Source organism: Lithobates pipiens, unplaced genomic scaffold, assembly GCF_037356315.1.
Source record: "Lithobates pipiens isolate NorthernLeopardFrog02 unplaced genomic scaffold, aLitPip1_a1.2 Scaffold_16, whole genome shotgun sequence".
NCBI lineage: Eukaryota > Metazoa > Chordata > Amphibia > Anura > Ranidae > Lithobates > Lithobates pipiens.
The window spans coordinates 14,481,669-14,625,847 of record NW_027507748.1 but is presented as its reverse complement, the minus strand read 5'-3'; the positions used below and the strand labels follow the sequence as shown (position 1 = coordinate 14,625,847).

Genomic DNA, 144,179 nt, shown 5'->3' with positions numbered 1-144,179 from the left:
GCAGCTATAACAGCTTCACCTCTTCTGGGAAGGCCGTCCACAAGGTTTAGGAGGGTGTCTATGGGAATGTTTGACCATTCTTCCAGAAGAGCATTTGTGAGGTCAGGCGCTGATGTTAAAGTGGTTCTGCACCTAAAAAAAAAAAATATTAAAAGCCAGCAGCTACTAATATTGCAGCTGCTGACTTTTAATAAAATCACACTTACCTGTCCCAGGGTCCAGCGATGTCGGCGGCAGATGACGAGCGATCGCTCGTCTCGCTGCTGCCCCCGCCGCCATCCTCTGTCAGGGAATCGGGAAGTGAAGCGATGTGGCTTCACTGCCCGGTTCCCTACTGCGCATGCGCGAGTCGCGCTGCGCGTCTCTTCTGGTCCCCGCTGTGTCCTGGGAACTGTGTGTTTCCCAGAACACAACGGGGGGGGGGGGGCGGGGCGTCTGCGGGGGTCTGCGGCGGTCTGTCCCGGAAGTGGGTGCAGATACCTGGATTATCCAGGTAACTGCACCCCCCTCCCCCCTGAAAGGTGCAGATTGTGGCACCGGAGGGGGGGAGGGATCAGATTAGCGGAACTTCCCCTTTAGGGTGAAAAACCGATTTAAGGCCTGGCTCGCAGTCTCCATTCTAATACCTCCCAAAGGTGTTCTATCGGGTTGAGGTCAGGACTCTGTGCAGGACAGTCAAGTTCCTCCACCTAGAGTTGCCATCTCATCCCTTTAAACCCGAACACATATGAATTACACAGGTTCTGAGGCTAATTTCATGCAGATGAGGCACCAAGTGAGTTTAATTATCACCTTAATCAGCCACGGAAACTGTGCAATTAATATGTGTTCAGTTTTAAAGGGATGAGGTGGCAACCCTACCTCCACCCCAAACTCGCTCATCCATGTCTTTATGGGCCTTGCTTTGCGCTCTGGTGCGCAGTCATGTTGGAACAGGAAGGGGCCGTCCCCAAACTGACCCGACAAAGTTGGGAGCATGAAATTGTCCAAAATGTCTTGGTACCTACGCTGACGCCTTAAGAGTTCCCTTCACTGGAACTAAAGGGGCCAAGCCCAACCCCTGAAAAACAACTCCACACCATCATACCCCCTCTACCAAATGATTTGGACCAGTGCACAAAGCAAGGTCCATAAAGACATGAATGAGCGAGTTTGGGGTGGAGGAACTTGACTGGCATGCACAGAGTCCTGACCTCAATCCAACAGAACACCTTTGAGATGAATTATGCCCTGTACACACGGTCGGATATTCTGACCACAAAATCCGTCTGATTTTTTCCAACGGATTTTGGCCGAAACTTGTGTTGCATACACACAGTCGGACAAACTTGTCGGAAAATCCGATCGTTCTGAACGCGGTGACGTTAGTTGCATACGACGGGACTACGTAGAGGCCAGCGGCCAATAGCTTTCGTCTCGTAATTTATTCTGAGCATGCGGGGCACTTTGTCCGTCAGATATTCTCTACAAACGATCGGAAAATGTCCGATCGGATTTTGTTGTCGGAAAATTTTAGATCCAGCTCTCAAACTTTTTCCGTCTGAATTTCCGACGGAAAAAGTACGATAGAGACGTTGTGCGTTATCAGGGGCGTACATACAGGGGTCGCAGCTGCAACCCGGCCCCATGCTCCAGGGTGCCCGTGCGGCCCCCTGTACACCTGTATAGGAGGTACGGCTGCAGGAGGAAAATGAAGGGGATCAGTTCCTCTAAATGCCACCCCACCCAATCCACCTCCTGCTGTGATCGGACCCCCCTGCCCCCCCCATCCCCTGCAGCTCTACCGGGTTCCCCCTCCCTTATCCCGCTGGCTGCTGCGAGGGATATGTCAGGATGGAGAGTGGGAAAGGGACTGCTGAATGTGTAATTTGCAGCTTCCTTATCTCAATGAACAGTGTCAGTGATCCGTACTCTATCCTTTCATAACTGAGGCATAGTAAACACTAATTGTGTTTACTATGCTTCAGTTTGTGACCGAACAAGAAGCCTCTCTGTACAGAGCTCTTCCTGTCCATTAATTCTGTGCAGCTGAGGCTGCAAAAAAGGAGATTGAGGGCTGTGCCCTTTAAGAGGCGGCTTGCGGGTGCGCGCCCGCCGGGAGCTCTGTGACTGCGATCGCAGGTCCCGCGGACTCGATGTCCGCGGGAATACCCGCGATCGTCTCACGGTGAGATGCTGATGTAAACAAGCATCTCCCCATTGTGCCTAGTGACAGTGTCACTGCGATCGGGAGCGGTGATCAGTGTCGTGTCACACACAGACCCTCCTCCCCCACAGTTAGAATCACTCCCTAGGACACACTTGACCCCTACAGCACCACCTAGTGGTTAACCCCATTCACTGCCGGACACATTTACACAGTAATCAATGCATTTTTTAATTGCACTGATCGCTGTATAAATGTGAATGGTTCCAAAATCGTGCCAAAAGTGTCCGATGTGTCCTGCCATAATGTTGCAGTCACGATAAAAATTGCCGCCATTACTAATAATAAAAAAAAATTATCAATAAAAATGCCATAAAATTATCCCCTATTTTGTAGACGCTATAAATTTTGCGCAAACCAATCAATATACGCTTATTGCGATTTTTTTTTTTTTTTACCAAAAAATATGTTGAATACGTATCGGCCTAAACTGAGGAAAAAAACGTTTTTTTTCATATATTTTTGGGGGGATATTTATTATAGCAAAAGGTAAACAAATAATGCCTTATTTTCAAAATTGTCGCTATTTTTTTGGTTCATAGTGCAAAAAATAAAAAACGCAGCGGTGATCAAATACCACAAAAAGAAAGCTCTATTTGTGGGAAAAAAAGGACGTCAATTTTGTTTGGGAGCCACGTCGCACGACCGCGCAATTGTCAGACGCAGTGCTGAATCGCAAAAAGTGCTCCAGTCTTTGGCTTAAGTGGTTAATATCCTTTCTCTGTCTCAAAGATGAAACTCGCCAAAAAAAAATAAAAAATTCCCGATTGCTTACCTAGAATAGTACAGTGTTGGTAGCACTGTATTGCTCTAGTCACAGTGTTGAAAAAAAAAAAGAAAAAAAAACAGAAACTGTAATAAAAAATAATAAAAAAAAAAACGGAAAATTCCTATCAAAATACTTACCGTAATTTTCCTTTCCTGATGGACTCCATGGCAGCAACGTGTGGGTTAAGTCCCGCCTCCACTACCCTATAGGACACTACTCCCATAAATCTTTGCTCCCTGCCCATGGCCGTGTTCGGTAACTAGCCTACTCCAGCCATTTTGGGAGGGAACTCCTGCTGCCATGGAGTCCATCAGGAAAGGAAAATTACGGTAAGTATTTTGATAGGAATTTTCCGTTTTCCTGACAGACTCCATGGCAGCAACGTGTGGGAAATAACTCGCCAAACACACTCGGGTGGGCAAAAATGCTGAACAAAAATGTATGTAACACTGTCAACCGACAGCACCTTTAAACCAAAATCAATGGAAGATAAACTGGTAGGTTCGACACAATAGTGAGCCATAAATGTATGAATGGATGACCAAGAGGCAGCCTTGCAGATAAACTCAGGAGCCACATGACGTGAAGCTGCCCAAGAAGTAGAGAGACTTCTCGTGGAATGTGCCGTAACCGCCTCAGGAGGAGCCAAGCCCTTCTCTTTAAAAGCCCACTGGATCGCCTGAACCACCCACATGGAGATGGATCTGACCAAAGCCCAAAGGCCTTTGTTTTTACAGTGAAAAAGAACAAAAAGATAATCCGATTGCCGGAAAGAAGCTGTTGCCTCCAAGTATCGTTTCAGAATAATTCCCATGTCGAGAGGATGAAGATCCTGACTCCCAGCCGAATTTTAAAGGTAGGAAGAGTAATATCCTGAATTTCGTGGAAGACTGAGGTAACCTTTGGATTCGACCCCAGTATTGGCACTAGGACCACTCTGTCAGGAAAAAATGTGAGGAAAGGATCCTTTGATCCTAAAGACTGAAACTCAGAGACTCTCTTTGCTGAAGATATGGCTACCAAAAAAGATGTCATTAGGGACAATTCTTTGATTGAAAGTGTTCTGTCCAGTTGTGAGAAGAAGACGAGAACCAGCGGTAAATCCACTTGGGGAATCTAGGTTTCCTCTGTGGTCTAAGTCTAATTGCTCCTTTAAAGAATTGCTGAACCAAGGGATGTTTAGCCCAGGATACTCCAGAGACTTGTACACGAAGAGCGCTGACAGATAGGGGAATGTCTAGTCTGGACTGTAAGAGACCCAAAACATCCTGAACCGTCAGATTACCATTAGAGCAAGACTTGGAAGACAAGTGACTTGTGAATCTAGACCAAATCCTCTCATACACCTGGTTGGTACTTTTCCTCCTTGCACTCATGAGAGTAGGAAAGGCCTCCTTGGGACAACCCAGAGCCTCTAATCTTCCCCTCTCAAAAACCAGACCCTCAGACATAGATGGGCTGGACAGGGATGGAGCTTCGAGCCCTGGGATAGAAGATTGGGTCTGAGAGGTAAGGGAATCGGATCTCTGACGCTGAGGAGCATTAGAAGCGGAAACCATGGCCTGTTGGGCCAAAAAGGTATTACAGCTATCACCTCTACTGCTTCTGATTTGAGTCTCCGCAGGAACTGTAGAATAATAGGAATCGGAGGAAAGGCGTAAGCTTTGTTGAACCGCCATCGATCCGTCAGTGCATCCACTCCGTAAGCCTGAGGATCCCGAAACCTGGAATAATACCTTGCCAGTTTCTTGTTGCAAGGAGAGGCAAATAGGTCAACCTCTGGGGAGAAACACAACGTTAGAATCCGCCTGAAAACTTCCTCGTGAAGAGACCATTCGTTGTTGTCCAGATTGACTCAAGACAGGAAGTCCGCTTGGACGTTCTGCGTTCCTGGAACATAAGTTGCTGTAATGCTGACCAGGTTCTTCTGAGCCCAAGACATGATTGGCTCTACCCCCTGAAGAAGGGACAGACTCCGAGTACCTCCTTGTCACCTTATATATGCCACTGCTGTTGTGTTGTCTAGTCTGAGAAGAACCGAAGTTCCTGAGATCAGATGATGAAAGGCTAGGAGCGCCCGGAAGGCTGTCTTTAATTCTAGAATATTCGACACCATCCCCCTGGAAGGGAAGTCCCAGGTGCCTTGTGCTACTTCCGTCAAACAGTGGGCGCCCCAGCCCCTGTTGCTGGCATCCAAAGTTATTGATATCCATGAGATGGGGAGAATGGAATGACAACTGAATAGATTCTCCTTCTGAAGCCACCAGGGCAGAGAGATTCTCATTGAAGATGTGATCCGGATAAGTTGAGTCTTGTCGCCTAACCATTGGTGAAGAAACCCTTTTTGGAATGGTCTCATCTTCCATTGGGCCCACTTCACCATTGGAATGGTGGCCACCATAGTGCCAATAATTCTCAGGCACTGAAGAGCCGGGAGATGGGAGGCTGAGAGGGTCGGACGAATTCTGTCCCGAATTACCGCTACTTTCTCTTCGGGTAATGAGATGGTGCCCTTCACTGTGTTGAAGAATGCGCCTAGGAATACAAGAGACTGAGAAGGAATTAACTGACTCTTTTCTAGATTCAGGATCCAACCGAATTCTTGAAGAGTGGAAATAACCTGATCCTTGTGCAATAACAGACGGTCTCTGTCCTGGACTAGCAGCAGAAGATCGTCCAAATAGTGGTGAAGACGAATCCCCTTGGATCTCAATAGAGCCACTACGGCCAACAACACCTTTGAAAGACTCGGGGGGATGTTGAAAGCCCGAACGGAAGACATACGAACTGAAGATGTGGTTTTCCTACTGAAAATCGCAGAAACTGCTGAAAATCTTCTGCCACAGGGACATGAAAGTAAGCGTCCTTTAGGTTTATTGAAAACATCCAGACGCCTGACTGTTGTATTGTTGACAAGGTTTCCATCTTGAACCTTTTCCTTTTTGATAAAATGATTCAGATGTGTAAGGTCTATGACTGGCCTCCAAGAACCGTTTTTCTTTTGGACCATAAAAAGAGGAGAATAAATTCCTCTCCCTCGTTGATCATCTGGCACGGGAACGGCAGCGCCTTGAGCCAGTAAAGATTTCACGTAGGCCAACAGGATCTGCCTTTTTTCTTCTGAGGTCGGAAGGGAGGTGGGAACATACTTTAGTCTTGGGGACCTGCTGAAGGTCCAAGAATGACCTGAAGAGACCGTTCTGACGGTTCAGAAGTCCTGGACTGAGGCTGCCCAGACATGCCGAAAAAGTAGAAGATGAGCCCCCACCTGGCCTATCTGAGCGGGCCCAATCTCAAAAAGATTTGGTTGGTTCCCTCTCTCCTGTCGCACTGCTCTTGGCGGATTTCTTGAAAGGAGGACTGCCTTGACTTCCATGACCTGGAATATTTTCGACCCGGTCTATAGCTACGGGCCTCCCTGGCCTGCTCTTGATATTGCTTTTTAGGAAAAAATCTCCTCTGGCTTTCTAAACGTCTATCCTGAGGGAGAAACCCCGACTTCCCACCAGAGGCCCGGGTTATGGCATTATCCAACTTATTCCCAAAAAGGGAAGAACCCTCGAAAGGGATATGGCACCACACCTGTTTAGATGCTGGATCAGCCAGCCAGGGACGGAGCCCAAGAGCCCGTTTGGCGGTTACAGCTGAAAGCATAACCCGAGACACTAAGCGGATGATGTCAATCGAAGCCTCCCCCAGAAAAGCCGATACAAGCCGTAACTCCTGGATAGGAGAGCTTTTGCGACTTCATCCGAAATGTTTCTGAGGGTATCATCTACCCTGTCCGTCCAGACTTCCATGGCCTTGGACATTGCCGCTAAAGCCAATGCTGGCTTGCATGCCAAACCAGCAGTGAGGTAGACTCTCTTTAAATCGGAATCAATCCGCCTATCTAAGGCATCCTTAAATGAAACTGTATCTTCCAATGGAAGGGTTACATGTTTTACTAGTCTCATCACCGCTGCATCCACGAGAGGAGCTGAAACCAGATACTTGACCTCATCCTCCTTAAAGGGATATAACCTTAGGACTTTTGAGAGCATACTATTCTTTTTCTCAACTTTAGTCCATTCATCCGTGATGACCTCACCAAGTTCAGACAGGAATGGAAAGTTAAGACGCTCCCTTTTAAGTTGCTTAACCACTTGGGATCCGCGCTATTGCCGAATGACGGCATTAGCGCGGACCTAGATTGCCGGGACTACGTCTATTGACGTCGTCCCGGTTACGAGCGGCCTGCGCGCCCCCTGAGGGGCGCGCGCGGCGCGCTCTGTGATCGGCGAGTCCGTGAGACTCGCCTGATCACCGATCCGTGTAAGGGGTCGATCCCGACCCCTTATCACGTGATCAGCTGTCAGCCAATGACAGCTGATCATGTGATAAAACGGAGCCGGTAATCGGCTAGCGAGGAGAAAAAAAAAAAGCCGATCGCCGGCGGCCGTGTTCGGGACATCAGTCCCGATCACGGCCAGCAATTCAAGCGGACACCTGCCCCCTGCCAGTGCCCACCTGCCACCTGCAGTGCCATCCTGAAATAAAGTAAGTGCCCCCCTGTCAGTGCCACCCAGCAGTGCCCATAGTGCCCACAGTGCCACCCAGCAGTGCCCACAGTGCCACCCACAGTGCCACCCAGCAGTGCCACCCACAATCTGCCTCAAAGGTGCTGCACCCCAGTGCCGCCCATCAGTGCCCAGCAGTGCCGCCCATAAGTGCCCAGCAGTGCCGCCCATCAGTGCCCAGCAGTGCCACCTATCAGAGCCACCTATCAGTGCCACCTATCAGTGCCCATCAGTCCCATCTATCTGTGGTACCTATCAGTGCCCATCCGTGCCACCCATCTGTGCCACTTATCCGTGCCACCCATCCGTGCCATCTTATCTGTGCCCATCTTTGCCCATCAGTGCCGCCTTATCTGTGCCCATCGGTGCCGCCTTATCTGTGCCTATTAGTGCCGCCTTAACTATGCCTATCAGTGCCCACCAGTGCAGCCTATCAGTGCCCACCAATGCAGCCCATCAGTGCCCACCAATGCAGCCCATCAGTGCCCACCAATGCAGCCTATCAGTGCCGCCTAATCAGCGCACTTCAATGAAGGAGAAAAATGACCCGTTTGCAAAATTTTATAACAAACTATTAAAACATGATTTTTTATTTTTATTTTTTGCATCTTTTTTTGTTTGTTTAGCAAAAAATAAAACTCCCAGCTGTAACTAAATACCACCAAAAGAAAGCTCTATTTGTGGGAAAAAAATGATAAAAATTTCATTTGGGTACAGTGTTGTATGACCGCGTAATTGTCACTCAAAGTGCATCAGCGCTGAAAGCTGAAAATTGGTCTGGGACTGAGGGGGGTTTAAGTGCCCAGTAAGCAAGTGGTTAAAATACTTCCTTTGTTTGGAAGGATTAGCCAAGTTCACAGCCTCTCTGATAGCCTCTCTGATAGCCTTCACCAAGGGGGAGAGTAAGGCAAAGTCAAACCCCACACAGGTACTATCTTCCTCAGAAGCTCTTGAGCATGCGACTCCCTGACTGGAGACTGAGGTGACTCTGACTGAGGCACAGGAGCCTGACTGGCACCGATCCCCTTGAGGGATTCTTCACCACATTTTCCACAAGGGATCTTAGATGCTGGTCCGTACCCCCTCTCTCACTGCTTTGGAAAAGCAGAGGTCACACAGGGATTTCCCAGTAGGAACTTGCGATCTGCATCCCCAGCAAGTATTAATAACTGAACGGCTGGATGAGCCTTGGAGGAGCGAGAACGATCCTCGCTACGGCGCCCGGATCTTGAGGGTGAGCCGTGATGTTTAGACTTAGAATATGAATGCCGGTGGTAAGACTTAGAAGAATCGCTTCCTCTATGCGTTGAGCTGCGTTGCTGTTCTGAACTAGATGGGCTAAGACAGAGATAGAAGAGACACACAGATAAGGAAAGATAACAGACTGACTAATACCGGACCCCCCCCCCTACTCCCCCCCCAGACAGTACCTATTATGAGAGGGCTGGCCAAATACAGGCGGAGGTGAGTCCATATCTCTAGGGGTTTCCATAAATGCTGCAAAGACATATAAGTAAGGCTGAGAGCACCATACACACACACGCCCACCCCCCTCTTCCCAGAAGGCCACCTACGTCCACAGAAGAAATCCTGGACAAGGGGAAGTCATATAATAGCCTACAAGCAATCCCAAAGCTTGCAGGCTATTTCCTATATTTGAATAGGGCGCCTTAGTAACACCATCATCGTATCCTGTGCGCCGCTACTGCGCATGCGCGAATAGCGTCATTTTGCCGCTATCGCGCACGCGCGAACCAAGCCTCGTTCCTGTGCCGCACTCGCGCATGCGCAGAACGAACGTATCTAACGAAAAACCAGGAAGTGAGCGGCAGCTGGAACGCAGGCGAATCCAGCCGCCATGCCTATACCCTTATACATGAAAACACAAAAAACGAACGGAAATGAAGGAAAAGCAAGGAACAAACACAAACTGCTGCCATGAAAAAGAGGAACAATCTTACCGCTCCCACACGATCGTCTCCAGGCCGAAGGTAAGAACAAAACATACCGGACTTCTCAGGGCAAAATAGGTCACCTGCTATTTAGCTGGGCTATCCGACCGAATGCGCAGCCTGCCTGCCAGTGGCTAGGTTCCTGGCTTCCTCCAGCGCTTATATCCAATGCCCACTCCATACCCCGCTAGTAGCTAGGGCTTAACGGAGTCATGCGACAATTCCATCCAGTCGCAATTCGGCCAAACCAACAATGGAACCGTGTGGGAGCAATCTTCAGGTAGAAAGACCATAACGTCTGGTCCTACGGAGGAGGACAAAAAAAAGAACACGGCCATGGGCAGGGAGCAAAGATTTATGGGAGTGGTGTCCTATAGGGTAGTGGAGGCGGGACTTAACCCACACGTTGCTGCCATGGAGTCTGTCAGGAAAGGTATTTTTTTTTTTTACAATGTATAAATACAAGAAAAAGAAAAAAATCCTAATCACTTCCCCAGGGTAGTACAGTGTTACTGTGGTAACACCATATTGCTCTGGTCATAGTGTGTTAAAAAAAAATCACACAAAAAAAGGAGAAAAATTGAATTAAAACAATAATAAAAACATTTTAAAAAATTGTTTTTTTTTTTGCATACTGCTATCAGTCAGTGTCCCTGATCATCAATTATATTATTACGCTGTACTGTACTGATGACAGTATGTGAAAAAAAAAAAAAATGTAAAAGTGTGAAAAAAACAATTCTTAATTTTCCCAGAAATTGTGACAAAAAAATTACAACTTCAAAAAACACACAATGCCTCTTACTAAATACCTCGGACTGTCTACTTTCCAAAAAGGGGTAATTTGGGGGGTATTTGTACCGTCCTGGGCGTTTTTGAGTCTCAAGAATCGAGATCGGCCGTCCGTGCAGCGGGATTGATCGATTTTCAGTTATATATCCCATAGTTTGTGGAGTCTGTAACTTTCCTACAGAATAAATAATATACGCTGATTTGGGTTATTCTCACTAAAGAAATGTAGCAGAATATATTTTGGCCTAAATTTATGAAGAAAGATTATTTATTTGCAAAATGTTATAACAAAAACTAAGAAAAAATTGTTTTTTTTTTCAAAACAAAAAAAAAACAAAAAAAAAAACGGGTGAGTAAATACCACCAAAATAATGTTCTATTTGTGTGAATTTTTTTTTAAATAAAAAATGCCATATGGGTACAGTCTTACATGACCGTGCAATTGTCATTCAAAGTGCGACAGCGCGGAAAGCTCAAAATTGGTAAAAAATTTGGGGAAAAAGTGTTGGTATTGAAAGGTTTAAAAAAAATGTTTTTTTTTTTTAAACATTTGTGCGAAAAATGCAAAACCGCCTCTGGCAGCGAAGGGGTTAAGTAGTAAAATCCAGTAATTATTTGCAGTTTGATATCAACAGCTGTGTGTATAGAACGGATCCATGTTTTTTTTTTTTTTTTGTGTGTCATCAGCCCCAACCCTCCTCGTCTGATATGACGAAGACGGGCTGAGTGACAAAGATTAGAATATTCAAATGTTTTATCATTTCCCCCAAGAATGTAAATCTCGGCGGCTCCGGCGCTTCAGCTTGCGGTTTCCCTCCCCTGGGATCGCTCTGTCGCTATTTTGCATGTCCTTATCCACAATTCATTACATGCAAATAGGGCTCGCCATCCGGCGGGAGGGCGATGGAGTCTCTGTAATCAGGAGAGGTTCTGGTTCTGGCACCTGAGCGTCAGACTGCGGCATCTGTCCCCGCTGCCTCCATCGCCCGTCCCTGCAGCGGCATCACCGTCCTTATCAGTGACTCAAGTGGAGACATTTGGAACAAAGTAGGGAAGGCTAGGGTAGTATATAGACAGGCTAGGGTAGTATATGGACAGGCTAGGACAGTATAGGGGCTGGCTAGGGTAGTATGTGGTCAGGCTAGGGTAGGATATGGAGAGGCTAGGACAGTATAGGGGCTGGCTAGAGTAGTAAATGGACAGGCTAGGCTAGTATATAGACATGCTAGGATAGTATAGGGGCTGGCTAGGGTAGTATACAGACAGGCTGGGTAGTATATGGTCAGGCTAGGGTAGTATATAGACAGGCTAGGACAGTATAGGGGCTGGCTAGGGTAGTATATAGACAGGCTGGGGTAGTATATGGTCAGGCTAGGGTAGGATATGGAGAGGCTAAAGGTAGTATATGGACAGGCTAGGGTAGTATATGGACAGACTATGTCACGTACCTTCTAGTAGCGAGCCCGGATTGCAGAAAGAGGCCTCCCTTACAACTCCCACTACCGGTTTCCTGGCAATGTAACAGGGAACACAGGAGTAAGGAGGGGTACAGGTGCCTGGCAGGATCAACAGATGAGTAGGATGGGTAGGTGAAGTTCAGTGGAGCAGGTAATCACAGCGAATGGATCAGCAGGTAATTTATAGCAGATACACGGTTCAATGGAACAGGTAACTTGATGAAAAGCAGTGCAGGGAAGTAGGCAACTTGCAGCAGATGAACAGTTCAATATGAGCAGGCACTTGCAGCAGGTGAACAGTTCAATAAGACAAGTGACTTGAAGCAGATGAACAGCACAATATAAGCAGGTACTTGCAACAGGTGAACAGTTCAATACAAGCAGGTTACTTGCAGCAGATGACACAGTTCAATATAAGCACGTTCACCTTTAGCAGACGGATGGTCAAAGCAAGCCGGGTCGGATATCAGACTGGAAGCGAAGTACAAGGGAACAGGCAGGAGAATCGTCACAACAAGCCGGGGTCGGGTGCAGGCAGATAGCAGATGGGCAAATGAGAAAAATTGATCAGCAAATGTACAAGAGTTTTTAAGAGTGCATCCCCATGTAAATTTTTAATCATTTTTTTTTTTTTAAGTAGAGCTTTCTTTCGGTGGTATTTAACCACTTGAGACCCACGCTATAGTCAAATGACGGCTACAGCGCGGATCTCCTTTTCCGGGACTACGTCTATTGACGTCGTCCCGTGCACGAGCTGCCTGCGCGCCCCCTGAGGGGCGCGCACGGCACGCTCTGTGATCGGCGAGTCTACGAGACTCGCCTGATCACCGATCCGTGCAAGGGGTCGATCCCGACCCCTTATCACGTGATCAGCTGTCAGCCAATGACAGCTGATCATGTGATATAACGGAGCCGGTAATCGGCTATTATTCCTCCTCGCGCTGACAGCGCGAGGAGAAAAAAAAAAAGCCGATCACCGGCGGCCGTGATCGGGACATCAGTCCCGATCACGGCCAGCCCTGCGCTAGTGCCCACCGGCCCCCTGCCAGTGCCCACCTGCCCCCTGCAAGTGCCACATTAAAAAAAGTAAGTGCCCATAGTGCCACCCAGCAGTGCCCACAGTGCCACCCAGCAGTGCCCACAGTGCCACCCAGCAGTGCCACCCAGAAGTGCCCACAGTGCCACCCAGCAGTGCCCACAATCTGCCTTAACAAAGGTGCTGCACCCCAGTGCCACATATCCGTGCCCATCAGTGTCATCTACCAGTGCCCAGCAGTGCCGCCCATCAGTGCCCAGCAGTGCCACCTATCAGTGCCACCTATCAGTGCCCATCAGTCCCATCTATCAGTTGTACCTATCAGTGCCCATCTGTGCCACCCATCCGTGCCACCCATCCGTGCCACCTATCTGTGCCACCCATCCGTGCCACCCATCCGTGCCATCTTATGTGCCCATCAGTGCCGCCTTATCTGTACCCATCGGTGCTGCCTTATCTGTGCCTATTTGTGCCGCCTTAACTATGCCTATCAGTGCCCACCAGTGCAGCCTATCAGTGCCCACCAATGCAGCCTATCAGTGCCCACCAATGCAGCCCATGAGTGACCACCAGTGCAGCCTATCAGTGCCGCCTCATCAGCGCACTTCAATGAAGGAGAAAAATTACCCGTTTGCAAAATTTTATAACAAACTATTAAACATGATTTTTTTTTTTTTGCATCTTTTTTTGTTTGTTTAGCAAAAAATAAAACTCCCAGCTGTAATTAAATACCACCAAAAGAAAGCTCTATTTGTGGGAAAAAAATGATAAAAATGTCATTTGGGTACAGTGTTGTATGCCCGCGCAATTGTCATTCAAAGTGCATCAGCGCTGAAAGCTGAAAATTGGTCTGGGACTGAGGGGGGTTTAAGTGCCCAGTAAGCAAGTGGTTAATCACCGCAGATTTTTTTTCCCATTTAAGAAAAAATAAAAGTGTTATAACATTTTGCAAATAAATAATCTTTCTTTATAAATATATTCTGCTACATTTCTTTTGGTAAAAATAACCCAAATCAGTGTATATTATTTAATCAATAGGGAAATTATAATAGAGTCTACAAACTATGGTATATACATATACATACATATAAATATACATATATAAAAACGATCGATCCTGATGTACTGATGGCTGATCTCATTTCTTGAGGCCCTAAAATGCCAGGACAGTACAAACACTCCCCCAAATTACCTCTTTTTGGAAAGTAGACAGTCCAAGGTACTTAGGAATAAGAGGCATGGCGAGTTTTTTTGTCACAATTTTTGGGGAAATTAAGAAATAAAAAAAAAATTTTTTTTTTTTCACAATTTGTAAAAGATTTTTTTTTATATATTGTTACCAGTGCAGTACAATGTCATCATAAAACTGGTGTGGCAGTGATCAGGAAAACTGAGTAGTTACAGTGTGTAAAAAAACAAAACAAAAAAAAACAAATATATATATATATATATATATATATATATATATATATATATATATATATATATATATATATATATATTTATATATATATTTTTATTTATTTATATATATAGATAGATAGATATATATATATATATATATATATATATATATATATCAAACATTTTAAATATTTTTTCTTTACATTTTTTTCTTTACTATTTCTTTTTGTTTTTTTTACACACAGTGATCACAGCAATAGCGTTTTGCCATAGTAACACTGTACTACCTCTAGGGAGATGATCAGGATTTTTTATTTCTTTTTGCCGATTACTTATAACTTAATTTTACAGTTATAAGCAACCATTTTTTCTGAATGAAATCAATTCATTCAGTGTTTACTACTGTGATTGGCCACAGCTAATCACATGGTACAGATGGGCTTTGATTGGTCCTGTCTGTACCATGTGATCACTGTGACTAATCACAGAGGTCCTCACAATAGTACACAATGAATGGCATGAATCAAAGCCTTTCATTGAGTACAATTATCATGTGATCTGCTGTGATTGGCCACGGCGATCACATGGTCCCGGCAGCGGGGCCAGTAAAGTGATCTGTGACAGATCGCGCTGGAGCACAGACCTGGAAGGACGTCATTGAAGGGATATTTAGCTTAACCGCTTTCATTCTTTAAGAAATTTGGTTTCCATTTTGTGTCTCTCTAACATCCACTTCACGAATAGATATGCTCTAGTTTTGCTAATCTAGTTTCCTTTCTCATGTTACTGTTATCTTCTTTGGTTGTTTTGTTTCTTGGAAAGCACATGATTTTGAGAAATCACTAGTTTCACTTTGTCATAGGCTGCACTTGTATATGATTGGATAATCTGTATGACATGTTCAAAGGGCAGTACTTTCTGAAAGCCCCCTTTAAATATTCACACCAAAGAATAAAGATTAGATTTGCTCGGAGAGACTTTTTGTTGTTTTGTGTCATTGTCTCAATGGGCTAATCTCACAGGCCTGTGGGGATTGGAAATCACACTTTAACAGACATCGAGGGTTAAAAAACCACCTCTAGACTATCTACATTCCCTTCAGTCATATGACGTCCTCCCGGGATAACAGGCCCCCTCAGGGGTAAAGCTTCGCAAACACTTCAGAATAACTCAATTGGAAAAGTACCACATTATGACCACTAGAGGGAGTTGATGATCATAAGAAATAAACATATTAGACACATTATAGAGAATTTTTTCAATACGGTTGTGTGAAAAGCTGAGACGTTCGCATAGCAATTCGTTTTTTATTTTTTTTATACACAGACTTTTTTAACTTTAAAAAAAGAAATAAAAATAAAGTGCCTGTTTAACAGCTCTCATATTTTTACAATATGCATCGATATATACACTGGGGGACATTTGTATGACTTGTGCGTGGGCTGGAAATTGGGCAATTTTTGTGCATTACCCAATGTGATTTTGGTACTTGAAATAATAGGACTGAATAATAAAACGGAGTAAGGCCGCGTACACACGAGAGGATTGTCCGTCCAATTTAGTCCGCTGAAACGTGTTTCAGCGGACAATCCGCTCGTGTGTGGGCTTCAGTGGACTTTTTCAGAGGACAGTCTGGCGGACTAAGTCTTTCGGAATTTCCGTAATATTGTCCGTCCAAACTTGGTTTCAGCGGACAGTCCGCTCGTGAGTAGGCAAGTTCGACGGACTAAGTATGGCGCATGCTCAGAAAGGATTTACACGGCCGAAGGTTGCATTGCAGTGTATTGGACGTCGAATTTCTAGTCCCGTCGTACGTGCTGTACACGTCATCGCGCAAGCTTTCAGCGGACTGTCTGTTCGTCGTGTGTGGTCAAGTCCGTTCATTCAAAAGTAGGACGGACTGTCTGTCGGATTGTCTGACGGACTTAGTTGGACGGACAATCCTCTCGTGTGTACGCGGCCTTAGGCTTTTCAGGATTTTTTTTTTCCTGTAGTTTTCGTCGATATCACCCGGGTTGTGTGCCATTATGTAAGGGGTGGGGGCATCTCAGAAGTTATAGCCCAACTTCAGCCAAAAGTTAGATTATAGCTGAACTCCGGGATAAGTAAATACCATCTAAAAATCCATTCATCATGTGAATTCTTGAATCTCTGTGATCTTTGTGTATTTCTTCCAGATCTGTGCAGTAATCCAGTGTGAGACCTCCTGTAATAAAGAGCGATCACTGCTGCCCTCTCTTCTCGTGCAGTGGGGCCGGTCTGGTGTCCTGTAGTTTTCTGCAGTCAGTATGTAGTGGGTGGGGCCTGCTGGGCCCCTCCCACAGCTCTTCTCTTTACACAGCACAGTGATAATGTCACGGCTACTTTCACAAGGTAATATCCAGAAGTTGGCTAGCCAGAATAACTGAAATCCAACAAACGGAGGACCTTACCATGGTGCTGAAAGAGCAAGATGAGAAATGTTGGAAGGTCTGGACCCCTTATTTAATTTATAAAGAACAGTCTCCCCCCCCCCCAGCCTCTCAGCAGTAGCTTTTCCACTAACTTGCCCCACAGAGCTCTTTCAATATGCCATGAGGGGTGATCAGGTCCCTCCTTCTCCCATTTGTCCTCTATACCTGTCCCCCCCCTTTGCCCCCTATACCCATCCTCATCTCCTTTTTGTCCCCTATACCTGTCTTTCCCACTCTTTTGTCCCCTATACCTGCCCTTCTACCACTTTTGTCCCCTATATCCATTCCCCCCCCACTTTTGTCCCCTATGACCCCCCGACCCCCCTTTTGTCCCCTATACCCGTCCTTCCCCGCCTTTTGTCCCCTATACCCATCCTTTCCCCCCTTTTGTCCCCTATACCCATCACTTCCCCCTTTTGTCCCCTATACCCGTCCTTCCCCCCTTTTTGTCCCCTATACCTGTCCTTCCCACTCTTTTGTCCCTATACCCACCCTTCTCCCACTTTTGTACCCTATATCCATCCTCCCCCCACTTCTGCCCCCTATACCCATCCTCCCCCCACTTTTTGTCCCCTATACCCATCCTTTCCACCCTTTTGTCCCTATACCCACCCTTCTCCCACTTTTGTACCCTATATCCATCCTACCCCCACTTTTGCTCCCTATACCCATCCTCCCCCCACTTTTTGTCCCCTATACCCATCCTTTCCACCCTTTTGTCCCTATACCCACCCTTCTCCCACTTTTGTACCCTATATCCATCCTCCCCCCACTTCTGCTCCCTATACCCATCCTCCCCCCACTTTTTGTCCCCTATACCCATCCTTTCCACCCTTTTGTCCCTATACCCACCCTTCTCCCACTTTTGTCCCCTATATCCATCCCTCCCCCCCTTCTGTCCCCTATAACCGCCCTTCCTCCCCCCTTTTGTCCCCTATACCCGTCATACCCCCCTTTTGTAAAGGCACATGATTTGTCACTGAAGGGTCACCCTGCCACAGTATATGTGCATGGAGCGGTCCGTAAACGGTTAAAGGAAAGTTTGGTGCCCAGAGTTCAGCTTTAAAGCAGAGCTCCACCCACAAGGGGAAGCTCCACTTGTTTTCCTCCTACCCCCTCCTCTGCCACATTTGGCACCTTATGGGGGGAGTGGGTACCTGCTCCTACTTCCGGCTGACTTCACCGCGGCAACCTCAGCCAGAAGTTTGCCCCCCCTCCGCCTCCTTCCCCCACCGCCGGGCCATTCACAAAGAGCAGCGCACTTCGCGCATGCGCAGTGGGGAACCAGCTGTGAAGTAGAGTATTTGTAGGAGGAATTGGGGGTGAGCTGAAATATGAAGGCGCAGGAATTGGGGGCGATCTGAGGTGTGAATGGGGAAGAAATTTGGGTGATCCGAGGTGTGAAGGTGCAGGAATTGGGGGTGATCTGAGGTGTGAATGAGCAGGAATTGGGGGTGAGCTGAAATATGAAGGCGCAGGAATTGGGGTGATCTGAGGTGTGAATGAGCAGGAATTGGTGGTGAGCTGAAATATGAAGGCGTAGGAATTGGGGGTGATCTGAAATATGAAGGCGTAGGAATTGGGGGTGATCTGAAATATGAAGGCGTAGGAATTGGGGGTGATCTGAGGTGTGAAGTGGAACATCTCTGCCCAGACAAGCCTGCTTAATTCAGCTGTCTGCTCCTTGTGCGTTTTTTCTCCCAAAAACAGCACCCGCAATCCATACTGCGACCAGTACCTTTCCTGGTTGAAGGGGAGAACTTTTTCCCTGGTGACGCTGCTCACGGGCTAGAGCTTCCTTCCAGAGTTTGCAGCGAATAGACTCAAACCATCCCAGCAGAACCTTCTCTGATACTGGTCCTCTGTGCTATAGCTGCATCTCTCGCAACCTCCTTCTGAATTCCTCTTCCATGTTGGCTATTATCTGTACCTCTCCTCCTCTCCTGCTACCCTGTTTCCCCTAAAATAAGACCTAGTGTGATTGTCAGTGATAGCTGCAATAAAAGCCCTACCCCCCAAATAAGCCCTAGTTAAAGTCCTTGTAGGTCTTCTTTTCAGGGTAGGGCTTATTTTTGAGGAAACAGAGTAGGGCTTATTTGGGTGGTAGGGCTTATATTGCAGCCAACACCGACAATCACGCTAGGTCTTATTTTAGGGGAAACAGGGTATCTGGACCTTGGATCCAGGTGGAGGTTTGGATGTTCCAGACTGCAGGAAGCATCCCACTGCTTGCCACCAATGTGACGAAATGTCCCTACACTCCGCTTGAGTGCTTTCATCATATACCACTTCCTCCCAGTCTGAATATAGATATCAGACGCTCCCAAGCACAAAACAAGACAAGACTTGTTTCACTGCTAACATGGACTGATTTTTTAGAACCAAAATGAGAAGTATTTATAATACAGTAGAAGAGGAGGTCCACCCTCCTGCTCACATTATTCTAACAATACAACTGTAGCCAGAAACAGAATTAACATGAGCTAATTATCTAAATCAACACTGGACTCTCTCATACAATTGCAGGGTTAATTAGCACAAACAACAAGAGGTGAAATACTCTTTAGAATCTGTGTCAAGCCAGACTAGACTCATTTACATTATGCAAGACAACAGACAGGTGGCTGGAGTTGATGATATTAGCATCTAACAGTATGTGTCCCAACAGTGTGATTCAGTCACTATTGCTAATATGGCATATACATATCCAGAGTCTGTGTGTCTTGGGTGGGGGGACATGGAACTGAATCCACGTAAAACCACCGCAGGGGTCCCCAGGCATACAGCTCACAAAGAGCACCGTTCCCCCAAATGCCAGGGCCCATAATTGCAGGGCAAGAGGCTGGCATTCAGTCCCCTCCAAGAGCCTCTGTCCCAGCTAGGTCTGTCACACGGTGATCCGAGGTGTGAAGGTGCAGGAATTGAGGGTGATCTGAGGGGTGAAGGTGCAGGAATTGGGGTGATTTGAGGGGTGAAGGTGCAGGAATTGGGGGTGATCTGACGAATGAAGGTGCAGGAATTGGGGTGATCTGAGGTGTGAAGGTGCAGGAATATGGGTGATCTGAGGTGTGATTGTGCAGGAATTGGGGGTGATCTGAGGGGTGAAGGGGCAGGAATAGGGGGTGAGCTGATATATGAAGGTGCAGGAATTGGGGGTGATCTGAAATATGAAAGGTGCAGGAATTGGGGTGATCTGAAGTGTGAAGGTGCAGGAATTGGGGTGATGGTGCAGCAATTGTGGTGATCTGAGGTGTGAAGGTGCAGGAATTGGGGTGAACCGGGGGGTGAAGGTGCAGGAATTGGGGGTGATCTGAGGTGTGAAGGTGCTGCAGGAATTGGGGATGTTCTAAGGTGTGAAGGTGCAGGAATAAGGGTGATCTGAGGTGTGAAGGTGCAGGAATTGGGGATGATCTGAGGTGCGAAGGTGCAGGAATTGGGGATGTTCTGAGGTGTGAAGGTGCAGGAATAAGGGTGATCTGAGGTGTGAAGGTGCAGGAATTGGGGATGATCTGAGGTGCGAAGGTGCAGGAATTGGGGGTGATCTGAGGTGTGAAGGTGCAGGAATTGGGGGTGATCTGAGGTGTGAAGGTGCAGGAATTGGGGTGATCTGAGGGGTGAAGGTGCAGGAATTGGGGTGATATGAGGGGCAAAGGTGCAGGAATTGGGGCTGATCTGAGGTGTGAAGGTGCAGGAATTGGGGGTGATCTGAGGTGTGAAGGTGCAGGAATTGGGCTGATCTGAGGTGTGAAGGGGCAGGAATTGGGGGTGATCTGAGGGGTGAAGGTGCAGGAATTGGGGGTGATCCTGAGGTGTGAAGGTGCAGGAATTGGGGGTGATCTGAGGTGTGAAGGTGCAGGAATTGGGCTGATCTGAGGTGTGAAGGGGCAGGAATTGGGGGTGATCTGAGGGGTGAAGGTGCAGGAATTGGGCTGATCTGAGGTGTGAAGGGGCAGGAATTGGGGGTGATCTGAGGGGTGAAGGTGCAGGAATTGGGGGTGATCTGAGGGGTGAAGGTGCAGGAATTGGGCTGATCTGAGGTTTGAAGGGGCAGGAATTGGGGGTGATCTGAGGGGTGAAGGTGCAGGAATTGGGGGTGATCTGAGGGGTGAAGGTGCAGGAATTGGGGGTGATCTGAGGGGTGAAGGTGCAGGAATTGAGGTGATCTGAGGGGTGAAGGTGCAGGAATTGGGGGTGATCTGATGGGTGAAGGTGCAGGAATTGGGGGTGATCTGAGGGGTGAAGGTGCAGGAATTGGGGTGATCTGAGGGGTGAAGGTGCAGGAATTGGGGGTGAAGGTGCAGGAATTGGGGGTGATCTGATGGGTGAAGGTGCAGGAATTGGGGGTGATCTGAGGTGTGAAGGTGCAACACCACGACCATAAAAGAGGATTATTCTAGTCTGACAAAACAGCAACAAAATCACTTTATGTTTTGTTTGGCTTCACAGAGGAAATGAGGTCAGGCTGCGAATTAGGCTAACTCAAAGAACCACAAGTCCCAGCATATATCGCTGAAGCCATTCTGTATCACGTGCAGCAGGCTGTCCTCTGGTGTCACAAGTCCCAGAATCCTTTGCTTCCCCGCGTCAGTCTTTATATAATGATCGCCTCCCTGGGATGTTATTGTGTACAGAAGACATCATTATACCGGGTACTGCTGAGCGCTGTATATCACACACATCCCAACCTGCACCGGGATAGCCCTGCGGCACGTACAGATCCATCCTCTCCTCATTAATCATTTACAGGAATTGATTAGGAGGTTCCGGGGAAGAGATCCACACTGCGTCCCAGAGACAGACCATTATTATTTATATCTCCTCCAAGACATATAAACCTCGATGAGGATCAGGAAGCTGCTGCCTTTATTAGAAGATACACAACACAAATAAGACACTACATGAAATACCGTGCAGGTTATCCGCCGCCTGTGATTGTACGTGGCTGAGAGGAGGTAGCTGCGGATCATGTTGTCCTTAGTGACCCAGAGGACTCCGGACCGAATGCCTCAGCTAACCTACGCTGCATGGCCTCCCTGATCCTGCAAAAGGATCCTCGTATTCTTCGGATCAAGGAGAGGGACCATTACTGGCTGGCCACTCTCCTTGATCCACGGTACAAGGGTAAGGTTGCCGACCTTATCTTGCCATCGCAGAGGGAGCAGAGGATGAGACATCTCCGGGAGGCCTTGCAGAAAGGTCTGTGCAACGCGTTCCCAGAGACTGGGAGGTCACAAACTCCTGGTCCTGGACAACGTGTTGCTGAGGCATCGGTCAGAAGGAGCGGTGGAGAAGGTGGCCGTCTGACCGATGCGTTCAGACAATTTCTTTGTCCGCAGCCCCAAGGTATGATCGGTTCCAGCAACCATCGCCAGCGTCTGATTTACATGGTGCAGAAATACCTAGGGGCAAGGTCAGACTTGGACACCTTTCCCACCGAAAATCCTCTGGCTTACTGGGTCTTGAGGATGGATCACTGGCCAGAGCTTGCACAGTATGCAATTGAGCTACTGGCCTGTCCTGCATCCAGCGTTCTTTCGGAACGCACCTTCAGTGCTGCTGGTGGCTTTGTTACCGATCACAGGGTGCGCCTGTCCACCGACTCGGTTGATCGACTGACCTCCATAAAGATGAATCAGTCTTGGATCACCCACAGCTACCAAGCACCTGAAGCTGATGTAACCGAATAATTTTTTTTGAAATATCACATCCCTTCAAGACTGCCTATGCTGATGCTGAGTGACTGTCCTGTTATGTTGATTGTCTATCCTCTTCCTCCTCCGCTGATATGTTGGAAGAACATTTTTGGTTCTGGGTGATGCCAGCAGCCCAATTTTTCTGCCCGTTTAACAGGGGTGTTTAATTACAATTTTTGATGCAATGCTTTGCAGCAGGGCTCATTCCTGCACTACAACTAGAGTATATGGCAGAGATTGCAGTGTCGTGGCACCAGTGCCTAAGGCCCAATTTTTCAGCGCCTGTGTAAAAGGGGCATGTAATTACAATTCTTGATATCATATTTCACAGCAGGGCCCCTTCCTGTGCCCACCGAGAGTAACTGTGAGGACTTATAGTGTTGTGGCACCAGCACTACAACCACCAAAGGCCCAATTTTTCTACCACTGTTCAACAATGGCATGTAATTACAATTCTTGATATAATCGTTCAGAGCAGGGCGCTCCAGCGCCCACCAAGAGTCACTTCGAGGGTTTACAATGTTGTGGCAACACCAACACCTTGTTCCACCATTTCTGCAGAGCATATAGGGCAGGCCCCTACTTTCAAACATCCAACTTACAAACGTCTCCTACTTGCAAACGGAAGGAGACACAAGGGAAGTGATATGAAAAAAGATGGACGGCAAAACAAATTATACAGGGGTGATAACCCTTCCCTATGTTTTCCAAAAAGCTTAAAAATAGATTTTTTGACTGGAGCTACACTTTAAAAATGTACCAGTTCAAAATTACAGATTCTACTTAAAGGGGTTGTAAAGGTAAATGTTTTTTCACCTTAATGCATACTATGCATTAAGGTGAAAAAACATCTGACACTGCCTGCACCCCCAGGCCCCCTGTTATACTTACCTGACCCTTCGAAAATCCAGCGCCCCCCCCCCGATGTCCTCTTCACCGCTCAGCCTGGCCGCTGATTGGCTGGAGTGAATCGATGGAAAGCAGTGCAGCCATTGGCTCGCGCTGCTGTCAATCACATCCACTGACGCGGAGCGCCGGGGCCGTGTGATACAGCGAGCGGCTATAGCCACCGGCTGTATCACGGCACGGGAGCGCGCCCGCAGGTGCTTCTCACCCTGCGAGGGAGCTTGCATGAACGTGAGAAGTACCTGCGGGAGGAAGCAGAGACAGCCGCCGAGAGACCCCAGAAGAGCAGGTTCGGGGCCACTCTGTGCAAAACGAGCTGCACAGTGGAGGTAAGTATAACATGTTTGTTATTTAAAAAAAAAAAAAAAATGTTTACTTTACAATCCCTTTAATACAACAAACTTACACAGTCCCTGTCTTGTTTGCACCGCCTGTATACTGCTGTTCTGAGTATATAGGGCCTGGGGGCACCACGCCTTTCCTTTTTTAAATATGGGTATGGGGTTCCCCTTAATATCCGTACAAGACCCAAAGGGGCTGGTAATGGGCGGGGGGGGGGGGGGGGCTACCCATGCCATTTTTCTCAATGATTTTCATACATATTGCCGGAACCAGATATTACATTAAAACCGCAAGCAATTTTAAATGACTTTTTTTCCTGTTAAATGTCATTTTGTGCAGGGACTGTTCTAAACACGGGAAACACGTGGCACTTCACAGGCATACTATAGACACCCCCCAGGCACGATATGTAAAGGAATATTTCACTTTTTTTTATTTTTTTCACTTTAATCATCATTAAAATCAGTGCTCCCGAAAAAAACTGCAATTTTTAAAAACATTTTAGGCATTGACCCATGTCCCCTGGGGCAGGAGCCAGGTCCCCAAACCCTTTTTAGGACAACATCTTGCATATTTGCCATTAAAATTAGCACTTTTTATTTCAAACGTTCGAGTCCCATAGACTTCAATGGGGTTCTAAAGTTCGCACGAATTTGCGGTCCGTTCGAAAGTTCTGGTGTAGGGCTGCAACTAACGATTATTTTCATAATCGATTAGTTGGCCGATTATTGTTTCGATTAATCGATTAATCGCTTAATAACCTTAAAAAAAAAAAAAGTGGGTCAAATTAACGTTCATTTTCAACCACAGTGAAGGAAAAATTTAGAAATAGAAAACTTCTTAGTCAGACAGTGTATGTGGTTTTCGTTCAGATATTATATACATTTTAAAAACAAGTGAAAATTTCAAACAAAATTCTTTCATTCAGCGAATGTACAAAGATTTTTTTGTCTGAAAATTCTCATCTGAAAATTGATCCGTCTGACCAGCATAAGGCTCGGTACTCATCTATGCAGTTTGCTTTTGATCTGTTTCTGCAGTGCCTTTTGCTGTACGTTTTCATTTTTGTGCACGTGATTTTACTGCAATTTGCATTTTTGCTTTTTTTGGGCAGATTAAAAAAACACAAATTGCTGCAAAAACGCATTACATGCTTTTCTGTAGCTTCTCCATTGAACCAATAAAGCACCATTTTGCGTTAAAAGTCCCTGACCCTTTCAGATGTGAACGTGTCCCATAGGAAACCATGTAAATGAACTGTAGTGCATTTCTGCAAAAAGCACCAATAAACACATAGATGTGAACCAGATCAAACATGTTTAATAACATAATGGGGTTAAAAAAAAAAAAAAAACAACTAAAATTAGCCCTTTTAAGTAGAAAAAGCAGATAATCACTACTGTAAGGGGTTCTTACAGTGAAAGTAATATTTACAGTAGCGATTATTTGCCCTTTTTGTACTATAAAGGGCTCATCTTAGTTTTTTTAACCCCATTATGTTACTGACCGATTCATCGATTATGAAAATAGTAATCGATTAATTTCATAATCGATTAGTTGTTTCAGCCCTATTCTGGTGCGAACTGAACCGGGGGGGTGTTCGGCTCATCCCTACTCTTCCAGATATAAGATATAGTATACAGGAGTGACATCACCGCTCTCCAGCTATAAGATCTATTCTATGGAAGTGACATCACCGCTCTCCGGATTAAAAGATATATTATACAGGAGTGACATCACCCCTCTCCAGATATAAGATATATTATAAGGGAGTGACATCACCCCTCTCCAGATATAAGATATATTATAAGGGAGTGACATCACCGCTCTCCAGATATAAGATATATTATAAGGGAGTGACATCACCGCTCTCCAGATATAAGATATAGTATACGGGAGTGACATCACCGCTCTCCAGATATGATATATATTTATACAGGAGTGACATCACCGCTCTCCAGCTATAAGATCTATTCTACGGGAGTGACATCACCACTCTCCAGATATGATATATATTTATACAGGAGTGACATCACCGCTCTCCAGCTATAAGATCTATTCTACGGAAGTGACATCACCGCTCTCCGGATAAAAGATATATTATACAGGAGTGACATCACCGCTCTCCAGATATAAGATATATTCTATGGAAGTGAGATCACCGCTCTCCGGATAAAAGATATATTATACAGGAGTGACATCACCGCTCTCCAGATATAAGATATAGTATAACGGAGTGACATCACCGCTCTCCAGATATAAGATATAGTATACGGGAGTGACAACACCGCTCTCCAGATATAAGATATATTATAAGGGAGTGACATCACCGCTCTCCAGATATAAGATATATTCTATGGAAGTGAGATCACCGCTCTCCGGATAAAAGATATATTATACAGGAGTGACATCACCGCTCTCCAGATATAAGATATATTATGAGGGAGTGACATCACCGCTCTCCAGATATAAGATATAGTATACGGGAGTGACATCACCGCTCTCCAGATAGAAGATCTATTCTACGGGAGTGACATCACCGCTCTCCAGATAGAAGATCTATTCTACGGGAGTGACATCACCGCTCTCCAGATATGATATATATTTATACAGGAGTGACATCACCGCTCTCCAGCTATAAGATCTATTCTACGGAAGTGACATCACCGCTCTCCGGATAAAAGATTTATTATACAGGAGTGACATCACCACTCTCCAGATATGATATATATTTATACAGGAGTGACATCACGGCTCTCCAGCTATAAGATCTATTCTACGGAAGTGACATCACCGCTCTCCAGATATAAGATATATTATACGGGAGTGACATCACCGCTCTCCAGATATAAGATATATTATACGGGAGTGACATCACCGCTCTCCAGATACAAGATATATTATAAAGGAATTACATCACCGCTCTCCAGAGAGAATATATTTTTATACAAGAGGGACATCACTGCTCTCCAGCTAGAATATAACCTATACGTGGAGAGGGGTGAGGTCACGCCTGTATAATATACAATTAGGTCCATATATATTTGGACACAGGAACAATTTTCTTTTATCGGGTATTTATCAAAACATATTCAAGCTATAGTTATATAATGGATATGGGCTGGAAGTGCGCACTCTCAGGTTTTATTTGAGTGTATGTACATCCAAATCGGAGGAAGGGTTTAGGAATTACATCTCTTAAGATTAGCCACCCCCCCCCCTTATTTAAGGGGCCTATAGTAATTGGGCAATTAAATGAAAAGCGGTTTCATGGCCCGGTGTGCACTACTCCTTTATTTATTCATCAATTAAGCAGGTAAAAAGTCTGGAGTGGATTCTAAAGCCTCGCACACAAGATTGGATTTTCGGCAGGGAATTGTGCGATGACAGACTGTTGGCCTAAAATTCAACCATTAGTACGCTCCATCAGACAAATGTTGGATGACAGGCTAGTAAATTTTCGGCGGACAACAGTCTGTTGTCAGATTTTCATCTTGTCTGTACACAAGTCCGTCACACAAAAGTCCAAAGTACAAACACGCATGCTCGGAACCAATGCTCACCAAAACATGACATTATCAGAAGGTGCCCAAAGGGTGGCGCTCAAGAGCTGAAATTCCATGTAGTACGTCACTACGTTCGTGTTTGCTGGCCGACAATTGTGTACCGTTTGTATGCAAGACAAGTTCCTGGCACACGAGTCTGTTGGCCAAAGCCTCGTACACACAATCCGATTGTTGACAGACAAGGCGCCAGACTTTTACGTATCCAGTGGCGGCTGGTGGGTTCTCCTTGGGGGGGGGGGGCAGCAAACATGCACCAACCAATTCCCCAAGACCCCACCCCCGCGCAGCACACCACCCACCGGACCACCCACAGCGGCACCCGCTGCACAACCGGCTGTGAGGCGGGGCTCACCTCCTCTCCTGCAGTGGTGGGGCTGTCCTCCTCCCCCTGCAGTGCGAAAGCTCCTCCAGCTTCCTCCCCTGTGCCTTTAATCTGCCGCAAAGCGCTAGGCATCCAATAGGATCGCCTGGCGCTTTGGCCAATCGAGAAACAGGTCTCGCAGACCTGCCCCCCGATTGGCAGGGAGGAACTGTAGTGTGACCATAGCTAAAATTCAATCGCTATTGTCCCATAACAGGGTGGGAAATCGGGACATAGTGCTCTGCTCTCCGAGCCCACGCCATTTTGAAGCCTATTAGAGCCTCTAATCATGTGCTTCAAAAATAACACCAACCCCCCCCTCCCCTCCCAGCCATAGTAATTCATGTATCTGGCGTCCTGAAAGGGGCCAGGCACATAGATAGGGAGGGCAGCGGAGGTGTTGGGGGGCAGAGCCCGTGCGCCCACAATGCACAGGCTGCCACTGCTTGTATCTGCAGAGAGGTGATGTCACTCCTATAATATAAAAGTTGTAAAGAAATAGAAATAATAATAAAAAAATTATATATATATATATATATATTTATTAGTGCCTTGCGAAAGTATTTGGCCCCCTTGAACTTTTCAACCTTTTGCCACATTTCAGGCTTCAAACATAAAGATATAAAATTTTAATTTTTTGTGAAGATTAACCAACAAGTGGGACACAATTGTGAAGTGGAACGAAATCTATTGGATAATTTAAAGTTTTTTTAGCAAATAAAAAACTGAAAAGTGGTGCGTGCAAAATTATTCGGCCCCTTTACTTTCAGTGCAGCAAACTCACTCCAGAAGTTCAGCGAGGATCTCTGAATGATCCAATGTTGTCCTAAATGACTGATGGTGATAAATAGAATCCACCTGTGTGTAATCAAGTCTCTGTATAAATGCACCTGCTCTGTGATAGTCTCAGGGTTCTGTTGAAAGCGCAGAGAGCATCATGAAGACCAAGGAACACACCAGGCAGGTCCGTAATACTGTTGTGGAGAAGTTTAAAGCCGGATTTGGATACAAAAAGATTTCCCAAGCTTTAAACATCCCAAGGAGCACTGTGCAAGCGATCATTTTGAAATGGAAGGAGTATCAGACCACTGCAAACCTACCAAGACCTGGCCGTCCCTCTAAACTTTCAGCTCAGACAAGGAGAAGACTGATCAGAGATCAAGAGGCCCATGATCACTCTGGATGAACTGCAGAGAACTACAGCTGAGGTGGGAGAGTCTGTCCATAGGACAACAATCAGTCGTACACTGCACAAATCTGCCCTTTATGGAAGAGTGGCAAGAAGAAAGCCATTTCTCAAAGATATCCATAAAAAGTCTCGTCTAAAGTTTGCCACAAGCCACCTGGGAGACACTCCAAACATGTGGAAGAAGGTGCTCTGGTCAGATGAAACCAAAATCAAACTTTTTGCCCACAATGCAAAACGATATGTTTGGCGTAAAAGCAACACAGCTCATCACCCTCAACACACCATCCCCACTGTCACACATGGTGGTGGCAGCATCATGGTTTGGGCCTGCTTTTCTTCAGCAGGGACAGGGAAGATGGTTAAAATTGAGGGGAAGATGGATGCAGCCAAATACAGGACCATTCTGGATGAAAACCTGTTGGAGTCTGCAAAAGACCTGAAACTGGGACGGAGATTTATCTTCCAACAAAACAATGATCCCAAACATACAGCAAAATCTACAAAGGAATGGTTCACAAATAAACGTATCCAGGTGTTAGAATGGCCAAGTCAAAGTCCAGACCTGAATCCAATCGAGAATCTGTGGAAAGAGCAGAAAACTGCTGTTCACAAACGCTCTCCATCCAACCTCACTGAGCTCGAGCTGTTTTGCAAGGAGGAATGGGCAAGAATTTCAGTCTCTCGATGTGCAAAACTGATAGAGACACCCCAAGCGACTTGCAGCTGTAATCGCAGCAAAAGGTGGCTCTACAAAGTATTAACGCAAGGGGGCCGAATCATTTTGCACGCCCCACTTTTCATTTTTTTATTAGTTAAAAAAGTTTCAAAAATCCAATAGATTTCGTTCCACTTCACAATTGTGTCCCACTTGTTGGTGACAATTTTATATCTTTAGGTTTGAAGCCTGAAATGTGGCAAAAGGTTGAAAAGTTCAAGGGGGCCGAATACTTTCGCAAGGCACTGTGTATAGGTGTATGTATGTATGTATATATATATATATATATATATATATATATATATATATATATATATATATATATATATATATATATATATATATATATATATATATATATATATATATATATATATATATATATACACACACACACACAAACACACTTCTGTCTGAAGGGCAGTGAGGTCACTCCTGTAGATATAACTTGTATCTGGAGACTAGATAGAATATGATGTCATTGCTTGTATGTAAGGAGAAGGAATTTCATTGGACAATTAGTAATACACAAGAAACACACATATCAGTCAAATATCACACAACAGGTGTCACAAGACTCGTACAAAAAAGCAAACAACTTTATTTAAAAGGAAACAAATAGTGAACAATTTGCTCATGTAAAAGGTTCAGGCACACAATAAAAACACAGGAGAAATGAGACTTTCCTCTAAATGAAAATGTCAATTCATTATATATAATACTCTGCGAGCTCCGGGTCCAGGCTGTGTATGGCATGTCCACCCAACACGGATATCCCCAACTGGATTCTGGAGTCTAGCGATGTTCCAATATCTGCCCTCAACCAATGGGGTCACCACACCTTCAGCTAAAGCAGGCACAGTGCTACAACTACAAGTCCCTCAGGGGCGGGCACGACTCCCTCTCAGTGGGTGTGGCAGGTGGGTGGATCTAGGAACACCCCCCCAAAAGTACTTCACTGAACCAACTCTGATCACGAGGGGGCGCTATTGGTCTAAAATGTATGAATCAGAGGCAGCATAAGCAACCAGAAGTCGAGGAGCCTCTGCTCTGTACTCCTAATACCAGGGACGGGGGGGCAATGCCAGTGCAACGGCTACAGAGCTGGTCTTGCGCTCTACTGCTGGAGAAGCCAGGTTTAAATTCTAAATCGGCAGTACTAGAAATCGGAGTTATGAGAAGCAAAATTTCGGCCAAGTAGCGGTTTTGGCCAGAGATTTGGTGTTGTAATACAGTCAACTAGCGGGACTTTAAGCAGAACTCCAAAAGTAGAACACTGAAACCTGTCCTTAAACTCACCATCTATAACACTTAACCCAGGGGCGGACTGACCATTCGGGTACTCGGGCACTGCCCGAGGGCCCCATGCCACTAAGGGGCCCCATCAGGGTTGCCAGCCTCAAAATCAGGGAGAGTATGTAAAAATCTGTGTTTTTTAAAAAAATCCCAAGATTATAGCTGCCCCGCCTCTCAAGTACCTTTTTGGTGTGTGTACACTGTATGTGTGTGTGAATGTATACTGTGTGGCCCCATAATCTATTGCCTGGGCCCCCCCTCCCCAATCTTCTCCTATTGCCCGGGGGCCCAATAATCTCCTATTGCCCAGGGGCCCCATAATCTTCTCCTATTGCCCGGGGGCCCAATAATCTCCTATTGCCCAGGGGCCCCATAATCTTCTCCTATTGCCCCGGGGCCCAATGAGTTGTCAGTCCGCCCCTGACTTAATCTAATGCTTACAGCCAAAGCATTTTTTGTTAACTTTGTAGAGAGTGAGGAGTAGAAAATGCGTTTTAACTGCTGTGGCCCCTATTGGGGGAGGGCACTTCCTGTCTGCTCTACATGTGTGAAGAGACTACCCCCCCCACCCCCCTTCCCAATAAAAAAAAAAAAAAAAAAAAGAAAAGTTCTGCGGTTGGGCACCAACCCTGAAACTCAGCCTGGCCTATAACCCCCTAAAATCCAACACTAATACCTACTAAAATCCAACCACTATCATTAACCCAACCCCCAACTCTTAAAGGGTAAATTCAACTTTTTTTTAGGGGAAAAAGGGGTAGTTGGTGAGGATGTAGGCCCGGCATGGTCACTTGACCTGTGGCCCTCCAGCTGCTGCGAAACTACAAGTCCCATCATGCCTCTGCCTTTGGAAGTCACGCCTTTAACGGTCAGCAACTTGCAATGCCTCATGGGACTTGTAGTTCTGAAACAGCTGGAGGGCCACAGGTCGAGCCCCCATGATTGTAGGCTGTTAGTTCACCTCTTTTATTATATAAAGGTGAACACTTTAAAACGCCTTAAATCGAACCCCCCCCCCCAAGATCTCACCTTAACCATTGAAGCTCACCCAACCTTTACCCCATAAAACCTTGCCCTAACGCCAAACCTAAACTCGGGAAACGAACCAACCCCCTAAAATCCAACCGTACACCCCTAAAACCAACTGCTCTCCTAAAATCAAACATGAACCTCAAACAATTACCGCCCCCCCCCCTTCAATCTAACCCAAAAACCAAACCTCTGGGCTCGTTCACACCAGCGGGCGCGAGTCCCATCCATATACAGCGCACACCCTCTATTGTGTTAAGGGCAGTGCAATGCATTGTTACAATGTATCAGTGTTTTGTTTTTTTCCTTTTTCTGAAACGTTAATAGGATTCATTGAACTTTAGGCAAGCGCTGGGTTTCGATATGCTGCACTGAGCTACATAAAAATGTTATGCAAGCATACCATTGCGCGTAGAATTTCACCCTTTTATGACCACCTAACATGTGAGGGCACCAAAAAGGATGGGCTTTAATGCCCACGGGGCCACACATATGTCGTTCTGAGAGCTCATTCCCAGCACAGAAACGGAGCTGTGAAAGACCGGTCACTGCTACTTATATGTATCCGATGGGACTGGCTCCCGACCATGTGATCACCGTGACAGCCAAACAGTGGTTATGTGATCTGCCAATCTCTCCCAACCCCCTACTTATAGGTATCCAGTAGGGCTGGTTCCTGACTATGTGATCACCGTGACAGCCAAACAGTGGTTATGTGATCTGCCAATCTCTCCCAACCCCCTACTTATAGGTATCCAGTAGGGCTGGTTCCTGACCATGTGATCACTGTAACATACAATCACAGTGGTTATGTGATTGGCTGATCTCTCCCAGGCCCCCCCCACGACTTGTTTTCTATGTGTCCTAGCACAGAGACTGAGCTGTGAAAGACAGGTCCCTGCTACTTATAGGTATCCCGTATGACTGGTTCCTGACCATGTGATCACAGTGACAGCCAATCACAGTGGTTATGTAAATGGTCGATCTCTCCCTACTTCGAGAGCCAGTTCCACTGGATACTTAGAAGTAGGGGGTTGGGAGAGATCGGCCAATTACATAACCATTGTAATTGGCTGACCATGTGATCACAGTGACGGGAGTCAGTCCCACCGGATAGCTAGATCATATGATCCCTGTGACTGCCAATCTCTCCCAACCCCCTACTTCAAGCTCCAGTTCCACAGGATACTTCAAAAGTAGGGGGTTGGGAAAGATCGGCCAATTACATAACCACTGTATTTGGCTGTCACTGTGATCACATGGTCAGGAGCCAGTCACACCGGATAGCTAGATAATATGATCACTGCGACTGCCAATCACAGTGGTTATGTGATTGGCCGAATTTCTCCCAACCCCCTACTTCAAGAGCCAGTTCCACTGGATACTTAGAAGTAGGGGGTTGGGAGAGATCAGCTGAGTACATAACCATTGTAATTGGCTGTCACTGTGATCACATGGTCAGGAGCCAGTCCCACCTGATACCCAGATCATATGATCACTGTGACTGTCCAATCTCTCCCAACGCCCCCTACTTCAAGATCCAGTTCCACTGGACACGTCGAAGTAGGGGGGTGGGAGAGATCGGCCAATTGCATAACCACTGTAATTGGCGGTCACCGTGATCACATGGTCAGGAGCCAGTCCCACCTGATACCTAGATCATGTGATCACTGACTGCCAATCACAGCGGTTATGCGATTGGCCGATCTCTCCCAACCCCCTACTTATAGGTATCCGGTGGGTCCAGCTCCAGGTTCATGTGATCACTAAGAGCCAATCACAGTGGTTATGTGATCGGCTGATCTCTCCCAACCCCTACACCCCTCACTTGTTTTCTACGTGTCCTTGCGCTGAGCCTGCATTGATCAATGCGCCTGGTGTGAACGAGACCCTAACACTAATCCAACCTGTAACCCTAAAATCTAACACCTAACCTCCTAAAAAGGCAAACCCCGAGACTTAAACTCTCAAATCTAACACTACGGAGTTCTGCTTTAATCCAAAGTAATCTACATGTATTGGGTGTGAAAAACGCAGCTTGGGAAAGGACCGGAGCAGATAGTTGTGATCGGTGGTTGCAACTACTGCTATACGGTACAAGCAGTACCTCGTAGACTAACACAATAAGCGCTCTCCACTCATACTCAACGGCAGCCACCTTGTCCTTATATTGCATGAAGCTGCTCAGGTTTGCATTACTGTTGACCATGAAAGATTAAAAAAAAAAAAAATATATATTAAAAAAAAGTTAAAAAATACCACCAGCAGCTGTTCTTCAGGAGCCATACACAGCTGTATCCAGTCCACTGGCAGCCATTTTGGTCTGCATTCACCTGCAAGGACCGCCTCCTGTACTTTTCAAGCTGGGGGGTGCATGACTGCTAATGTACAGTACAAAAATCTTAAAAAAGGAAAAAAAAAAAAAAAATAAAAAAAATAAAAAAAAAACACTTTTTACTCACCAAATGCTAAAAACAAATAAAAAAGGCGAATTAAAACCATACGCCGATGAAGGCTGGTGGAAGAGATTCGGCAATCGATCCCGGGAGGCGTGACAACACCCCCGCGGTCCGACAGGGCGACTCACTCATACATGTCCTCGAACATTTTCTGTCCCATCTCGATGTACGCTTCTTTCTCCTGCGGGGTCATCTGCGCCACCAGTTCGGGCCGCTGACTCACCTCGCTGTAAAGGTAGCTCCGCCCCCCGACGGTGACCCTGGGAACCGCCTGCACCTCTTCGAACTCGTCCTCGTCGTCGTCATCCTGCTCGAAGTGGAGGGAAGCCGCCGGGTGACGGGGAGCCGGGCTGTCTTGGTCGGACTCGCTGGTGTCGCTGTCGGAGTCGCTGCCGGCGCCCACGCTGGATGCCGGAGCAGCGGACGCCAAGACGGCGGCCGCCGCCTTCTTTTCGTGTTTCAGCAGCGCCTGCATGACCTCTTCGTTGTCGTCGGCCCCTGGGCGGCCCTCCCCGTGGTCGTGGAAACCTTCTGGGTCCAGGCCTGTGGGGAAGGGTGGGGGGGGGGGGGGGGGGGTTAAATGCATTTAGGAAAATCTCTCATCGTAAAAAAAAAAATTAATAAAACATACAAAGCTCTAGACAAAAAAAAATGAAATGAAAACAAAAATAAAAATAAAAAATAAAAAAATAATACATAAAAAGAAAACAAAACACTTCTTTTCTACTTTGATCAGTGTTAGTTTCAAATTTCAAATAATAAAAATAAAAATAATAATAATAATAATAATAATAATAAAGTTACTATAGATAAAAGTATAAATGTAGTTTTAACAATTGTCCCATATAGAACGACACAAAAATAATGATTCTGGTACAAATACTTGCAATAAATGCTTTTTTTTTTAAATTTTGGCCTCTTTTTAATGCAATGCTATGATAAACTAAGGGATTAAATGAGTGTGTGTGTGTGTATATATATATATATATAGATAGATAGATCTAGATATATATTTTCATATATTCATTCCGGCGTAGTATCCCATTTTGCTCCCCATCGTTGAATGCTCCGGGAAGCAACATTGCGGCCAGAAATTTCGCACTGCGCATGCGCGATGCGTTCCAAACACTTGCGCCATGCGTTGCAGAGCATTTGCGACAATGCAGTTCAGTGAAACCGTCAGATAATGTGACGAAAGTGACGTTAAACTTTACACGGAGCGGAGAGAAAGCGGGTAACGGTGGCTCGGGGAGGGAATTACCTCCCCCTCACTTCCGTGACATTATCTGACGGTTTCACTGGTCTGCATTGTCGCAAATCCTTTGGAACGCATGGCGCAAGTGTTTGGCAGGCGTCGCGCATGCGCAGTGCGAACATTTCTGGGCCGCAGCGTCACTTCCGGAGCAAAATATGACACTACACCGGCACCTCAGCCGATGTTTCCATTGGCTCTCGGGTGCTGCCGCTGCCATTGCCTGTAAGGGAAACTGGTCAGCGAAGCCTTGTGGCTTCACAGCCGGCTCTCTACTGCGTATGTGTGAGGCGCACTGCGATTTTTTAATGGCCCAGGAAGGAGGAGGGAAGAAGGAGCCTTGTACCTGTCAAAACCAGATGCCCCGAATCCCCCCCCCCCCCCAAAAAAAGTGCCAAGTATGACACCAGGGGGGGTTTGGCAGAGGCAGATATCTACATGTAATGGTTTAAAGCGGAGCTCCACCCAAAAGGGGAAGCTCCGCTTTAAACCATGACATGCAGATGTTCACTCATCCCTTTATTCTGCAGATAAATAAGAGTAAATAAAAAAAGTAGGAATATTACTTTGCATCTCTTTTTCTCCCATCTGATCAAGGTTTACAAACAATGTTACTTTGTATTTCTCTATTTCCTGTGTGATCAATGTTTATAAACCTTGTTACTTTGTATCACTCAATCTTCCGTCTGAGAGATACAAAGCAACATTGTTTATAAACATTGATCAATCGCCCATCTGATCAACGTCTATAAACAATGTTACTTTATCTCTCTATCTCCCATCTGATCAATGTTTATAAAACAATGTTACTTTGTATCTATCGCCCATCTGATCAACGTCTATAAACAATGTTACTTTGTATCTCTCTATCTCCCGCCTGATCAATGTTACTTTGCATCTCTAAACAATATTTATAAAAGCGTTGTCAGACGGTTTTGTTTTTTCCCCCCTTTATGACAGCAGCAGCTTCTACAGCTTCTGTATTTACCCAGCAACTCCCTGCTGTCATTTTGACAGTATGCATGAGGAGGGAACTGCAGTAGGGCAGTAGGAATGGGCATAGTATACAGTATGACCCCTTTCACACCAGGGCGTTTTGCAGGTGCTATAGCGTTAGAAATAGCACCTGCAATCCGCCCTAAAACTGCTACACCATTGTCTGTAGTGTGAAAGCCCCGAGGAGCGGTGCGCTGGCAGGACGTCAGGAAAAGTCCTGCCAGCAGCTTTGGAGCGGTGAAGGAGCGGTGTGTTTACCGCTCCTCCACCGCTGCTCCCCATTGCAATCAATGGGGCAGCGCTGTATTACCGCCGGCAAAACGCCGCTATTGATTAACCCTTTCTCGGCTGCTATCGGGTGGGTAAAAGCGCCCTGCTAGCGGCCGAAATGCGCTGCAAATCCGGCGGTAAAACGCAGCTAAAAATAGTGGCGTTGCGGGTCTATATGTCCTGTGTGCTTCCATGTGTAGCATGTCCAGTGTCCACAACTGGTTAAGCCAGGATCTGGACAGCCCACACAGAACTGAACTTCCAGTCCTCTTTATAATACTGCAAACCACACCTAGAGAGAAAACCTCAGAGCTTCAGGAACAAAATCACTTGGCACGATGAGACCAAAACTGAACTGTATAGGTCGAAAACCATAATCACTATGTTGGCACAGAAATCCAATAAGGTCTATGTAGATAAGAAACCTATCCATACTGTGAAGCATGGAGGCGGATCTTTCTGGGATGGGGGGGGGGGGGGGTTGAGATACCGCGGAACCTACAATTTATTCTAAACTGATGGCAAGTTGAACGCAGCAAATTGTAACGGAGGAAAGTTTGTATTCATCCTCCGGAACGTTCTGCCCGGGGAACTCATGGATCCTCCAATGCAATTTAAGAGAAGTAATTTTCGGTACAGGAGAGGAGCGTGTACAACTGAGCAAGACAGAAGGGAAGCCGAAGTTCAACCTTTAAAAAGACAGGACTGCTATGACAAGCAGACTGGAGATCTATTAAACAAACCCGCTCCCGTTTTCTTACCATCTTTGATGTTGGCGGTTTCGGCGTAGGCTCCGCCCTGTACGGTGCTCTCCCTCAGCCATATGGGCCTCTCTTTGGGCGGTTTGTTTTCGCCGGCCAACCTCTGCGGGTTCTCCTGCTCCTCCATGCTGATGACCACATCCTGCGTATACATGCCGTCGTACGAGGGGCCCTTGGACCAGGTCTCCCTCTGGGGGCCGGCGGCTGCGGCTGCTGCGGCCGCTGCGCGCTCTTTGCTGGAAAAAAAAAAATGCAGAAAGGTTAACAAGCTCGTCATTTTGCATTTATTTTACGTTTTACATCAACTGGAACAACAGGATATTATCGCACGCTAGAAGCTGCTTCAATCCCCAACACAAAGCTTCCTCTGATTGGCTGAGGCGGAGAGGGCAAATGGATGACATCGCGAACTCCGCCTCCGACAGAGGAAGCTTTGTATTCATTCATAGAGTACAAAGATTCCCTGAATGGCTGATCAGCAGTCAGCCCGACTTTCTTGTTTTCCGGGAGTGAGATGGGAAATCCCCATCCCAACTGGCGTAACAACGCGCTGTATACTATATATAGCTGACGCTACACTCAATTTATACAGCGCAACCAGCGAGCGCACCAAAAAGTCAGACTGGGCCAGCTTGGCCCGATCAAATAATTTCAAGGAACATTAAACATAGAGATCAGCTTTAGAGCGGAACGATACTCACCTTCAATCCAGGTGATGCTGCGCCCCAGAGCTTCCCGCCAACCGGATTCCAGGTATCGATCGCTGGCCACTTTTATTGGCCAGGCACAGATGACAACAACCCTCACCATCCTTGTGCCGAGTTCCCAGGTCTGTACACCAGCTATGCCCAATATGAGGGGTTCTCACCATCCCTGTGCTGAGTTCCCGGGTCTGTACACCTAATGTGCCCATTATGAGGGGTTCCCACCATCCCTGTCCTGAGTTGCCGGGTCTGTACACCAGCTATGCCCATTATGAGGGGTTCCCACCATCCCTGTGCTGAGTTGCCGGGTCTGTACACCCGCTGTGCCCATTATGAGGGGTTCCCACCATCCCTGTCCTGAGTTGCCGGGTCTGTACACCAGCTATGCCCATTATGAGGGGTTCCCACCATCCCTGTGCTGAGTTGCCGGGTCTGTACACCCGCTGTGCCCATTATGAGGGGTTCCCACCATCCCTGTCCTGAGTTGCCGGGTCTGTACACCCGCTGTGCCCATTATGAGGGGTTCCCACCATCCCTGTCCTGAGTTGCCAGGTCTGTACACCAGCTATGCCCATTATGAGGGGTTCCCACCATCCCTGTGCTGAGTTGCCGGGTCTGTACACCCGCTGTGCCCATTATGAGGGGTTCCCACCATCCCTGTGCTGAGTTGCCGGGTCTGTACACCCGCTGTGCCCATTATGAGGGGTTCCCACCATCCCTGTGCTGAGTTCCTGGGTCTGTACACCCGCTGTGCCCATTATGAGGGGTTACCACCATCCCTGTCCTGAGTTGCCGGGTCTGTACACCCGCTGTGCCCATTATGAGGGGTTCCCACCATCCCTGTCCTGAGTTGCCGGGTCTGTACACCAGCTATGCCCATTATGAGGGGTTCCCACCATCCCTGTGCTGAGTTGCCGGGTCTGTACACCCGCTGTGCCCATTATGAGGGGTTCCCACCATCCCTGTCCTGAGTTGCCGGGTCTGTACACCCGCTGTGCCCATTATGAGGGGTTCCCACCATCCCTGTCCTAAGTTGCCAGGTCTGTACACCAGCTATGCCCATTATGAGGGGTTCCCACCATCCCTGTGCTGAGTTGCCGGGTCTGTACACCCGCTGTGCCCATTATGAGGGGTTCCCACCATCCCTGTGCTGAGTTGCCGGGTCTGTACACCCGCTGTGCCCATTATGAGGGGTTCCCACCATCCCTGTGCTGAGTTCCTGGGTCTGTACACCCGCTGTGCCCATTATGAGGGGTTACCACCATCCCTGTCCTGAGTTGCCGGGTCTGTACACCCGCTGTGCCCATTATGAGCGGTTCCTGCCATCCTTGTGCTGAGTTCCCGGGTCTGTACACCTGCTGTGCCCATTGAGGAGTTCTCACCATCCCTGTGCTGCGTTCCTGGGTCTGTAAACCCACTGTGCCCATTATGAGTGGTTGCCACCATCCCTGTGCCAAGTTCCCGGGACTGTACACCTGCTGTGCCCATATGAGCGGTTCCCACCATCCTTGTGCTGAGTTCCCAGGTCTATACACTTGCTGTGCTCATTATGAGAAGTTACCACCATCCCTGTGTTGAAATCCCGGGTCTGCACACCTGCTGTGCCCATATGAGCGGTTCCCGCCATCCTTGTGCCGAGTTCCCGGCTCTGTACACCTGCTGTGCCCATTATGAGGGGTTCCCACCATCCCTGTGCCGAGTTCCCGGGTCTGTACACCCACTGTGCCCAACATGAGGGGTTCCCACTATCTCTGTGCCACGTTCCCAGGTCTATATTCCCGCTGTGCCCATTACAAGGGGTTCCCACCATCCCTGCACTGGGTATTACTGGGTGGGGCACTTTAAGAAGCAAATCTCTCGGAGATAAGCAGTTATCAGATTTCCATGGAAATAACACACTTCAAGCTTAAACAAAGCCGCCTCCTAACATTTCTCTCCCACAACAGTAAACGCTGCCACCCCCGGTATGCCGCAGTCTCCGAGGACTCTCCAAATTGCAGCCCCTCCCCCCTCCTGTCGCTGTTTTCATAGAACCCCTCTATTAGGGAAGAATAGCTCCGAAGCAACTTCTACAAATCGCTGACAGGAGCTCTAAGTGCAAAGTTTTAAGAGCTGACAGTTTTTGGAAAGACAGATCCGAGGGTGGCGGGAAGGGAAGGGGGGGGGGGGGGGGGGGCGGCGCGATTCACTGAGACAAGCGAAAAAGAATGTACTTTCTGTACTGATGAGAGAACATATTGTGCACAACTGAACGCTCGGGGCCCGATCTGCCTGCGCACAGACACCAGTAGGTGTAAGCTTAAAGCTGAACAAAAAATAAACCAGAATACAATGAATAGACGATGAAAAAGCAAAATAAAAAAAACAGCTTTTTGCTGCAATACTCACCTTCAACCCAGAGATTTCCCCCGCAGTCCTTTTTTTCTGCCACTGGGATGTCCCCAATCTAATGGTCAGCGCTACTCAAACCCACTTCCTCTGAGCACAGGTCACCTTGGAGCCCCACCCTGTGACTGGACAATGAAAGGACACCAACCATGGGGCGCCATTCCTCCCGCCGACACCAACCATGGGGCGCCATTCCTCCCGCCGACACCAACCATGGGGCGCCATTCCTCCCGCCGACACCAACCATGGGGCGCCATTCCTCCCGCCGACACCAACCATGGGGCGCCATTCCTCCCGCCGACACCAACCATGGGGCGCCATTCCTCCCGCCGACACCAACCATGGGGCGCCATTCCTCCCGCCGACACCAACCATGGGGCGCCATTCCTCCCGCCGACACCAACAATGGGGCGCCATTCCTCCCACCGACACCAACAATGGGGCGCCATTCCTCCCACCGACACCAACAATGGGGCACAATTCCTCCCCTTAATACCAAAGAGCACACTGTTTACTTCCAGTGACACCACTACATTTTCTGCTCCCGTTGCCATAGTCCAGCCCCCCTAAAGTAAACTGGCCCTTTGTTTAGAAAGTTTGGAGACCCTTGGCATAGATAATTAGGTGCACAACCTGCACCAGTTTCTTTTTCCCCCTGAAATGTGCCGTAGGTGATGCAGGGAGACCCAAAATAAGTCTCCTATGTTAATGTGGCGCACATCGCTTTAACGTAGTTAATTTCCCGGTTTGACAACCAGGGCGGCGCTTTTTACTGCTTCTTGTGAAATTGGCCAATAGTCAACAGACATACTATGGTCAGGATTCAATGCAAACAGCCATTTTCCGCCACCATAATGCACCAAGAGAGATTATGGCACAATGGGGAGGTGGCGGACATATCGTTTCCATCAAGAAGCACCTACCTCTGCCTGAGAGCTGGGATCTCCGTAGGTTCTGGCTCCAGGATTTCATAGGCCAGGTTGATATCCTCGGTCTGTCGCAGAAGGTCGTATAAAGGCTTTATCTGTTCATTGAACCGGGCGACTAGAGTCCGAGCGTCCTTCTTTGGCATGGCGGACTCATCTTCTTCCACCTCCGTGTGACAGAAGGTGCAAAGAAACTTCCCTGAGAGAAAGAGAGAGACAAATTAGTGCAAAAACGAGAGAACGAGAGAACGAGAGAGAACGAGAGAGAGAACGAGAGAACGAGAGAGAGAGAGAGAGAGAGAGAGAGAGAGAGAGAGAGAGAGAGAGAGAGAGAGAGAGAGAGAGAGAGAGAGAGAGAGAGACCGCTCTACAAGGTGGACCCGCAAACGTTTATCCTGCTACAAGTGCATGTGGCTGGGGGTTAGAATATCCTGTACACCTGCTGTGCCCATTCTGAGGGGTTCCCATCATCCCTGTGCTGTCCCGGGTCTGTACACCCGCTGTGCCCATTATGAGGGGTTCCCACCATCCCTATGCTGAGTTCCTGGGTCAGTACACCTGCTGTGCCCATTATGAGGAGTTCCCACCATCCCTGTGCTGAGTTCCGGGTCTGTACACCCGCTGTGCCCATTATGAGGGGTTCCCACCATCCCTGTGCTGAGTTTCTGGGAATGTACACCCGCTGTGCCCATTATGAGGGGTTCCCACTATCCCTGTGCTGAGTTCCCGGGTCTGTACACCCGCTGTGCCCATTATGAGGGGTTCCCACTATCCTTGTGCTGAGTTCCCGGGTCTGTACACCTGCTGTGCCCATTATGAGGAGTTCCCACCATCCCTGTGCTGAGTTCCGGGTCTGTACACCCGCTGTGCCCATTATGAGGGGTTCCCACCATCCCTGTGCTGAGTTTCTGGGAATGTACACCCGCTGTGCCCATTATGAGGGGTTCCCACTATCCCTGTGCTGAGTTCCCGGGTCTGTACACCCGCTGTGCCCATTATGAGGGGTTCCCACTATCCTTGTGCTGAGTTCCCGGGTCTGTACACCTGCTGTGCCCATTATGAGGGGTTCCCACTATCCCTGTGCTGAGTTCCCGGGTCTGTACACCCGCTGTGCCCATTATGAGGAATTCCCACTATCCCTGTGCAGAGTTTCCGGGTCTGTACACCTGCTGTGCCCATTATGAGGGGTTCCCACCATCCCTGTGCTGAGTTCCCGGGTCTGTACACCCGCTGTGCCTGGAAAATTAACACTGCACATTATGAGTTTTCCCTACTGGATTTTTAGGTATTTTATAAACAATGTTACTTTGTATCTCTCCATCTACCGTCTAAACAATGTTTATAAACAATGTTACTTTGTATCTCTCTACCGCCTGTCTTTACATTATGAAGAATAGAAGACAAGATAAAACACACAAGGAGGTGGGCGGGAACACCCAACCCTCACAATTGGACAGAACAGAGTTGGGAATTATGGGAAGGAAATCTCACTGGTGGAGCATTTCTAACCTATAAGTCCAACAAGGACCGACTTGGCCTATCAGGCTCCACCTGTAGCTAAAGTATCACTTTGTGGTGGCCAGTCCACGTATTGCCACACAAAAATATATTTGGAGGCGTAAGCTGAGCCATTACGGGCTGTTGCGGGTAACTCTAGGTCCCGCCTGCCATCTTTGGATTGGATGGAGCACAATGAAGAGCTCACGTTCCTGCTGTCTACTCCTGTCAGCATGTCGCTTCTCCGCACATATATGGAAACCGTTTTACCTTCTGAATGGCTTGCAAATCTCTGCCGCCAACCATGTTATACAGGCACTCCAGCCATGCAGCACAGCCAGGTCATGACCTCCACAGCAGCACAGGCTTCTGATTCTGGCAGATGTTAAGCCAAGCACATGCAACACTGCGGCGCGCCTGATTGGTTCAGATTTCCCAACCTGAATGCTGCTGTGCAGGAAGCCAAAAACAAAAAAACAGACAGACATTCAGGTACTTCTATTAGTTCTATGTAAAATATTTGAAATAGGTAAAAAAAATAAAAATAATCTACGTAGACTTCAGCTTTAATGATTCGCCAGGCTTCCTGCAGCACTTACTAGATGTGAACACATAGAGAAGCTCTATAGGAGGGTGAAGGAAGCAGACCGCCAAGGGTTCAAGGTCTGCTATTCACACAGCGTCTAGCGACAAATCCGCCGCGTTCCGTACGCCCACTGGATTCCCTCCTCTTCATTGTCACTCCTCTGCCGACGCAGCCCGATAATGATGAGAATGGGAGGTGCGCCGGGCGAGGAGCCCACCGGGAGGAAGAGAAACCGAGGTCAGCGTCGCTTCGAGACAAGGCCGTTCGCAATGCGTCAGTCAACACGGCGATGCAGAGTTAACTTTCTCAGAAGTTTTGGTGGCCGTTCAACTCTTTGCCGCTGCAAGTCTCTCTCTCTCTCTCTCCGTAAGAGAGAAGCAGAACCGAACTGAGTGGAATACACTCAACTCCTCCGAGATCCTCTGTTGTACGGAGCGAGGCGGGAAGAGCCGATTATCTCCTCTTTAGAGATTTCAGGCTAAATCCCTGTAACAGAAAACACTGCGATTTCCCACGCTGCGCAACTGGTTGCGGATGGCGGCTGCGAACCGTTCCCTGCGCACTGCCAGAAATTTAATATAGAGATTACTGTTTGGGAGCGATTTATGAAACCTAAAAAATGAGAATTAAGGAGGAGCATTATAGCACACAAAATGCTGAGAAAGATGCTCAGCGGATGCTTTTTTTTTTTTTTTTTTTTTTTTTTTAAGGGACGCCTATACGCCCAGAAAGAGTACATGCTTGGAAAAAGTGGTAACAGCTTTGTACGCAAACCAAAGGAACCGAAGCGTCTAAACACCTGATGATACTCTTTTGGTTCAAGAGGATGTCAGATTACCAGCTGACGTGTTTCGGAGGATGCACCCCCTTCTTCTAACCAAAACTCAGTCTGAGCTTTGGTTGGAAGAAGGGGGTGCCTCCCCCGAAACACGTCAGCTGGAAAACGGACATCCTCTTAAACCAGAAGAGTATCATCGGGTATTTTAGATGCTTTGGTTCCTTTGGTTCGCGTACAAAGCTGTTACCACTTTTTCCAAGCATGTACTCTTTCTGGCCATATAGGCATCCCTTAAAAAAATAAATAAATAAAGTATCCGCTGAACGTCTTTCTACACTTTTCGGGCAATTATTGGTATACATTTTGTGTGCTATAATGCTGCTTCTTAATTCTCCTTTTTTTTAGGTTTCATAAATCGCTCCCAAACAGTAATCTCTATATATTGGTTCACGAACAAAGCTGTTACCACTTTTTGCGAGTACGGTATGTACTCTAACTCACAAAAAGTGGTAACAGCTTTGTGCGTGAACCAAGGAACCAAAGCATCTAAAATACCTGATGATACTCTTATGGTTTAAGAGAATATCAGATTACCAGCTGACGTGTTTCGGGGGATGCACCCCCTTCTTCCAACCAAAGCTCAGACTGAGTTTTGGTTGGAAGAAGGGGGTGCATCCCCAGAAACACATCAGCTGGTAATTTTTTACATCCACTTGAACAAGAAAACTTCCATCAGGTGCAAGATGCTTCGGTTCCTTGGTTCACGTATAAAGCTGTTACCACTTTTGTGTACTCTTCTTGTCCTGTAATAAAAGGGCTGTTGATAATGCACCAGCAGTGGAACACCTATAAACTTCAACAGGTCCTCTTTGCTGACAGGTAGGGGAGTTTATTTTTTTCAAAGTAGGTCTAACTTTAAACACTTGAGCTCAGTGTTTCCTCAGTGCTCCGTGACCAAGCTATTTTTGGCAATACAGCACTGCATTACTTTAACTGACAATTGCGCGGTTGTGCGACGCTCTACACAAAATACGATTTATGCCCTTTTTACCCCACAAATAGAGCTTTCTTTTGGTAGTATTTGATCACCTCTGCGGTTATTTTTTGCGCTGTAACCAAAAAAAGACTGTCAATTTTGAAAAAAAACAATAAATATATTTATAATAATATATATATACACACACACACACACACACACACATATATATATACACACACACACACATACACTTTTTTTATTTTATTTTTTTACATTTTAACAAAAAGTAAAAAATCTATTTCTTCATTAGTTTAGGCCAATATGTATTCTGCTACATATTTTTTTTTTTTTTTTACCCAAAAAGTATCCCGATAAGTGTATATTGATTGGTTTGCACAAAACCATTGCTACAAACTATGGGATATATTTATGGAATATTTTTTTATTTATTTTTTACGCATAATGGCATCAATCAGCGACTTATACCTGGACTTTGATATTGCGGCGGGCAAATCTGACACCTAACTGACACTTTTTGGGGGACCAGTGACACTAATACAGTGATCAGTGCTGAAAAAAATATGCACTGTCACTGTTCTAATGGCACTGGCAGGGAAGGGGTTAACATCAGGGGCTATAAAAAGGTTAAACTTGTGCCTAGCCAGTGTTTGTGCACTGTGGGGGAGGCGTTTTTACTTTGCAGGAACACAGAATCAATGCCTTCCCTATTGACAAAACGGCAACCCCCCTTGTTTACATGGGCAGAGAGCCAGAACGGCGGTCTGCCTAATGATCGGCGGAGTCAAACGGTATCGGAAAATCCACTTTAACCACCTCACTACCGGCCTCTGTGTGCACCTTCTTGTCTTCGCCATTTTTTTTTTTTTTTTTTTTTTAGTGCTGTGATAGTTTAATAATGCAGCACTGCAACCAAAATGAGAACAAAGACGACATTCAAGTAACGGCACACCAAGCCAAGCCGTGCAGCAAGCAGGTAATAGCAGCCTCAGCTCACGTAGTCTTGTCCACTCCTCCAACGTGTTTCGTCCCGCACATAGTGCTTAATCGTGGACATTCACAGACAAGAAATAATCCATATTGGAACAGCCCAGGTGTAAGACAAATGAAAGTGGCTTTAGCCTGGCTCAGATCAGGTCATACCCTGCCCACATGGTCATGGAGGTCCAACGCCCATGACCACGTGACCCTATGGCAGTGATGGTGAACCCTGGCACCCCAGATGTTTTAGAACTACATTTCCCATGATGCTCATGCACTCTGCAGTGTCGTTGAGCATCATGGGAAATGTAGTTCCAAAACATCTGGGGTGCCAAGGTTCGCCATCACTGCCCTATGGTGTTTTTTGCCACCGTTTTTTGGAAATGAAGAAACATGCCGGTATTGAGGTGGTTAAGGTGCACTAAGCCTTTAAAGTTTGACAAGTGCAAAGTTCCATGGATGGCTAAATGCTATGAATAAAACCCAAACACCTTACATACCCCCCACCCCACGGGCAAAGCAACTGCACAATCATTGGTGGTGAGTAGCATTTTAAAGCTCATCCACCACCATCACGGTGGTCAGTGGAACTTTACGCCCCCCCCCCCAACCTCCAAATAATAAAATAATAGCTGTAATAAGTTGCATTTTTAAAATTGTGTGTAGCACTGACTCCCAAAGGAGCGGCTGATTAAATCGGGCTTACCGTTACCTTCTTTCACCTCGTGTGTGTCTAGGGGTTTCCCCGAAGTAGATGGCCCAATAACTGTAGAGACTGACACCAGATCCACTTAGAGGGATTTTTATTTGCAAAAATAGTTAAGGAACACAGTCTCTCAACATAGGGTTAGAGGGTTTAGGTAGGAAAGTCCAGTTACTCTTAGTGCCAATTCAAATAGGAATAGCCATTCACAGCTGGATCCTCACCCTTATCGGATAGTCCTTCTCTCACCAGGCCTAGCAGCCAACAGGATGTTTCAATCAGACCAAGTCTCCTCTGCCACAGACTTGCTGTAGAACACTTGAATAAAACTGAAAGTTAGTAGAACATTTGGAGAACCCTCGTATGGTACCAGAACCTTGCAGCCGGTCCGGCGATACCACAGGAGATCAGATTCACTTGGGGGGGTCTTTTAACTTGTCCAGGCTCTTATTGAGAAGCCAACCTTTGCGTGGCTTACTCCTGAAGAGTCCTCCCCTGGATACCTTCACAGTTGCTGGGCCTCTCCACAAACCGAGGCGGCACCGGACCACCTCTGAATCCTTCTTTCAGTTTCTTTGCCTTGGGCCAGCCAGCCCCAAGACCTGTAGTCGGGTGGATCCGCACTCCAGGCCATGAGAGTCTTGGGGGCTGGTCAGGAGGACCAGGTCCATCAGCCAGAAAAAACTTCTGGACTGGAACCCCCGAAGCATGTGACGTCAGCCCCCTGAAGTACCCTCTCCCAGAATGCACAGCAAGAGTGACACTCCCACTGGGCTGGTTCTGAGAGAGAGAGAGTAAACCCTTAATGCATCCCAGCTAGACTACGTTCTGGACCCTGCCAGGGATGACAGCGCCACCCATGGTCAGGCATAAAACCATGCAGTCCAGCCAGACTGGTACTGGAGGTCAAAATTTAGAGTAATTAAACCCAAAACCAAACTGCGGTTCCAGGAAAAGTTAAATGGCAACACACATAGCGCGTGCTCTTCAGGAGCCGGCGCTACATCTGTATTAAAAAAACAAAACGGACCTTCACACAAAAAGGATAAGTTCCCCCTTAACCACTTGCAGACCGGACCATTTTGCTGGTCAAAGACCAGGCCACTTTTTGCGAATTGGCACTGCGTCGCTTTAACTGACAATTGCACGGTCGTGCGACGTGGCTCCCAAAGAAAATTGACGTCCTTTTTTTCCCACAAATAGAGCTTTCTTTTGGTGGTATTTGATCACCCCTGCGGTTTTTATTTTTTGCGCTATAAACAAAAATAGAGCAACAATTTTGAAAAAAACGCATTATTTTTTACTTTTTGTTATAATAAATATCCCATAAAAATATATAAAAAAACATTTTTTTCCCTCAGTTTAGGCCGATACGTATTCTTCTACATATTTTTGTTAAAAAAAAAAAAAAAAAAAAATCGCAATAAGCGATTATTGATTGGTTTGCACAAAAGTTATTGCGTTTACAAAATAGGGATAGTTTTATAGCATTTTTATTAATTTGTTATTTATTTTTTTACTAGTAATGGCGGCGATCAGCGATTTTTATTGTGACTGCGACATTGTGGGGGACCCATCGGACATTTTTGACACATTTTTGGGACCATTGTCATTTATACAGTAATCACTGCTATATAAATGCAGCGATTCCTGTGTAAATGACACTGGCAGTGAAAGGGTTAACCAGTGGGTGGCAGTGTAGGGGTTAAGTGTTCCTAGGGGTGTGTTACTAACTGTGGGGGGGTTGGGCTTTCATTTAGTGAACACTGATCTCTGCTCCAATCACATGGAGCAGAGATCAGCGTCACTAGTTGCTAGGCAGAATGGAGAAATGTTGTTTACACAGCATTTCCTCCATTCGGCCGCTCCGTGAGACGATCGCGGGGATGCCCGCAGCGATCGAGTCCGCGGTTCCCGCGACCGGACTCACGGGGGACCCGACCAGGGCGGCATTGAATATTGGACGTACCTGTACGCCAATATGCCTGCCCGTGCCATTCTGTCGACGTACATCGTCGTGCGCTGGTCGGGAAGTGGTTAAAAAATAAAATTAAAAAATGCATTTAATTATATTTCTCAGAAGGCTACAGAGCATTGCACCTCCTATTTTAATCATCTTATTTAATATAAAACAACATTTATTGAAATAAGATCACAGTTTTTTTTATTATTTTTTTTATTTCAATAAATGTTTTATATAAGATAAATAAAATAGGAGGTGCAATGCTCTGTAGCTTTCAGAGAAATATAATTAAATACTTTTTTATATTTCTCTGAAGGCTGCAGAGCATTGCACCTCCTATTTTATCTTATTTAATATAAAATAACATTTATTGAAAACGTAAATTAAAAAAAAAATTATCTTATTTCAATAAATGTTGTTTAATATTAAAGAAGATAAATAAAATAGGAGGTGCAATGCTCTGTAGACTTCTGAGAAATATAATTAAATGCATTTTTTTTTAGATTAAAGAATTATTACAGCTCTTTTTAGATTGTTTAAATTTATTATAAAAATATGGATTAGCTATTATTCGTTTTATTTCATATTAAATAACATTTAATACAAATAAAGAATTAATAAAGCTCCTATTTAATTAATCCTATTTCATATAAAACAACAATAGAAATTAAGAACCATTGCAGGTATTACTGCATTTTTTTTAAATCAATTTTATATTAAGAATATAAACATTACTCATTTAATTTAAAAAGGAGAAGTACGGGGAAAGTTCGTTTGGCTGTACTTCTCCTGTGGATCACATCAGTGCAGTTCATTCTGCACTCCCCTGACCTGTTTTCAGAAGACCGCTGGCTGAAGCCCGCTGTCGGCTAACATCACAGATCCAGTCCAGGCTCAGGAAGGATCTCGACCATATGGTCGGGGTCCGCCCACATGCCTGGACCAACACCTGGCTCAGTTTTTCAGCAAGCCGCTCTCGCCACAGCCCAGTGCTCCAGTGAGCACTGCAGGGGATAGAGCAGTGAGTGGTGACCAGACACCAGCCCTCCACTCAGCACTGAGAACTGAACGATCGGCGGCGTTAGATCACTCGGTTCTCAGTGTTAGAGGAGCTGGGGGGGGGGGGGGCAAAAGCGTAATCAGACCGATGATGTATCCACTTACAGCAAAGGGAAAAAAGTATTTGACCCCCTGCAGATTTGGTACATATGCCCACGGTCAAAGAAACGATCAGTCTATAAATTTTATTTGAAGGGATGGTGTTCTTGGGGTCATAGGCAGAATTCCTCCTCCTCCTCCAAACACGGCGAGTTGAGTTGATGCCAAAGAGCTCGATTTTAGTCTCCTCTGACCACAACTCTTTCCCCCAGTTCTCCTCTGAATCCTTCAGATGTTCATTAGCAAACTTCATACGGACCTATACATGCGATTTCTTGAGTAGGGGGACCTTACGGGGGCTGCAGGATTTCAGTCCTTCGCGGTGTAGTGTGTTACCAATTGTTCTCTTGGTGACTATGGTCCCAACTGAGATCATTGACAAGATTCTCCCGTGTAGTTCTGGGCGGATTCCTCACCGTTATCATTGAACCTCCACGAGGTGAGATCTTCCATGGAGCCCCAGACTGAGGGAGACCGATCGTTATTTTGGGTTTCTTCCATTTGGGAATAATCGCACCAACTGTTGTCACCCTCTCACCAAGCTGCTTGGCGATGGTCTTGTAGCCCATTCCAGCCTTGTGTAGATCTACAATCTTGTCCCCGACATCCTTGGACAGCTCTTTGGACTTGGCCATGGTGGAGAGATTGGAATCTGATTGGTTGGTTGCTTCTGCGGACAGGTGTCTTTTATACAGGAAACAAGCTGAGATTAGGAGCACTCCCTTTAAGAGAGTGCTCCTAATATCAGCTCGTTACCTGTATAGAGAACACCTGGGAGCCAGAAATCTTGTTGATCGATAGGGGATCAAATAATTATTTCACTCATTAAAATGCAAATCAATTTATAGCTTTTTTTGAAATGCGTTCTTCTGGATATTTTTGTTGTTCTTCTGTCTCTCACTGTTAAAATAAACCGACCAATAAAATTATAGACTGATCGTTTCTTTGTCAGTGGGCAAACCTACAAAATCAGCAGGGGATCAAATACTTTCTCCCCCCCCCCCCCCCCCCCCGACTGTAGGCAAGCATGATTCTGAAATAAAGTAAATCCATACTTCTCTTTTAATATAACTTTTTTATTCATTTTTTTTTTTTTTTTTATGAAAACAATTACAGCTATTATTGCATTATTTATTTTATATTACGAATTATTACAGCTCTTTTTTTATCTCTCTTTAATTTCATTTGAGATAAAATTTCATAAAAATAAGAAAGGTTACAGCTATTACTGCATTATTAATTTTTATTAATTTTTTATTAGGGAATTATTACAACTCTTATTACATTAATCATTTAATTTTATTAAAACAAATCTTAATAAAAATAAGAATTATCAAAGCATTTATTCATTTAATTTTTTCATATAGAATAAAAAGGATTATTTAAGCTCGAATTACATTATTTTATTTCATATAAAATGAATAAAAAATAAACGGTTAACGCCATAATTGCATTTTTAAAATTAATTTTATATTAAGAATTATTACCACTATTACATAATATTTTATTATAATTTATTTTTTATTAAGATTTCTTACAGCTAGTTTGCTTTAGAATTACAAAAAATAAAAATAAAAAAATAAAAAAAAAAGGTTATTAAAAAAATAAAAATAAACAATAGTTATTAAAAAAAATAAAAAATAAATAAAACAATGGTTATTAAAAAAAAAAATGGTTATTTTTTTTTTTTTTTTTTTAAATAACCATTGTTTATTTTTTATTTTTTTTTTAATAAACAATGGTTATTTAAAAAAAAAAAAAATGTAATGATCATTTTATTTAATAACTATTACAGGTAAGGATCCCATACAGTTACTACACTTTTTTTTGCTGGAGTTGGCCTTTAACTTCTTGCAGTTTAGGGGAGAAGTGTTTTTATGCAGCGTACCCGCAGCTCAGATGTAACCTGATTATAGTAGATTAGTGAAAGGCACACAGTTTCCATTTACCATTTATAACTGCAATCTCTCAATCAAATAAAAAGCATATTAAACCGCCCTGGGGCGAGGTATATGGGCGAACAATAGGGGCTGTCTGGAGGGATGATCGGAGGGTGCTTTTTTTTTTTTTTTTTTTTTTTTTTTTTATTGCAGGGATTAGCCTTCTGTGGCGTCAGCGGTGGAGGAGAGCACCGAGAGCTGCAGAATAATGGAAGTGCTGTCTGCCGAATCCGCCGTCCTCCACCAAAGACCTCAAGGTCACTCTGACAAGACAGCCAGGATCGCGGTTCACAAAACATGAGAACCGACCGTGACAATTCACCCGGGGGTTTCCTGCGCCGACGGGGGCCCCTGAGTAACAAAACTTAAAAAAATAAAAAGCCTTTTTTTATTTTTATTTTTTTTAACTTTGATCAGCAAAAATACTGTATATATTTTATTTTTGGTCACGTATAATAAAACCAAAAAACAAAACAAATAATGCCACAAAGCGCTGCAAAGCTAATTTACCAATCAAATAAAAGCTTTTTTTTTTTTATGTTGCCCTTAAAGAACACTAAAAATAATAAAAAAAATATATATAATAATAAAAATAATAATAATAGTAAGAAAACTAGTAAAATCAGCAAATAGTGAGACGAGAAGGAAAAATAATTTATTTAGGGCTGATTTGGGTAAACTAAGGATTAATTAAAAAACAAAACAAAAAAAAATTATTTTATTTTCAGGTTACTTTTAGAACTCGTTCAAACATCCTTTGAGAAGTGATCCACGAGTGGATTTGGCAGGCAGTGAAGAGGCGCTGAATGTGAATCAGGACACGTTATCTTGATTTGCAGTGATAGGATCAGGACATACTAACTACGGAGAGGTGAGGTCATGCTACGGTGATGTCCCGAGGTCACCCTATATGGAGACGTGCGGTCACCCTATATGGAGACGTGCGGTCACCCTATATGGAGACGTGCGGTCACACTATGGAGACGTGATGTCCTGAGCTCACACTATGGAGACGCGATGTCCTGAGCTCACACTATGGAGGCGCGAGCTCACACTATGGAGGCGCGAGCTCACACTATGGAGGCGCGAGCTCACACTATGGAGGCGCGAGCTCACACTATGGAGGCGCGAGCTCACACTATGGAGGCGCGAGCTCACACTATGGAGGCGCGAGCTCACACTATGGAGACGCGAGCTCACACTATGGAGACGCGAGCTCACACTATGGAGACGCGAGCTCACACTATGGAGACGCGAGCTCACACTATGGAGGCGCGATGTCACACTATGGAGACGCGAGCTCACACTATGGAGGCGCGAGCTCACACTATGGAGGCGCGAGCTCACACTATGGAGGCGCGAGCTCACACTATGGAGACGCGAGCTCACACTATGGAGACGCGAGCTCACACTATGGAGACGCGAGCTCACACTATGGAGACGCGAGCTCACACTATGGAGACGCGATGTCCTGAGCTCACACTATGGAGATGTGACCACACACTATGGAGATGTGATGTCCTGAGCTCACACTATGGAGACGTGAGCTCACACTATACACAGTGTTACCCCATTTTCCCAAAACTCACAAGTGAGCGACAAATCCTTGGACTAAAACAGTCACACACAAAGCAGGCCATCATAAATCACATCCCCACATTCCAGTCGCAGCATCGCTGACAAGACACAGACCCGTGTCGCTAAACCCATTACCAAGAGATCTCTTAAGCAAGCCTGAAAATAAGCTGTTGAAAAGATTTTAAAAAGACAAAATCTCTAGTAGAGCCATGATGCCAGTCATGCATGTTTTGACAGAGGAATACACATTTCAGTCTTATTTTTTTCCCCCATCTGCCAGAACTAAAGCTTTCAAATAATTCATCAATCCTTATATGAAAGTGCTACGTTCATGCCAAGCATCTATTTGAATGTATAAGAAAATACCGATCACTTAGATACCAAACAACCCCATATTACAAAGAGCAGTTAACGGGACAGCTGAGCTCTTCCGGTACTACCAATACTCCTTACTACCCCGGACGTACCGATCACCGGCCTTCTCGCATTCTTCTCTTTCACAAGTCTGACCGTCACCGCAACCAGCCCCGTCCAGAAGTGTGTGCGTCTGTATATGTTTCGTCACCGCCCAAAATCCAATCCGCCAATGAAGGCTTTCAGTAGGCGTGTCCTAGGACTCTGCCTAGCCAATCTGCTGTGACAAACCTTTGGGGGGGGAGGAGAGTGGGAGGGTTTGGGGCGCAGTGCTCTGCTCCCCCGAGGACAACCTTTTACAAAAGATAATTAGGGCCTCATAGAAAGCTATTAGTCGGGTGCCCCTCATGGACACACACACACACATACAAACACACTTACTTAATACTAATATACCATAAAAAAAATTATATATAATAATATATACCATAAAAAATAAAATATAATAGTATATATAATAAAAAATAAAATATAATAGTATATATAATAAAAAATAAATATATAAATAAATAAATATATAAAATAATAATAATAATATAATATAATATATCACTTTGCATAGCATAAGGGCACACGAGTTAGCTGGGACGAGGCAGCACCAAAGACATATGGCAGCCTCAGGTCAGGCAGAAAATGAGCAGCGTCTGCAAGCAGCATGGGCGGACAACGGAGCTCCCGGGCAGGCTGACCCTCTCCGTCCTCCTGAAGGCGCTCTCTCTCTCTCGCTCTCTGACCATCTGGCAGGGAAGGGATATTAGTGCATATTAGTCCAACAAGCTTCGGCTGCTCGTGAGAGTTTAATTAACTGCATCCACCTAATGAGGGTGAGCGGAGGGAGGACAGATCCTTGGAGGAAGCCTGGATTTTATTTTTAATTTTTTTCAGTACCCGTCTCTGCATATTACTGGAAGGTGGCCAGGCCAAGGTGGAGAGCGCCCCCTGCTGGGAAATCTCTGCAGCACCACAAAGCGTTGCTGTTTGTTTGGCATGGGTTATGTAACCTTGCATGGATATCTGCGCTTCAATGGAACACGCCCGGCCTCAAGGGGAAACCCTTATTATTGTAGATATAAAAAAATATTTTATTATTATTTTTTTTTAATTAAAAGTGGTTTTAAAGAAAGAACGTGCATTGAATGCAGTAAGATAAAAAGCCTTCTGTGTAGAGCAGCCCCCCCCCCCCCCCCAATACTTACCTGAGCCTCAGCTCTATGCAGCGGTGTTAGACGAGACTCGGCTATCCGGGACTCTCCACCCTCATTGGCTGAAACAGCAGCGAAACGCCATTGGCTCCCGCTGCTGTCAAACTCAGTGAGAGAGGGGGCGAGGGCAGGGCCGGGCCGCAGCTCCTTGTCTGAATGGACACAGGGAGCAACAGCTCAGCTGCCCCCATAGAAAGCTGCTTACTGTGGGGGGCATTAAACAGGGAGGGAGCAAAAAACTGCAGCAATTATACCATTACGTTTGTAAGTATGCCCTTGTATGTGCAATAAATCCCTTTTCATAGCATACTTCACTATTGGTCCCTTTTCTTTTCTCTATGGGTACGGGTTTCTCTCATGATTGAGAATTAAAGTGGTGTTGCCACCAAAAAAAAAAAAAAAATTGCTTAAAATCCATAAAAAAAAAAAAAAAATAAAAAAAAAATGAAATTGGGAAAAAATAAAAAAATGTTACTCACCTCTAAATGCCTGTTGCTAGGGGGTCCCTTGTCGTCTGCCTCCTTCAGTGCCCGGGCACTGACATCACTTCCCCTCGGCGCCGCACAGTCACCTGGGACCTGTCACGGGTCCCAGATGACTGTACGGCATATCACGGCGCGAGGCGCCACTCGCGCATGTGCACTGGGTGCCCGGCTGTGGGGCCCACAGTAAGAATGCTGGCACCGCGAGCGGAGCGGGGAACGAAGGGGGGCTTCGTTCCCCGTGCAAGGCTGGACCCTGGGACAGGTAAGTATCCGATTATTAAAAGTCAGCAGCTGCAGTATTTGTAGCTGCTGACTTTAAATTTTTTTTTTTTTTTTTACGGGGCACACCCCACTTTAATGTGTAGGGATTGTTCGTTTCCTAATTTTCATCAGCCAATCCTGCCATCCAGTAATTCCCGGTAGATACTGTCACAAGGCTATTTTGACTCCCAGACTGCAAAGCTGGGTGTCATTATGATCCGGTGAGTGGGGACACATGGCTGTATTTCTTTTTATTATGTTTAAGTGCGTAGCACTTTGTGTATAGCAGCTTCATTCACGTTTGATTTTGTTTTTCCTCAGCGCGCGTTATATATTTATTTTAGACATATATTTTTCACAAACTTCATTCTCCGGCTCATCAATCACACGGGCGAGCCAGTAGAAACAGCGGGTGAGGGGGGGGGGGGGGGTGACTTATTCAATGACACAGGTGCTGGGGGCGGGGCCGAGTCCTGCATCTGTGTCTATGGACGCAAATGCTGGACTCCAGAGCGCATCCGCAAGGTAACCCCCCCCCCCCCCAGGAAATCGCTTCTCCTAGGGGGGGTTATCCGATGCAGGGAGGAGCCGCTGAGGGACACCAGAAGAGAAGGTTCGGGGCCACTTTGTGCAAAATGAGCTGCACAGTGGAGGCAAGTATAACATGTTTGTTATTTAAAATAAATAAAAAAAAGGGGGTTTACAATCACATTAATGCAGGGCTTGGTTCACATACATGCATGTCGGATGCGTTTTGAACCAGACTGTCTTTCAATGTAGCCAGGCCGATTGTGGTGCAAAGTCTTATCTCTGCCCCCCCCCCCCCTACAATGTTACAGTCTGATCTCTGGACTCCCCCTACAAAGTTACAATGTTACAGTCTGATCTCTGGGCTCCCCTCTACAAAGTTACAATGTTACAGTCTGATCTCTGGACTCCCCTCTACAAAGCTACAATGTTACAGTCTGATCTCTGGACTCCCCCCCTACAAAGTTACAATGTTACAGTCTGATCTCTGCCCCCCCCCCCCCCTACAAAGTTACAATGTTACAGTCTGTAACTTTGTAGAGGGAGCCCAGAGATCAGACTGTAACATTGTAACTTTGTAGGGGGGGGGGGGGGGCAGAGATCAGACTGTAACATTGTAACTTTGTAGAGGGAGCCCAGAGATCAATGTTACAGTCTGATCTCTGGACTCCCCTCTACAAAGTTACAATGTTACAATCTGATCTCTGGGCTCCCCTCTACAAACTTACAATGTTACAGTCTGATCTCTGGACACCCCTCTACAAAGTTACAATGTTACAGTCTGATCTCTGGGCTCCCCCTACAAAGTTACAGTCTGATCTCTGGGCTCCCCTCTACAAAGTTACAATGTTACAGTCTGATCTCTGGGCTCCCCTCTACAAAGTTACAGTCTGATCTCTGGGCTCCCCCCTACAAAGTTACAGTCTGATCTTTGGGCTCCCCCCTACAAAGTTACAGTCTGATCTTTGGGCTCCCCCTACAAAGTTACAGTCTGATCTTTGGGCTCCCCCCTACAAAGTTACAGTCTGATCTTTGGGCTCCCCCCTACAAAGTTACAGTCTGATCTTTGGGCTCCCCCCTACAAAGTTACAGTCTGATCTTTGGGCTCCCCCTACAAAGTTACAATGTTACAGTCTGATCTCTGGACTCCCCCTACAAAGTTACAATGTTACAGTCTGATCTCTGGACTCCCTCTACAAAGTTACAATGTTACAGTCTGATCTCTGGGCTCCCCTCTACAAAGTTACAATGTTACAGTCTGATCTCTGGACTCCCCCCTACAAAGTTACAGTCTGATCTCTGGACCCCCCCCCCCCCCCTACAAAGTTACAATGTTACAGTCTGATCTCTGGGCTCCCTCTACAAAGTTACAATGTTACAGTCTGATCTCTGGACTCCCCCCTACAAAGTTACAATGTTACAGTCTGATCTCTGGGCTCCCCCTACAAAGTTACAATGTTACAGTCTGATCTCTGGACTCCCCTCTACAAAGTTACAATGTTACAGTCTGATCTCTGGACTCCCCTCTACAAAGCTACAATGTTACAGTCTGATCTCTGGACTCCCCTCTACAAAGTTACAATGTTACAGTCTGATCTCTGGACTCCCCTCTACAATGTTACAATGTTACAGTCTGATCTCTGGACTCCCCTCTACAATGTTACAATGTTACAGTCTGATCTCTGGACTCCCCTCTACAAAGTTACAATGTTACAGTCTGATCTTTTGGCTCCCCCCTACAAAGTTACAATGTTACAGTCTGATCTCTGGACCCCCCCCCCCACCTACAAAGTTACACTGTTACAGTCTGATCTCTGGACTCCCCTTACAAAGTTACAGTGTTACAGTCTGATCTCTGGTGCAGAAGAGACAGAGGAAATGCCTTCTACTGCCTGCAGCAGACTGATGACATCACCCCAGCCTTAAACTGAACAGGTCACCGTCACACATCAGCTGAAAAAAGGCTCAACCCAAATATTGTTCACGATCTTTGAAGAAATCAAAGGGGCCACCAACCTAAAACATTGAAAGATATTGGACAGTTAAATTGCCCGTCTGTTTCATCTCTTGGGGGGGGGGGGAATGAGGGGTGTCTACTGGTGAGACCTCTGGACTTCTCATGTCTGCACACCCAACTATACCGAGGGGCTCCCACCTCATCCCTTTAAAACCAAAACACATAAGAATTACAGAGGTTTTGTGGATGATTAAAGTGGTAATTAAACTCACTTGGTGACTTATCTGGAGTAAAACAGCCTCACAACCCGTGTAATTCATATCTGTTCAGGTTTAAAGGGATGAGGTGGCAACCCAAGCCCCCCCCCCCCCCCGCCCTCCCTGCTGGAATAGTTTATCCATGGATTACACGCTGTACCTGACGTGGCCTCAAACAGCTGATTGGCCTCCAGGTCGGTGAAGGTGCTGCAGCAGTTGGGGCACTTGAAGGACGCCCGGTTGGTGGAGTCCCGCTCGTCGGTCTCGATCCTCCGCCTCATGTGGTCCAGCTTGTACTTCACCACGTTGACCAGCAGTCTGTAGTTGATGAAGTAATAGTTGTGCCGCGTCGTCTTGCCGTCGAAAGCGGTCTCCACCCGCATCCGGCATTTGATGAACTTGTCCATCTTCAGGGTGTTGATGACGGCGCGGAGCTGTTTGCGGTCGAACTTCAGGAGCTCCAGCATGTCCTCCTCTTTCACGCAGGGGTTCCGGATGAGGATGTCCAGGGCCAGCGCGTGCTCCAGGCCGTAGAAGCCGCGCACCACATACTTAGCCAGGCGCTTCAGCACGGCGGGGACTTCCGTCAAAACCCCAGCGTCCGCCATGTCTTCTGAAATACAAGCAGAGAACAAAGGAACTGAATGAGAAAAACTGGAAAAAAACACGCATCGCCATAAATGTGTGCCCAGCATGGAGCGGGGGAGGCAGGCCCGCCATTAGAAACCATTGGGCCCACCAGACAGGACCGGGCCTTTTACAGCCTACCAGACAGGACCCCCCCGCCCAATGCTGTGAAGCATCCAATGAAGCGTGTACCTCCTTCTCCCCCATTACGATTGGGTCATGGAGCAAGGCGGAGGTATGCTTGGAGGTTGTATGGAAGGAGGCAGCACTGGGGCTGCCCACAAGGCAAGTCAAGGCTTCCTACAGACCTGATGGGGCCAGCGATGGGAGTAATACCTGCAACCGCCTACTGGTGGCCCTGGGGGAAAGAGATGGAATCTCGGTCCAGTTTTTACTGCCATCTTGGTCCCAAATTGGCAGATTTGCTTTTACTTCCTGTCAGGAGAGGAAGTGATGGCAAATCTCTCCTTAAAATTTTTTTCTTTTTTTGTTTATATCTTCCTGTCATGGTGACAACTGCTGCCTCGCATTCATTACCAGGTGTCACAAGGGCAGGAAATAAAACCAAATACCTCTGATGAGGCCTATGAGGGGGGGTTTAGGACTGCCTGTCGAGAGAGACATGTAGCGCTCCAGAAAGCAGCCCACTATTGAAATCTGCTGCACAGGTGCAGCCGGCACATCAAGGCTCATCTTCAGAATTTAAAGTGGTTCTAAAGGCTCAAGGTTTTTCACCTTCAGGCAACCCTAGAGCCCCCCCCCCTCCCCAATACTCACCTGAACCCCCTCTCGATCCAGCAATGTGCACATGAGTCTCAGCTCTCCGGGGACTCTTCCTCTTCATTGACTGAGCCATTGGCTCCCATTACTGTCAATCACAGACAGTGAGCCAATGAGAAGAGAGAGGGGACTGGGCCAAGCCACGGCTCTGTGTCTGCATGGAAACGCAGAGCAGTGGCTCAGGAGCGAGCCTGCTTGGGTGCCTCTTACTGCAAGCTGCTTGCTGTGGGGTCATTCGGAAGGAAGGAGGAGCCAGGAGCGCCAGTGGGGGGTGGGGGGGGGGACCAGAGAAGAGGAGGATCGAGGCTGCTTTGCACAAATCCATTACACAGAGCAAGTAAGTATAACATGTTTGTTATTTTTTTTAAAAATTGCCTTTAATATCACTTTAAGGGCCCATTCACATTAGACACGTGCTAAAAACACTCTGGGGGAGATTTACTATAACTGGTGCACACAGAATCTGGTGCAGCTACGCACAGTAACCAATTAACTTCTAACTTTAGCTTGTTCAGTTAAGCTTTGCCAATAAAACCTGGAAGCGGATTGGTTACTATGCACAGCTACACCAGTTTTTGTAAATCTCCACGTGTCTGAAAGCCACCGAGATGCGTTGTTGTTTCATCGTGTGATTTATCATTTTCCTTAGCTTTTTTTGAAGCGACAAATATACATTTTATTTGGGTCTCTGCGTGGCACCCTCTAGTCTGGTGACCACAGAGAAGAACCATCGATGGGTCTTTCTCTGTGGTCAGTGGCTGGATCTTGCCCAAAGAGCCAAGGGTGCGGCCAATCAGGAGGGAGCTCCCCTGACTGGCTTAAGTGACGGAGAGATCTGTGGCTCGATGTTCGACCAACAATTTGCTATGCCAAAGTCGAGTCCTGTGCCTCCAGTGTCTTTCCCGTACCCCAAGTTGCTGTCTCCTCTGTGCACCCCGTGTTCCTCCAATTCTCAGGTCCCCTCTGTGCCTCCAGTGCAAAGCCACGTCTCCAAGTAAACCCCAGTGCCACCAGCACCCACTGTGCATCCCGTGCCTTCAATGTTCAGTCTATGCCTCCAATTCCCCCCCGCGTCTCCGTCACCCACTATAAGCTTCTAGGTCTCCAAGTGCACCCCGTTCCTCCAGCGCTCCTGTACACCTCCATGTTTCCAAGTGAACCCAGTGCCTTCAGCACTCACGATTCTATGTCCACCCTGTTCCACCAGCGCCCACTGTGCTTCCAGTGCCCAAAATTGTCCAGGCCCACTTTATGCCTCCAGTACCCACCATTCCTCCAGCACCCCCTGTGCTCCCCAATTTCTCCAAGTGCAACCTAATCCCCCAGTATTCCCTGTACCTCCATGCACCTCTGTGTCTCCAAGTGCACCCTGTTCCTTCCAAGGTCTCCATGTGCCCTTTTTGCACCTTTGTGTCTCCACGTGCACCCCGTTCCCCCAGCACCCCCTGTGCTCCTCAATGTCTCCAAGTGCACCCCGTTCCTCCAGCATCCCCTCTGCCTTCCTGTCTCTAAGTGCACTTTGTGCCTCCATACCCCTTTGTGTCTCCAAGTTCACCCTGTTCCTCCAGTGTCCCCTGTGCTCCCCGATGTCTCCAAGTGCACCCTGTTAACCCAGCATCCCCTGTGCCTTCAAGTGCACCCGATTCCTCCAGTGCCCCCCCCCCGTGCTTCCTGAGGTTTCCGCGTGCAATTTGCGCCTCCATGTACCTACGTGTCTCCAAGTGCACCCCGTTTCTCCAGCACACCCTGTGCTTCTCAATGTCTCCAAGTGCACCATGGTCCTCCAGCATCCCTTGCACCTCCATGCGCACCCCCTGTACTTCCCCAGGTGTACTTTGCACCTCCATGCCCCTCTGTGTCTCCTGTTCCCCCAGCATCCCCTGTGCCTTCATGCACCCTGTTCCTCCAGCGCCCCCTTTGTTCTTTACACTTCCGTGTCTCCAAGTGCACCCCATTTTTTCAGTGCCCTCTGTGCTTCCACGGGCCTCCATGTGCACTTTGTGCCTCAATGCACCCCCTGTGCGCCCCAATGTCTCCAAGTGCACCCTGTTAACCCAGCATCCCCTGTGTCTCCAAGTGTACCTCCTTCCTCCATCGCCCCCTGTGCTTCCCGAGGTCTCCATGTGTACCCTGTTCCTCTAGCATCCCCCGCACCTCCAAGTGCACCCTGTTCTTCCCCAGGTGCCCCTCCGTGTCCCAAGTGCACACCGTTACTCCAGTATCCCGTGATCCTCAATGTCTCCAAGTGCACCCTGTTAACCCAGCATCCCCTGTGCCTTCAAGTGCACCCCATTCCTCCAGCCCCCCACCGTGCTTCCTGAGGTTTCCGCATGCAATTTGCGCCTCCATGTACCTAAGTGTCTCCAAGTGCACCCCGTTTCTCCAGCACCCCCTGTGCTCCTCAATGTCTCCAAGTGCACCCCATTCCTCCAGAAACCCCTGTACTTCCCCAGGTGCACTTCGCACCTCCATGCCCCTCCGTGTCTTCCAAGTGCACCCTGTTAATCCAGCATCCCGTGATCCCCAATGCCTCCAAGTGCACCCTGTTCCCCCAGCATCCCCTGTGCCTTCATGCACCCTGTTCCTCCAGCGCCCCCTGTGTTCTTTGCACCTCCGTGTCTCCAAGTGCACCCCATACTTTCAGTGCCCTCTGTGCTTCCTCCATGTGCACATTGCGCCTCAATGCACCTCCTAGTGCACCCCTTTCCTCCAGTGCCCCCTGTGCTCCCCAACGTGCACCCTGTTAACCCAGCATCCCCTGTGCCTCCAAGTGCACCTCATTCCTCCATCGCACCCTGTGCTTCCCTAGGTCTCCATGTGCACCCTGTTCCTCCAGCATCCCCTGCACCTCCAAGTGCACCCCATTCCTCCAGCACCCTCTGTGCTTCCCCAGGTGCACTTTGCGCCTCCATGCCCCTCTGTGTCTCCAAGTGCACCCTGTTGCACCAGCATCCCGTGATCCTCAATGTCTCCAAGTGCACCCCATTCCTCCAGCACCCTCTGTGCTTCCCCAGGTGCACCCCTGTTCCCCAAGCATCCTCTGTGCCTCCATGCACCCTCACCGTCTCCAAGTGCACCCCCTTCCCCCAGCATCCCCCACGCCTCCCCGGGTCTCCAAGTGCACCCCGTGTAGATCGTTAGGTTGATGCAATGTCCCAATATATAAAAATAACGTCCCACTCCTTTGATTGGCCCATTGCTTCTTCACAAAAGTCTGCACTGCAAGTCAACTTACAGCCATGCCCCGCGGTAAGAGGCGGAGCGTCATCCTTGTAGAAGCCCCTCGAGCCGATCGCTATGGGATTGTCCCCACCAATAGTTTTATGTTTTTGTGGAAGACCCCAGGAAGATGATTGGATAGAGAGGCGCGCGGGGGGGTATGTTCTGTATGTTGGGAAGCAGGGTCGGTCTCCCCGCGCTTGGCCAGAAGACGGGTTGACTTTAGGTCGATGGTCACCACTGGAGGGATCCCGGAGCAGCAGTTTCTCTGGGGGGAAGGCGGCCTTCTCCTCATCATTGGGGTCACCATATCACAGCTCACCCCATAAGGGGGGGACACATATGAATTACACAGGTTCTGTGGCTAATTTAATGCAGATAAGGCGCTAGGTGAGTTTAATTACCACCTTAATCAGCCCCAGAACCTGTGTAATCCATATGTGTTCTGGATTAAAGGGCTGAGGTGGCAACCCTACCTGTTGCTATGGTGATGAGTCAGCTGGAGGTCATTTCGGGGGGTCACTGTCAGTGAAGAGTCCCTCCCATCCTCCCCATGCCCAACACTCACCCCTCACACCGCTTCTCCTCCACCGAGCGCACCACTCTGCCTGACCGCCCGGCGCACACAAGTGACGTCATTCCGCCGGCCGCCATATTGAAAGAGGGCAGGGCATCCAACTCCGGTGGGTGTAACAAGATGTCCGCCTGCCGCCTCCTCACTGTATACTTGCTGTGGAGGAGTGCGGGGTGTACTAATATGGCGGCAACGGAACGTCAATTCTGACCGGGTCGCCTAATCTTATGAAACACCGGCACTCTGAAGTCAAGTCTGCCTTTGGGCGGACACTGATACATCCCGAGTCACCGCTGACGGCGCCGACTACAGCGGATGACAGGAGGGAATGCGTTCCACGGAGGAACGCAACGCGCCGTACTTCCGGTCCGCGCCCAGCCTCAGAGGCGGGGTTGTTCTATGGCTGGCCTATCACAGGCCAACGGGCTGCGGTTGTCATAGCGACAGAAGAGAGATCCGGGGAGAGGGGCGGGGCGCCCGGGCTGACATGGCGGCTCTGGATAGGGTGAAGGTTCTGGTGCTGGGGGACTCAGGTGAGGGGGAAACAATACAGAGCCAGTCCATAGACAGGGACTAATATACTGTATGTCCATATACAGGGACTAATATAGAGCCAGTCCTTACAGGGGTCATCATGCATTGCCGTCAGAGGCTATAATACATCATTATTGGGGAGTAACATAAAGCCAGTCCTTACAGGGACCACAATACGTCATTATTAGGGACAAATATAGAGAAAGTCCTTACAGGGACCATAATACATCATTATTAGGGACAAATATAGAGAAAGTCCTTACAGGGACCATAATACATCATTATCTGGGACTAATATAAAGAAAGTCCTTACAGGGACCATAATACATCATTATTGGGGAGTAACATAAAGCCAGTCCTTACAGAGACCATAATACATCGTTATTAGGGACAAATATAGAGAAAGTCCTTACAGGGACCATAATACATCATTATCAGGGACTAATATAAAGAAAGTCTTTACAGGGACCATAATACATCATTATTGGGGACTAATATAAAGCCAGTCCTTACAGAGACCATAATACGTCATCATCAGGGACTAATATAAAGAAAGTTCTTACAGGGACCATAATGCATCATTATTAGGGACTAATATAAAGAAAGTCCTTACAGGGACGATAATACGTCATTATTAGAGCCAGACTAATATAGAGCCAGTACTTACAGGGACCATAATACATCATTATCAGGGACTAATATAAAGCCAGTCCTTACAGGGGCCATAATACATTGTTATTAGGGACTAATATAAAGCCAACATTAACTAATATACATTCAACCATAAGACATTTAATAACAGGGACTCCTATAAGATCAGTCCCAACAGAGACCATCATACATTCATTTCAGGGGCAAGTACAAAGCCAGTCCTAACAGGGACCATTACACAAAGGTATCAGGGACTAATATAAAGTCCGTCTCCATGGGGGACATAATACATTAATATCAGGAGCTTATATAAAACCCACTGCTTACAGGGACTGTAACGCAACACTATTGTGGACTAATATAACGTTAGTCCTTATAGGGACTGTAATACATTGTTCAGGGCTCTGAATATAGAGATACACACTACAGGGACCTTAACACATCCTTATCAGGGACTAGTATAAAGTCAGTCCCATCGTTTTTTTTTTATGTCCCTGCATGGACTATTACACACTATTACCAAAGGCCTGTTTGTACTCAGTTCCTACAGGGACCAAAATATCACCACTTCCCAGTTCTGAAAGATATGACAAGTTATTATCATTAGTCTGTAACTTGTCTTGTAGTTAAAAACGGTTTTTCTTTTTTGCTAGAAAATTACTCAGAACCCCCAAACATTATACTTTTTTTTTCTCTAACGCCCTAGAGAATAAAATGGCAGGCGTTGCAGTACTTTCTGTCACACCGTATTTGCGCAGCGGTCTCACAAGCGCACTTTTTTTGGAAAAACTTCACATTTTTTGAATAAAAAAAATAAGACAACAGTAAAGTTAGTCCAATTTTTGTGAAAGATAATGTTACGCCGAGTAAATTGATACCCAGCATGTCACGCTTCAACATTGCGCCCGCTCGTGTAATGGCGACAAAACTTTTACCCTTAAAAATCTCCTTAGGCGACGTTTTAAAAATTCTACAGGTTGCATGTTTTGAGTTACAGAGGAGGGCTAGAATTATTGCTCTCGCTCTATGGATCACGGCGATACCTCACATGTGTGGTTTGAACACCGTTCTCATATTCTGCGCTTCGGCGGGACGGGGTGCGTTTAAACATTTTTCTTTTATTATTTATTTTACCTTTTTTTTTTTTTTACACTTTTTTATTTTTTTTCAATTGTGCCGCTTTTATTCTTATTACAAGAAATGTAAACATCCCTTGTAATAGGAAAAAAAAAAAGCATGACAGGTCCTCTTAAATATGAGATCTGGGGGGTCAAAAGACCTCACATCTCATATTTACACTACAATGCAATAAAAAAAAAGAATTTAGTCATTTAAATTTTTTTTTTTAAAAATGTCCCTCTAAGAGCTATGAGTGGAAATGACGTTTTGACGTCGCTTCTGCCCTGCGTTGTTACGGAGATGGGTGGGGCCCATCTTCCCCTCACTCGTCTCCACGCCCAGCAAGGGTGAAGATCCGACGGCTCCGGTAAGCGGTGGTGGGAGGGGGGAGGGCCCCTCTCCTGCCACCAATAAAAGTGCTAGAATCCGCCGCAGAGACCACTTTTATCGGAAACCTGACCGCTCACTGAAGAAGAGGATACCGGGGGTTATGGCAGCTGCCATATCAACAATATTCTTCTTCAAAGTACCGACATATAATGACGGTGGGCGGTCTGGAAGTGGTTAAAGAGCAACTGTCATCTCTGTCCTGCAGTGGCTCCTCCTCTGAGCCACTGTTGGCTCCTCCCCTGACCAGCTGTTGGCTCCTCCCCTGACCAGCTGTTGGCTCCTCCCCTGACCCGCTGTTGGCTCCTCCCCTGACCAGCTGTTGGCTCCTCCCCTGACCCGCTGTTGGCTCCTCCCCTGTCCCTGCTGTCGGCTCCTCCCCTGAGCCCGCTGTCGGCTCCTCCCCTGAGCCCGCTGTCGGCTCCTCCTCTGACCCCGCTGTCGGCTCCTCCTCTGACCCCGCTGTCGGCTCCTCCTCTGACCCCGCTGTCGGCTCCTCCTCTGACCCCGCTGTCGGCTCCTCCTCTGACCCCGCTGTCGGCTCCTCCTCTGACCCCGCTGTCGGCTCCTCCTCTGACCCCGCTGTCGGCTCCTCCTCTGACCCCGCTGTCGGCTCCTTACCTGACCCCGCTGTTGGCTCCTCCTCTGACCCCGCTGTTGGCTCCTCCTCTGACCCCGCTGATGGCTCCTCCTCTGACCCCGCTGATGGCTCCTCCTCTGACCCCGTTGATGGCTCCTCCTCTGACCCCGTTGATGGCTCCTCCTCTGACCCCGTTGATGGCTCCTCCTCTAACCTCGCTGTTGGCTCCACCTCTGAACCATTGTTGACTCACCGACAGTCTCATTCACTTTAATGGGACGGCTGGTGATGTGGCGGTGACACAACAATGTGAAGGACGTGGCGGCAGCAGGTGAGTGGACGCCGCTAACAGGCTCTGCTATGGTGGATCTGAAATGACAGGTGCTTTTTACATGTAAGGACTTCTTCTTGCTGGGAGTTAGAATCTTTAATATTTGCAAACAAAATGAACGTTTCCTATTTAGAATAATAAGCTGTCGGGTTAGTAAAACAGCGATATCAGAACCGATCCAATCATACAGTTTGTAGTGTACATAGATTTGCAAAACAATGGGATAAAGAAATATTCCTGAACTTTGTATTATCTCTTGGTTACTGTGAAATTGTGTGAATGCATCAATGCAGTGCATGTTATCTCAGCTTGCAGAGCTTGGATTCATTGAATGAGTTTACCAAAAAATTTAAATATTGCAGAATATACAGCCTCATGCTACATAACGAAGCTCCATTTCATGCTGAATAAATTAAATTAGTATAGAAAACTATCCTTAGATTTTTACTCCAAAAGCATTTTATTAATATACATTTGATAAAAAAATAAGCTATTTAAATCAATTACATCTGATTTTTTATTTATTTTTTATTATTTTAACAAAATCATTGATTTATATCCACCCTGGTCTGTAATCCGTCCCGACAAGGACTGTATGCTTTAATTCTGCAAACCTGATCTATTATACCGGTCCTTACATCTCCTCTCTTCCCAGGAGTGGGGAAATCCTCCCTCGTCCATCTGCTGTGCCAGAACCAGGTGCTGGGGAACCCGTCCTGGACTGTCGGCTGTTCGGTGGACGTGAGGGTAAGTCCCTGTCCCACAAGACTTATACACCAGTGCTTGAGTTTAGTCCTGACATGAGGAATGGGTGGTCATGGTAAAGCAGAACTCCAGCTAAAAATAACAAGATTTAAATGAATTATCCCAAATAAAGGAGATGAATAAGGAAAATGTTTTTTGTTGCAACATTCACCTTTATTCCAGAGATGTCCCCTGCAGTACTTGTTTTCTGCCACTAGATGTCCTCAGTCTAATAGCCAGTAACTAAGGATGAGCTCCAGCGTGTTGGCACAGCCCACGTGTAGAGCCCGTCAAGAAGTCGGCACTGTGCTGCGTTAATCACAGGCAGTGAGACATTTCCCGATCTCTGCAGCCGTGCATCGGGACAATGTCTCACTGCCTGTGATTAGCGCAGTGCCGACTTCCTGGGGGGATCTGCATGTGGGCTGTGCAAACACGCCGGAGCTCATCCTTACCAGTAACCTTCAATCCACTTCCTCTGCAGTACTTGTTTCCTGCCACTAGATGTCCTCAGTCTAATAGCCAGTAGAGATGGGCTCAGGTGTGTTCGGGATCCTGGTCCCATCCAACCCACCCGCCCGATCCCGAACACTCCTGAGCCCATATCTAATAGCCAGTAACCTTCAACCCACTTCCTCTGCAGTACTTTTTTCTGCCACTAGATGTCCCCAGTCTAATATCCAGTAACCTTCAATCCACTTCCTCTTTTGCCACTAGATGTCCTTAGTATAATAGACAGTAACCATCAATACACTTCTTCTGTAGTACTTGTTTTCTGCCACTAGATGTCACCAGTCGAATAGCCAGTAACCATCATTTCACTTGCTTTGCAGTACTTGTTTTCTGCCACTAGATGTCCTCAGTCTAATAGCCAGTAGAGATGGGCTCAAGCATGTTCGGAATCCTAGTAAACCCCGATCCCGCCAGGAAGCCGACACCGCTAATCACAGGCAGTGAGACAGTTCCTGGTCTGTGCAGCTGCGGACAGGGAAAAGACTCACTGTCTGTGATTAACGGTGTGCAGTGTCGGCTTCCTGACGGGATCAGGCAGAGGATCCTGAACACGCCTGAGCCCATCTCTAATAGCCAGTAGCCTTCAACCCACTTCCTCTGCAGCACTTTTTTTCTACCACTAGATGTCCCTAGTGTAATAGCCAGTAACCTTTTTCCCACACCCTCTGCAGTACTTTTTTCTACCACTAGATGTCCCCAGTCTAATAGCTAGTAACCTTCATCCCACTTCCTCTGCAGTACTTGTTTTTTGCCACTAGATGTCACCAGTCAAATAGCTAGTAACCTTCAACCCACTTCCTCTGCAGTACTTGTTTTTTGCCACTAGATGTCACCAGTCGAATAGCTAGTAACCTTCATCCCACTTCCTCCGCAGTACTTGTTTTTTGCCACTAGATGTCACCAGTCGAATAGCTAGTAACCTTCATCCCACTTCCTCTGCAGTACTTGTTTTTTGCCACTAGATGTCCCCAGTCTAATAGCTAGTAACCTTCAACCCACTTCCTCTGCAGTACTTGTTTTTTGCCACTAGATGTCACCCATCGAATAGCTAGTAACCTTCATCCCACTTCCTCCGCAGTACTTGTTTTTTGCCACTAGATGTCACCAGTTGAATAGCCAGTAACCTTCAACCCACTTCCTCTTCTGCCACTAGATGTCCTCAGTATAATAACCAGTACCCTTCAATACACTTCCTCTGTAGTACTTGTTTTCTGCCACTAGATGTCACCAGTCGAATAGCTAGTAACCTTCATCCCACTTCCTCTGCAGTACTTGTTTTTTGCCACTAGATGTCACCAGTCGAATAGCCAGTAACCTTCAACCCACTTCCTCTTCTGCCACTAGATGTCCTCAGTATAATAACCAGTACCCTTCAATACACTTCCTCTGCAATACTTGTTTTTGGCCACTAGATGTCACCAGTCGAACAGCCAGTAACCTTCAAGCCACTTCCTCAAGGGCCTAAATCACCCTGGACCCACCTCCAGCCTGTGATTGGACAGTGAAAGGAGAAGCAGCACAGTGATGACCTCACGTCTCTCACTCCGCTCTCTCCTATCAGCACGCTTCTCATGAGCACATGGACTGATTGGCTGCTTGTGCTGCTTCTTCCTTTCACACTTCAGCCCTGCTGTATGGGGACTGATAACGGGTCACATCCAAAGGATTTATATTGCAGAGTGTAGCGGCCGTGCAAAGAGCCTTAGAGGACGTGGGGGATGAAGGTCCACTTTTGGGGTTTCGATTGTGCCAAAACCGTACCGGTCCTTGAATTCCTCATGAAAATAGCACTTCCTGTGCCTAGGCTCGCCTCTATCCTCATAGCTTTATATCTGCAGTGTGAGATCATCTAAGTCACTGCTGCCTCTGACCGCTAGTCTCAGGAGATGTGACGATGCCACTGCCGTGCTGCTCCCTGTTCTCCTTGCTGGAGGCTCTGACATGGGGAAGCAAAGCCTCTACCAATATGGCCACCTCCATGCTTATACAGTGGATAGAGTTGACATTCGTTACTATTGTGATTGGGGGATTCAGAGACAGTGGATATAAAAAGTCTACACACCCCTGTTAAAATGTGAGGTTTCCGTAATGTAAAAAAAAAAATGAGACAAAGATAAATAATTTTAGATAACTTTTTCCACCTTTTAATGTGACTGATAAACTGTACAACTCAGTTAACCACTTGGGTACCGCGCTATTGCCGAATGAAGGCATTAGCGCGGACCTAGATTTCCAGGACTACGTCTATTGACGTCGTCCTGGTTACGAGCGGCCTGCGCGCCCCCTGAGGGGCGCGCGCGGCGCGCTCTGTGATCGGCGAGTCCGTGAGACTCGCCTGATCACCGATCCGTGTAAGGGGTCGATCCCGACCCCTTATCACGTGATCAGCTGTCAGCCAATGACAGCTGATCATGTGATAGAACGGAGCCGGTAATCGGCTATTATTCCTCCTCGCGCTGACAGCGCGAGGAGAAAAAAAAAAAACCGATCACCGGCGGCCGTGATCGGGACATCAGTCCCGATCACGGCCAGCAATGAAAGGCACCACATGCCACCTGCCAGTGCCCACCTGCCTCCCGCAGTGCCATCCTGAAATATAACAAAGTAAAAGTAAGTGCCCCCCGCCTGTGCCCATAATGCCCACAGTGCCACCCCACAGTGCCACCCCACAGTGCCACCCCACAGTGCCACCCCACAGTGCCACCCCACAGTGCCACCCACAGTGCCACCCACAGTGCCACCCAATCTGCCTCAAAGGTGCTGCACCCCAGTGCCGCCCATCAGTGCCCAGCAGTGCCGCCCATCAGTGCCCAGCAGTGCCGCCCATCAGTGCCCAGCAGTGCCACCTATCAGAGCCACCTATCAGTGCCACCTATCAGTGCCCATCAGTCCCATCTATCTGTGGTACCTATCAGTGCCCATCCGTGCCACCCATCCGTGCCATCTTATCTGTGCCCATCTTTGCCCATCAGTGCCGCCTTATCTGTGCCCATCGGTGCCACCTTATCTGTGCCTATTAGTGCCGCCTTAACTATGCCTATCAGTGCCCACAAGTGCAGCCTATCAGTGCCCACCAATGCAGCCTATCAGTGCCCACCAATGCAGCCCATCAGTGCCCACCAATGCAGCCTATCAGTGCCGCCTTATCAGCGCACTTCAATGAAGGAGAAAAATGACCCGTTTGCAAAATTTTATAACAAACTATTAAAACATGATTTTTTTTTTTTTTTTTTTGCATCTTTTTTTGTTTGTTTAGCAAAAAATAAAACTCCGAGCTGTAACTAAATACCACCAAAAGAAAGCTCTATTTGTGGGAAAAAAATGATAGAAATTTCATTTGGGTACAGTGTTGTATGACCGCGTAATTGTCATTCAAAGTGCATCAGCGCTGAAAGCTGAAAATTGGTCTGGGACTGAGGGGGGTTTAAGTGCCCAGTAAGCAAGTGGTTAAACAACAAACTGAAATCTTTTAGGAGGGGGGGGGGGAAGTAAAAATAAGGGGGGCTACCAAGAGGCCTACAGCAAGATTAAAGGAGCTGCAGGAATATCCGGCAAGTACCGGCTGTGTGGTGACAACAATCTCCCGTGTGGTGACAACAATCTCCCGTGTGGTGACAACAATCTCCCGTGTGGTGACAACAATCTCCCGTATTCTTCACATGTCTGGGCTATGGGGTAGAGTGACAAGATGCAAACCTTTTCTTACGAAGAAAAACATCCAAGCCCGGCTAAATTTTTGCAAAAACACGTCTGAAGTCTCCCTAAAGCACGTGGGAAAATGTGTTCTGGTCTGATGAAAGCAAGGCTGAACTTATTTGGCCATAATTCCAAAGGTTATGTTTGGTGCAAAAAACAACACCGCACATCACCAAAAGAACACCATACCTACCGTGAAGCATGGTGGTGGCAGCATCATGCTTTGGGGCTGCTTTTCTTCAGCTGGAACAAGGGCCTAAGCCCTCGTACACACGGTCGGACTTTCCGACAACAAAATCCGTCGGATTTTGTTCGAAACTTGTGTTGCATACACATGGTCGGACAAAGTTGTCGGAAAATCCGATCGTTCAGAGCGTTATTTCGTTACGACGGGACTACGTTCAGCCAATAGCTTTGGTCTAGGAATTTGATCTGAGCATGCGTGGCACTTTGTCCGATCGGAATTCTCTACACACAATCGGACAAAGTTCCGATCGGGTCATGTTGTCGGAAAATTTTATAGCCCAGCTCTAAAACGTTGTCCGTCGGATATTCCGACGGAAACAGTCCGATGGAGCTCACACACAGTCGGATTATCCGACAACACGGTCCGATCGGACATTTTCCGTCGGAATGTCCGACCGTGTGTACAAGGGCCTTAGTCAAGGTAGAGAGAATTATGAACAGTTCCAAATACCAGTCAATATTGGCATAAAACCTTCAGGCTTCTGCTAGAAAGCTGAACATGAAGAGGAACGTCGTCTTTCAGCAAGACAACGACGGGTGGCACAGTGGTGTAGTGGTTATAGGCGGCACAGTGGTGTAGTGGTTATAGGCGGCACAGTGGTGTAGTGGTTATGGGCGGCACAGTGGTGTAGTTGTTTAGGGGCGGCACAGTGGTGTAGTGGTTATGGGCGGCACAGTGGTGTAGTGGTTATGGGCGGCACAGTGGTGTAGTGGTTATGGGCGGCACAGTGGTGTAGTGGTTATAGGCGGCACAGTGGTGTAGTGGTTATAGGCGGCACAGTGGTGTAGTGGTTATGGGCGGCACAGTGGTGTAGTGGTTATGGGCGGCACAGTGGCGTAGTGGTTATGGGCGGCACAGTGGTGTAGTGGTTATGGGCGGCACAGTGGTGTAGTGGTTATGGGCGGCACAGTGGTGTAGTGGTTAGCACTCTCGCCTAGCAGTAAGAAGGGTCGCTGGTTTGAATCCCAACCACGACACTACCGTGGAGTTTAAATGCTCTCCCTGTGCCTGCGTGGGTTTCCTTCGGGTACTCCGGTTTCCTCCCACACTCCAAAGACATGCTGGGAGGTTAATTGGCTTCTGTCCAAAATTGGTCCTAGTATATGAATGGGGACATTGGATTGTGGGCTCCTTGAGGGTAGGGACTGATGTGAGTTTGTAATGTACAGGGATAGGGGCAATTGTAAACACTCACTCAGGTTGAACTGGTGTCTTTATTCAACCTTACTAACTATATAACGACCCAAGGAATACATCCAAATCATCAAAGGAATAGCTTCACCAGAAGAAGATTCAAGTTTTGGGATGGCCCAGCCAGAGCCCAGACCTGAATCCCATTGAAAATCTGGGCAGGATGGGTTGAGGTGGGGGGGGGGGGGGTGGATCTGAAGATCTGAAGAGGGCTTTGCACAGGAGATGCCCTCGCAATCTGACAGATTTGGAGTGGGCAGATATTGTGCCAAGTCAAGATGTGCCATGCTGATAGACTCATACCCAAAATGACTGAGTGCTGTAATAAAATAAAAAGGTGCTTCAACAAAGTATTAGTGTAGGGGTGTGCAGACTTATGCAACCAGATTCATTTTATTTTTACTCCCCTCTCCTAAAAGACTTCATTTTGTTTTTCAATTGAGTTGTACAATTTATCGGTTACATTAAAGGTGGAAAAAGTTCTGAAATTATTTATTTTTGTCTAATTTTTTACAGAAACCTGACATTTTAACAGGGGTGTGTAGACTTTTTATACCCACTGTATACAGTACAGAACTGGGAATGGTAGGTCAGTACTTGGGGGGATCAGCTGTAGGGAGACCACAGACCATACCGGTGACTACTCCTTCACTCTCTGCTGTTGGGTGCATCTTCCAGTTCTGAGTGTCCTCCTTCTCTCCTGATTGTATTCCAGCTACACGAATACAAGGAGGGGACGCCGGAGGAGAAGACGTTTTTCATCGAACTTTGGGACGTTGGGGGATCGGTTGGGAGCGCCAGCAGCCTAAAGAAGGCCAGAGCTGCTTTCTACAACGGCATCAATGGTGAGATCTCTACACAACCTCACCGAGTCAGGATTTCACTTTGTTTTTGTTTTTTCTTTTTTTAAACCTAAATAGAAAAAAAAGACTGCATAATACACAGAGCACTGGTCACAGGACTGCATAATACACAGAGCACTGGTCACAGGACTGCATAATACACAGAGCGCTGGACACAGGGCTACATAATACACAGAGCACTGAGCACAGGACTGCATAATACACAGAGCACTGAGCACAGGACTGCATAATACACAGAGCACTGAGCACAGGACTGCATAATACACAGAGCGTTGGGCACAGGACTGCATAATACACAGAGCGCTGGGCACAGGGCTACATAATACACAGAGCGCTGGGCACAGGACTGGACGATACACAGAGTGCTTGTCACAGGACTGCATAATACACAGAGCGCTGGGCACAGGACTGCATAATACACAGAGCGCTGGGCACAGGGCTACATAATACACAGAGCTCTGGGCACAGGACTGCATAATACACAGAGCGCTGGACACAGGGCTACATAATACACAGAGCACTGAGCACAGGACTGCATAATACACAGAGCACTGAGCACAGGACTGCATAATACACAGAGCACTGAGCACAGGACTGCATAATACACAGAGCGTTGGGCACAGGACTGCATAATACACAGGGCACTGGGCACAGGACTGCATAATACACAGAGCGCTGGGCACAGGGCTACATAATACGCAGAGCTCTGGGCACAGGACTGCATAATACACAGAGCACAGAGCACAGGACTGCATAATACACAGAGCACTGAGCACAGGACTGCATAATACACAGCGCACTGAGCACAGGACTGCATAATACACAGAGCACTGAGCACGGGACTGCATAATGCACTGAGCACAGGACTGCATAATACACAGAGCACTGAGCACAGGACTGCATAATACACAGAGCACTGAGCACAGGACTGCATAATACACAGAGCACTGAGCACAGGACTGCATAATACACAGAGCACTGAGCACAGGACTGCATAATACACAGAGCACTGAGCACAGGACTGCATAATACACAGAGCACTGAGCACAGGACTGCATAATACACAGAGCACTGAGCACAGGACTGCATAATACACAGCGCACTGAGCACAGGACTGCATAATACACAGAGCGCAGGGCACAGGACTGCATAGTACACAGAGCTCTGGGCACAGGACTACATAATACACAGAGTGCTGGGCACAGGACTGCATAATACACAGAGCACTGAGCACAGGACTGCATAATACACAGAGCACTGAGCACAGGACTGCATAATACACAGAGCACTGAGCACAGGACTGCATAATACACAGAGCACTGAGCACAGGACTGCATAATACACAGAGCGCAGGGCACAGGACTGCATAGTACACAGAGCTCTGGGCACAGGACTACATAATACACAGAGTGCTGGGCACAGGACTTCATAACACACATAGCTCTGGGCACAGGACTACATAATACACAGAGAGCTGGGCACAGGACTGTATAATGCACAGAGAGCTGGGCACAGGACTGTAAAATGCACAGAGTGCTGAGCACAGGACTGCATAACGCACAGAGCACTGGGCACAGGACTGGATAATGCACAAAGCGCAGGGCACAGGACTGCATACCACACAGAGCTCTGGGCACAGGACTACATAATACACAGAGTGCTGGGCACAGCACTGCATAATACACAGAGAGCTGGGCACAGGACTGTATAATGCACAGAGCGCTGGGCACAGGACTGTATAATGCACAGAGCGCTGGGCACAGGACTGTATAATGCACAGAGCGCTGGGCACAGGACTGCATAACGCACAGAGCGCTGGGCACAGGACTGCATAACGCACAGAGCGCTGGGCACAGGACTGCATAACGCACAGAGCGCTGGGCACAGGACTGCATAACGCACAGAGCGCTGGGCACAGGACTGCATAACGCACAGAGCGCTGGGCACAGGACTGCGTAACGCACAGAGCGCTGGGCACAGGACTGCGTAACGCACAGAGCGCTGGGCACAGTACTGCATAATGCACAGAGCGCTGGGCACAGTACTGCATAATGCACAGAGTGCTGGGCACAGTACTGCATAATGCACAGAGTGCTGGGCACAGTACTGCATAATGCACATAGCGTTGGGCACAGGACTGCATAATGCACACAGTGCTGGGCACAGGTCTGCATAACACACAGTGCTGGGCACAGGACTGCATAGTACCCAGAGCGCTGGGCGCAGGACTGCATAATACACAGAGCACTGGGCAAGGAAGAGGGAGGATTCAGGGCAAAATATAAACAGATTCCATTTCAGCTTTATGTGGTTTTAGGTATCCTCCTCGTCCATGATCTCACCAACAAGAAGTCATCTCAGAATCTGCACCGCTGGCTGCTGGAGTCTCTCAACAAAGATTTACAGCCAACAGGTGTGCTGGTGACCGGTGGGTGAGTATTCTGCATCCTACCAGATCTGCGATATCTCATTTTCTATCCCAATCCCCAACATGACACTTAAAAAACCAAACCGGAGTTTGTAGACCGTAGTCCACCCAAAACTGATTCTGATCGATGCTGGAGAGTTTTTAAACTCTGATGTCTGGCTATCCAGCAGGGGCGTATTAGCAACCAATGAAAGCCTGCCAGGTGACATAGGCACACCTAAAGCACAGAGTCTAAATGGCACCTTGGTCTTTACAAAAGTACCCTGCAATGGACAATGGGCCAGTTACTCTTGTGGCCACCAGGTGGCTTTCCTGAAAGTTGCCACCATGTTGCGGCCGTAGGGATCACCCCACTGATGGCTATTAGGCTACGATAAATGGCAACAGGCAGATGGGTCAGATTCTGGTTGAGGCCATCGACAGGCAAGGGTAGTAAATAAAGGGCAGAGTTTGGGATAGGAAACACCGGTAGACTCAGTCAGGAATCAGCAGCAGGTAAGGCTACACACAGGAAGCTGGGACCAGACTGTGTATGCAAAAATCCAGTGCCAGAATACTTAACTAATCAGCCTAACCAACAACTAACTATTTAAAATATATACACACACAGAAAAGCAGGAAATAACTGGAGGTGCAGGGAGCAGTTGGGAAGGGGAACCAAAACTGCAACCAGAAACAAGCAGGAGCAGGTACAAGGCAACAGAGCATAGGGCAGGGGCAGGATAATAGCTAGCAGTACCAAGCAAAACACAGAAGCGAGAGGCATGAGTAGCGGAGGACCTAAATTCCCATCAGCTAACATCAGGTGGAAACTGATTACTGGGATCTGCTGGGAAACGCACGCTGGTGAACCCCAGAACTCCAACCTTCCACTCTGGGAAGCACTGTGCCACCAGCAGGTGATCAGGGTCCTGACAACAAGTCAGGTTAAGCACTCTAGTAAGGTAGCTGTCAAGAAGTCACAGCACTGGCCACCATAAGGGACGGAGTTTAAATATAAATACCTTTCCTGACCCATGCACCCATCCCTAGGTACAGGAATGCATGGAGGGTATTTAGCGGAGGACCTAAATACCCACCCAGCAGCTAGCATCAGCTGGAAACTAATTACTGGGATCTGCTGGCTGCTGGAAGACACCCACTGGTGGGCACTGGAACTACAACCTTCTACAGTATCTGGCAGCAAGCAAAACACTGAAGCGAGAGGCACGAGTAGCAGACGACCTAAATTCGCTCCCATCAGCCAGCATCAGGTGGAAACTGATTACTGGGAAACGCACGCTGGTGAACCCCAGAACTCCAACCTTCCACTCTGGAAAGCACTGTGCCACCAGCAGGTGATCTGGGTCCTGACAACAAGTCAGGCTAAGCACTCTAGCAAGGTAGCTGTCAAAAAGTCACAGCACAGGCCACCATAATGGAAGTAGTTGAAATACCTTTCCTGAATCACGCACCCATCCCTAGGTACAGGAATGCATGGAGGGTATTTAGCGGAAGACCCAAATACCCACCCAGCAGCCAACATCAGTGGAAACTAATTTCTGCTGGCTGCTGGAAGACACTTAATGGTGGACACTGGAACTCCAGCCTTCCAATGTGGAAAGTACAGTGCCACCAGCAGGTGATCCAGGTCCTGACAACAAGTCAAGCTAAGCACACTAGCAAGGTAGCTGTCAAGAAGTCATAGAACCGGCCACCCTAAGGGAAGGAGATAAAATACCTTTCCTGACCCACGCACCCATCCCTAAGCAAAAGGATGCACACCCAGAACCAATCACATGCATGCTCAAGCACACCCCAGCAGGCCACAAACAGGGATGTGTGACACTGCATGTGTAAGCAGGATGGACTTCCTCCAAACCCTGTATACTGTCTAGAGATGTCCAGACATGTTGGGGAGATTTTCGAAAACTGGAGAACTCAGAATCGGGTGCAGTTGTGCATGGTAGCCAATCAACTTCAAACTTCAGCTTGATCAGTTAAGCTTTGAAAATAAAACCTGGAAGGTGATTGGTTTCTATGCAGAGCTGCACCATATTTTGAACTCTCCAGTTTTAGTAAATCTCCACCATATCTGTAAATTCTTGTCCAGCATGCTATAATGGTGGAAGGTTGACCCACCCCAACTAATAACTACTAACATACGTATTACATGTGATAAACTGACACACTGTAGACAAGTATAGACTATATATTGTGACATTGCTCCAAAATGGGAAATTTAAATGTCATGTGGATGGCAGCTTGATTCCTTATGCAGAAGGCAGCATCTCATCAGAAATATACATGTGTCTGTCATCCGATGTACCAGCAAGTGCCATGATCCGTTCATAGATATAATTATGTTTGGGAAGTGAAAAGTCCATATGTTGCAGAAGGACTTGAAGGAAACATCAATCATTGACATTCAGCTTTACTGGGTAATGACGTATATCCTTTTTTTTTTTTTTTTTTTTGAGTTTTAAGACCATAAAAGCTCTTATGGACCGCACATCAGAGAAAAAAGCCAGCTCATATAATAGGCCATCTTTTTCTCTGGTGGTATTAGCATATTCGAAGGCCCTGTGCCTAATTCATTAAAGCCTTACAATGGTGCTGACATCCACGACAGATTCCGGTAGTTCTTTTCACCCCATTCACAATGTGGTATTATAACTACGACAGATTCAAGAATTACTATCAGTTTGTAGATAAGCTGGCATCCAGAGACAGGCCAGAGAGCATGCTTAGAGCGGTGCTGCTGTGTTGTGAAGAGCAGGGTATGTATGAGCCACTCCTCCATCCTCCCACCCCCCCCTCCACACACACATAAACACACCTGTCACTGGTTACTACTACACTATTGACTGCACAGCTGACAGCATCCTAGCAACCAATGATGCTGTGCAGCCAACAGCATCCCAGCAACCAGTAATGCTGTGCAGCCAACAGCGTCCCAGCAACCAGTAACGCTGTGCAACCAACAGCGTCCCAGCAACCAGTAACGCTGTGTAGCCAACAGCGTCCCAGCAACCAGTAACGCTGTGCAGCCAACAGCGTCCTAGCAACCTGTCATGATGTGCAGCCAACAGCGTCCCAGCAACCAGTAACGCTGTGCAGCCAACAGCGTCCCAGCAACCAGTAACGCTGTGCAACCAACAGCGTCCCAGCAACCAGTAACGCTGTGTAGCCAACAGCATCCCAGCAACCAGTAACGCTGTGCAGCCAACAGCGTCCCAGTAACGCTGTGCAGCCAACAGCATCCCAGTAACACTGTGCAGCCAACAGCGTCCCAGCAACCATTAACGCTGTGCAGCCAACAGCGTCCCAACAACCAGTAAAGCTGTGCAGCCAACAGCGTCCTAGCAACCTGTCATGATGTGCAGCCAACAGTGTCTTAGCAACCAATGATACTCTGCAACTAACAGTATCCCAGCTACCTATGTCATGGTGTAGCCAACAGTGTCCTAGTAACTACTGATGCTCCCCCCCCCCAGAAATGAACATTCACAAAGGATGGAATGGACAGGCAAGAGCAACCTAGCAACCCATGATACTGTTCAGCCAAAAGCATCCTATCAACCAACGACGCTGTGCAAGTGACAGCATCCTAGCAACCAGTTATGCCGTTCAGCCATCAGCATCCTAGCAGCCAATGTTGCTGCCTAACCAACAGCATGCTAGGAAACACTAATATTGTGTGACTCCCCCCCCCAGCCAACAGCATCCCAGTAACACTGTGCAGCCAACAGCGTCCCAGCAACCATTAACGCTGTGCAGCCAACAGCGTCCCAACAACCAGTAAAGCTGTGCAGCCAACAGCGTCCTAGCAACCTGTCATGATGTGCAGCCAACAGTGCTGAAGAACATCCTAGGAACCAGTGTTGCTATGCAGCTGGAAGTTTCCTAGCAACCGATGATGCTATGCAACCAACAGCACCCTAGAAAGGAATGGCGCTGTGATGCCGACTGCGTCTTAGAAAGCGATGGCTCTATATAGCTAAAAAAAAATGTCTTAGCAGCCATTGACGATATGCAGCCCCAGGAATAAGGATGAACTGCCCAGTTTGGACAGCCAAGAGCAATAGTAGCAACCAATGATGCTACGTAGCTGAGAGCGCCCTAGCAATGAATGAGGATGGAGTTTCCAGTATGAACTCTCAGGCTTCAGTGCAAACCTCTTTCTTCCACCGTGCAACAAATTTATGTACCTGTTTCCAATGGGTTCATGAGTCTGTCACTAGTTGCAACTAACATTTGGTGGTTCTCCTATGAGTGTCTACAACACTCTCTATGGATGACAAAAATACGTTTTCCCCCTTCCCTGCACTACTAAAAATGAACAGACAGTACAATAATTCTCCAGCGCACAAGGGTGGTGTATTGGTACTGGAAGTACCACATGATCTTGGTGGTTCATATGAATGCACAGGTTTTGCTGCCCTCTGAAGGTTGGGGGATGAACCTAATAGGGACACCGTAAAAGAAAGTAGAGAGGGCACACCTACCTTGCACAAGTGGGATCTTTAATAATGTATAAAAAGAGATATACTCACCAACACACAAGTGATAAAAAGCATTTCAAAGTGCCTGGTAAAATCAAAGGCGACCAGGTCACCGAGACTTTCTCAGCAAGTCGGAGGACCTTCAAGAAGCTGACGCTTTTTCGAGGGGAGCTCCTCATCCTCAGATCTCCTCATCCTCTTTGTTTTACTACTAAAAATGCCTTTTTTTCATTTATTCTGTGTTCCTTTTGGAAAGATTAAAGCCCCCCCCCCAGATGGCATAAAATAACCTGATTGAGGCTCCAACCCCTCCCCCACTCCACCCCCAGAAAAAAATTGGCGGTTGAACGTTGACATTTTCATCTCACCCGCAGGGACTATGACCGGGAAAATTTTGCCGATAACCAGATCCCCCTGCTAGTCATTGGGACTAAACTGGACCAGATCCCGGAGGCCAAGCGCACCGAGGTCCTGATCCGCACTGCGTTCCTGGCGGAAGATTTCAATGCCGAAGAGATGAATCTGGTGAGTGATTCCCACTCTATGTAGTTAATATTACTCTTTTTGGAATCTTATAGCAGGCTATGAGGAGCAGCCGACGATCATAAGCCTGCAGTCTGTCCGCGTCAGTGCCGAATAGGGGTCATCTGTTCCTCAAGTGCCACAAACAGGGACCAGCTGCTCTCCTTTTCACTCAGGGAGGGCGTAGTCGTAGAGAACTCCATGAGCAAAACCCTTTCTGAATGTAAATGAGGAGGGTCTGGAAAGACCTTCTGTACTATTGTCCAGAACAGTATAGCTGGCGGTAAGGAGCTGCTGAAACTATGGATCACTCACTGTGTTCATTCAGAAAAGGAAGGGGCCAGTAAACAGGTCCGGACGGGCCATAGGGCACACCGGACTCTTGCCCGGTGGGCCAGGCTGCATGTCTTTGTGCAGCCCAAGGCAACTGGGCTGCTCCTTGAGTCTGCGCCTGTCACTCAGCCTCTCCCCGGCTAGCTGCCAGTTCAGCCGTCGGGCCAGGAGGGCGAAACTACAGGTCAGCTGACCTGTGACCATGAAGAGGGAGGAGACGCCAGACCAGAGAGACCATGAGTGGGGCTCCCCATGCACCTGGATATGAGGAGCTGCTCATACAGTAGAATCAATCTCTCAGTTTTCCTCCTGCAGCCTCTTAAAGCCCGCTTCTCCTCTTCTCTCTCCTGCAGGCATTCAGAGGCTGCAGAAGGAAAATGGAGAGATTGATTTTCCTATATGCAGCCGCTCCTCCCATACAGCTTCTTTCTGCTGCCCCCTCCTGTGCTCTCAGGTCCCCTGTGCTCTCCAGCCCCCTTTGTGCTCTATAGCCCCCCCAGGCTTTCCAGCTCCCCCTGTGCGCTTTACCCCTGTACTCTCCACCCCCCCCCCAGTGCCCTCCCGACCCCCTGTGCCCTCCCCTCACTGCTTTCCACCCCCTGTGCTCTCCCCCACACGGCCTTCTACCCCCCGCTGTTCTCCAGACCCCCCCTGTGCCCCCTCCCCCATTGCTTTCCACCCTCACTGCTTTTTTGTCATGGTACAGGCCTGCTGGTAAATGACCATGTTACCGGCCCCTTCTCTGCTCTTTATCCTGACTTGAAACATCCTTTGCAGCAGCTGGTGGGAGAGAGAAGGAGGGCAAGCCGGCAGTGCCGCAAATAAGGTGGGGGAGAACCAGAGGAGCACACAGGTGGCCGAGGCAGCAGAGAAGGAAGAGCAAACTGGACCAGAGGGGCATATGCTGGAACCAATCCCCCAGATTTTCCTCCTGCAGCTACTGAATGCTGCTGGGAGCGAGAGGAGGAGAAGCCGTCTTTCAGTGGCTGCAGGAGGAAAATACAGGGGATCAGTTCCAGTGTATGTGGATTAGCTGTGAGAGGGGAGGGGGAATTCCTTCAAAAACTCTCCCTGCTGATAGGATAGTCTACTGATGAGAAGTTTGAATACACCTGTGTGTCTGTTATCTCTGCGTGTCTCTGTTCAAATAAACAGTTCATGTTCCAGCTTTGCAGCCAAACGAGTCCTGCCTTGTTCTTGGTTGTAATATGCGGTTATAATATCTAATATCTATATTCAGACTGGAGGAAGCGCTCGAGTGTGGGACGTTCTGTTACAGTACCCATATAAACTTTTTCTTTTGTTTCCACAAATAGAGCTTTCTTTTGGTGGTATTTAATCACCGCTGGGTTTTTTACTTTTTGGTAAATGAATGAAAAAAAGACCAACAATTTACATTTTGCAGTTATAAGCCACCATTTTTTTTTTTAATGAAATCTATTCATTCAATGTTTACTATTGGGATTAGCTGTGATTGGTCACAGCGTGGCCACAGCCAATTACATGGTATAGACGGGCTGTGATTGGTCCTGTCTGTACCATGTAATTACCCGTGATCAATCACAGAGGGTGACAGATGGAGCGGGAGTGTGGCCTGTGGGGCACGATCCTGGGAGAAGGCCATATGAGGCTTCCGCCTCACCTTCATTTTAAAATAGATGGGGCGGAATGGGGGTTAAGGACTTAAAGCGGAAGTAAACTCTCCCACTCTGATGCTTCTTTTCATTTAGTCCATTATAATAAGTAATTATCAAACTATAGCCACTGTAATCCAGCCCAAATCGCATATTACTTACTCTTTAAAGAAACTTTAAAAAACTTGTTTCCAGGGGTTAGGCAGCACCATCTTAAAGCGGAGCTCCACCCTAAAGTGGAGCTTCCGCTCATTGGAACCCTCCCCCCCTCCGGCGCCACAATTGGCACCTTTCAGTAGGGAACCGGGAAATGAAGCCGCAAGGCTCCACTTCCTGATTCCCATAGCCAAGATGGCGGCGGCAGCACCCGAGAGACGATCGAGAGATCGGCTTCGGGTGCCGACATCGCGGGCGCGCTGGGCGGGTAAGTGTCCTTATTTTAAAAGTCAGCAGCTGCAGTATTGGTAGCTGCTGGCTTTTAAAAAAAAAAAAAACGGCGGAACTCCCGCTTTAAGTATTGTTTTCTGAGTCCACTGTGCAGTGTATTTCCGCCCTTACATTGAGCACTTCCTGTACTGTTAACCAAGCCTCCTTCTCAATCCAAAGTTTCTATGGCAACCCTGCTTCATAGCTGACTTGTTTATTTCATAGAATTTACTTGTGCTGATTACCTAGTGTTTGCCTGTGTGAGTTCTATCAGCTTCAGCTGATAAGACTTCAGTACTGCTGTCCCATTGCCTGCTTTACACTGTATGTGAGGTCACATGGTGTGTAGAGGGAAGCTCTGAGTTATTACCAGCCTGCTGGGAGTTCAGTGCTGTGTGCATAGGAAGTCCTGATAACAGATAGATAAGACATAGAGAGTGTGCCGTAAATCAGGGGAGATCTGGGCATGCTCAGTGACATCATTCTAAAGAACAAAAAGGATTACAACAATACTAAGCAAGTAAGGAGTTATCTACAAGCAGTGTTCATTAGGGTTTTTTAATGCTGATTCACATGGGATAAAGTTGTAGGGGAGGGTTTACAACCACTTTAAAAATGAAATAAAAATGTAGTTCTGTGAAATATAGCATGTGAATATTTATTTCCCTGTGCAGCCAGCAGGGGGAGCTCTAGGCTTCTCTTTAAATGTTTACCTTACTAATCCTTAGATGGGATGTGGTGGCTGTAGTTATTTTTTATTTTATTTTTTTCCTTAGATGGGATGTGGTGGCTGTATTTATTTATTTATTTATTTTTTTTTTTAAGCAAAGTTCATCGTCCAAATAAAGAGAGCAGCCTGGCATGACAATGCTGCTCCTCTATCGATACAATGTTTCTTCTTGCGTCTGTAGCCTCATCAGATAATCTGGTTCAAAATGAGAATAAGCGATACAGGAAGGTTGGTTTTGTGTCGCCACTTCCAGGTTTGAAGGTGCCTAGATCAACACAATCTTTGTCTCTTCAGGACTGCAACAACACACGCGGCCTCGCCGCCGGGTCCTCCAACGCTGTCAAACTGAGCAGATTCTTCGACAAGGTAATTTGTTTGCATATATATGAGAGATTGCCTCTTTTACCAGGTTTACCCCCAATTAGCGCCATGGATGACATTATATATTCCCTTGTCTCTGCTCCCCCAAATATATACAGTGGGGAAAATAATGATTTGATCCCCTGCTGATTGTGTAAGTTTGTCCACTTACAAGGAAATGAAGGGTCTATAATTTTTATCATAGGTGTATTTTATGATAGAGGCAGAATATTAACCAAAAATCCAGAAGAAACACATGATACAAATGTTAGAAATTGAGTTTTGATCCTCAAACAAAACATGACTTGGTATTCGGTGTAGAAACTCTTGTCGGCAAGGACAGAGGTCAGACATTTCTTTGTAGTTGGTGATCAGGTTTTGCACACATCTCAGGAGGGATTTTGCTCCTCTCTTCTTTACAGATCTTCTCTAAATCCTTAAGGTTTCTTGGCTGTCTCTTGGCAAGGCAAAGTTTCAGCTCCCTCCAGAAATGTTCTATAGGATTAAGGTCTGGAGACTGGCTGGGCCACTCCATGACCTCAATGTGCTTTTTCTTGAGCCACTCCTTTGTTGCCTTATGGCGGTATGTTTTGGGTCATTTTCATACTAAAAGACCCATCCATGACCCATCTTCAGTGTTCTGGCTGAGGGAAGAAGGTTCTCATCCAAGATTTTACAATACATGGCCCCGTTGATTGGCCCCTCAATGTGGCAAAGTTGGCCTGTAACTTTAGCAGAGAAACAGCCCCAAAGCATCACATTTCCACCTCTGTGCTTGGCTGCAGGGATGGTGTTCTTCGGGTCATAATCAGCATTTTTCTTCCTCGAAACACGGTGAGTCAAGTTAATGCCAAAGAGCTAAATTTTGGTGTCATCTGACCACAGAACTTTCTCCCAATCCTTCTCCGAATCATTTAGATGTTCATTGGCAAACTTCATATGGTCCTGTACATGTGTCTTCTTCAGGAGGGGGACCTGTACATGTGTCTTCTTCAGGAGGGGGACCTGTACATGTGTCTTCTTCAGGAGGGGGACCTTGCAGTCACTGCAGGATTTCAATCCATGGCGGCGTATTGTGTTACCAATGGTTTGTTTGGTGACTATGGTCCCAACTGCCTTGAGATCCTTCACAAGCTCCTCCTGTGTAGTTCTGGGTTGATCCCTCACTTTTCTCATGACCATCCTCACCCCATGAGGTGACATCTTGCATGGAACTCCAGACGGAGGGCAGCTGGTGGTTATTTTGTATTTCTTACATTTAATCAGTTGTCTCCTTCTCACCAAGCTTCTTGCTGATGGTCTTGTAGCCCATTCCAGCCTTGTGCAGGTCTATGATCTTGTCCCTGATGTCCTTTGACAGCTCTTTTGGTCTTGAGGTGAGGTTTGAATGGAAGAAAGAGATTCTGTGGACAGGTGTCTTTTATACACGAGTTGTCGTTAGGAGAACCTTCTTACATGGACAGGACTAACCTGTGTACCACATGAGCACCTACTGTACCCAGTCTGTGGGAGCCAGAATTATTGTTGGTTGTTTGGGAATCAAAAACGTATTTTATTCCATTTATAACATTTGTATCGTGTTTTTTTTTTTTCTGGATTTCTGGTTGATATTCTGTCTCTATCATTTAAAATACACCTATGATAAAATTTATAGACCCTTCAGTGGGCAAACGTACAAAATCTGCAGGGGATCAAAATAATTATTTATTCCCACTGTATATTATATATATTTATATAGTACAGGTGAAATATCAGGGGTCACTTTTGAGACAGAGAGGGAGCTTGAAGACACAGATCCCCAATCCTTTCTCTGCAGCCTCAGCTGAAATGCATAATGAATGAACAGGATGTGCGCTGTACAGAGGCTTCCTGTTCATTCACAAACTGAAAGGGGGATGGGGGTGCGATTACTAGAACCGATCCCCCTGTGGCTCCCGCTGCAGTAGCTGAAAGCTGGCAGGAGGGAGAGGAGGAGAAGCCAGCTGCACTGGGGGGGGGGGGGAAGCACAGGGGAAATCGGTTTCAGTAATTGCACCCCCTTAACACCACCGCTCCAGTGAACTGCCTACACCAGAAAGCTGTCTGGTTCCCCCTGTTGAACCTTATGGGACCCAGGCCCTGTACAGAAGGGACGGTGGTATCCCCTTATTGGCGTCCTTGTGCATTACAATGAATCGCCTTTATCCTTCCTAAGAGGAAATGCATCATTGTTACTTGGTATCCAGTATATATAGAAAGTAATGTAAAGTCTATTCTTGTGTTCAGTCTCAGATGCAGAATGGTGCTTACTCACTGCGATTATCTACTCTGTTTTAAAAACCAGATTCCTCTATCCAAACAAATGAGGTGGATGGAGGAAACTGCCCCCCACCCTAAATTGAGGTGTAGATTGTTGCATGTACCCCTGTACAAATGGGATAAAAATCAATACATGCAACTCAACTTTTAATTATGTGTGTGTGAATATATATATATATATATATATATATATATATATATATATATATATATATATATATATATATATATATATATATATATATATATATATATAATGTGCTTTGTTTCCAATGAAGGACCAATACCTCTTAAAACAAGGGCTGGGTTTATTTCCAAATAGGGAAATAGGAAAGGGCGTACATTAACAGGAGGTGGAGGGAAGAATGGGGCCCTCTGTAGCCTAACACACAAACATTCGCACTGAATCTTCCACACCAGGGCTTCTTGTCCAGTCTTGGGACACATCCTCAGTATGGCCTCCCGCAAATCACAGTCTTGGGACACATCCTCAGTATGGCCCCTCTGCAAATCGCAGTCTTGGGACACATCCTCAGTATGGCCTCCCGCAAATCGCAGTCTTGGGACACATCCTCGGTATGGCCTCCCGCAAATCGCAGTCTTGGGATACATCCTCAGTATGGCCCCCCGCAAATCACAGTCTTGGGACACATCCTCGGTATGGCCCCCTGCAAATCGCAGTCTTGGGACACATCCTCAGTATGGCCTCCCGCAAATCGCAGTCTTGGGACACATCCTCGGTATGGCCTCCCGCAAATCGCAGTCTTGGGATACATCCTCAGTATGGCCCCCCGCAAATCACAGTCTTGGGACACATCCTCGGTATGGCCCCCTGCAAATCGCAGTCTTGGGACACATCCTCAGTATGGCCTCCCGCAAATCGCAGTCTTGGGACACATCCTCAGTATGGCCTCCCGCAAATCGCAGTCTTGGGACACATCCTCGGTATGGCCCCCTGCAAATCGCAGTCTTGGGACACATCCTCAGTATGGCCTCCCGCAAATCGCAGTCTTGGGACACATCCTCAGTATGGCCTCCCGCAAATCGCAGTCTTGGGACACATCCTCAGTATGGCCTCCCGCAAATCGCAGTCTTGGGACACATCCTCGGTATGGCCTCCCGCAAATCGCAGTCTTGGGATACATCCTCAGTATGGCCCCCCGCAAATCACAGTCTTGGGACACATCCTCGGTATGGCCCCCTGCAAATCGCAGTCTTGGGACACATCCTTAGTATGGCCCCCGCAGATCGTAGTCTTGGGACACATCCTCAGTATGGCACCCCGCAAATCGCAGTCTTGGGACACATCCTCAGTATGGCCTCCCGCAAATCAGTCTTGGGACACATTCTTAGTATTGCCCCCCGCAAATCGCAGTCTTGGGACACATCCTCGGTATGGCCTCCCGCAAATCGCAGTCTTGGGATACATCCTCAGTATGGCCCCCCGCAAATCGCAGTCTTGGGACACATCCTCGGTATGGCCCCCTGCAAATCGCAGTCTTGGGACACATCCTTAGTATGGCCCCCGCAGATCGTAGTCTTGGGACACATCCTCAGTATGGCACCCCGCAAATCGCAGTCTTGGGACACATCCTCAGTATGGCACCCCGCAAATCGCAGTCTTGGGACACATCCTCAGTATGGCCCCCACAAATCAGTCTTGGGACACATTCTTAGTATTGCCCCCCGCAAATCGCAGTCTTGGGACACATCCTCAGTATGGCCCCCTGCAAAATCGCAGTCTTGGGACACATCCTCAGTATGGCCCCCACAAATCAGTCTTGGGACACATCCTTAGTATTGCCCCCCGCAAATTGCAGTCTTGGGACACATCCTCAGTATGGCCCCACGCAAATCGCAGTCTTGATTAGCTCCTTTGCGCCTTATGCTGGCCATACACGGGTTGAATTTCGAAAATAACTTTCTTTCGAAAACCTTATCTAAGAATTTTCGTACGAATTTCACACCATTAGTGGGCTGCAGCAATGGCCGATTTTCGTGAGGCCTTTGAATTTTAATAATTGGACATGTTAGAAATTTTTTGAAAAAACAAATGATTTTCTAATCAATGATGGGAGAATCGTGCGAGAAATGTAATCGAAGAAAAGAAAAAAAAAAAAAAATTTCAAAAGAAATGCGCATGTGCAAGAAAAGAAAATTGCCGGAAAGAAAAGAAGATTCTCAGGCACGAAAATTCTTTTTTGTAGGAACATGAGGTGAAATTGACGGTTTAGTTGGTCGAATTTCGAAATCAATGCTGGCGCCATTTAATCATAAAAAGCACAATTTTTCTGATTTTCAAAAGAAAGTTTGTTTGAAATTTGACCTGTGTATGGCCAGCATTAGGGGGTAAAACAAATGTTAATGCCTAAGCACAATTTTGCAACTTTGACGTGTAAAACTGTACATATCACAAGCACTGTGTGTGGATTATACCGTGTTTTTTCAGGATAAATTGGGCGTTCATTTGGTGGTAAATGGTAATGGATATCTTCTGATTTATTTATTTATTTATTTTTTAATAATCAAAAGAAAACTGGCCCAAAAAAGTAAGAATTTTTTTTTTTTTTTTTTTTTTTAAAGCAAAAGCAAGGAAGATTGCGCTATGGATCAAATTAGTATATCTGTGGTATGAGCAGCCTCTACTTAATTTTCCCACCCCAATGAGTGGAAATAACTGTAAAAAAGAAGGGGGAGTAGATCTGGCGCTGTACCCTTAAAATATTAGTAGAAAATTAATTAAAAAACCTATATGTGAAAGATTGTGAAAAATTGTCAGCTTGCTGGTAAATAGTAATCTAATAATGTGAAACGCAAAAAAACACACAGAAAAGTCCCAACAATGCTAAATGAAAGACAAGGAAGGACCGTGCTGTTCTAAGTGCCTGAATCACTATAATTACCATATATCAAGTGCTTAATTTACTAGCAACAACCTCCTAAAAGAAATACATAAATACAATTTATAAGCACAAAATGGTGGTAACATCAAAAAAAAAACACAAAATCAAAAATATATAATAGCAATGAGTGAAAGTCCCGCACTTAACTTATAAATGAACAAAAGGTGGATTGTGCACAAAAAAATAAATAAATAATGATGATTATCTTCATAAAACAAACAGCTTCTCCCGGTGCGCCTCACAGTGAATAGTAATGCGATTACCCTCACCAGAAATCTTACCCCTACTGGGGTGGACCAGCCTTCACAGTATGAGCCACTGTGCTGCTCTCTGGCATTGGCTTGATGTTGTCCTGGGAGACGCCTGCTTTTCCGCTGGTATTATGTCCACGTTATGTATAGTGAGGAAAAGACACATCCATGGTGTAGTATGTATAAACAGTTGTTTTATTAAGAAGAAGAATGCTACTCACAAAACAAATGATCACAGATCGCTTTAAAAATCCTGATTATAGTAATATAGTAATCCTGAAGAGTAATTATAGCTGGAGATATGAACTTTTGTATGAATCCGCAAATGGATAGTTCGTCCGGTGTGCAGGGGATTGGGAAGGAGCAGAGGAGAATAATAAAACACAGGCTATATCAGTACCAGCTTATGGATGTGTGGAGAACTATGCACCCAAGGATACGAGACTACTCGTTCTATTCCCCGGTACACGGGACGTACACAAGGATCGACTACTGGTTAGTGGAACATAGGGTTCTGGACGAGGTGATATCCACAGATATAGGAATTAGAACATTGTCTGATCATTCTCCAATATGCCTGAAGATCAAAATCCCAGGATTTCAGAAATCTCCTTTTTCCTGGAAATTGAATAGGGAACTGTTGGACGAGAAGGGAGAGGAAATAATTAGAAAGGAATTGGAGTTTTTTTTTACCACTAATTTAAATGAAGAGAATATGGAAAATATTATTTGGGAGACACATAAAGCTTATATAAGAGGGATATATATTTCACTAGGTACAAATAGGAAGAGAGAAGGTATTAAAAAGAGTAGAGAGTTGAGGGAGGAAATCCATGGATTAGAGCAAGAACATAAAAAGGCAAATGGCAGGGAAAGTGGACAGGTAGTGGACCTATTACATAAACTGGCTATGAAAAGAGAGGAACTCGGGGAATTAATGGAACAGGAAATGAGGACGATATATAATAGGATTAATAAAGAGAGATATTATAGCGGCATTAAAAATAGTAAGATCTTAGCAAAGATATTGAGGAAAAAAAGATCGAAGAATTATATAGAGAAAATATTAAATAAAGAGGGAGAGTCGGTCTATAAAACTAAGGAAATAGCAGAAGTTTTTAGAGAATATTATGGGCAGTTATATTCCGTGAGAAAAAAAGAGACAGAAAAGCAAGAGATGAAGAGAAGGGGAAAAATCAAAGACTATATATTTCAAGCAAATATCCCTAAAATACCGGGGGAATTGGCGCAGGAATTGGAGAATCCAATCTCAGTCCAAGAAGTAATACAGGCAATAAAAGAGACCAAAGGAGGAAAGAGCCCATGGCCTGATGGCTATACAATAGAATATCTAAAAAAGTTTGGAGACATACTAGCCCCAATTTTATGTGCATATTATAATGGACTAGGTACAAAATATGGACTGAGCGAGGAGGCCTCCACTGCGACAATCTCCACGATATTGAAAGAGGGAAAAGAGAATACAATATGCTCAAACTATAGACCGATCTCACTACTCAATACGGACATTAAATTGTTCGCAAAAATATTGGCCGCTAGAATAAAGAAGTTAATGCCTAGCTTAGTCCATGCAGATCAGGTGGGATTCATTGAGGGGCGAGAAGGAAAAGATAATGGAGTAAGGTCATTATTACTGCTTCAGAGGATGAAGGAGAGTAGAATCCCCAGTCTACTCCTATCAATAGATGCTGAGAAAGCTTTTGACCGAGTAGACTGGGGATTCATGATGGGTACCCTAAGGGGAATGGGGTTTGGTCCCAAAATTTTGAAGTGGATAAAGGCATTATATAACAGCCCCAAGGCAGTGGTAAGAGTTAATGGGGTACTATCAACAGCCTTCAGAATGAACAATGGGACTAGACAGGGGTGTCCGCTGTCCCCCCTATTGTTCGTTCTGGCATTGGAGCCACTCCTGGAGACGATAAGGAGAAACCCAGATATAAAGGGGGTTGAGATAGAGGGGGAAATACATAAGACAGCCGCATTCGCGGATGATATTCTGTTTTATGTATCTAGCCCACGAATTTCCATGCCAAACTTGTTAAAGGCTTTACAGGAATACGGAGAATTATCTAACTTTAAAATCAACCCAAGCAAGTCAGAAATCTTAAACGTAAATATAAATCCGAGAGAAGAACTTGACATTAAGAGAGAATTCCCATTTCTATGGCAAAAAGAAATTAAATATTTAGGGATTAAACTGACTGCATCAATAGAAAAAATTTACCTAATAAACTATATCCCCCTTCTAGAAGAATTGAGAGAAGAAATAAGGAGAATGAGAACAAAGCCCCTGTCATGGTTAGGAAGAATTAATGCCTTAAAAATGATTATTCAACCTAAAATCCTTTATAAATTTCAGCTATTACCAATATATATCCCCCCCCTATATTTTAAAATGATAAATTCTTTAATTTCTAAATTTATCTGGAACAACAAGAAACCTAGAATCCCACTGAAGACTTTGCAAAAGGGAAAAGACGAGGGGGGTCTGAATGTCCCAGACTTTAGAAAATATTACGAAGCAGCAGTGTTAACACGGGTGGTGGAATGGGCAAAATTAGAAAGTAAAAAAAGATGGGGAAAAATAGAACACAGTTTATCAGGCACAAATTTAGGTAGAGAAATCTGGACTCCTTTAAAATATAGATCACTAGGGAAGACAACACCTTTGGTCACAAAAAATGTGTTTAGAGTATGGGAGGGAATACACAAACATAACAAGTGGAAATATAATTCCCCTTTAATTTATTTAAAAGATAATGATTTTTTTTCACCTGGTAAAAGTACAATAGGAGGGAAATGGATAAAACAAGATAATATGCAATTACGACACATAATTAAAGAGGGGAAATTGAAAACACTAGCAATATTACAGAAAGAAAATGATTGGATGGATTTGAATGAATGGCGATACCTGCAGCTTAGACATTTCGTCTCAAGACTACCACAACCGCTTAGAGATGGAGAAAATTTGACTGCCTTGGAGCGGATATGTGAGGGGAAATCCCCAAGGGCAGGTATTGCCCAGCTTTATAAGGTCTTGAGACGGGAATGTGAAGCGGAGGTACCAACTTTCATTAAAAAATGGGAAGAAGAGATAGGAGCACGGGGTGAAAACCAAAATATAGAAAAAATATTAAAGATGGTGCACAGATCCACGGAAAATAGTAAGATGATAGAAACAAATTATAAAATTTTAGTAAGATGGTATAGGACCCCAGATATAATGGCAAAGTACCAGGAGGGACAATCTGGGAAATGTTGGAGGAATTGTGGACAAACGGGAAGTTTGGCCCATATATGGTGGGATTGTCCCAAGATTAAAGAATATTGGAGAGAAATAATAAGATATATAGAAGTAATAGCTAAAATACAGTTACCTGAGAACCCATGGTTATGCCTATTCCATGCAGTAGATACCCCAATTAAGGAGTATAGGAATTCCCTCACAAGCTCATTAATAAATGTGGCAAAAAGCCTGATTCCGAAAAAATGGAAAGAAATAGAAGCACCCAAAGTAAAGGAATGGTTAGGAAAAGTTGAGGAAATGTATAGTATTGAAGGGCTGGGAATGGAGGAAGAAAGAGAAAGAAAGAGATTCCATGTGAAATGGAAATACTGGAAAATCTTTAGACAATCTATGATTTTTAACGAGGTAATGGGTCGGTAGGGGTGGGGAGAGGGGTGGGAGGGAGATATTTTAGAAGAACTCGAGAAGTAAAGAAAGAAAACCAGGATAATGTGAAAAATTTAAGGGCATGAATGTATTTTGGTCCTATGGTTTTCTTTTATAATACTTGATTATGTTTTGTACGCAACTTAAATGAAAAATTTAAATAAAGAATAAAAAAATAAAAATAAATTCCCTTGTCCCTTGAGGTTTTAGTCCTTTGCTGTGTCCTGATATCTCAGTGTGAAGTGCTGCTACTAATGCTGCCCATCTCTGCCCTATTGTTGTATACAGATGACTCACCGACAGACCCTGTGTTTACATGTAAATTACGGGCATTCATATGTAAATAGAGGCAGCATTCATATGTAAATAGAGGCAGCATTCATATGTAAATAGGGGATATCATGCCCCTCCTCAGGTGAGCATGATATGTATATCATGAGCCCCTGAGGTCATAGCCACAGTAATCTCTAGCAACAAATCAACAAGCAGAAATCATGTGCTGTAACCTCTAGCAACTAATCAGTGAGCCGTAATGTGTGCTGTAACCTCTAGCAACCAGTCAGTGAGCGGTAATGATACACTGTAACCTCTGGCAACCAATCGCAATTGTTGCCTGATCTGATTAAAGTGGGATTCCGCTCTTCTTTTTTTTCTTACCTGTGTTACAGGTGGGCGACTGCTACCTTCGCTTAGCATCCACATCCGGCGTTTTTTTTACCCCTGGCGCGACGATTCTTTTCCTCGGGATGACTTTTAAAAAAGTGCTCTGGCGTTTTCCATTTTAAGTGTGGGCGTCTGAAGCCCACAGGCATTTGCTTCCTGTGTATCGATGACGCTCGGCTCCCAGCATGCTCCGCTCCATCTCGCGCATGCTCAGTGTGCAATAGTGGTAATGGCAGATACAGCTGCCTGCCCACTTTAAAAATGGCAGGTAAGTATTCGATCTGGTGATTTTAATAAGATGAAGTTTCATTTTTAGGTACCAAACCGCTTTAATATATGATTATAGCTGCTATTTATTGTATATACATTCATCCAGTCCTCTTTGATGTTGGTTGGCTGTGCAGTCTTCACCCAGGCTTCTCATCCAGGCGGGTTGAGCGGTTCCAGGGTGCTTGTTTTATACAGAGTAGTTCCTTAGAGATCGGAAAAGCCTGGTTTGGGTCCTGGAGTCCGGAGACTTCATAGAGACTTGGGAAGGTTAAAAACTCCAAACCCTGGGTCCAAGTTTTACAGAAAACCAGCAGATGGATTGTGCAGGGCTTTTGTTGGACCGGTGACTATGGTTCTGGAGTCCATCCTGGTGCACCGAGGAGGTCATAACCCAGGAGTCCCATATAGACCCCCCCCAACCCCAGAAGACAGGTGGGAGCAGATGGAGCAGAGGGCTGCTAGAGTCATTCATAGAGTTGTTTGAGAAGACTGACAAAGGCCTGAGGAATGAGGCCAGAGCAACAGCACTACAAGTATACACCAGGAGGGCGGCGATAAACCCCTGCGAAAGAAACCAACGTGTAGAACTGGAACTTTTTATTTTAATAAAAGTGGGCAAAAAAAACTCTTAAATAGAAGATTTAAGTGAGCGGGTCCTTTATTGATCTACAGTATGAAGCTGGTTGTCACAAGATATGTACCGTCTATGTCAGCATACACATTGCCCTTGTTTGATATGTAGAGGTCACTTATGGTCAACATCAACGTTTATGTTTTTCAGGTAATCGAGAAGAGATATTATTCCAGGGACACCGGCACGGTGGGTATAGTTTTATCTCCATTGGATTAGCTATAAATGTAGATTACAACGATCGGCCACAACAAATATGACTGCTGAGCAACTCTGACAAGGGCCAACCTTGGACGACTGGGTCAGAGCAACTCCAAAACTGCAGCTCTGGTTTAATGTTCCTGGTCTGCCGTGGTCAGAACCGGGCAAAAGTGGTCCAAGGAAGGAAAAGCGGCCAACCAGGGACGATGGTCATGGGCGGTCACGTGACATTGAGGCACATTGGAAGTAAAGGCTGGCCCATGTAGTTCGATCCAATGGAAGAGTTACTGCTGAAAAAGTTGATGGTGGTTCTGATAGAAAGGTGTCAAAGGTTGTGTATGGGGGCAGCGTAGCCGCAGACTGGTTAAGGGTGCCCATGCTGACCCGTGCCCACAGCCTAAAAAGCTCCTACAATGGGCACGTGAGCATCAATGGAAAAGTGTCTTCAAGGTGTTGACTTGGCCTCCAAATTCTCCAGATATCAGTCCAGTCAAGTATCTGTGTGATGTGCTGGAGAACAAGTCCAATCCATGAAGGCCCCCAACTCACAGGCCTTTAACCACTTCAATAGTCTGCGCTTTTACCCCCTTCCTACCCAGGCCAATTTTCAGGTTTCAGGGCTGTCGCACTTTGAATGAAAATTACGCAGTCATGCAACGCTGCACCCAAATTCCATTTCTATTTTTTTTCACACAGATAGAGCTTTCTTTTGGTGGTATTTAATCACTGCTGTTTTTTTTTTTTTGGTATTTTTTTGGGTATTTTTATAGCCAAATGGCGCTCTTTTTATTTTTTGTTTATAGTGCAAAAAAATAAAAACCGCAGAGGTGATCAAATACCACCAAAAGAAAGCTCTATTTGTGGGGGGAAAAAAGGCCAGAAATTTCGTTTGTGTGCAACGTCGCTTGACCGCGCAATTGTCAGTTAAAGCGACGCAGTGCCGTATCGCAAAAAATGGCCAGGTCATTAAGGGGATAAATCCTTCTTCCAGATTTTCTCTCTCTAGAAAATTTTTAAAAATATTTTAGAAATTAAGAATATATATATATATATATATATATATATATATATATATATATATATATATATATAAATTTAAACATTTTTTACATATTACAGTGTCATCATATAATTGGTGTGGTGGTGATAGATTTTCTTTCTAGAAAATTTTTACAAATATTTTTTTATTTTTTTTTTATTTATTTTTTTAATTAAGAAAAAAAAAAAAAAATATATATATATATATATATATATATATATATATATATATATATATAAAATGTAAACATTTTTTTATTTTTTTTAATTAAGAAAAAAAATATATATATATATATATATATATATTTCAAATTTTTAAACATTTTTTGCATATTACAGTATCATCATATAATTGGTGTGGTGGTGATAGTATGTAAGATAAGATGTGCATTGATCGTGTAGTCCAGTGGTCTCCAAACTATGGCCCTTTGCTTGATTTTATCTGGCCCTTGGGGCATTATTGCTCCCACTGTTAGCATAGTTCCCCCCACTGACACTAACAATGGGGCACTATTCCTCCCACTGACACCAATCATGGAGTACTATTCCTCCCACTGACACCAATCATGGAGTACTATTCCTCCCATTGACACCGATGATGGGGCACTATTCCCCCCCCCCCCCCCCCCGCTGACATCAATGATGGGGCACTATTCCTCCCACTGCCACCAGGGCATTTTCTACTTCCTCTGCCCACAGTCCAGCCCCCCTAAAGTTTGAAGTATGATGAACTGGCCCCTTGTTTAGAAAGTTTGGAGACCCCGGTGTAGTCTAATTTGTTGCCCTGTACACATAGTACAGTAAATCTTCACATTCTGGTGTCAGAAGTTTCTGTATGTGTTTAAATATGAGGCATGGCATGGCACAGGTTAATGCATGACCTCTGTCTGTAGTCTGAGATCCGACACTTCCTGTGAAGAAACTATATATCCCACAATCCCTGGGTCTCTCTAGTGCCGGTGCAGGTGAGAGCTACACAGTAACTAGATCTGACACAGACAGCAGAGTTCATTGATACAGCTGGAAGATATATAATATGTTTGCGCTCGCACGTTTGTGATGCAACACGCACATTGGATGATGTGTGACCTAGAACAGGAAGTTGTCATGTCCTTTTGGCATATAGGGACAAGCTAGGTGAATGAATGCATGGACATAAAGAAGCCAATAAGCCATGGCACCACAAACTGCAAACATGTAAGCCCTGGTAAAGCAAACACACAGCACAGGAAATGAAACATTAATTATTAGTTAAAACAACAAAAAATTAAATAAAAGTGTACAAAACCTTTTAAAGACAAATTCGTTTTTCCCTAAATAAGATAAAAATAACATAATTCACACATTTAGAATTTTTTTTATACCTTTCTTGGAGCTTCCTTATATAACTGCCCCCTGGCTGTGCTGCTTTGTTCACGTTGTCTATGTGCTTCCTGGACCTGAGGAGACCTGTTTGTGTCTCCTCCATGTGTAGCCAGCTGCTCTGTACTACAGCTCTGCATGCATTTGATTTCTTTTTCTTCTTCCTTTTAATAAAAAAAAAAGAAAATGAATGTAGAGCTGTAGTACAGAGCGGAAGCATGCATGTGAAGAAGACACATAAAGGACTGCATAGGTCCTGTCAGCACCCCCATTACAGGTAGTCAAAGACAGCAAGATTAGATGTATCCTCATGGAGAGGAAGACAGCCCAGGGAAAATATCGTGGGCGCTGTTCCTGGATTACTAAGCATTTGTGTCGGTGTCTGTCCCCCATCGAATAGTGTCCGCCCCGTACTGCACAGGCGCAGCGTTTGCACAGTACGGAGGACAAGGAGACTCCGAAAGTCTCCATACCTTGTTTCCCTGAAAATAAGACCTAGCGTGAATGTCGGTGATGGCTCCAATATAAGCCCTACCCCCAAAATAGGCCCTACCCTGAAAATAAGACCTACAAGGACTTTAACTAGGGCTTATTTGGGGGGTAGGGCTTATATTGCAGCCTTCACCGACAATCATGCTAGGTCTTATTTTCGGAGAAACAGGGTAGATGAACTGCGCCTGCGCACCGAGTCCAGGATCAAGCCCCACAAGCTCAGTACAGGACGGCCATTATCCGATCGGGGACAGTATTCGACACATCGGCTCATGTAGGAATAGAAAAGAAGCCTCTCGTGGAGCAGTATATTAAAAAAAAAAAAGATTAAAACCATGTAGGCTACAGCGTGTGAATTGTTTAAATCATAAGCAAACAGGAGATGCTGTGATGCGCTCCACCTGCATTCCAAGAAAGCGGAAGTGACGTGTTATGCTTGATTCCACCCAATGCGTTCCGTCAGTGTGAGTCTGACGTCATTAGGGGGGTCACATGACCAGACCGGAGTGGCCCGACGGTAAGTATACACATCTGCTTTTACACAAGTTAGTCAGCATTGATGTTAAGAGATAGAGTACAGATCAGAGTCCGTTAGCTGCTTCTGGGTAAAGTGATACCAGGACCCGGATTGGGTGACTACACACCTTGGTGGTTCTGGTGATAACCATCTCAAAAACCAAGAGAGTCAGGCAATGTGTGCCCTCTATAGAAGGAGTCCAGAGATCCTGAGCCCGGCCCCAACACGCATATGGCCACCGTTCTCTGATGAGGGGATTGGTTGGCCATACATTATACAATTTTGTAAATTACATTTTTTTTTAGATTTACTATACCATATAATATACCGTATTTATTGGCGTATAACACGCACCCCAAGTTGAGGAGGGAAGTTTAAGGGAAAAAAACGTACATTTAAATGCCCATCAATGCAGCCTTATCCGTGTCCATTGCAGCCTTGCCCCAGTGCAGTCAGTGTAGCCTTGTCAGTGCAGCCTTACCCCAGTGCCAGTGCAGCCTTGCCCCAGTGCAGTCAGTGTAGCCTTGTCAGTGCAGCCTTGCCCCAGTGCAGTCAGTGCAGCCTTGCCCCAGTGCAGTCAGTGTAGCCTTGTCAGTGCAGCCTTACCCCAGTGCAGTCAGTGTAGCCTTGTCAGTGCAGCCTTACCCCAGTGCCAGTGCAGCCTTGCCCCAGTGCAGTCAGTGTAGCCTTGTCAGTGCAGCCTTGCCCCAGTGCAGTCAGTGCAGCCTTGCCCCAGTGCAGTCAGTGTAGCCTTGTCAGTGCAGCCTTACCCCAGTGCAGTCAGTGTAGCCTTGTCAGTGCAGCCTTACCCCAGTGCTGTCAGTGTAGCCTTGTCAGTGCAGCCTTACCCCAGTGCAGTCAGTGTAGCCTTGTCAGTGCAGCCTTACCCCAGTGCAGTCAGTGTAGCCTTGTCAGTGCAGTCTTACCCCAGTGCTGTTAGTGTAGCCTTGTCAGTGCAGCCTTACCCCAGTGCAGTCAGTGTAGCCTTGTCAGTGCAGCCTTACCCCAGTGCAGTCAGTGTAGCCTTGTCAGTGCAGCCTTACCCCAGTGCCAGTGCAGCCTTGCCCCAGTGCAGTCAGTGTAGCCTTGTCAGTGCAGCCTTGCCCCAGTGCAGTCAGTGTAGCCTTGTCTGTGCAGCCTTACCCCAGTGCAGTTAGTGTAGCCTTGTCAGTGCAGCCTTGCCCCAGTGCAGTCAGTGTAGCCTTGTCAGTGCAGCCTTACCCCAGTGCAGTCAGTGTAGCCTTGTCAGTGCAGCCTTGCCCCAGTACAGTCAGTGTAGCCTTGTCAGTGCAGCCTTACCCCAGTGCCAGTGCAGCCTTGCCCCAGTGCAGTCAGTGTAGCCTTGTCAGTGCAGCCTTTCCCCAGTGCAGTCAGTGTAGCCTTGTCTGTGCAGCCTTGGTGCAGCCTTGTCGGTGCAGCCTTGTCAGTGTAGCCCTGTCAGTGCAGCCTTACCCCAGTGCAGCGGGTACAGCCTTGTCAGTGTAGCCTTGCCCCAGTGCAGCCTTGCCCCAGTGCAGTCAGTGTAGCCTTGTCAGTGCAGCCTTGCCCCAGTGCAGCCTTGCCCCAGTGCAGCCTTGTCAGTGCAGCCTTGCCCCAGTGCAGTTTTGTCAGTGCAGCCTTGCCCCAGTGCAGCCTTGTCAGTGCAGCCTTGCCCCAGTGCAGGGACTAGGCGGACCCGAGCTACACATAGCCGAGTGTACTCGGCTCCGCTCACAGTCACGCCCAGTCCCGCCCTATGATGGACATAACACAGGTCCAATGGCGAGACTGGGTGTGACTGTGAGCAGTGCCGAGAAGAGCGGACTACATTCGGCTATGTGTATCTCGGCGGCGATCGCTCCGCTCACAATCAGCGGAGATCGACGTATGACACGCACCCACGATTTCCCCCTGATTTTACGGGGATTAAAGTGCGTGCTATACGCCGATAAATACGGTACAGTCAATACTAAACCTTTTCCCAAGCAGGGCAGGTCCTCGCACTACATAGTTGAAGGTAAATGTAAAGGAGATTGAATAAGAAAATTGTATAATGTATGGCGGGAAATGTCTTCTCTGGACTGGCCTGTGCTGTGATCAGGGAGAAGACTGAGCCCATGAAACCCGCAGGTCTGTGTCAGAGATAAACAGGAGCAGGTTGGAGCTCCTGCAGATTCGGGATGAGTTTGCACTTTTCTTCAGCCAAAAAAAAAAAAAACACACCGCCTTCCGTCTGGAAGAGAACGCCGAGGGAGCAGAAGGATCCCCCCCCCCCCCTCCCCCCCCAGTGCTGGTTCCGGAGAATGTTCCGGCATTGAGGATTCAGAAAGTGGCACAGATGGCAGCGGGGATGTGTGTGTGTGATGAGGGATATCGTCTACAGATCTGATTATTATCTCTGCTGTGATCCCACTCATGTTTTATACAGTGCCTTGAAAAAGTATTCATACCCCTTGAAATTTAATAGCACCCTAAAAGTGCCGCAGCACCCGCAAAGTGCTTCGGGCAGCGACGCTTTGCAGGGGCTTCAGCAACGCTGCCCATTCATTTCAATGGGCATGGGCGGTGTATACGCCGCTCCTCCACCGCCCCAAAGATGCTGCTTGCAGGACGTTTTCTAATGTCCTGCCAGCGCACCGCTCCCCCAGTGTGAAGGCACTCGGGCCCTCACACTTGGGCTGCAGGGGAGATGTTTTTCAAAACTGCCTGAAAAAAATGCTCCTGTGTGAAAGGGGTCTTGAATGAACACAGAGACGGGACTTCATAGTCGTCATTTTTAACCCGCTAAAATTCTTCTTTTCTCATCTGCAGATTCCAGGATACGCAGACCGGAAGCGGTTCGGAGGATCGTTCAAGAGCCTGCACTATGACTGAGAAAATGGGAGTTCCCTTTCTGAGGAGGAGAGCCAAGAAGCCACACGAACCACCCCCTCCCTCCCTCCCCCCCCGAGAAAAAGGGTCTATCCCCGCGCCCCCTACCCCATTAAAAGAGCAGAGACAAAATGGCAGAATAGGGCATATTCCCACTGCATTGTGGGAAGGTTCATTTTTCTTGGCTCGTACCTGCCCTGTGGGGTCATTCTGAGGAGGAGGAGGAGCGGGCGCACACACAAGTCCTCATTTTTTTGAATTTCTCCACCTGTGGCTGACTGTTAGCCCTTGTACACACGGGCCGGACATTCCAACAACCAAATCCGTCGGATTTTGTCCGAAACTGTTGCATACACACGGTCGGACAAAGTTGGCGGAAAATCCGATCGTTCAGAACGTGATGACGTCATTTCGTTACAACGGGACTACCATCAGGCTAGTAGCCAATAGCTTTGGTGTAGGAATTTGATGTGAGCATGCGTGGCACTTTGTCCGATCGGAAATTCTCTACACATGATCGGATCATGGTGTCGGAAAATTTTATAGCCCAGCTGGAAAACTTGGTCCGTCAGATATTCCGATGGAAACAGTCCGATGGAGACCACACACGGTCAGATTATCCGACAGCACGGTCCGATCGGGCATTTTTCATCGGAATGTCCAACCATGTGTGTACAAGGGCTTAGAGAATGACACCTCCAGAGGTTGTTGTTGTTGCACAGAAAAGGTTATTGTTTCCTTAGCTGGCATCAGGTGGTCAGATAGTCTGCAGATCATGCCTAGCCAGAAAAATGACTGGCATAGCGGGGAACATACTAATAGTTCTTAGTACATTTGGGAAGAATTCAGCACTTTTCCTGGACTCCGGTTTTTGAAGAATTTAACTTGTTCTGACCAGAACGTGTGCCGGGGATATATATTACCTGCTGGGTTTTGCTTGCGAATCCTGGTCCTCTTGCTTGTTGGACGAAACCGGGGGGAGGTCATAATGAGAACATCGTTATCCTTTGTACTGTATATTATACTGAGGACATCAATGCAAGAAATAAATATAAAATGTGAGCTTTGTGTGCATCTTCTTTAACCGCTTGCCCTCCGGAAGGTTTACCCCCCCTTTCATGACCAGACCGTTTTTGTTGATACGACACTGCGTTATTTTTACTTACAATTGCGCGGTCATGCAACATTGTACATATATTATATTTATGTATTTTTCCCCCACAAATAGAGATTTCTTTTGGTGGTATTTGATCACCTCTGCGTTTTTTATTTATTTTTGTGTTCTAAGCAGTGGGAGGCGCAGGCCCCTACTCTACATGCAGGGCGCCAGACTTATGGATTTCAATGCGATTTTTTTTTTTTTGAAGCACGTGATTAGAGCCTGAGGCTCTAATTGGCTTAAAAAAAAAAAAGGTGGGCTCGGGGCGCAGTGAGCCCACCCAGTTGTGTGACATTTTATAATTTGACGAATTAATACTCACTAATGTCTTCCCGTTTTTTTCCTCCTGGCCAATCAGGAAGCAGGTCCTGAGAGCCGATTGGGCGAGGGTCCTAAGACCTGATTGGCCACGAGTCTTAAAGAGGAAGTAAACCCTGATGAGTTTACTTCCTCTTTTTTTCCCTGCAAAGGCAAAGCATAATGGACTACTATGCATCGCATAGTAGCCCATTATGTGTCACTTACCTGACACAGGAGCCAGCGAAGTCGCGCTGTCCCCTGTAGTCCGCCGCATCCATCTTGCTGGTGGCGTCTCGCAGCTCCGCCGCTGTCATTCGGCGAAGCCGCGATGACGTCACTCCCGCACATGCGCACGGGAGTCGACAAATGCGGCAGCTCCATTCTTGGAACTGCCGCGTTCAGTGCGCCTGCGTGCCGCTGTCTACGGCGCATGCGCCGTAGACAGCGGTGCCCGTTTTCGGGCAAATATCTCCTAAACCATATAGGTTTAGGAGATATTGCTTGGACCTACAGGTAAGCCTTAATCTAGGCTTACCTGTAGGTCAAAGTGGTTTGTAAGGGTTTACAACCACTTTAAGTGCTGATTGGCCCGGGAGGAGAGGCGACCGGCGGGCCCCACGACTGAGATGGGGTAAGTGCGGAGCTGGCGTGAGCGATGGGTGAGCGAAGCAGTGATTTGATCGAGCGACAGGGTGGGAGAGCGGTGATCAATTGACCGCCGGGGGTGGTTGGCTGACTGGAGGGGGGGGGGGGGGGGGCGGGGGATGGGTCGGCTGGGTGAAAGAATATTGAGCATCAGCCGACACCGACTTTACACAAAGAAAAACAACAATTCTGAAAATAAAACAATAATTTTTACTTTCTACTATAAAACATATGCAATAAAAAAAATTTAAAAATCAAATATTATAATACATATTTTTGGTAAAAAAATCCCAATAAGTGTATATTAATTTTTTGGCGCAAAAGTAATAGCGTCTACAAACCATGGGATATATACTGGAATTTTTAAAAAAATTTTAATACTAGTAATGGCGGCGATCAGTGACTTACAGTGCCATGAAAAAGTATTCATACCCCTTGACATTTCCCACATTTTGTCATGTTACAACCAAAAACATAAATGTATTTTATTGGGATTTTATGTGATAGACCGACACAAAGTGGCACATAATTGAAATGGAAGAAAAATTATGAATGCTGTTCAACATTGTTTACAAATAAATATGTGAAAAGTGTGTGTGTGTGTGGGGGGGGGGGGGGGGGCATTTGTATTCAGCCCCTTTTACTCTGATACCCCTAACTAAAATCTCGTACAACCAATTGCCTTCAGAAGTCACCTAATTTAGTAAATGGAGTCCACCTGTTTGTAATTTAATCTCAGTATAAATACAGCTGTTCTGTGAAGCCCTCAGAGGTTTGTAAGACCCCCTTTCACACTGGGTCGTTTTGCAGGCGCTTTTGCGCAAAACTGACCTGAAACAGCCGCTGCTGTGTCTCCAGTGTGAGAGGCCCCGAGGGCTTGCACACCAGAGCGGTGCTCTAGCAGGACGGTAAAAAAAGTCTTGCTAGCAGCATCTTTGGAGCGGTGTGTACACCGCTCCTGCCCATTGAAATCAATGGGGCAGCGCGGCTATACCGCCGGCAAAGCGCCTCTGAAGAGGGGCTTTGTAGTGGTCTTTAACCATTTCCCGGCTGCTAGCGGGGGGTAAAAACCCCCCCACTAGCGGCCAATTAGTGTCACAAATCCAATGATTACCGCTGACGCACCTCCCGCCCCAGTGTAAAAGGGGCCTTGAAGAAGCTTAGTGAACAAACAACATCATGAAGGCCAAGGAACACACCAGACAGGCCAGGGATAAAGTTGTGGAGAAGTATAAATCAGGGTTAGGTTAAAAAATATCCCAAGCTTTGAACATCTCACGGAGCTCTGTTCCATCATCGGAAAATGGAATGAGTATGGGACAACTGCAAACCTACCAAGACATGGCCGTCCACCTAAACTGACCAGGCCGGGCAAGGAGAGCATTCATCAGAGAAGCAGCCAAGAGGTCCATGGTGACTCTGGAGGAGCTGCAGAGATCCACAACTCAGGGGGGGAGAATCTGTCCACAGGACAACTATTAGTCGTGCTCTCCACAAATCTGCCCTTTATGGAAGAGTGACAAGAAGAAAGACATTGGGGAAAGAAAGTCATAAGAAGTCCTGTTTGTAGGTTGTGAGAAGCCATGTGGGGGACACAGCAAACATGTGGAAGAAGGTGATCTGGTCAGATGAGAACAAAATTAAGCGTTTGGGCTAAAAGCAAAATGCTATGTGTGGGGGGGAAAACACTGAACAAATCATCCCCACTGTGAAACATGGTGGTGGCAGCATCATGTGGTGGGGGTGGTTTTCTTCAGCAGGGACAGGGAAGCTGGTCAGAGTTGATGGGAAGATGGATGGAGACAAATACAGGACAATCTTAGAAGAAAACCTGTTAGAGTCTACAAAAGATTTTAGACCGGGGCGGAGGTTCCCCTTCCAGCAGGACAACGACCCGAAACATACAGCCAGAGCTACAATGAAATGGTTCAGGGGTCTCCAATCTATGATCCTCCAGTTCAGGAACTACAATTCCCATCATGCCTAGTCATGTCTATGAAGGTCAGAGTTTACAATACCCCATGGGACATGTAATTCCTCAACAGCTGGAGGGCCGTAGTTTGGAGATCCCTGGTTTAGATCAAAGCATATTCATGTGTTAGAATGACCCAGTCACAGTCCAGACCTAAATCCAATCGAGAATCGGTGACAAGACTTGAAAATTGCTGTTCACAGACGCTCTCCATCCAATCTGACAGAGCTTGAGATATTTCCCAAAGAAGAAGAATGGGCAAAAATGTCCCTCTCTAGATGTGCAAAGCTGGTAGAGACATCCCCAAAAATACTTGTAGAGAAAGGGGGTTCTACAAAGTATTGACTCCGGGGGGCGCCATACAAATGTCCCTCCCCCACACTTTTCACATATTTATTTGTTATCATTTTCCTTCCACTTCACAATTATGTGACACTTTGTGTTGCTCTATCACATAAAATCAGAATAAAATACATTTACGTTTTTGGTTGTAACATGACAACATGTGGAACATTTCAAAGGGTATGAATACATTTTTAAGGCACTGTATAGTGGGACTGCAATATTGCGGTGGACATTCTGACACTTTGTGGAAACCAGTAACACCAATACAGTGATTATTGCAAAAAAAATGCACTGTCACTGTACTAATGACACTGATCTAGGGCAATCAAAGGGTTAAATGTGTGCTTAGCCAGTATTTTTGTGTACAGTGTGTGCTGCTTTTACTATGTGAAGTAATGGATTTTATTCCCTGCTTTACGAGGGGGGATTCATTACTTCCCCGCTGAAAGGAGAGAGCTATGCCTTGTTTGCAGAGCCCTGTCCTGTCTGTTTCTCGCACAATCGGTGGGTGCCGGCGGTGATCTATTGACCGGAACCCGCTGATTGGCATATGCTGTGCTTAATCACAGCGTGGCCAGGTCGCCCGTGGCACACACTCTCTACCGGGAAGTGCAGGATCACGCACCTAGTATGTGATCTGGTGCAGCAAGACCACCTTGCTGCCGTATATCTAAGTCTAAGCAGTTAATGCATTCTATGCTTTAAGGAAGGGGTCTCAAACTGGTGGCCATATAGTTGTTGCAAAACTACAAGACTCATCATGTCTCTGCCTGTGGGAGTCATGCTTGTAACTGTCAGCCTTGCAATGCCTCATGGGACTTGTAGATTTGCAAAATTTGGAGGGCTGCCAGTTTGAACCCCCAGTAATAAACCTTCTGTGCTGCAGGATCCCCCCCAGACTCCCCTATACTTACTTGAGCCCAATCCAGCATTGAGTAAGAGAACAGCGACTCTCACTGCTGTCTCCATCCTCAGTGGGCAGGTTGATAGCTGCGGGAGCCATTGGCTTCTGTCAATCAAGTGCTGTGATGAGGGAGCAGGGGGCAGTGCTGAGCAACCCAATCTGTGTCAACAAACAGACAGGGTGGCTTGGAAGCGAAGTTACAATGTTACAGTCTGATCTCTGGGCTCCCCTACCAAGTTACAATGTTACAGTCTGATCTCTGGGCTCCCCCTACAAAGTTACAATGTTACAGTCTGATCTCTGGGCTCCCCCTACAAAGTTACAATGTTACAGTCTGATCTCTGGACTCCCCTCTACAAAGTTACAATGTTACAGTCTGATCTCTGGGCTCCTCCTACAAAGTTACAATGTTACAGTCTGATCTCTGGGCTCCCCCTACTAAGTTACAATGTTACAGTCTGATCTCTGGGCTCCTCCTACAAAGTTACAATGTTACAATCTGATCTCTGGGCTCCTCCTACAAAGTTACAATGTTACAGTCTGATCTCTGGACCCCCCCTACAAAGTTACAATGTTACAGTCTGATCTCTGGACTCCCCCTACAAAGTTACAATGTTACAGTCTGATCTCTGGACTCCCCTCTACAAAGTTACAATGTTACAGTCTGATCTCTGGGCTCCCCCTACAAAGTTACAATGTTACAGTCTGATCTCTGGACTCCCCTCTACAAAGTTACAATGTTACAGTCTGATCTCTGGGCTCCCCTCTACAAAGTTACAATGTTACAGTCTGATCTCTGGGCTCCCCCTACTAAGTTACAATGTTACAGTCTGATCTCTGGGCTCCTCCTACAAAGTTACAATGTTACAGTCTGATCTCTGGGCTCCTCCTACAAAGTTACAATGTTACAGTCTGATCTCTGGACTCCCCCTACAATGTTACAGTCTGATCTCTGGACTCCCCCTACAAAGTTACAATGTTACAGTCTGATCTCTGGACTCCCCTCTACAAAGTTACAATGTTACAGTCTGATCTCTGGGCTCCCCCTACAAGTTACAATGTTACAGTCTGATCTCTGGACTCCCCTCTACAAAGTTACAATGTTACAGTCTTATCTCTGGACTCCCCCTACAAAGTTACAATGTTACAGTCTGATCTCTGGTATCCCCTCTACAAAGTTACAATGTTACAGTCTGATCTCTGGGCTCCCCCTACAAAGTTACAATGTTACAGTCTGATCTCTGGACTCCCCCTACAAAGTTACAATGTTACAGTCTGATCTCTGGACTCCCCTCTACAAAGTTACAATGTTACAGTCTGATCTCTGGACTCCCCCCCTACAAAGTTACAATGTTACAGTCTGATCTCTGGACTCCCCCTACAAAGTTACAATGTTACAGTCTGATCTCTGGGCTCCCCCTACAAACTTACAATGTTACAGTCTGATCTCTGGGCTCCCCCTACAAAGTTACAATGTTACAGTCTAATCTCTGGACTCCTCTCTACAATGTTACAGTCCGATCTCTGGACTCCCCTCTACAAAGTTACAATGTTACAGTCTGATCTCTGGGCTCCCCCTACAAAGTTACAGTCTGATCTCTGGACTCCCCCTACAAAGTTACAATGTTACAGTCTGATCTCTGGGCTCTCCTACAAAGTTACAATGTTACAGTCTGATCTCTGGGCTCCCCCTACAAAGTTACAATGTTACAGTCTGATCTCTGGACTCCCCTCTACAAAGTTACAATGTTACAGTCTGATCTCTGGACTCCCCCTACAAAGTTACAATGTTACAGTCTGATCTCTGGGCTCCCCCTACAAAGTTACAATGTTAGAGTCTGGTCTCTGGACTCCCCCTACAAAGTTACAATGTTAAAGTCTGATCTCTGGGCTCCCCCTACAAAGTTACAATGTTACAGTCTAATCTCTGGACTCCTCTCTACAATGTTACAGTCTGATCTCTGGACTCCCCTCTACAAAGTTACAATGTTACAGTCTGATCTCTGGGCTCCCCCTACAAAGTTACAGTCTGATCTCTGGACTCCCCCTACAAAGTTACAATGTTACAGTCTGATCTCTGGGCTCCCCATACAAAGTTACAATGTTAGTCTGATCTCAGGACTCCTCCTACAAAGTTACAATGTTACAGTCTGATCTCTGGACTCCTCCTACAAAGTTACAATGTTACAGTCTGATCTCTGGACTCCTCCTACAAAGTTACAATGTTACAGTCTGATCTCTGGACTCCCCTCTACAAAGTTACAATGGCACAGTCTGATCTCTGGTCTCCCCCTACAAAGTTACAATGTTACAGTCTGATCTCTGGGCTCCCCCTACAAAGTTACAATGTTACAGTCTGATCTCTGGACTCCCCTCTACAAAGTTACAATGTTACAGTCTGATCTCTGGACTCCCTCTACAAAGTTACAATGTTACAGTCTGATCTCTGGACTCCCCTCTACAAAGTTACAATGGCACAGTCTGATCTCTGGTCTCCCCCTACAAAGTTACAATGTTACAGTCTGATCTCTGGACTCCTCCTACAAAGTTACAATGTTACAGTCTGATCTCTGGACTCCCCTCTACAAAGTTACAATGTTACAGTCTGATCTCTGGACTCCCCTCTACAAAGTTACAATGTTACAATCTGATCTCTGGACTCCCCCTACAAAGTTACAATGTTACAGTCTGATCTCTGGACTCCCCCTACAAAGTTACAATGTTACAGTCTGATATCTGGACTCCCCCTACAAAGTTACAATGTTACAGTCTGATCTCTGGACTCCCCCTACAAAGTTACAATGTTACAGTCTGATCTCTGGACTCCCCCTACAAAGTTACAATGTTACAATCTGATCTCTGAGCTCCCCCTACAAAGTTACAATGTTACAGTCTGGTCTCTGGACTCCCCCTACAGAGTTAAAATGTTACAGTCTGATCTCTGGACTCCCCCTACAAAGTTACAATGTTACAGTCTGATCTCTGGGCTCCCCCTACAAAGTTACAATGTTAGTCTGATCTCTGGACTCCTCCTACAAAGTTACAATGTTACAGTCTGATCTCTGGACTCCTCCTACAAAGTTACAATGTTACAGTCTGATCTCTGGACTCCTCCTACAAAGTTACAATGTTACAGTCTGATCTCTGGACTCCCCTCTACAAAGTTACAATGTTACAGTCTGATCTCTGGGCTCCCTCTAAAAAGTTACAATGTTACAGTCTGATCTCTGGGCTCCCCCTACAAAGTTACAATGTTACAGTCTGATCTCTGGGCTCCCCTCTACAAAGTTACAATGTTACAGTCTGATCTCTGGGCTCCCCCTACAAAGTTACAATGTTACAGTCTGATCTCTGGGCTCCCCCTACAAACTTACAATGTTACAGTCTGATCTCTGGACTTCTCCTACAAACTTACAATGTTACAGTCTGATCTCTGGACTCCCCTCTACAAAGTTACAATGTTACAGTCTGATCTCTGGGCTCCCCCTACAAAGTTACAGTCTGATCTCTGGACTCCCCCTACAAAGTTACAATGTTAGTCTGATCTCAGGACTCCTCCTACAAAGTTACAATGTTACAGTTTGATCTCTGGACTCCTCCTACAAAGTTACAATGTTACAGTCTGATCTCTGGACTCCTCCTACAAAGTTACAATGTTACAGTCTGATCTCTGGACTCCTCCTACAAAGTTACAATTTTACAGTCTGATCTCTGGACTCCCCCTACAAAGTTACAATGTTACAGTCTGATCTCTGGACTCCCTCTACAAAGTTACAATGTTACAGTCTGATCTCTGGACTCCCCTCTACAAAGTTACAATGGCACAGTCTGATCTCTGGTCTCCCCCTACAAAGTTACAATGTTACAGTCTGATCTCTGGGCTCCCCCTACAAACTTACAATGTTACAGTCTGATCTCTGGACTCCTTCTACAAAGTTACAATGTTACAGTCTGATCTCTGGACTCCTCCTACAAAGTTACAATGTTACAGTCTGATCTCTGGACTCCCCTCTACAAAGTTACAATGTTACAGTCTGATCTCTGGACTCCCCTCTACAAAGTTACAATGTTACAGTCTGATCTCTGGACTCCCCCTACAAAGTTACAATGTTACAGTCTGATCTCTGGACTCCCCCTACAAAGTTACAATGTTACAGTCTGATATCTGGACTCCCCCTACAAAGTTACAATGTTACAGTCTGATCTCTGGACTCCCCCTACAAAGTTACAATGTTACAGTCTGATCTCTGGGCTCCCCCTACAAAGTTACAATGTTACAGTCTGATCTCTGGGCTCCCTCTACAAAGTTACAAAGTTACAATGTTACAATCTGATCTCTGAGCTCCCCCTACAAAGTTACAATGTTACAGTCTGGTCTCTGGACTCCCCCTACAGAGTTAAAATGTTACAGTCTAATCTCTGGACTCCCCCTACAAAGTTACAATGTTACAGTCTGATCTCTGGGCTCCCCCTACAAAGTTACAATGTTAGTCTGATCTCTGGACTCCTCCTACAAAGTTACAATGTTACAGTCTGATCTCTGGACTCCTCCTACAAAGTTACAATGTTACAGTCTGATCTCTGGACTCCTCCTACAAAGTTACAATGTTACAGTCTGATCTCTGGACTCCCCTCTACAAAGTTACAATGTTACAGTCTGATCTCTGGGCTCCCTCTAAAAAGTTACAATGTTACAGTCTGATCTCTGGGCTCCCCCTACAAAGTTACAATGTTACAGTCTGATCTCTGGGCTCCCCTCTACAAAGTTACAATGTTACAGTCTGATCTCTGGGCTCCCCCTACAAAGTTACAATGTTACAGTCTGATCTCTGGGCTCCCCCTACAAACTTACAATGTTACAGTCTGATCTCTGGACTTCTCCTACAAACTTACAATGTTACAGTCTGATCTCTGGACTCCCCCTACAAAGTTACAATGTTACAGTCTGATCTCTGGACTCCCCCTACAAAGTTACAATGTTACAGTCTGATCTCTGAGCTCCCCCCTACAAAGTTACAATGTTACAGTCTGATCTCTGGACTCCCCTCTACAAAGTTACAATGTTACAGTCTGATCTCTGGGCTCCCCTCTACAAAGTTACAATGTTACAGTCTGATCTCTGGGCTCCTCCTACAAAGTTACAATATTACAGTCTAATCTCTGGGCTCCCCTCTACAAAGTTACAATGTTACAGTCTGATCTCTGGACTCCCCTCTACAAAGTTACAATGTTACAGTCTGATCTCTGGGCTCCCCTCTACAAAGTTACAATGTTACAGTCTGATCTCTGGGCTCCTCCTACAAAGTTACAATATTACAGTCTAATCTCTGGGCTCCCCTCTACAAAGTTACAATGTTACAGTCTGATCTCTGGACTCCCCTCTACAAAGTTACAATGTTACAGTCTGATCTCTGGGCTCCCCTCTACAAAGTTACAATGTTACAGTCTGATCTCTGGACTCCCCCTACAAAGATCCAATGTTACAGTCTGATCTCTGGACTCCCCTCTACAAAGTTCCAATGTTACAGTCTGATCTCTGGGCTCCCCCTACAAACTTACAATGTTACAGTCTGATCTCTGGACTCCCCCTACAAAGTTCCAATGTTACAGTCTGATCTCTGGACTCCCCCTACAAAGTTCCAATGTTACAGTCTGATCTCTGGGCTCCCCCCACAAACTTACAATGTTACAGTCTGATCTCTGGACTCCCCCTACAACGTTACAATGTTACAGTCTGATCTCTGGGCTCCCCCTATAAAGTTACAATGTTACAGTCTGATCTCTGGACTCCTCCTACAAAGTTACAATGTTACAGTCTGATCTCTGGGCTCCCCCTACAAAGTTACAATGTTACAGTCTGATCTCTGGACTCCCCCTACAAAGTTACAATGTTACAGTCTGATCTCTGGACTCCCCTCTACAAAGTTACAATGTTACAGTCTGATCTCTGGACTCCCCCTACAAAGTTACAATGTTACAGTCTGATCTCTGGGCTCCCCCTACAAAGTTACAATGTTAGAGTCTGGTCTCTGGACTCCCCCTACAAAGTTACAATGTTAAAGTCTGATCTCTGGGCTCCCCCTACAAAGTTAAAATGTTACAGTCTAATCTCTGGACTCCTCTCTACAATGTTACAGTCTGATCTCTGGACTCCCCTCTACAAAGTTACAATGTTACAGTCTGATCTCTGGGCTCCCCCTACAAAGTTACAGTCTGATCTCTGGACTCCCCCTACAAAGTTACAATGTTACAGTCTGATCTCTGGGCTCCCCCTACAAAGTTACAATGTTAGTCTGATCTCAGGACTCCTCCTACAAAGTTACAATGTTACAGTCTGATCTCTGGACTCCCCCTACAAAGTTACAATGTTACAGTCTGATCTCTGGGCTCCCCCTACAAAGTTACAATGTTACAGTCTGATCTCTGGACTCCTCCTACAAAGTTACAATTTTACAGTCTGATCTCTGGACTCCCCCTACAAAGTTACAATGTTACAGTCTGATCTCTGGACTCCCTCTACAAAGTTACAATGTTACAGTCTGATCTCTGGACTCCCCTCTACAAAGTTACAATGGCACAGTCTGATCTCTGGTCTCCCCCTACAAAGTTACAATGTTACAGTCTGATCTCTGGGCTCCCCCTACAAACTTACAATGTTACAGTCTGATCTCTGGACTCCTTCTACAAAGTTACAATGTTACAGTCTGATCTCTGGACTCCTCCTACAAAGTTACAATGTTACAGTCTGATCTCTGGACTCCCCTCTACAAAGTTACAATGTTACAGTCTGATCTCTGGACTCCCCTCTACAAAGTTACAATGTTACAGTCTGATCTCTGGACTCCCCCTACAAAGTTACAATGTTACAGTCTGATCTCTGGACTCCCCCTACAAAGTTACAATGTTACAGTCTGATATCTGGACTCCCCCTACAAAGTTACAATGTTACAGTCTGATCTCTGGACTCCCCCTACAAAGTTACAATGTTACAGTCTGATCTCTGGGCTCCCTCTACAAAGTTACAAAGTTACAATGTTACAATCTGATCTCTGAGCTCCCCCTACAAAGTTACAATGTTACAGTCTGGTCTCTGGACTCCCCGTACAGAGTTAAAATGTTACAGTCTGATCTCTGAACTCCCCCTACAAAGTTACAATGTTACAGTCTGATCTCTGGGCTCCCCCTACAAAGTTACAATGTTAGTCTGATCTCTGGACTCCTCCTACAAAGTTACAATGTTACAGTCTGATCTCTGGACTCCTCCTACAAAGTTACAATGTTACAGTCTGATCTCTGGACTCCTCCTACAAAGTTACAATGTTACAGTCTGATCTCTGGACTCCCCTCTACAAAGTTACAATGTTACAGTCTGATCTCTGGGCTCCCTCTAAAAAGTTACAATGTTACAGTCTGATCTCTGGGCTCCCCCTACAAAGTTACAATGTTACAGTCTGATCTCTGGGCTCCCCTCTACAAAGTTACAATGTTACAGTCTGATCTCTGGGCTCCCCCTACAAAGTTACAATGTTACAGTCTGATCTCTGGGCTCCCCCTACAAACTTACAATGTTACAGTCTGATCTCTGGACTTCTCCTACAAACTTACAATGTTACAGTCTGATCTCTGGACTCCCCCTACAAAGTTACAATGTTACAGTCTGATCTCTGGACTCCCCCTACAAAGTTACAATGTTACAGTCTGATCTCTGAGCTCCCCCCTACAAAGTTACAATGTTACAGTCTGATCTCTGGACTCCCCTCTACAAAGTTACAATGTTACAGTCTGATCTCTGGGCTCCCCTCTACAAAGTTACAATGTTACAGTCTGATCTCTGGGCTCCTCCTACAAAGTTACAATATTACAGTCTAATCTCTGGGCTCCCCTCTACAAAGTTACAATGTTACAGTCTGATCTCTGGGCTCCCCTCTACAAAGTTACAATGTTACAGTCTGATCTCTGGGCTCCCCTCTACAAAATTACAATGTTACAGTCTGATCTCTGGACTCCCCTCTACAAAGTTACAATGTTACAGTCTGATCTCTGGGCTCCCCTCTACAAAGTTACAATGTTACAGTCTGATCTCTGGACTCCCCCTACAAAGATCCAATGTTACAGTCTGATCTCTGGACTCCCCTCTACAAAGTTCCAATGTTACAGTCTGATCTCTGGGCTCCCCCTACAAACTTACAATGTTACAGTCTGATCTCTGGACTCCCCCTACAAAGTTCCAATGTTACAGTCTGATCTCTGGACTCCCCCTACAAAGTTCCAATGTTACAGTCTGATCTCTGGGCTCCCCCCACAAACTTACAATGTTACAGTCTGATCTCTGGACTCCCCCTACAACGTTACAATGTTACAGTCTGATCTCTGGGCTCCCCCTATAAAGTTACAATGTTACAGTCTGATCTCTGGACTCCTCCTACAAAGTTACAATGTTACAGTCTGATCTCTGGGCTCCCCCTACAAAGTTACAATGTTACAGTCTGATCTCTGGACTCCCCCTACAAAGTTACAATGTTACAGTCTGATCTCTGGACTCCCCTCTACAAAGTTACAATGTTACAGTCTGATCTCTGGGCTCCCCCTACAAAGTTACAATGTTACAGTCTGATCTCTGGGCTCCCCCTACAAAGTTACAATGTTAGAGTCTGGTCTCTGGACTCCCCCTACAAAGTTACAATGTTAAAGTCTGATCTCTGGGCTCCCCCTACAAAGTTACAATGTTACAGTCTAATCTCTGGACTCCTCTCTACAATGTTACAGTCTGATCTCTGGACTCCCCTCTACAAAGTTACAATGTTACAGTCTGATCTCTGGGCTCCCCCTACAAAGTTACAGTCTGATCTCTGGACTCCCCCTACAAAGTTACAATGTTACAGTCTGATCTCTGGGCTCCCCCTACAAAGTTACAATGTTAGTCTGATCTCAGGACTCCTCCTACAAAGTTACAATGTTACAGTCTGATCTCTGGACTCCTCCTACAAAGTTACAATGTTACAGTCTGATCTCTGGACTCCTCCTACAAAGTTACAATGTTACAGTCTGATCTCTGGACTCCTCCTACAAAGTTACAATTTTACAGTCTGATCTCTGGACTCCCCCTACAAAGTTACAATGTTACAGTCTGATCTCTGGACTCCCTCTACAAAGTTACAATGTTACAGTCTGATCTCTGGACTCCCCTCTACAAAGTTACAATGGCACAGTCTGATCTCTGGTCTCCCCCTACAAAGTTACAATGTTACAGTCTGATCTCTGGGCTCCCCCTACAAACTTACAATGTTACAGTCTGATCTCTGGACTCCTTCTACAAAGTTACAATGTTACAGTCTGATCTCTGGACTCCTTCTACAAAGTTACAATGTTACAGTCTGATCTCTGGACTCCTCCTACAAAGTTACAATGTTACAGTCTGATCTCTGGACTCCCCTCTACAAAGTTACAATGTTACAGTCTGATCTCTGGACTCCCCTCTACAAAGTTACAATGTTACAGTCTGATCTCTGGACTCCCCCTACAAAGTTACAATGTTACAGTCTGATCTCTGGACTCCCCCTACAAAGTTACAATGTTACAGTCTGATATCTGGACTCCCCCTACAAAGTTACAATGTTACAGTCTGATCTCTGGACTCCCCCTACAAAGTTACAATGTTACAGTCTGATCTCTGGGCTCCCTCTACAAAGTTACAAAGTTACAATGTTACAATCTGATCTCTGAGCTCCCCCTACAAAGTTACAATGTTACAGTCTGGTCTCTGGACTCCCCCTACAGAGTTAAAATGTTACAGTCTGATCTCTGGACTCCCCCTACAAAGTTACAATGTTACAGTCTGATCTCTGGGCTCCCCCTACAAAGTTACAATGTTAGCCTGATCTCTGGACTCCTCCTACAAAGTTACAATGTTACAGTCTGATCTCTGGGATCCCCTCTACAAAGTTACAATGTTACAGTCTGATCTCTGGGCTCCCCCTACAAAGTTACAATGTTACAGTCTGATCTCTGGACTCCCCCTACAAAGTTACAATGTTACAGTCTGATCTCTGGACTCCCCTCTACAAAGTTACAATGTTACAGTCTGATCTCTGGACTCCCCCCCTACAAAGTTACAATGTTACAGTCTGATCTCTGGACTCCCCCTACAAAGTTACAATGTTACAGTCTGATCTCTGGGCTCCCCCTACAAAGTTACAATGTTACAGTCTAATCTCTGGACTCCTCTCTACAATGTTACAGTCCGATCTCTGGACTCCCCTCTACAAAGTTACAATGTTACAGTCTGATCTCTGGGCTCCCCCTACAAAGTTACAGTCTGATCTCTGGACTCCCCCTACAAAGTTACAATGTTACAGTCTGATCTCTGGGCTCTCCTACAAAGTTACAATGTTACAGTCTGATCTCTGGGCTCCCCCTACAAAGTTACAATGTTACAGTCTGATCTCTGGACTCCCCTCTACAAAGTTACAATGTTACAGTCTGATCTCTGGACTCCCCCTACAAAGTTACAATGTTACAGTCTGATCTCTGGGCTCCCCCTACAAAGTTACAATGTTAGAGTCTGGTCTCTGGACTCCCCCTACAAAGTTACAATGTTAAAGTCTGATCTCTGGGCTCCCCCTACAAAGTTACAATGTTACAGTCTAATCTCTGGACTCCTCTCTACAATGTTACAGTCTGATCTCTGGACTCCCCTCTACAAAGTTACAATGTTACAGTCTGATCTCTGGGCTCCCGCTACAAAGTTACAGTCTGATCTCTGGACTCCCCCTACAAAGTTACAATGTTACAGTCTGATCTCTGGGCTCCCCCTACAAAGTTACAATGTTAGTCTGATCTCAGGACTCCTCCTACAAAGTTACAATGTTACAGTCTGATCTCTGGACTCCTCCTACAAAGTTACAATGTTACAGTCTGATCTCTGGACTCCTCCTACAAAGTTACAATGTTACAGTCTGATCTCTGGACTCCCTCTACAAAGTTACAATGTTACAGTCTGATCTCTGGACTCCCCTCTACAAAGTTACAATGGCACAGTCTGATCTCTGGTCTCCCCCTACAAAGTTACAATGTTACAGTCTGATCTCTGGGCTCCCCCTACAAACTTACAATGTTACAGTCTGATCTCTGGACTCCTTCTACAAAGTTACAATGTTACAGTCTGATCTCTGGACTCCTCCTACAAAGTTACAATGTTACAGTCTGATCTCTGGACTCCCCTCTACAAAGTTACAATGTTACAGTCTGATCTCTGGACTCCCCTCTACAAAGTTACAATGTTACAATCTGATCTCTGGACTCCCCCTACAAAGTTACAATGTTACAGTCTGATCTCTGGACTCCCCCTACAAAGTTACAATGTTACAGTCTGATATCTGGACTCCCCCTACAAAGTTACAATGTTACAGTCTGATCTCTGGACTCCCCCTACAAAGTTACAATGTTACAGTCTGATCTCTGGGCTCCCTCTACAAAGTTACAAAGTTACAATGTTACAATCTGATCTCTGAGCTCCCCCTACAAAGTTACAAAGTTACAGTCTGGTCTCTGGACTCCCCCTACAGAGTTAAAATGTTACAGTCTGATCTCTGGACTCCCCCTACAAAGTTACAATGTTACAGTCTGATCTCTGGGCTCCCCCTACAAAGTTACAATGTTAGTCTGATCTCTGGACTCCTCCTACAAAGTTACAATGTTACAGTCTGATCTCTGGACTCCTCCTACAAAGTTACAATGTTACAGTCTGATCTCTGGACTCCTCCTACAAAGTTACAATGTTACAGTCTGATCTCTGGACTCCCCTCTACAAAGTTACAATGTTACAGTCTGATCTCTGGGCTCCCTCTAAAAAGTTACAATGTTACAGTCTGATCTCTGGGCTCCCCCTACAAAGTTACAATGTTACAGTCTGATCTCTGGGCTCCCCTCTACAAAGTTACAATGTTACAGTCTGATCTCTGGGCTCCCCCTACAAAGTTACAATGTTACAGTCTGATCTCTGGGCTCCCCCTACAAACTTACAATGTTACAGTCTGATCTCTGGACTTCTCCTACAAACTTACAATGTTACAGTCTGATCTCTGGACTCCCCTCTACAAAGTTACAATGTTACAGTCTGATCTCTGGGCTCCCCCTACAAAGTTCCAATGTTACAGTCTGATCTCTGGACTCCCCCTACAAAGTTCCAATGTTACAGTCTGATCTCTGGGCTCCCCCCACAAACTTACAATGTTACAGTCTGATCTCTGGACTCCCCCTACAACGTTACAATGTTACAGTCTGATCTCTGGGCTCCCCCTATAAAGTTACAATGTTACAGTCTGATCTCTGGACTCCTCCTACAAAGTTACAATGTTACAGTCTGATCTCTGGGCTCCCCCTACAAAGTTACAATGTTACAGTCTGATCTCTGGACTCCCCTCTACAAAGTTACAATGTTACAGTCTGATCTCTGGACTCCCCCTACAAAGTTACAATGTTACAGTCTGATCTCTGGGCTCCCCCTACAAAGTTACAATGTTAGAGTCTGGTCTCTGGACTCCCCCTACAAAGTTACAATGTTAAAGTCTGATCTCTGGGCTCCCCCTACAAAGTTACAATGTTACAGTCTAATCTCTGGACTCCTCTCTACAATGTTACAGTCTGATCTCTGGACTCCCCTCTACAAAGTTACAATGTTACAGTCTGATCTCTGGGCTCCCCCTACAAAGTTACAGTCTGATCTCTGGACTCCCCCTACAAAGTTACAATGTTACAGTCTGATCTCTGAGCTCCCCCCTACAAAGTTACAATGTTACAGTCTGATCTCTGGACTCCCCTCTACAAAGTTACAATGTTACAGTCTGATCTCTGGGCTCCCCTCTACAAAGTTACAATGTTACAGTCTGATCTCTGGGCTCCCCCTACAAAGTTACAATGTTAGTCTGATCTCAGGACTCCTCCTACAAAGTTACAATGTTACAGTCTGATCTCTGGACTCCTCCTACAAAGTTACAATGTTACAGTCTGATCTCTGGACTCCTCCTACAAAGTTACAATGTTACAGTCTGATCTCTGGACTCCCCCTACAAAGTTACAATGTTACAGTCTGATCTCTGGACTCCCTCTACAAAGTTACAATGTTACAGTCTGATCTCTGGACTCCCCTCTACAAAGTTACAATGGCACAGTCTGATCTCTGGTCTCCCCCTACAAAGTTACAATGTTACAGTCTGATCTCTGGGCTCCCCCTACAAACTTACAATGTTACAGTCTGATCTCTGGACTCCTTCTACAAAGTTACAATGTTACAGTCTGATCTCTGGACTCCTCCTACAAAGTTACAATGTTACAGTCTGATCTCTGGACTCCCCTCTACAAAGTTACAATGTTACAGTCTGATCTCTGGACTCCCCTCTACAAAGTTACAATGTTACAGTCTGATCTCTGGACTCCCCCTACAAAGTTACAATGTTACAGTCTGATCTCTGGACTCCCCCTACAAAGTTACAATGTTACAGTCTGATATCTGGACTCCCCCTACAAAGTTACAATGTTACAGTCTGATCTCTGGACTCCCCCTACAAAGTTACAATGTTACAGTCTGATCTCTGGGCTCCCTCTACAAAGTTACAAAGTTACAATGTTACAATCTGATCTCTGAGCTCCCCCTACAAAGTTACAATGTTACAGTCTGGTCTCTGGACTCCCCCTACAGAGTTAAAATGTTACAGTCTGATCTCTGGACTCCCCCTACAAAGTTACAATGTTACAGTCTGATCTCTGGGCTCCCCCTACAAAGTTACAATGTTAGTCTGATCTCTGGACTCCTCCTACAAAGTTACAATGTTACAGTCTGATCTCTGGACTCCTCCTACAAAGTTACAATGTTACAGTCTGATCTCTGGACTCCCCTCTACAAAGTTACAATGTTACAGTCTGATCTCTGGGCTCCCTCTAAAAAGTTACAATGTTACAGTCTGATCTCTGGGCTCCCCCTACAAAGTTACAATGTTACAGTCTGATCTCTGGGCTCCCCTCTACAAAGTTACAATGTTACAGTCTGATCTCTGGGCTCCCCCTACAAAGTTACAATGTTACAGTCTGATCTCTGGGCTCCCCCTACAAACTTACAATGTTACAGTCTGATCTCTGGACTTCTCCTACAAACTTACAATGTTACAGTCTGATCTCTGGACTCCCCCTACAAAGTTACAATGTTACAGTCTGATCTCTGGACTCCCCCTACAAAGTTACAATGTTACAGTCTGATCTCTGAGCTCCCCCCTACAAAGTTACAATGTTACAGTCTGATCTCTGGACTCCCCTCTACAAAGTTACAATGTTACAGTCTGATCTCTGGGCTCCCCTCTACAAAGTTACAATGTTACAGTCTGATCTCTGGGCTCCCCTCTACAAAGTTACAATGTTACAGTCTAATCTCTGGGCTCCCCTCTACAAAGTTACAATGTTACAGTCTGATCTCTGGGCTCCCCTCTACAAAGTTACAATGTTACAGTCTGATCTCTGGGCTCCCCTCTACAAAGTTACAATGTTACAGTCTGATCTCTGGACTCCCCTGTACAAAGTTACAATGTTACAGTCTGATCTCTAGGCTCCCCTCTACAAAGTTACAATGTTACAGTCTGATCTCTGGACTCCCCCTACAAAGATCCAATGTTACAGTCTGATCTCTGGACTCCCCTCCAGAAGTTCCAATGTTACAGTCTGATCTCTGGGCTCCCCCTACAAACTTACAATGTTACAGTCTGATCTCTGGACTCCCCCTACAAAGTTCCAATGTTACAGTCTGATCTCTGGGCTCCCCCCACAAACTTACAATGTTACAGTCTGATCTCTGGACTCCCCCTACAACGTTACAATGTTACAGTCTGATCTCTGGGCTCCCCCTATAAAGTTACAATGTTACAGTCTGATCTCTGGACTCCTCCTACAAAGTTACAATGTTACAGTCTGATCTCTGGGCTCCCCCTACAAAGTTACAATGTTACAGTCTGATCTCTGGACTCCCCCTACAAAGTTACAATGTTACAGTCTGATCTCTGGACTCCTCCTACAAAGTTACAATGTTACAGTCTGATCTCTGGACTCCCCCTACAAAGTTACAATGTTACAGTCTGATCTCTGGACTCCTCCTACAAAGTTACAATGTTACAGTCTAATCTCTGTACTCCCCCTACAAAGTTACAATGTTACAGTCTGATCTCTGGACTCCCCCTACAAAGTTACAATGTTACAGTCTGATCTCTGGACTCCCCTCTACAAAGTTACAATGTTACAGTCTGATCTCTGGACTCCCCCCCTACAAAGTTACAATGTTACAGTCTGATCTCTGGACTCCCCCTACAAAGTTACAATGTTACAGTCTGATCTCTGGGCTCCCCCTACAAACTTACAATGTTACAGTCTGATCTCTGGGCTCCCCCTACAAAGTTACAATGTTACAGTCTAATCTCTGGACTCCTCTCTACAATGTTACAGTCCGATCTCTGGACTCCCCTCTACAAAGTTACAATGTTACAGTCTGATCTCTGGGCTCCCCCTACAAAGTTACAGTCTGATCTCTGGACTCCCCCTACAAAGTTACAATGTTACAGTCTGATCTCTGGGCTCTCCTACAAAGTTACAATGTTACAGTCTGATCTCTGGGCTCCCCCTACAAAGTTACAATGTTACAGTCTGATCTCTGGACTCCCCTCTACAAAGTTACAATGTTACAGTCTGATCTCTGGACTCCCCCTACAAAGTTACAATGTTACAGTCTGATCTCTGGGCTCCCCCTACAAAGTTACAATGTTAGAGTCTGGTCTCTGGACTCCCCCTACAAAGTTACAATGTTAAAGTCTGATCTCTGGGCTCCCCCTACAAAGTTACAATGTTACAGTCTAATCTCTGGACTCCTCTCTACAATGTTACAGTCTGATCTCTGGACTCCCCTCTACAAAGTTACAATGTTACAGTCTGATCTCTGGACTCCCCTCTACAAAGTTACAATGTTACAGTCTGATCTCTGGGCTCCCCCTACAAAGTTACAGTCTGATCTCTGGACTCCCCCTACAAAGTTACAATGTTACAGTCTGATCTCTGGGCTCCCCCTACAAAGTTACAATGTTAGTCTGATCTCAGGACTCCTCCTACAAAGTTACAATGTTACAGTCTGATCTCTGGACTCCTCCTACAAAGTTACAATGTTACAGTCTGATCTCTGGACTCCTCCTACAAAGTTACAATGTTACAGTCTGATCTCTGGACTCCTCCTACAAAGTTACAATTTTACAGTCTGATCTCTGGGCTCCCCCTACAAACTTACAATGTTACAGTCTGATCTCTGGACTTCTCCTACAAACTTACAATGTTACAGTCTGATCTCTGGACTCCTCCTACAAAGTTACAATGTTACAGTCTGATCTCTGGGCTCCCCCTACAAAGTTACAATGTTACAGTCTGATCTCTGGGCTCCCCCTACAAACTTACAATGTTACAGTCTGATCTCTGGACTTCTCCTACAAACTTACAATGTTACAGTCTGATCTCTGGACTCCCCCTACAAAGTTACAATGTTACAGTCTGATCTCTGGACTCCCCCTACAAAGTTACAATGTTACAGTCTGATCTCTGAGCTCCCCCCTACAAAGTTACAATGTTACAGTCTGATCTCTGGACTCCCCTCTACAAAGTTACAATGTTACAGTCTGATCTCTGGGCTCCCCTCTACAAAGTTACAATGTTACAGTCTGATCTCTGGGCTCCCCTCTACAAAGTTACAATGTTACAGTCTAATCTCTGGGCTCCCCTCTACAAAGTTACAATGTTACAGTCTGATCTCTGGGCTCCCCTCTACAAAGTTACAATGTTACAGTCTGATCTCTGGGCTCCCCTCTACAAAGTTACAATGTTACAGTCTGATCTCTGGACTCCCCTGTACAAAGTTACAATGTTACAGTCTGATCTCTGGGCTCCCCTCTACAAAGTTACAATGTTACAGTCTGATCTCTGGACTCCCCCTACAAAGATCCAATGTTACAGTCTGATCTCTGGACTCCCCTCCAGAAGTTCCAATGTTACAGTCTGATCTCTGGGCTCCCCCTACAAACTTACAATGTTACAGTCTGATCTCTGGACTCCCCCTACAAAGTTCCAATGTTACAGTCTGATCTCTGGGCTCCCCCCACAAACTTACAATGTTACAGTCTGATCTCTGGACTCCCCCTACAACGTTACAATGTTACAGTCTGATCTCTGGGCTCCCCCTATAAAGTTACAATGTTACAGTCTGATCTCTGGACTCCTCCTACAAAGTTACAATGTTACAGTCTGATCTCTGGGCTCCCCCTACAAAGTTACAATGTTACAGTCTGATCTCTGGACTCCCCCTACAAAGTTACAATGTTACAGTCTGATCTCTGGACTCCTCCTACAAAGTTACAATGTTACAGTCTGATCTCTGGACTCCCCCTACAAAGTTACAATGTTACAGTCTGATCTCTGGGCTCCCTCTAAAAAGTTACAATGTTACAGTCTGATCTCTGGGCTCCCCCTACAAAGTTACAATGTTACAGTCTGATCTCTGGGCTCCCCTCTACAAAGTTACAATGTTACAGTCTGATCTCTGGGCTCCCCCTACAAAGTTACAATGTTACAGTCTGATCTCTGGGCTCCCCCTACAAACTTACAATGTTACAGTCTGATCTCTGGACTTCTCCTACAAACTTACAATGTTACAGTCTGATCTCTGGACTCCCCTCTACAAAGTTACAATGTTACAGTCTGATCTCTGGGCTCCCCCTACAAAGTTCCAATGTTACAGTCTGATCTCTGGACTCCCCCTACAAAGTTCCAATGTTACAGTCTGATCTCTGGGCTCCCCCCACAAACTTACAATGTTACAGTCTGATCTCTGGACTCCCCCTACAACGTTACAATGTTACAGTCTGATCTCTGGGCTCCCCCTATAAAGTTACAATGTTACAGTCTGATCTCTGGACTCCTCCTACAAAGTTACAATGTTACAGTCTGATCTCTGGGCTCCCCCTACAAAGTTACAATGTTACAGTCTGATCTCTGGACTCCCCTCTACAAAGTTACAATGTTACAGTCTGATCTCTGGACTCCCCCTACAAAGTTACAATGTTACAGTCTGATCTCTGGGCTCCCCCTACAAAGTTACAATGTTAGAGTCTGGTCTCTGGACTCCCCCTACAAAGTTACAATGTTAAAGTCTGATCTCTGGGCTCCCCCTACAAAGTTACAATGTTACAGTCTAATCTCTGGACTCCTCTCTACAATGTTACAGTCTGATCTCTGGACTCCCCTCTACAAAGTTACAATGTTACAGTCTGATCTCTGGGCTCCCCCTACAAAGTTACAGTCTGATCTCTGGACTCCCCCTACAAAGTTACAATGTTACAGTCTGATCTCTGAGCTCCCCCCTACAAAGTTACAATGTTACAGTCTGATCTCTGGACTCCCCTCTACAAAGTTACAATGTTACAGTCTGATCTCTGGGCTCCCCTCTACAAAGTTACAATGTTACAGTCTGATCTCTGGGCTCCCCCTACAAAGTTACAATGTTAGTCTGATCTCAGGACTCCTCCTACAAAGTTACAATGTTACAGTCTGATCTCTGGACTCCTCCTACAAAGTTACAATGTTACAGTCTGATCTCTGGACTCCTCCTACAAAGTTACAATGTTACAGTCTGATCTCTGGACTCCCCCTACAAAGTTACAATGTTACAGTCTGATCTCTGGACTCCCTCTACAAAGTTACAATGTTACAGTCTGATCTCTGGACTCCCCTCTACAAAGTTACAATGGCACAGTCTGATCTCTGGTCTCCCCCTACAAAGTTACAATGTTACAGTCTGATCTCTGGGCTCCCCCTACAAACTTACAATGTTACAGTCTGATCTCTGGACTCCTTCTACAAAGTTACAATGTTACAGTCTGATCTCTGGACTCCTCCTACAAAGTTACAATGTTACAGTCTGATCTCTGGACTCCCCTCTACAAAGTTACAATGTTACAGTCTGATCTCTGGACTCCCCTCTACAAAGTTACAATGTTACAGTCTGATCTCTGGACTCCCCCTACAAAGTTACAATGTTACAGTCTGATCTCTGGACTCCCCCTACAAAGTTACAATGTTACAGTCTGATATCTGGACTCCCCCTACAAAGTTACAATGTTACAGTCTGATCTCTGGACTCCCCCTACAAAGTTACAATGTTACAGTCTGATCTCTGGGCTCCCTCTACAAAGTTACAAAGTTACAATGTTACAATCTGATCTCTGAGCTCCCCCTACAAAGTTACAATGTTACAGTCTGGTCTCTGGACTCCCCCTACAGAGTTAAAATGTTACAGTCTGATCTCTGGACTCCCCCTACAAAGTTACAATGTTACAGTCTGATCTCTGGGCTCCCCCTACAAAGTTACAATGTTAGTCTGATCTCTGGACTCCTCCTACAAAGTTACAATGTTACAGTCTGATCTCTGGACTCCTCCTACAAAGTTACAATGTTACAGTCTGATCTCTGGACTCCCCTCTACAAAGTTACAATGTTACAGTCTGATCTCTGGGCTCCCTCTAAAAAGTTACAATGTTACAGTCTGATCTCTGGGCTCCCCCTACAAAGTTACAATGTTACAGTCTGATCTCTGGGCTCCCCTCTACAAAGTTACAATGTTACAGTCTGATCTCTGGGCTCCCCCTACAAAGTTACAATGTTACAGTCTGATCTCTGGGCTCCCCCTACAAACTTACAATGTTACAGTCTGATCTCTGGACTTCTCCTACAAACTTACAATGTTACAGTCTGATCTCTGGACTCCCCCTACAAAGTTACAATGTTACAGTCTGATCTCTGGACTCCCCCTACAAAGTTACAATGTTACAGTCTGATCTCTGAGCTCCCCCCTACAAAGTTACAATGTTACAGTCTGATCTCTGGACTCCCCTCTACAAAGTTACAATGTTACAGTCTGATCTCTGGGCTCCCCTCTACAAAGTTACAATGTTACAGTCTGATCTCTGGGCTCCCCTCTACAAAGTTACAATGTTACAGTCTAATCTCTGGGCTCCCCTCTACAAAGTTACAATGTTACAGTCTGATCTCTGGGCTCCCCTCTACAAAGTTACAATGTTACAGTCTGATCTCTGGGCTCCCCTCTACAAAGTTACAATGTTACAGTCTGATCTCTGGACTCCCCTGTACAAAGTTACAATGTTACAGTCTGATCTCTAGGCTCCCCTCTACAAAGTTACAATGTTACAGTCTGATCTCTGGACTCCCCCTACAAAGATCCAATGTTACAGTCTGATCTCTGGACTCCCCTCCAGAAGTTCCAATGTTACAGTCTGATCTCTGGGCTCCCCCTACAAACTTACAATGTTACAGTCTGATCTCTGGACTCCCCCTACAAAGTTCCAATGTTACAGTCTGATCTCTGGGCTCCCCCCACAAACTTACAATGTTACAGTCTGATCTCTGGACTCCCCCTACAACGTTACAATGTTACAGTCTGATCTCTGGGCTCCCCCTATAAAGTTACAATGTTACAGTCTGATCTCTGGACTCCTCCTACAAAGTTACAATGTTACAGTCTGATCTCTGGGCTCCCCCTACAAAGTTACAATGTTACAGTCTGATCTCTGGACTCCCCCTACAAAGTTACAATGTTACAGTCTGATCTCTGGACTCCTCCTACAAAGTTACAATGTTACAGTCTGATCTCTGGACTCCCCCTACAAAGTTACAATGTTACAGTCTGATCTCTGGACTCCTCCTACAAAGTTACAATGTTACAGTCTAATCTCTGTACTCCCCCTACAAAGTTACAATGTTACAGTCTGATCTCTGGACTCCCCCTACAAAGTTACAATGTTACAGTCTGATCTCTGGACTCCCCTCTACAAAGTTACAATGTTACAGTCTGATCTCTGGACTCCCCCCCTACAAAGTTACAATGTTACAGTCTGATCTCTGGACTCCCCCTACAAAGTTACAATGTTACAGTCTGATCTCTGGGCTCCCCCTACAAACTTACAATGTTACAGTCTGATCTCTGGGCTCCCCCTACAAAGTTACAATGTTACAGTCTAATCTCTGGACTCCTCTCTACAATGTTACAGTCCGATCTCTGGACTCCCCTCTACAAAGTTACAATGTTACAGTCTGATCTCTGGGCTCCCCCTACAAAGTTACAGTCTGATCTCTGGACTCCCCCTACAAAGTTACAATGTTACAGTCTGATCTCTGGGCTCTCCTACAAAGTTACAATGTTACAGTCTGATCTCTGGGCTCCCCCTACAAAGTTACAATGTTACAGTCTGATCTCTGGACTCCCCTCTACAAAGTTACAATGTTACAGTCTGATCTCTGGACTCCCCCTACAAAGTTACAATGTTACAGTCTGATCTCTGGGCTCCCCCTACAAAGTTACAATGTTAGAGTCTGGTCTCTGGACTCCCCCTACAAAGTTACAATGTTAAAGTCTGATCTCTGGGCTCCCCCTACAAAGTTACAATGTTACAGTCTAATCTCTGGACTCCTCTCTACAATGTTACAGTCTGATCTCTGGACTCCCCTCTACAAAGTTACAATGTTACAGTCTGATCTCTGGACTCCCCTCTACAAAGTTACAATGTTACAGTCTGATCTCTGGGCTCCCCCTACAAAGTTACAGTCTGATCTCTGGACTCCCCCTACAAAGTTACAATGTTACAGTCTGATCTCTGGGCTCCCCCTACAAAGTTACAATGTTAGTCTGATCTCAGGACTCCTCCTACAAAGTTACAATGTTACAGTCTGATCTCTGGACTCCTCCTACAAAGTTACAATGTTACAGTCTGATCTCTGGACTCCTCCTACAAAGTTACAATGTTACAGTCTGATCTCTGGACTCCTCCTACAAAGTTACAATTTTACAGTCTGATCTCTGGGCTCCCCCTACAAACTTACAATGTTACAGTCTGATCTCTGGACTTCTCCTACAAACTTACAATGTTACAGTCTGATCTCTGGACTCCTCCTACAAAGTTACAATGTTACAGTCTGATCTCTGGGCTCCCCCTACAAAGTTACAATGTTACAGTCTGATCTCTGGGCTCCCCCTACAAACTTACAATGTTATAGTCTGATCTCTGGACTTCTCCTACAAACTTACAATGTTACAGTCTGATCTCTGGACTCCCCCTACAAAGTTACAATGTTACAGTCTGATCTCTGGACTCCCCCTACAAAGTTACAATGTTACAGTCTGATCTCTGAGCTCCCCCCTACAAAGTTACAATGTTACAGTCTGATCTCTGGACTCCCCTCTACAAAGTTACAATGTTACAGTCTGATCTCTGGGCTCCCCTCTACAAAGTTACAATGTTACAGTCTGATCTCTGGGCTCCCCTCTACAAAGTTACAATGTTACAGTCTAATCTCTGGGCTCCCCTCTACAAAGTTACAATGTTACAGTCTGATCTCTGGGCTCCCCTCTACAAAGTTACAATGTTACAGTCTGATCTCTGGGCTCCCCTCTACAAAGTTACAATGTTACAGTCTGATCTCTGGACTCCCCTGTACAAAGTTACAATGTTACAGTCTGATCTCTGGGCTCCCCTCTACAAAGTTACAATGTTACAGTCTGATCTCTGGACTCCCCCTACAAAGATCCAATGTTACAGTCTGATCTCTGGACTCCCCTCCAGAAGTTCCAATGTTACAGTCTGATCTCTGGGCTCCCCCTACAAACTTACAATGTTACAGTCTGATCTCTGGACTCCCCCTACAAAGTTCCAATGTTACAGTCTGATCTCTGGGCTCCCCCCACAAACTTACAATGTTACAGTCTGATCTCTGGACTCCCCCTACAACGTTACAATGTTACAGTCTGATCTCTGGGCTCCCCCTATAAAGTTACAATGTTACAGTCTGATCTCTGGACTCCTCCTACAAAGTTACAATGTTACAGTCTGATCTCTGGGCTCCCCCTACAAAGTTACAATGTTACAGTCTGATCTCTGGACTCCCCCTACAAAGTTACAATGTTACAGTCTGATCTCTGGACTCCTCCTACAAAGTTACAATGTTACAGTCTGATCTCTGGACTCCCCCTACAAAGTTACAATGTTACAGTCTGATCTCTGGACTCCTCCTACAAAGTTACAATGTTACAGTCTAATCTCTGTACTCCCCCTACAAAGTTACAATGTTACAGTCTGATCTCTGGACTCCCCCTACAAAGTTACAATGTTACAGTCTGATCTCTGGACTCCCCTCTACAAAGTTACAATGTTACAGTCTGATCTCTGGACTCCCCCCCTACAAAGTTACAATGTTACAGTCTGATCTCTGGACTCCCCCTACAAAGTTACAATGTTACAGTCTGATCTCTGGGCTCCCCCTACAAAGTTACAATGTTACAGTCTGATCTCTGGGCTCCCCCTACAACGTTACAATGTTACAGTCTGATCTCTGGGCTCCCCCTATAAAGTTACAATGTTACAGTCTGATCTCTGGACTCCTTCTACAAAGTTACAATGTTACAGTCTGATCTCTGGACTCCTCCTACAAAGTTACAATGTTACAGTCTGATCTCTGGACTCCCCTCTACAAAGTTACAATGTTACAGTCTGATCTCTGGACTCCCCTCTACAAAGTTACAATGTTACAGTCTGATCTCTGGACTCCCCCTACAAAGTTACAATGTTACAGTCTGATCTCTGGACTCCCCCTACAAAGTTACAATGTTACAGTCTGATATCTGGACTCCCCCTACAAAGTTACAATGTTACAGTCTGATCTCTGGACTCCCCCTACAAAGTTACAATGTTACAGTCTGATCTCTGGGCTCCCTCTACAAAGTTACAAAGTTACAATGTTACAATCTGATCTCTGAGCTCCCCCTACAAAGTTACAATGTTACAGTCTGGTCTCTGGACTCCCCCTACAGAGTTAAAATGTTACAGTCTGATCTCTGGACTCCCCCTACAAAGTTACAATGTTACAGTCTGATCTCTGGGCTCCCCCTACAAAGTTACAATGTTAGCCTGATCTCTGGACTCCTCCTACAAAGTTACAATGTTACAGTCTGATCTCTGGGATCCCCTCTACAAAGTTACAATGTTACAGTCTGATCTCTGGGCTCCCCCTACAAAGTTACAATGTTACAGTCTGATCTCTGGACTCCCCCTACAAAGTTACAATGTTACAGTCTGATCTCTGGACTCCCCTCTACAAAGTTACAATGTTACAGTCTGATCTCTGGACTCCCCCCCTACAAAGTTACAATGTTACAGTCTGATCTCTGGACTCCCCCTACAAAGTTACAATGTTACAGTCTGATCTCTGGGCTCCCCCTACAAAGTTACAATGTTACAGTCTAATCTCTGGACTCCTCTCTACAATGTTACAGTCCGATCTCTGGACTCCCCTCTACAAAGTTACAATGTTACAGTCTGATCTCTGGGCTCCCCCTACAAAGTTACAGTCTGATCTCTGGACTCCCCCTACAAAGTTACAATGTTACAGTCTGATCTCTGGGCTCTCCTACAAAGTTACAATGTTACAGTCTGATCTCTGGGCTCCCCCTACAAAGTTACAATGTTACAGTCTGATCTCTGGACTCCCCTCTACAAAGTTACAATGTTACAGTCTGATCTCTGGACTCCCCCTACAAAGTTACAATGTTACAGTCTGATCTCTGGGCTCCCCCTACAAAGTTACAATGTTAGAGTCTGGTCTCTGGACTCCCCCTACAAAGTTACAATGTTAAAGTCTGATCTCTGGGCTCCCCCTACAAAGTTACAATGTTACAGTCTAATCTCTGGACTCCTCTCTACAATGTTACAGTCTGATCTCTGGACTCCCCTCTACAAAGTTACAATGTTACAGTCTGATCTCTGGGCTCCCGCTACAAAGTTACAGTCTGATCTCTGGACTCCCCCTACAAAGTTACAATGTTACAGTCTGATCTCTGGGCTCCCCCTACAAAGTTACAATGTTAGTCTGATCTCAGGACTCCTCCTACAAAGTTACAATGTTACAGTCTGATCTCTGGACTCCTCCTACAAAGTTACAATGTTACAGTCTGATCTCTGGACTCCTCCTACAAAGTTACAATGTTACAGTCTGATCTCTGGACTCCTCCTACAAAGTTACAATTTTACAGTCTAATCTCTGGACTCCCCCTACAAAGTTACAATGTTACAGTCTGATCTCTGGACTCCCTCTACAAAGTTACAATGTTACAGTCTGATCTCTGGACTCCCCTCTACAAAGTTACAATGGCACAGTCTGATCTCTGGTCTCCCCCTACAAAGTTACAATGTTACAGTCTGATCTCTGGGCTCCCCCTACAAACTTACAATGTTACAGTCTGATCTCTGGACTCCTTCTACAAAGTTACAATGTTACAGTCTGATCTCTGGACTCCTCCTACAAAGTTACAATGTTACAGTCTGATCTCTGGACTCCCCTCTACAAAGTTACAATGTTACAGTCTGATCTCTGGACTCCCCTCTACAAAGTTACAATGTTACAATCTGATCTCTGGACTCCCCCTACAAAGTTACAATGTTACAGTCTGATCTCTGGACTCCCCCTACAAAGTTACAATGTTACAGTCTGATATCTGGACTCCCCCTACAAAGTTACAATGTTACAGTCTGATCTCTGGACTCCCCCTACAAAGTTACAATGTTACAGTCTGATCTCTGGGCTCCCTCTACAAAGTTACAAAGTTACAATGTTACAATCTGATCTCTGAGCTCCCCCTACAAAGTTACAATGTTACAGTCTGGTCTCTGGACTCCCCCTACAGAGTTAAAATGTTACAGTCTGATCTCTGGACTCCCCCTACAAAGTTACAATGTTACAGTCTGATCTCTGGGCTCCTCCTACAAAGTTACAATGTTACAATCTGATCTCTGGGCTCCTCCTACAAAGTTACAATGTTACAGTCTGATCTCTGGACCCCCCCTACAAAGTTACAATGTTACAGTCTGATCTCTGGACTCCCCCTACAAAGTTACAATGTTACAGTCTGATCTCTGGACTCCCCTCTACAAAGTTACAATGTTACAGTCTGATCTCTGGGCTCCCCCTACAAAGTTACAATGTTACAGTCTGATCTCTGGACTCCCCTCTACAAAGTTACAATGTTACAGTCTGATCTCTGGGCTCCCCTCTACAAAGTTACAATGTTACAGTCTGATCTCTGGGCTCCCCCTACTAAGTTACAATGTTACAGTCTGATCTCTGGGCTCCTCCTACAAAGTTACAATGTTACAGTCTGATCTCTGGGCTCCTCCTACAAAGTTACAATGTTACAGTCTGATCTCTGGACTCCCCCTACAATGTTACAGTCTGATCTCTGGACTCCCCCTACAAAGTTACAATGTTACAGTCTGATCTCTGGACTCCCCTCTACAAAGTTACAATGTTACAGTCTGATCTCTGGGCTCCCCCTACAAGTTACAATGTTACAGTCTGATCTCTGGACTCCCCTCTACAAAGTTACAATGTTACAGTCTTATCTCTGGACTCCCCCTACAAAGTTACAATGTTACAGTCTGATCTCTGGTATCCCCTCTACAAAGTTACAATGTTACAGTCTGATCTCTGGGCTCCCCCTACAAAGTTACAATGTTACAGTCTGATCTCTGGACTCCCCCTACAAAGTTACAATGTTACAGTCTGATCTCTGGACTCCCCTCTACAAAGTTACAATGTTACAGTCTGATCTCTGGACTCCCCCCCTACAAAGTTACAATGTTACAGTCTGATCTCTGGACTCCCCCTACAAAGTTACAATGTTACAGTCTGATCTCTGGGCTCCCCCTACAAACTTACAATGTTACAGTCTGATCTCTGGGCTCCCCCTACAAAGTTACAATGTTACAGTCTAATCTCTGGACTCCTCTCTACAATGTTACAGTCCGATCTCTGGACTCCCCTCTACAAAGTTACAATGTTACAGTCTGATCTCTGGGCTCCCCCTACAAAGTTACAGTCTGATCTCTGGACTCCCCCTACAAAGTTACAATGTTACAGTCTGATCTCTGGGCTCTCCTACAAAGTTACAATGTTACAGTCTGATCTCTGGGCTCCCCCTACAAAGTTACAATGTTACAGTCTGATCTCTGGACTCCCCTCTACAAAGTTACAATGTTACAGTCTGATCTCTGGACTCCCCCTACAAAGTTACAATGTTACAGTCTGATCTCTGGGCTCCCCCTACAAAGTTACAATGTTAGAGTCTGGTCTCTGGACTCCCCCTACAAAGTTACAATGTTAAAGTCTGATCTCTGGGCTCCCCCTACAAAGTTACAATGTTACAGTCTAATCTCTGGACTCCTCTCTACAATGTTACAGTCTGATCTCTGGACTCCCCTCTACAAAGTTACAATGTTACAGTCTGATCTCTGGGCTCCCCCTACAAAGTTACAGTCTGATCTCTGGACTCCCCCTACAAAGTTACAATGTTACAGTCTGATCTCTGGGCTCCCCATACAAAGTTACAATGTTAGTCTGATCTCAGGACTCCTCCTACAAAGTTACAATGTTACAGTCTGATCTCTGGACTCCTCCTACAAAGTTACAATGTTACAGTCTGATCTCTGGACTCCTCCTACAAAGTTACAATGTTACAGTCTGATCTCTGGACTCCCCTCTACAAAGTTACAATGGCACAGTCTGATCTCTGGTCTCCCCCTACAAAGTTACAATGTTACAGTCTGATCTCTGGGCTCCCCCTACAAAGTTACAATGTTACAGTCTGATCTCTGGACTCCCCTCTACAAAGTTACAATGTTACAGTCTGATCTCTGGACTCCCTCTACAAAGTTACAATGTTACAGTCTGATCTCTGGACTCCCCTCTACAAAGTTACAATGGCACAGTCTGATCTCTGGTCTCCCCCTACAAAGTTACAATGTTACAGTCTGATCTCTGGACTCCTCCTACAAAGTTACAATGTTACAGTCTGATCTCTGGACTCCCCTCTACAAAGTTACAATGTTACAGTCTGATCTCTGGACTCCCCTCTACAAAGTTACAATGTTACAATCTGATCTCTGGACTCCCCCTACAAAGTTACAATGTTACAGTCTGATCTCTGGACTCCCCCTACAAAGTTACAATGTTACAGTCTGATATCTGGACTCCCCCTACAAAGTTACAATGTTACAGTCTGATCTCTGGACTCCCCCTACAAAGTTACAATGTTACAGTCTGATCTCTGGACTCCCCCTACAAAGTTACAATGTTACAATCTGATCTCTGAGCTCCCCCTACAAAGTTACAATGTTACAGTCTGGTCTCTGGACTCCCCCTACAGAGTTAAAATGTTACAGTCTGATCTCTGGACTCCCCCTACAAAGTTACAATGTTACAGTCTGATCTCTGGGCTCCCCCTACAAAGTTACAATGTTAGTCTGATCTCTGGACTCCTCCTACAAAGTTACAATGTTACAGTCTGATCTCTGGACTCCTCCTACAAAGTTACAATGTTACAGTCTGATCTCTGGACTCCTCCTACAAAGTTACAATGTTACAGTCTGATCTCTGGACTCCCCTCTACAAAGTTACAATGTTACAGTCTGATCTCTGGGCTCCCTCTAAAAAGTTACAATGTTACAGTCTGATCTCTGGGCTCCCCCTACAAAGTTACAATGTTACAGTCTGATCTCTGGGCTCCCCTCTACAAAGTTACAATGTTACAGTCTGATCTCTGGGCTCCCCCTACAAAGTTACAATGTTACAGTCTGATCTCTGGGCTCCCCCTACAAACTTACAATGTTACAGTCTGATCTCTGGACTTCTCCTACAAACTTACAATGTTACAGTCTGATCTCTGGACTCCCCTCTACAAAGTTACAATGTTACAGTCTGATCTCTGGGCTCCCCCTACAAAGTTACAGTCTGATCTCTGGACTCCCCCTACAAAGTTACAATGTTAGTCTGATCTCAGGACTCCTCCTACAAAGTTACAATGTTACAGTTTGATCTCTGGACTCCTCCTACAAAGTTACAATGTTACAGTCTGATCTCTGGACTCCTCCTACAAAGTTACAATGTTACAGTCTGATCTCTGGACTCCTCCTACAAAGTTACAATTTTACAGTCTGATCTCTGGACTCCCCCTACAAAGTTACAATGTTACAGTCTGATCTCTGGACTCCCTCTACAAAGTTACAATGTTACAGTCTGATCTCTGGACTCCCCTCTACAAAGTTACAATGGCACAGTCTGATCTCTGGTCTCCCCCTACAAAGTTACAATGTTACAGTCTGATCTCTGGGCTCCCCCTACAAACTTACAATGTTACAGTCTGATCTCTGGACTCCTTCTACAAAGTTACAATGTTACAGTCTGATCTCTGGACTCCTCCTACAAAGTTACAATGTTACAGTCTGATCTCTGGACTCCCCTCTACAAAGTTACAATGTTACAGTCTGATCTCTGGACTCCCCTCTACAAAGTTACAATGTTACAGTCTGATCTCTGGACTCCCCCTACAAAGTTACAATGTTACAGTCTGATCTCTGGACTCCCCCTACAAAGTTACAATGTTACAGTCTGATATCTGGACTCCCCCTACAAAGTTACAATGTTACAGTCTGATCTCTGGACTCCCCCTACAAAGTTACAATGTTACAGTCTGATCTCTGGGCTCCCCCTACAAAGTTACAATGTTACAGTCTGATCTCTGGGCTCCCTCTACAAAGTTACAAAGTTACAATGTTACAATCTGATCTCTGAGCTCCCCCTACAAAGTTACAATGTTACAGTCTGGTCTCTGGACTCCCCCTACAGAGTTAAAATGTTACAGTCTAATCTCTGGACTCCCCCTACAAAGTTACAATGTTACAGTCTGATCTCTGGGCTCCCCCTACAAAGTTACAATGTTAGTCTGATCTCTGGACTCCTCCTACAAAGTTACAATGTTACAGTCTGATCTCTGGACTCCTCCTACAAAGTTACAATGTTACAGTCTGATCTCTGGACTCCTCCTACAAAGTTACAATGTTACAGTCTGATCTCTGGACTCCCCTCTACAAAGTTACAATGTTACAGTCTGATCTCTGGGCTCCCTCTAAAAAGTTACAATGTTACAGTCTGATCTCTGGGCTCCCCCTACAAAGTTACAATGTTACAGTCTGATCTCTGGGCTCCCCTCTACAAAGTTACAATGTTACAGTCTGATCTCTGGGCTCCCCCTACAAAGTTACAATGTTACAGTCTGATCTCTGGGCTCCCCCTACAAACTTACAATGTTACAGTCTGATCTCTGGACTTCTCCTACAAACTTACAATGTTACAGTCTGATCTCTGGACTCCCCCTACAAAGTTACAATGTTACAGTCTGATCTCTGGACTCCCCCTACAAAGTTACAATGTTACAGTCTGATCTCTGAGCTCCCCCCTACAAAGTTACAATGTTACAGTCTGATCTCTGGACTCCCCTCTACAAAGTTACAATGTTACAGTCTGATCTCTGGGCTCCCCTCTACAAAGTTACAATGTTACAGTCTGATCTCTGGGCTCCTCCTACAAAGTTACAATATTACAGTCTAATCTCTGGGCTCCCCTCTACAAAGTTACAATGTTACAGTCTGATCTCTGGACTCCCCTCTACAAAGTTACAATGTTACAGTCTGATCTCTGGGCTCCCCTCTACAAAGTTACAATGTTACAGTCTGATCTCTGGGCTCCTCCTACAAAGTTACAATATTACAGTCTAATCTCTGGGCTCCCCTCTACAAAGTTACAATGTTACAGTCTGATCTCTGGACTCCCCTCTACAAAGTTACAATGTTACAGTCTGATCTCTGGGCTCCCCTCTACAAAGTTACAATGTTACAGTCTGATCTCTGGACTCCCCCTACAAAGATCCAATGTTACAGTCTGATCTCTGGACTCCCCTCTACAAAGTTCCAATGTTACAGTCTGATCTCTGGGCTCCCCCTACAAACTTACAATGTTACAGTCTGATCTCTGGACTCCCCCTACAAAGTTCCAATGTTACAGTCTGATCTCTGGACTCCCCCTACAAAGTTCCAATGTTACAGTCTGATCTCTGGGCTCCCCCCACAAACTTACAATGTTACAGTCTGATCTCTGGACTCCCCCTACAACGTTACAATGTTACAGTCTGATCTCTGGGCTCCCCCTATAAAGTTACAATGTTACAGTCTGATCTCTGGACTCCTCCTACAAAGTTACAATGTTACAGTCTGATCTCTGGGCTCCCCCTACAAAGTTACAATGTTACAGTCTGATCTCTGGACTCCCCCTACAAAGTTACAATGTTACAGTCTGATCTCTGGACTCCCCTCTACAAAGTTACAATGTTACAGTCTGATCTCTGGACTCCCCCTACAAAGTTACAATGTTACAGTCTGATCTCTGGGCTCCCCCTACAAAGTTACAATGTTAGAGTCTGGTCTCTGGACTCCCCCTACAAAGTTACAATGTTAAAGTCTGATCTCTGGGCTCCCCCTACAAAGTTAAAATGTTACAGTCTAATCTCTGGACTCCTCTCTACAATGTTACAGTCTGATCTCTGGACTCCCCTCTACAAAGTTACAATGTTACAGTCTGATCTCTGGGCTCCCCCTACAAAGTTACAGTCTGATCTCTGGACTCCCCCTACAAAGTTACAATGTTACAGTCTGATCTCTGGGCTCCCCCTACAAAGTTACAATGTTAGTCTGATCTCAGGACTCCTCCTACAAAGTTACAATGTTACAGTCTGATCTCTGGACTCCCCCTACAAAGTTACAATGTTACAGTCTGATCTCTGGGCTCCCCCTACAAAGTTACAATGTTACAGTCTGATCTCTGGACTCCTCCTACAAAGTTACAATTTTACAGTCTGATCTCTGGACTCCCCCTACAAAGTTACAATGTTACAGTCTGATCTCTGGACTCCCTCTACAAAGTTACAATGTTACAGTCTGATCTCTGGACTCCCCTCTACAAAGTTACAATGGCACAGTCTGATCTCTGGTCTCCCCCTACAAAGTTACAATGTTACAGTCTGATCTCTGGGCTCCCCCTACAAACTTACAATGTTACAGTCTGATCTCTGGACTCCTTCTACAAAGTTACAATGTTACAGTCTGATCTCTGGACTCCTCCTACAAAGTTACAATGTTACAGTCTGATCTCTGGACTCCCCTCTACAAAGTTACAATGTTACAGTCTGATCTCTGGACTCCCCTCTACAAAGTTACAATGTTACAGTCTGATCTCTGGACTCCCCCTACAAAGTTACAATGTTACAGTCTGATCTCTGGACTCCCCCTACAAAGTTACAATGTTACAGTCTGATATCTGGACTCCCCCTACAAAGTTACAATGTTACAGTCTGATCTCTGGACTCCCCCTACAAAGTTACAATGTTACAGTCTGATCTCTGGGCTCCCTCTACAAAGTTACAAAGTTACAATGTTACAATCTGATCTCTGAGCTCCCCCTACAAAGTTACAATGTTACAGTCTGGTCTCTGGACTCCCCGTACAGAGTTAAAATGTTACAGTCTGATCTCTGAACTCCCCCTACAAAGTTACAATGTTACAGTCTGATCTCTGGGCTCCCCCTACAAAGTTACAATGTTAGTCTGATCTCTGGACTCCTCCTACAAAGTTACAATGTTACAGTCTGATCTCTGGACTCCTCCTACAAAGTTACAATGTTACAGTCTGATCTCTGGACTCCTCCTACAAAGTTACAATGTTACAGTCTGATCTCTGGACTCCCCTCTACAAAGTTACAATGTTACAGTCTGATCTCTGGGCTCCCTCTAAAAAGTTACAATGTTACAGTCTGATCTCTGGGCTCCCCCTACAAAGTTACAATGTTACAGTCTGATCTCTGGGCTCCCCTCTACAAAGTTACAATGTTACAGTCTGATCTCTGGGCTCCCCCTACAAAGTTACAATGTTACAGTCTGATCTCTGGGCTCCCCCTACAAACTTACAATGTTACAGTCTGATCTCTGGACTTCTCCTACAAACTTACAATGTTACAGTCTGATCTCTGGACTCCCCCTACAAAGTTACAATGTTACAGTCTGATCTCTGGACTCCCCCTACAAAGTTACAATGTTACAGTCTGATCTCTGAGCTCCCCCCTACAAAGTTACAATGTTACAGTCTGATCTCTGGACTCCCCTCTACAAAGTTACAATGTTACAGTCTGATCTCTGGGCTCCCCTCTACAAAGTTACAATGTTACAGTCTGATCTCTGGGCTCCTCCTACAAAGTTACAATATTACAGTCTAATCTCTGGGCTCCCCTCTACAAAGTTACAATGTTACAGTCTGATCTCTGGGCTCCCCTCTACAAAGTTACAATGTTACAGTCTGATCTCTGGGCTCCCCTCTACAAAATTACAATGTTACAGTCTGATCTCTGGACTCCCCTCTACAAAGTTACAATGTTACAGTCTGATCTCTGGGCTCCCCTCTACAAAGTTACAATGTTACAGTCTGATCTCTGGACTCCCCCTACAAAGATCCAATGTTACAGTCTGATCTCTGGACTCCCCTCTACAAAGTTCCAATGTTACAGTCTGATCTCTGGGCTCCCCCTACAAACTTACAATGTTACAGTCTGATCTCTGGACTCCCCCTACAAAGTTCCAATGTTACAGTCTGATCTCTGGACTCCCCCTACAAAGTTCCAATGTTACAGTCTGATCTCTGGGCTCCCCCCACAAACTTACAATGTTACAGTCTGATCTCTGGACTCCCCCTACAACGTTACAATGTTACAGTCTGATCTCTGGGCTCCCCCTATAAAGTTACAATGTTACAGTCTGATCTCTGGACTCCTCCTACAAAGTTACAATGTTACAGTCTGATCTCTGGGCTCCCCCTACAAAGTTACAATGTTACAGTCTGATCTCTGGACTCCCCCTACAAAGTTACAATGTTACAGTCTGATCTCTGGACTCCCCTCTACAAAGTTACAATGTTACAGTCTGATCTCTGGGCTCCCCCTACAAAGTTACAATGTTACAGTCTGATCTCTGGGCTCCCCCTACAAAGTTACAATGTTAGAGTCTGGTCTCTGGACTCCCCCTACAAAGTTACAATGTTAAAGTCTGATCTCTGGGCTCCCCCTACAAAGTTACAATGTTACAGTCTAATCTCTGGACTCCTCTCTACAATGTTACAGTCTGATCTCTGGACTCCCCTCTACAAAGTTACAATGTTACAGTCTGATCTCTGGGCTCCCCCTACAAAGTTGCAGTCTGATCTCTGGACTCCCCCTACAAAGTTACAATGTTACAGTCTGATCTCTGGGCTCCCCCTACAAAGTTACAATGTTAGTCTGATCTCAGGACTCCTCCTACAAAGTTACAATGTTACAGTCTGATCTCTGGACTCCTCCTACAAAGTTACAATGTTACAGTCTGATCTCTGGACTCCTCCTACAAAGTTACAATGTTACAGTCTGATCTCTGGACTCCTCCTACAAAGTTACAATTTTACAGTCTGATCTCTGGACTCCCCCTACAAAGTTACAATGTTACAGTCTGATCTCTGGACTCCCTCTACAAAGTTACAATGTTACAGTCTGATCTCTGGACTCCCCTCTACAAAGTTACAATGGCACAGTCTGATCTCTGGTCTCCCCCTACAAAGTTACAATGTTACAGTCTGATCTCTGGGCTCCCCCTACAAACTTACAATGTTACAGTCTGATCTCTGGACTCCTTCTACAAAGTTACAATGTTACAGTCTGATCTCTGGACTCCTTCTACAAAGTTACAATGTTACAGTCTGATCTCTGGACTCCTCCTACAAAGTTACAATGTTACAGTCTGATCTCTGGACTCCCCTCTACAAAGTTACAATGTTACAGTCTGATCTCTGGACTCCCCTCTACAAAGTTACAATGTTACAGTCTGATCTCTGGACTCCCCCTACAAAGTTACAATGTTACAGTCTGATCTCTGGACTCCCCCTACAAAGTTACAATGTTACAGTCTGATATCTGGACTCCCCCTACAAAGTTACAATGTTACAGTCTGATCTCTGGACTCCCCCTACAAAGTTACAATGTTACAGTCTGATCTCTGGGCTCCCTCTACAAAGTTACAAAGTTACAATGTTACAATCTGATCTCTGAGCTCCCCCTACAAAGTTACAATGTTACAGTCTGGTCTCTGGACTCCCCCTACAGAGTTAAAATGTTACAGTCTGATCTCTGGACTCCCCCTACAAAGTTACAATGTTACAGTCTGATCTCTGGGCTCCCCCTACAAAGTTACAATGTTAGCCTGATCTCTGGACTCCTCCTACAAAGTTACAATGTTACAGTCTGATCTCTGGGATCCCCTCTACAAAGTTACAATGTTACAGTCTGATCTCTGGGCTCCCCCTACAAAGTTACAATGTTACAGTCTGATCTCTGGACTCCCCCTACAAAGTTACAATGTTACAGTCTGATCTCTGGACTCCCCTCTACAAAGTTACAATGTTACAGTCTGATCTCTGGACTCCCCCCCTACAAAGTTACAATGTTACAGTCTGATCTCTGGACTCCCCCTACAAAGTTACAATGTTACAGTCTGATCTCTGGGCTCCCCCTACAAAGTTACAATGTTACAGTCTAATCTCTGGACTCCTCTCTACAATGTTACAGTCCGATCTCTGGACTCCCCTCTACAAAGTTACAATGTTACAGTCTGATCTCTGGGCTCCCCCTACAAAGTTACAGTCTGATCTCTGGACTCCCCCTACAAAGTTACAATGTTACAGTCTGATCTCTGGGCTCTCCTACAAAGTTACAATGTTACAGTCTGATCTCTGGGCTCCCCCTACAAAGTTACAATGTTACAGTCTGATCTCTGGACTCCCCTCTACAAAGTTACAATGTTACAGTCTGATCTCTGGACTCCCCCTACAAAGTTACAATGTTACAGTCTGATC

The 144,179-nt window shown here is 45.9% G+C and overlaps 2 protein-coding genes across 3 annotated transcripts; one reads left to right on the top strand and one right to left on the bottom strand.

The window, feature by feature from the left end:
• Positions 1–29,967: 29,967 nt before the first annotated feature.
• On the bottom strand, positions 29,968–64,335 carry GTF2E1 (general transcription factor IIE subunit 1). The gene is made up of 5 exons (XM_077479601.1): positions 63,961–64,335; positions 58,927–59,379; positions 41,479–41,680; positions 37,464–37,699; positions 29,968–34,727 (listed from the first exon to the last, which is right to left on the bottom strand). Exons 2-5 carry the CDS (start codon positions 59,372–59,374, stop codon positions 34,309–34,311), a joined length of 1,305 nt encoding a protein of 434 aa, XP_077335727.1. The 5' UTR covers positions 59,375–59,379; positions 63,961–64,335; the 3' UTR covers positions 29,968–34,308.
• Positions 64,248–103,977, top strand: RABL3 (RAB, member of RAS oncogene family like 3). Of its 2 annotated transcripts, XM_077479603.1 has the most exons (8): positions 64,301–64,499; positions 68,224–68,315; positions 74,675–74,804; positions 77,140–77,254; positions 82,109–82,259; positions 85,674–85,745; positions 96,606–96,644; positions 102,856–103,977. In XM_077479603.1, the coding sequence occupies exons 1-8, from the start codon at positions 64,454–64,456 to the stop codon at positions 102,916–102,918; spliced, it is 708 nt and encodes a 235-aa protein (XP_077335729.1). In that variant the 5' UTR covers positions 64,301–64,453; the 3' UTR covers positions 102,919–103,977. The 2 variants fall into 2 exon arrangements, with proteins under 2 accessions (XP_077335730.1, XP_077335729.1); XM_077479604.1 differs by lacking the exons at positions 77,140–77,254; positions 82,109–82,259 and having other exon boundaries at positions 64,248–64,499.
• The last annotated feature ends 40,202 nt before the right edge of the window (positions 103,978–144,179 follow it).

Bases quoted from the DNA above. Each gene is read 5' to 3' on its own strand.
- GTF2E1 (XM_077479601.1), bottom strand. From the start codon at position 59,374: ATGGCGGACGCTGGGGTTTTGACGGAAGTCCCCGCCGTGCTGAAGCGC. The intron at 37,700-41,478 runs GTAGGTGCTTCT...TTTTTTTTCCAG, and splicing joins ATCCCAGCTCTCAGGCAGAG to CAAAGAGCGCGCAGCGGCCG. The intron at 34,728-37,463 runs GTAAGAAAACGG...CCTTCCCCACAG, and splicing joins AACCGCCAACATCAAAGATG to GCCTGGACCCAGAAGGTTTC.
- RABL3 (XM_077479603.1), top strand. From the start codon at position 64,454: ATGGCGGCTCTGGATAGGGTGAAGGTTCTGGTGCTGGGGGACTCAG. The intron at 64,500-68,223 runs GTGAGGGGGAAA...CTCTCTTCCCAG, and splicing joins TCTGGTGCTGGGGGACTCAG to GAGTGGGGAAATCCTCCCTC. The intron at 82,260-85,673 runs GTGAGTGATTCC...TTGTCTCTTCAG, and splicing joins ATGCCGAAGAGATGAATCTG to GACTGCAACAACACACGCGG.